This window comes from Pelmatolapia mariae, linkage group LG20 (genome assembly GCF_036321145.2).
Source record: "Pelmatolapia mariae isolate MD_Pm_ZW linkage group LG20, Pm_UMD_F_2, whole genome shotgun sequence".
NCBI classification, from domain to species: domain Eukaryota; kingdom Metazoa; phylum Chordata; class Actinopteri; order Cichliformes; family Cichlidae; genus Pelmatolapia; species Pelmatolapia mariae.
The window spans coordinates 9,330,710-9,457,040 of NC_086244.1; the positions used below are offsets into that span (position 1 = coordinate 9,330,710).

The window sequence follows — 126,331 nt, forward strand, 5'->3', positions numbered from 1 at the left end:
ATGCATTTGTTTTGACTTTGTGCTTTTCGATGTCAAAAGAATTCAATGTGCTATTCATTTACAGACTTGTCCACATAATTATAACCTGTTAGATTATGTTTTTTCTTAAGCACTTTGATTTCTAACTCTGTAGTGGGTCATTAAATTATATCAGTAGAGAAATGTGGAAAACCAAGCCACTCATCAAATTGTCACTTTGCATTATCTGAGGCATTTATGCCCACATCAAATTTTCCATCAAATTCAGTCAAGGATGAACACCTGATCAGACAATACAATATTATTGCTACTTTAGTGTTCTGTTTGTGTACACTCTCTTATGTCTCACTCATGTATGATCGCATAATCAGCCAAAGAATAATGGAGTCATTCACAGAGCTTAAAGAATAATAGTCTCAATATGTTTCTATTGGTGTAATGTATAAGCTGAGAATGTGGAGAGTGTAGAACAGTAGGAAAGTCTGTCCTTGAATATGGAAATTTACAATTATCCCATGTGAGCTGCTAAAGCAAGTTAGGTCACGTTGTTCACCTTTAACCTGTAAACTCTGCAAAGAATAGTTTGCATTTGCTTACACTGGCTCATCTGTATTGGTCATTGCCATTCTGTGTAGCTCCTGCTTACAACTGTATTCAACGTTATTAGCCTTGTGATTAGTATTGCATGACCTGTACTCTCCCACTGAGAAACAGGTGAAACGATGCCATTATTTAGCAAATTACATTTATTCTTGGGGTGCCCAGAAAATGAAATAATATCTGCAGTTCTCTGAAGAGGAAGAAATGTAAGAGTTGAAAAAACAAGGTCGAGTTCTACAGTGAATCATCATACAACGCGAACTTTTGACCTGCAGAACGGGATTGGATTATGCCTAATTGATTTTACAGCTCAAGGGATAATCAAGACAAGCTAAGCGATAATGACTATTGACATCCTTATAAAGTTAACAACAAGTCAATACAGAGGTGCTTTTTGTTTAAACAATGAGGGCCAGGTAGTGTATGACTCATTCGGATCTAACTGACTGATTGAGTGTCTACTCATTTAGAGCAAACATAGCACGGTCTTTGACACATCACATTGGAAAACTTTATGACTTCAGTTTTTGGTACATTTTAAAATTCTATCAAATGCTCTAAAATGTTTAAGAATAAAATGTTAACAGCAAATGTAAATGCCAAAAGTAAGCCACTGAATGCAACTTGAAAGAACATTCCAATAAAATCCTAAATGTTTTTTTCCCCATGGCATTTCAGTATACTGCCAAGCACCAGTAGCTGGGAAACTACAGCTCGTTAAAGGAAAGAGGGGGAAAAAATGAAGAAATGAAAAGGATTCGGTCAGATTAGTATATTTATATAGCACATTTGAACACAACTGAGACTGTGTATATGTTGCACAACAAATAAAACTATCAATAAACAGTTAAAATATTTAAGTAGTTTGAGAAGAATAAAAATAACCACATAATGGATTAAAAAATGTGGGTGTATTAGTGGGAGGTGCTTAGGTAACAAAAGTGCACCAGGTGTGGTAGGCCTTTGTCCTGCTCAGGAAACGAGGTTGATTTACAGTTTTTCTCGATTGGTTTGGCTCATTTCTTGAAACCGAGATGACATTCTCAAAACCATAAGTTCATTTGGCCAAACAGTCTTACAGTGCTGCCCAACATTATAGCTCACTAGCAAAATCAAATATCTTTCCCCAAACTCTTCGTCCATGCTTCAAAAGCAGATTCCTTTCCCATATAAAAGGTCAGTACAGTCAAAATAGCACAGATCCTTCTCAATTGCCTTGGCACATGTGCATTCATTTAGTGCTTATGTCAGAATAACCTGGATGGTTTAGCACAACACCATGGATCCCCTGCAAAAGCTCATATCTCTCCCAAAAGAGTTTATCCATGTGTCAAAACTAAATATCCTTCCCATATAAATAGTCAATGCCCCCAAAATGCATTATACCTTTGGCATTGTTTAAGCACTGCAAGTCAAAATGCTTAGACGTTTTGTCACTGAGGCACAGGTCTAGCAACAGAATACCACTATGAATAAAACCAAAAGATTTTACAGTAAAATCAGCCTCCAATACACCACTCATACTCAAGGAAACTGTAAACATTTTTATTCGTACAAAGAAATGTTAACATTAGAGAACATACTGTGAAAAGAAAACATATACAGGATTCTGTAAATGTGAACAGTTATAAACAAAAAACAAAAAAAAACAAAAAAAACTCTAGCCTACCATACTGTAAATAAAGTTTCAGAACTATAGTACAGTAATATTTTCAGTGGTCGCCATTGTCACCCTCTCTTTCCTGGCCACCATCCTCATCCTCCTGGCCATCGACGCGCTGCTCTCTGTCAGGCCATAAATTCTCATCCACATCGCAACGGATATTTTCTCGTGCGATGCAGCGAGGGAAGAAACGGCGTGAATGTCTCAACCATCCCCTACATTGATCCCCTGTGATGTCCTCACATGCAGCATCCATTGCATGCAGCAGGGCCCTCTGGTCTTGAGCCTGATGCTCATACACCCTCCACCTCCAAGCTGAAAAAAACTCCTCAATTGGATTTAGGAAAGGAGAGTAAGGTGGAAGAAACTCCATTAGCATCCGGGGATGGGTGGTGAACCAGGTTCTGATGCGTGGGCCGCGGTGGAAGTTCACATTATCCCACACAATGACATAATGTGGTAGCTGAGGTCCTTCTACACCTCTCTCATTTTCTGGGATCAGATCAGTATAAAGGTGGTCCAAAAAATTGAGGAGCTTTTGTGTATTGTAGGGCCCTAAACTGGGAATGTGTGTGGCCACACCTCTTTCTGATATAGCGGCACACATTGTTATATTTGCTCCTCGCTGGCCTGGGACATCCACAGTGGCTCGGTGGCCAATGATGTTACGGCCACGCCTTCGACCTTTGGCCAGGTTGAAGCCAGCTTCATCAACGAACACTAGGATGTGAGGGGTTTCGTTGCCTTCTAATGCCATTATTCTCTACAATAGAATAGACATAAATCTAATCAGTCAAGTAGAGACAGATACTGCAGGGAGGATCTAAAGTACTGTACAAACAGGGAGTGGAAAACTGAAGACAATTTCTAGGCAAAATGCTCTAGTCACACAAAGCTGGATTCTGAAGGTGAAAAGGATAACGCAAAACAAAAAAACAGTGGTAACCATGTCTTACTGTAATAGTGTTACAATGATAGACAACCAGTAGTTGACTTACATGCACATACTGGTACCGCAGCCCTTTCACTCTGTCAGAGTTTCTCTCAAATGGTACCCTGTAAATCTGTTTCATGGTCATCTGATGTTTCTTCAATACCCGGTCTATTGTGGAGATGCTGATAGAGTTTATATTTTGGAACATTACATTGTCTAGCAGGATTGCATTACGAATCTGTCTCAGTGTGATGGCATTATTTGCAATGACCATGTTGCATATTTCTCGTTCTTGTTGTTCATTTAGAAGTTTTCTTCTGCCACCCACTTGAGGCTGTCGTCCAATCCTAGACATACAAGTCAAAGGTCAACACTGTAAATTTGTTACAAAATGAGTTACCAATGTAATTGTACTGCTGTCTTATGGTACTAGAAGTGTGATGCACTGCACAGTGACTGGAATACTATTCACAGTATTTTCTCCATTTTTTTGTCTTTGTCATTTTTATAGTATCATATAACATCACATGACGATATTACAGTACTCTAGGCCTACACACACACCAACACTGAATAGTTCACTAGCATAGTTCTGTACCTGTTTTCCCTGCGAAAGGTTTGGATGATGGAGGAGACTGTAGACCGAGGCACATTAGGCTGCACTCGGCGACCTGCCTCTGCCATTGTGAGGCGATGGTTTATAACGTGGTCAATAAGGGTGGCCCGGATTTCATCTGGGACATCATGGTGCCTCCATGCTCCTCGGCCTCTTCCCCCTATTCCTCCACACATTCTCACTCCTCCTCTTCCTCTTCTTCTTCCTCCTCTTCCTCGAGCAGGAAGTTGCTGTTGTACTTGGCGAGGTGCTTCCATGTTCACACTGCAAATGAAACTGGCCCCGGGCCAAGCTCTGTCTATATACTTTTGGCAGCAGTCATGATCATAGACAACACCTGTCAGGTATCTGAACAACCTGTTTGATTGGTCATCTGAGATGTGGGAAACTGCTCCTTCGTTAGTTCTAATTACACCTGATTGATTGTCAAGTACTGTCATAACTTTATCAAATGTTCCAAGATATTCTTTCATGGTATTATATCTTTGACTAATTTTGACAGTTGAACAGACAATTGTGCATATGATGACTTACACAATGAAACCATGCTGATATGTTTTGGAGTGAGTGACCATTTCACTGAAAAATCAACTAATCAGTTTAGATCGGCAAGATCTATTTATTTGGAAAATGTGCTAAATGTGGGCTCATTGTGCTAACTGTAGCTACTTGTACATAATCATTTGAAAAGAAGCACAGAGTCACTTGAGACATGTACTAAAGCATTTGCAATTTGATTAAACCAATGAAAAATGACATTCTGTTGTGAACAATTGCAAGGTGGTTTGGAGATTTGTCCATGTTATTTTGAGAATGTCATCTCGGTTTCAGGAAATGAGCCAAACCAATCGAGAAAAACTGTAACACAGTCCTCTAAGCCATGTGCAGTAAATGCATTATATGTAGTATAAGAGATACTTTGAGGTTTAATCAGTGACGAATGCGATGAGTGACTATAGCTGATTAACTTATGACTTGTGGGCTGTATGTTTTTCATAGAGGTATGTCATAAACTTTAAGGAAAAAACAAATTAAATAAAAACAAAATACACTGGTGTTAATGACGTACCTTTTGACTCTTTGTGTTTTATTTATACAGATCAATGTTAAAGCACTTCCTAAAAAGCCATACAAAAATTGCCATTTTTTGGAGCATTTCAAGCTGCTATACATGAAGACAACTATCATATCCCAAATTTTAATAACATGTACGCATTAGGTCTACAGTGACTATATAAATTGCTATTAATATAATAGCAATTAGTGGAAGGAAATTGCGATCTTGGACAACTTAAATGTATGTAAGTACAACTCCTCCATTTTCATATGCAAAAATATACAGTTAAGCCCATAATTATTCATACCCCTGCCAAATATTGACTTAAAGTTACTTTTGTTCAATAAGCAAGTTCTTTTTTGAGCAGAAATGACACAGGTGTCTCCCCAAAGATAATAAGACGATGTACAAGAGGCATCATTGTGGAAAAAAATATTTCTCAGGTTTTATTTATATTTTAGCAAAAAGTATCATGTCCAGAATTATTCATACCCTTCTCAATAATCAATAGAAAAAAGCCTTTATTGGCTATTACAGCAATCAAACGCTTCCTATAATTGCAGACCAGCTTTTTGCATGTCTCCACAGGCATTTTTGCCCATTCATCTTTAGCAATGAGCTCCAAATCTTTCAGGTTGGAGGGTCTTCTTGCCATCACTCTGATCTTTAACTCCCTCCACAGATTCTCAATTGGATTCAAGTCAGGACTCTGGCTAGGCCACTGCAAAACGTTAATGTTGTTGTCTGCTAACCATTTCTTCACCACGTTTGCTGTATGTTTTGGGTTATTGTCGTGCTAAAATGTCCACTGGTTCCCAAGGCCAAGTTTTTCTGCAGACTGCCTGATGTTGTTGTTGAGAATCTTCATGTATTGCTCTTTTTTCATGGTGCTGTTTACTGTGATTAGGTTCCATGGTGTATTGGCTGAAAAACACCCCCAAAGCATTAGGTTCCCACCACCATGTTTGACAGTGGGGATGGTGTTCTTTGGGTTGAAGGCTTCTCCATTTTTATGCCAAATGATCACAATGATGCCAACATCATTGTGACCAAATAATTCAATTTTTGTTTCATCTGACCATAACACTGAAGACCAGAAACCTTCTTCTTTGTCCAGATGAGCATTTGCAAAGGCCAAATGAGCTTTTGCATGCCTTAGAAGTGCCTGGAGAAGTGGCGTTTTCCTTGGTCTGCATCCGTGGAACCCAACAGTGTCCGTTGGACTGTCTGCCTTGAGACATCGCCACCAGCAGAGCCCAGATTCACCAGAATGGCCTTGGTGGTGATCCTTGGATTCTTTTTCACCTCTCTCACTAGTCTCCTGGCCAGCACAGGTTTCACTTTTGGCTTCCGACAACGTCCTCTGAGATTTTCCACAGTGCGGAACATCTTGTATTTTTTAATAATACTTTGCACTGTGGCCACTGGAACTTGAAAACATTTGGATATGGCCTTGTAGCCCATTCCTCACTTGTGAGCAGCCACAATGCACAGCTGCAGGTCCTCACTGAGTTCCTTTGTCTTAGCCATGAATGTCCACAGACCACCTGCAGCGAGCTGCTGTTTTTCACCTGTTGAGTTGATCAAAACAGCTATTTCCAATTAATCAGGGTAATTAGGATGCTTTAGAACAGCTTTGACTATTTGGAATCGATGGAACTTTGGATTTTCCCAGAGACTGTGACAGTTTGTGAAGGGTATGAATAATTCTGGACATGATACTTTTTGCTCAAATGTAAATAAAAGCTGAGAAATATTTTTTTTCCACAATGATGCGTCTTGTACATCATCTTATTATCTTTTGTGAGACGCCTGTGTCATTTCCAGTCAAAAAATAACTTGCTAGTTGAATAAAAGTAACTTTAAGTCAAAATTTGCCAGGGGTATGAATAATTTTGGGCTTAACTGTATATATATATTGTTGGTTGCAATTCTATTTAAAAATAGTTACGCAAATGGGATTGTGGGTGCTCCTTTCGGCTTAGAAAGGTTGTATTTAAGTGTTGGGTAATTATTGAACATATTTGTTGCATGAATGCAATTCATGTTTCTTAATGCTATGTGTGATTCTAATTGTTCTTTGTTTCCTTGTTGATTATTATCCACTAGAGGTTTTAACTGTTTCTGTTTTTCTTTTTTTTGTTTTCTGTGTCATTTAGACATTGTGTCAGTGACATTTTAACCCTGGTCTTGCTGTCCCTTGTAGATTTTCCTGGTAGCCGCCGGTGTGTTCACTGGGAGTAGTCAGGTTTGTGGTGGCACCAGGTGAGGTACCTGAATTGTTTGCAGTGGATTTTGGAGTGTGATCACAGAATTAGTGAATAGTAAATGAATAGTGCTCCACACTGTGCTGCGAAGTTTTAGTTAGACCAACATATCTATTTTTAATTAATTGATATTTTTTGCATAGTTAATAAAGCTGCTTGTAACAGCGCTTAAACTGGAGATAGTGTTTGTCTTATTTTAAATGAGGGGTCATTTCTTGGCAGGCCCTAGTTAGTTAACTGATCAGCAGCAAACACGCATACCTGCCATAGTCCTTCAGTCCTCCTGGTACCCCTCCCAGTTCTTCTCGCTCTCCAACTTGGCTCTCTCTCTCCTCTGTGTGTATGTGTGTGTATGTGTCTCTTACCATTCTCTCTTCTGTCCAGGAGCCTGCCCTGTTTTCCTCAAGGGGGATTTGTGCGTGCAAGTTGGAGAGAGAAGTCTATTTCGCTATCGAGTGGAATCTATCGGACCATCGGTTTGAATACTGTACATAGAGTCTGTGGATGTTTTCCCTTTTTTGAAAGACACTGCTAATAGTTTTTTCCCATCACTATAAAATAAACTCACTGAACTGCATTCTAAGTCTGCATTTAAGTCCTGCCTGCCCTCAGGGTATGACAGAACCTCTGTTTCGGTAGATAGTTTTGGTAGTTTGTTGGTTTGAAGTAGTCAGGTGTGTGTAAACACAATTCCAAGGAGGATAGATGCCAGCAATACTCTTAAATATGCAATAATTCCTCACCATCAATCTGGTAAAGGTTAAAAGTCTAATTTCAAGCAAGCTGACATCCATCATTCTACTGTGAGAAAGATTATTCACAAGTGAAGACAATCAAGACAGTTACCAGTCTTTTCCAGGAGTAAATAGACTGTGTAATGCTCAGAGGAAATGCAAAAAAAAAAAAGTATGGCTTGTTTAGGACTGCCAGGAGAAAGTCTTTCTCTCAGGACATCTCAGTATGGCTTGGGTTTTCACTGTTACATGCAAACAAGCCACAAGACCTCTGGATCAATGTCCAGTGAACAGAAGAGATCAAAGTGGAGATGCTTGTGTCATGTGAAGCTGTGTCCAGCAGAAAGGAGGTGGACCCAAATGCAGAACTTAAACACAAAAGATGAACTTAAGGCTTTATTGCTGGAAAAATTCTCCACAAACATAGGCTCAAAAAACAACCTAAACTTAGAAAAAATGGAAACTAGAAACAAAACACTGGGAACTGAAAACTCAAACACCAGGAAACTAGAAACGCAGGGAGCCTTATACACATGAGACGGTACGACACGACAAAGGGCAAAGGAAAACACAGGGTTTAAATATATGGAGGAGTAATGAGGGAATGGGGAAACAGGAAGGAGACACAGACAGGATTAATTAGACATAACGAGACAAGGAGAAGCAAAACTAGACACACTGATGTAGGACATGGGACTGTCCAAATAAAACAGGAAATGAGGCGAACACACAACACAACACAAGGAACACAAGATGGGCACAGAGACAAAACCTAAAGGCTAGAAAATCACTGAGGTGCAAAAGAATAACTAAAAAACATGAAATACAAAAGCCAAAACCATGACAAAGAATCAAAACAAAGAATAAACAAAACCTAACCACGGAGTCACCTGTCTCCGGACCTTGACAGCTTGTCTATAATTCACAGCACCAAATTTGATGAAAAACAATAACAGCATATCAGCAAACACCTCATACCAGCTGTCAGTTGTGGTGGGGGGAATAATTCGGGATTCTTTTTTTTAAATCATGTCACTGGAACATCTCGCAGTCATTGAGTTGACCATAAACTTCTATTCTAGAGTCAAATATGAGGCTCTGTCTGACAGCTCAAGATGGGCCAAAACTGAGTCATGAAAGAGGACAATGATCCTGAGCCGGCAGCAAATGTAGAACAGAACGGCTGAAAAATGGCTATTCCAATGGCTCAGTTAAAGTTCTGAACTCAACCTGGTTGAAATGCTGTGGCAACACCTCAAGGAGGCTGTGCATGTGTCTGTCCACCAGCAGCATTTTGAACCAGTTTCAATCCTTAAATTACTGTTGTGCTCAGTTCTATTGCAATAATCCACTAAGATTAAGAATAACATTATATGTTACATCAGTGCTTGATCACTGAAATCACTATTCCCTATAAAGTTAAGATTTTTAACCTCCTATTTAAACTTAATTTTTAACACATTTTGTAAAGAGGTACTGCTGTCCCTATGCAGAAACAACAGGGTTACTTGGCCACTTTTGACAATTACAAAGTGGATACAAATTGTTATATTAGATGCACCTGCACATGCTGTTGAAGATGGTGGTAATCAGTCTTAGCCAAGGCGGTTGCGATAGGACACACAGCAGGCCTAACAAAGACAGATTAGAACCTGCAGGGCACATCATTATAACCAGTGGATCTTTTCAGTCCTGCTTAAAGCTCTGAAATGTGAGTGCACATGGATCACTGCTGACAGTACAGAGATACCACACATATAGCACAGTGGACACACACGAGGTAATGTATATTTCTAAAACTCAAATGTGGAAGTGGTTAAAGCCAACGATAGCGTGTGCATTATGTGATCTCTTCTGGTATTCACACTATATGAAAATAAAATAATGGCTTACGGACACTTTATTAAATGTGTTACACATTCACCTGATATATTTCTGACAACAGTCAAACAGTGAGACTGAACACGTTACAGAATTGAATAAAGGCGTGGGCTTATTCACAAAACATTACGTCAATTCCTCCTTCAATACCCTTCATCTGAGATGAGCTCCAGTTTAAGATTCAGGTCATGAGCACTTGAACCAGCCTTTGGACAAGTCCACACATCCCTTGCATGCGCTTCTCTTTACCCTATTGACTGAGGATGAGTCTGTCACTGGATCCGGATTAAAGTCTTAAGACTATCTATAAAAGGGGGCCGGGCAATGAGAGGGACTTGTCAAAGATTTGTTTGCTGTCAGGGTCTTGTTAGAGCCAGGAAAAGGTACGGCTGCAGAATAGCAAAAGCTTCCATTTCTGTTTGTGCTCCAAAGTCACTTCAAGATCAAACCACTCTCTTGCCACAGTAATAATGAAAATCAGGCTCTTAATTAATCATTAGCATCCTGTCATTATAATAATAAGTCAAAAAGCTAGTGCCACCAGGGGCTTTCTATCAAATCTTTAAAACCAATAAGTTCCAATTTAGGTGCCCCATGCCAGATGTTCCATGTGCCAGTCTTACGCAATTCCCAATTCCCAACACTGAGGTCTGAGAACATTTGAAAATTAAAACCAAATAAGATGGCTATGTTTTCTGGTAAACAGAGTGTTACTGCATAAACGTCCTGTGTATATGCATCCCACTGATAAGACACACGCACTGTTTGTCTGCTATTTAAACTCAAATAGGCCTAAAACTTGTGTGGGTGCAATTCGCTAAGGGGTATGTGTGGTAGCTAGCATAAATGTCTAGTGAAAAATCAAGGATGCCCAGAAGTCATGAAATCTATTTGCTATCCATTCCCCTCTTTATATAACGCCTAATCTCTTTTAAAAGCAATTAGAAATTACATCTACTCTGTTTGCCTTGATAAGAGATCAAACGTTACCTGCATCTCTGTGCAAACAAAATGCTAATGAAAGGCCACCCAGCTGGCTGCATACTGGGCAAGTACGCCTCTGGAACTCACATGCAGATTACCTGCCCGTCGACCTGTTCCTAATTATTATTCATGTTTACAAACTTTCATCTCTTGGGACGGGCTGCAGAATCAGCTGCATACGAGATGAGCAAACAGAGGCTGCAGCAGCACACGGGAGTGGACATGAATTTATTCATGGCGAAAAGAGTCCATCCGTGCAAGGGCCCCTGCATCTCCTTTCCACCTCCCCAGAGAGCAGACATTTATGAAGACATTCCCTCAAAATCATAATAACAGCATTACCATTCCAAGCAGCCACTACCTACGTCATGACCGCATTTGTTGCTCTGCCAAGCCTGCAACACAACAGCCCAAACTTACCAACCTACCACTACCCCCATTTCCTGTATCGGTGAGGGAGAGTTCAGTGTCTGCATTTCCCTTGGGATGTGTGGTAAGACGCTTAGCAGCACATTTTACACCCACTCTTCACCCAGAGTGCCTCCATCCACCACCCGCGATGAGGGGAATAGCCACCTGACGTGCAGCTATGGCACAGCAATCTTGTGGGAGAAAAAGGTTAAATCGTTAAAACACACACACACACACACACAATCCCAGTCCCAGTGGACCTCTCACTCTCTCAGACACACATTGGGCACACATGGAAAGGTGTAAAAACAAATAATGGATGGATTTACACTAACAGGGAGAAATACGTGGAATTGGAACCGAGTTTTGTGGTGCTTTTTGTGTTTTTTATATCAAAAGATAAATTTTATGTAATGCATAAATTTCCACTTGTCACACACTAAACTATTTGTGTTTGTGGCTTCCAATCTGACTCACATGTCAGCAGTTAAAGATGCGTATGTGGGTTTTTTTGGTTTTGTTTTTTGCTACATTTCAGGTGTCTTTGAATTCAGCTCAGTTTAATAAGCACATAGACAATGTCAGTGGCTTCATAACTGATGGCAGCTGTATGTGCTGTCAGCGTTGTGTCAGTTAGTTCTATCAAAACATAAGCTCGGTCCACAATTACTGCCTGCTGTCAATGCTTGATGAAGCATTAAGACAAGAGAACAAGTTGTCAGCCTGAAGCTTACACAGCTCAGATATTGTCTACATGACATGAAATACATGACGCCTGCCTTTGCCTCCTCCATAAATTGCCATACAGACCACACATTCTGATATAAAAAAAAACAATAAAAGAAAAGAACATTTTGTTTGACAAATTAATTAACAATTGTGTTGTTCTATGTTAAATATATGCTGCTTCTGTACTATGTGATCCAGTCAAAATCTGAAGGCTTGACTCATCACTGTGTTATCCTACAAAGACTGAAAAAGTCTTACACACCAAGGGCAAATGATTTTTGTTTGTACCAGCTATTAGCTAAATGGGTGATTAATGTACTAATGAATCATTAGAAGAGATCATTCCGGGTTAGTGTATGCCATCTCATGAAGTAATTGAGCTAAATTAAGCCAATCACCGTAGGGCTTGCCTTTTCTTGTTCCCCGTGTCTGACCACTGTCTGTCTGACTTCCAGCCAGCAGCTGAAGCTGTCCAGTAAGGCACCACCACAGGGTCAGGAAGAGCGGATGAAAACCCCAAGAGATGAGTGGGAAATGAAGGGAGCAATGAGAGTGTCCAAAATAATCCTATGCTCCCAAAACAAATTGGCTTTCGTCTCCAGTCTAAGTGCTGCAAGAAAGTACCGCTGGGAAAAGAATCAATTCCACCTGACCTTCTAACTTAATCACCAATCTCTCCACTGGTACTCTGTTGAGACCTCCAGGACTGTGAGATGTTACAGAGGGCAAGGCCTCTGGTGGGCCAAATGTCACTGGAGAAAGCTCCAGTAAGCATTTTTGATTCATTTAAACGCATGATGTTTACTGTTTTCCAGTCAGAATTTTATCCACTACTCATATTAAGGTCTTGAATGTCATGCACATGTAGACATGGACAGTGGAAAACTCTTAGGCTTGCTGTCGTTGCATTCCACATGGTTGACCACAATATATTGCTAGATGCACTGGAAACATGAGCGAGACTTTCTGGAACCCAGCTGGACTATGCTGAACTCTAAGTGATCGATAAGAACTTTATGTGGATTTACATTGTCATTAAATTAAGCTCTTTGTCAAGGATATGGTGCTATTTATGATATATATTGATTTTTTTGAAAGATGTTATTGAACAAAACATATCTTGATTCCTTCCTTCCATATCATAATAACCGAAAAGGCAGTATATTTACCATAATATCTCTTCATGTTAATAAACTGTGAAGATGTAAAAGCATAAATGTTAATGGAAATTATTCATATAAACATATAGTGCTTACCTGGCAAAAAAGTGCTGTCTATTTACATTTAAATTTTTAATTATGAGAAGATTTACTAAGAAATGCTAATGATGAAATTAAGTGATTTATAACACACGGCATTAAATGTTCTTTTAAAATTTACACATAAGCCTATTTTATATTTCTTTATCTTACTATGATACACAAAATATCTGTTTGTTTTCCCCTCCCTGATCAGGAGCTGAATAACCAGACTGATACAAAGTGACCCATTTGTAATATTTATACACCTATAACACTAAATAAAAACACTGTATCAACAAAACACATTCTTTGATGCCAATGCAGATGAAACATGGTCCTGGCTAAACTTCAGTGTTCTGTTAGTCGTTTTAAAAACAATTCCATAAAAAATTACATGTTACACCTCAAGGAAATGTTACGCTTGAGAGCAATATTGCCTGGATTGACATGTCTGATCTGGAGACTGACAGGGACAACACAAGCCATGAGAGTCACTAATGGGTGAATGTGTGTCACACACAGTTTGTTTTCATGTTTTCACTTTTGATAAAATAACTAATTTTAATTTTAATCAGGAGTTTTCAGTGGAGAAGGCAATTCATACAACTCAGACAGTGTTGCTGTCCATTAACTTTTTAAATCAGTTTGGAATACATTGCTTTTCTTTCTCATAATTGTACTAAGAAACCTTACAGGTATTCAAATATACATTAAGAGAGCAAATGTGTTTATTCCTTTGTTTTTTTCTATTGTAAAGCAATGTGTATGTAATTTTCCTAAATGTATTACTTTTTAAAATTCCCAAAAGCTAACATGGGCTGTAAGCTTATGTATCAACTTTATGCCTAAAACCCCTTTGCTAACTACTAGACTACTGTATATAAGTTAATTTATATAAGTTATTAAAATCATCCACTCTAACTTTTATCTAGTATATATAGTGTGATCTATAGCAGAGAATAGTCCCTCTGCTCCACTCAACCTTTCATAGCTGTAAGGCCTTGGTTCTAAGCTAAGTGGGAAAGACCCTAACACAGTTCTCTAGGCTTTAGTTAACCTCTAATGCAAATACACAGTCTGTGATCTCTGCAGTCTGTGATCTCTTCCTTCATATCTTCCTGGATACATTCCCAGCCTCTCTGCCAGTTTCATTTTCCCACACTGCTCCCTTCACATCACCATATTTGAACTGAAAATGTAGTTTTAATTGTAATTACATTCATAAGTGCTTTAACCCCTCTTGGACTGGGCTAGTCGCTAATATTCTATACTTACGTCTCCAATCAAATAGTTATATATTTGTTTTATCAAAAACATTTTTGTACCCTGTTTTAATTTTTAGTTTGCATATCTGCATGTTTACTGTAAAATTACTGTTTACAATTCAAATGTCTAATACAGTTGTTAACTTAGATGGCATAAGGGCATAGGATGTTTAACTTCTTTGTATTATTGTGAAGCACTTTGGTGTACCTTTGGTTTTTAAATGTGCTATACAAGTAAAACTGTATTGTATTGTACTGTATTGTACTTTTGTAAATCACCTTCAATCAAGACTTTCTTTTACATATGTTGTTCTGCTCAGCAAAACCCAGTCATGCCAGAGAATTATGCACCAGTAAACGGCATCTGCTCATGTACAATCAGTCAAAGCTACATAAAGGTCAATGCAGGAAGCAAAGTAGGCACTGATTTGACAGCATAACTGTAATGTGAGTCACAATTCTTCATGCATTTTACACTAACCTCCAGTTAAAGCCCATTTATACCCCCAGTATATAGCTAAGTGTAGGATGGTCTGGCTTTCTAACTGGGATGTCAAGCTAACAATTAAAACCAAGAAATCACTGATTTTGTGTCATTTTTGGGGTTGTTGGTTATACTACTAATTTCATTATTCAGCATGTAAAAATATGATAAATTATTCTGTCTCTTCATCATTTCTGCATATTAAGGCATTTTAATGCATTTTAATATATTCCTTCTCTGTTCTGTCTGGTAATCCAATATACTTTATAGTTAGCCCTACCTACTTGTGCAGAAGCTTCTCCAGGTGCCCTTCATTGAAGGATATGGGAAAATAGCCTGTCTTCTGCTTGCTGATAAGCACACCCAGGCACAGGTTGGCCTCTTGAGACCATACTGCCTTTCTCCACAACACACGAGCAATAGTTTGCCCTGCAGAAGGTCAGTGAGAGAGAAAGCTGTTTCTGCCTGCCTGGGGATCTCGATGTAGGAGACTCAATGACCTGACACCACAGACCACTGGGCTGCAGAAGTTAAAGAAGTAAATTATGTATGATCTAGTTTGCAGACAGCAAATTTATCCTTGATACACTTGAGAACATGGGATGTATAATGAAAGGACAGGACTTGTTAAGTCAAACATATGGTCAAAGAAGTGAAGGAATGCTGTCCATGGCTTCCCACTACATTTCACAAGTCAATATTTGCTGGATGTATTGGTTTCAGTAAATACCGCAGTCCACACATGGTGCTCATTCCAGCAGAGACTGGGAATAGAGTTCTCAACCAGCTGCACAGTATGAAATTTGTTGTGTCCCAGTAATGACACAACACAAAGCTGGGCGGGTGGTAATAAAGATTCTCTTTCTGCAGAGATGCCTCATATCCTCACTCTCCCTCACCCTTAATTTATTCCCCGCGGTGCTATGAGTGATTTTGTCTGCTCTTTCCCTTATATTAAACATCACACACTATTAGCTCTCAATAATCATTTGCTGCCACCCAGGACACAATGATTTCCCATGACACATAAAACTGCAATAACGTCAACTCGGTTTCAGAAATAATATTGCCAACATTCTTTTTTATGTGTCTCCCCCGGCTGGAGAAAATACCTCCGTATGACTCGCCCACTCTCATACAGAGAAAAGACAAACCATTTGTAACTTTCAAAAGTTACAAAAATCTAGTTTCTGCACATTTCTCAAAAAATCCATATCTCAGTTCCAAAAGAAAAAGAAATATTTCAAGAGTGAAAATAGGCTACATGCTGAGAGAGACAGATGGCGTATATGCTGTGTGCAGCATTCGGCATGCCCTCACCATAAATAACCACACAAAAAGCCACGCAAAATTGCATTACAAAATAAAATTTCTGAAAATCTATTGTGCAGCATTGCAGTGTCTATGCTTTAAAGTTTACAAATATACATCCTCTGAATGGAGAGACTCTGGAGCTGTAAAATCCTCTTTTTGATGGCAATAATGAGTAACCTTTGTCAGACCTTGGTATGAAATCACAGGGGTGGCTCACTGTGTTCACATTCTGTGTCAAGTGCATATTGGGTGAGTTAAAGAGCAAAATTAAATTAGATGTCAAAATAGGAAGAAATAGTTGGAACCTATTAAACAGGGGCTGGTCAGGGTGCTCATTTCACATTTCTCCAGGCTCACACTGTGGATCCACCATGAATTGTAATCAACTGAAAGTTCTCAGTCAGTCTGGGTAAGAAAGGTCCATAAGAGCTACTGACTGAGCAGAATGACAAATTCCATCAAATGTTAGGTTTCAGATAAGCTGTTAGTACAGTGACCTAGCAAACTGTGGAAAGTAAGAAACTTGATGACTTCCACTGTCTTTGAATGACTTTCAAAGGAAAGATTTTCAGAGAAACAATATGTTATAAAACCGTGTATATAATGCTTTGCCAAAACATTTTTTCCTTTTTTACCAAATAACAACACTCATCTGCCTATAAACTTCATCTCAGATTATTTTTATTTATTTATGGAAAAAGTATCCAACATGTCCCAAGAAATAAAATAAATCTCCAAAAAATGATGTTTTAGCTAATGAACCATCCGAGGGGACTTCCTAAAGGTAAATTCCTCCTTCCAATTTTACTTACTCAAAGCACATCATGATAATATTGGCATCATGCTAAAAGATTTTAGCATTCACTTTTTCTTTAAAACAAACAAAAAACAACCCATATATTTACTGAGATTCTGTATTTTGCTTCAAAGCATAGTGGTCTCTGTAGTAATTACGCTTTTGCTCAATCAGACTTTTGTCTATGCTTCAGTAGATGGCGCACAAGGTCACTTTGAGTCTCATGGTTGGCCAGGCAAAGCACATACTTGATGATCTTCCTGCAGGTCGTCAGCTCTGCTCCCGAGGTTGTTATTGTTCTTTGGCAACTTACTTTGTTTCATTACCCAGTGGAATAAATTGGGTAACTACGTGATGACTCTTCGCTCAAGTATTTTTCTTATTAAAGAACATTGTACTTAAGTTTGCCTAATTTGAAAATCATTCGAATTGTCAACAGCATCAAGGCAGATAATGGTCAAGCATTTCTGGTGCTAATGCTTAACCATTCCACCAAAATGAGATTTCAAATTGTACACCATTATCAAGGAGTCAGATCCCATTACCTCCACAGAGATGTGTTGCACTCATGCATTTTGATGGTACTCCCACATAATGGAGAGAGTCAAGAAGCACTAAATTGTTATCTGCACTTTCGGTAGGCAAACTGTATTACCTTTCCATTTCAAAGAAAATTTCACTACTGGCTCAGGTTTCACTGGCAAGCGGGTCCAGTGACTTAACCAGACTTGATCACAGAGGACAAGAAGCTTTACAAAGCCGCAGCTCACGTTGCTCTGTGTCAGCATCGTTCAGTAGAAAATAAAGGCATCCTCCACTCTGTCAAATTCCTGCAGTAACTTAGTAGGAGACTTCAGCTTGTGAGGAATGAAAGTTGAGGAGGAGGTGAAAGCAAAACATTCATTTGTGAGTCAGCCTAAAGCACATGCAGAGCTCAGACTGAGTCCTCGGTAAAACCTCACTTTAAACTTTTTTTCCTCTGGTATACCAGTGCCATTGCATGAAGCATGTCTGTCACTTCCCTTAATAATTCCGAAGTAAAAAACTGGAGAATACTAATTCACAAAGCAGCAAAAAACATCATTGTGTTCTTTTAGTAGAAGAAATTGTATTTTTATTTCCTTAACACAATATTTTTGCACATGTATTACAGGTAATAAAGTTATAAAACCTGGTATCCAAATACTACAATTGACCTTCAATTCTTGACACGTTGATGACCTGATACAACTTCCTTTGTTTTTCTTAAAATGGGCTAGTTTGCACAGACACCACATATTCTGACATATTCTTCAGTTAGTGCAAGAACTGGAAACATGCTCCATCCTGTCAGCATTCCACAGTTCTGCAGAAACTCTTCTGGAAAATTCCTGACTGAAAAGAAAGCAGAAGAAAAACGCGGGAGGAGAATCGGAACAGACGTCAAGAGAAACTAAAGGCATTTTTAAAATCCTTGACTAACTGTAAAATAAATCTTTCATTGTTGGATAAATCCACATCAGCTTTATTCTGAGAAAATCTGTGTAGACTTGCTTCAGGTCATAACAGAATACAAAACCCGTCCCGAGGAAGTAGGGTTATCCCAGAAGAGACATCCAAATGTCATGAATCTACATAGCATATAGGAGATTACCAGATAAATTCCCATTAATTTTGAGCTTCACAACAACTGAATAAAAAATGCCAAGAATGAATATTTATCGGAAAAAAATTGCTTTCAATCTGATCCCAAATCCAGAATACTTTTTTTATCTACATGTAAAACAGGACATATTCTGGCTGTGTATACTTTCAGTGGAATAAACAGGTCCGTGTAGAGTTATACATCTGACATCGCTGTTGCCCTCTTCTCGTCTAAAGAGCTTGGCCTATGAAGAGAAATCAGCATTAGATGTTGATACATAATTTAGCTTCTCAGCTGTGTTATCCAACCTTTGCCACCAAATAAATATGTAAAGGCAGTGGCTGTGGGTCTTATTTTCAAAAGTCAGAAATTCATTCTCCTCATATTCTATTCAGATAAGCAGTGGGTAAAAAATGAACAATAACCAGATTACAAACCCTCAGCTTACTTCCATCTGACTTCTGTAATAATGGAGTAATAGTCTTAAGGGTGAAATTAACCAACCTCTGTGTTTAGGGCAATGCTGATGTTAGAAAAATTAACTTGATGATATTTTAAGTATCTTTTTATGTGTTCTTTTCAAGGTAGAACAATATTTACACCCATCATAACGACTTTGGTCAAAAAGCTGGTCATTTATTGAAATTTAGTATTCTAAATTATAAGTGTGAGCACTGTAAATAGACATATAAAAGGTGAAATCAACATATGCACACACTTAGATAGTACACAAAGATACACAACACACCTGCAATGTGCATCTCGCATATGCACTTGGCACATTTTGTTCAGCCTTTCAGCCTACATGGACTGTAATTTCCCAGAAAAACGTTCTGAATGAAAACCTTGTGTCACACATTCATAACAATTCACGCCTCTTCTCATGGGAACCAAATATTATACCTGTTCGTCACGCAACAAACACATTATTTTTGCCTGATCAGTTTTCATTGCTTTGATTTTTAAATACTGTACAAGTTTTTTCAAGCCATGTGTCATTCTGTGATGAAACAATAGACAACTGAAAAATGAATAATTTGGTAGCCCTGGAGAAATAGGAGTCAAGTTTTTCTGCTGAAACAACATGACACGGCAAGCATAGCCCTGCTGATCGTCTACTGATAATGAATTTGCATTATAATATAGACTGGAAATAATTATCAATGTTGATTATTGTGACTTGTTAGTTTGGCTCTTGCAATTACACATTTAAGTAAATCAAAGTCAGTGGTTTGATTTACCACACAATACCCACAATGCCTTAGCAGCTTTAACCCAGCTTTAATTAACAAATGATCTCTAGGAGAAGAGTTTCTTTCTTAGTAATAACAGCACCTTCCCACACAAACAAACCTCTTCCAGCAACATCATGCACCACATACCATAAGAGGTTCTTAGGAGCAAGTTAAGACTAAAACATGTCGATACATATGGTATAATAAAAACAGTCATACTCATGATTCTATTGGGTTGTTTTATAATTATATCAAAGTGCTAACTGAGCCTATAAATAGCCTATCATGATTATTAAATAACTAATAAATAGTAACAAATTAAAAAAGATCCAAGAATCATAAGTGAGTTTTTGTTCACCTTTCTGACAGTTATTATTGGTCAACAGTATCACTTTTTTATTTTCTGACTGTTACCAGTGATGTTGCCTTGGATTATCTGGTAACTCCTTGACTTTGAGGAAAACAACTCTATGAAAGGTGATTTAAGCTTCGACAGCTTAAAAGCTGCCCAGGTCCACCAATCCTTTGAGAGATTAGGTGCTTCAGAAAAGCAGCGGGAGTGTTGTTGTTTTGTGAGGATTATAACTGCTCCTGAGCTTTACAAAAACATCTTACTCAGTTGTCAGCTTTGGTTATAATTTTTTTCTAATACTCCTTTAAATTAATTTTACAGTAACTGATTGTTCTCAGTACAGTCAGAGTTTAAAGACCAGATCTACACACTGTAACAGTGTCAAGTTCAAAAGATAGCAAAGACATGAGATATGTCTGACTAACCACCTTGTTTCCTAGTCTAGTAACCTATCATTGAGACCCAAGGCAGTCCAATACTAAGTCTTTTAATTCTCAAAGCCATCATGTATGTCCCTTTGCACATGCACAGTTCACAACAAGACATATACGAAAATCAACCTGAAAGTAAAACAGGAAGTAACCAAAATACAGAGAAGATTGAATCATAAAGCCATACTATAACACCTCACATGAAGACAGAGACAAGACACACAAAAGGCAGGAGGAAGTGAGAAACTAGAAAAATAAAGGACCATAATAAAACCAATAAATATACAAGGGCCATGGCAGGTACTTGGTGGGGATAATGCAGCTTGAGATTCTATGTAAAAGACTACAGAAGTTACTGTAATTTTGCCATTTTCCCATATGTGTCTTTATAATAATTCACAGGAACATTTTCTCACATATTATCCCGCTGTTTATGGGGAAGCTATAAATACCCTCAGCTGACAATACACAGTGAGTTTTGGGAACTGCCTGGCATTACTTGCCGTCTCGCATTATATTCAGGTCAGTTCTGCTGGAATTTTTTTGTATTGCTTTACAATCACACCTCCTCCATATTTCACAGAAATAGTGTGAAATATGCCATTGAGAAATTAGTAGCTACAATGGCATCACTTATGCTTTTTTTTAACCACAAACGAGTGTTGAAGTCTATACTAGCACTGTGCCAGTGAAAACCTGCCAACATAATCAAATGTTTGAAATTTTCATAATACTGTGCAAGTAGTTTTGATCACAGCAGGGTGACTAGTAGCTACTGTTGCAGAAAAAAATTCAGCATCTAAAATATATCAAATCTCACATATCAGTCTGCACATTATACTTTTGAGAAATCTGAGCAATACGAGCAATACGACTTTTTTTAACTACTGAAATAAAAATCTTGTTATGTTTTTGTTAAATTTGGGACCCTTTTGGGACCTTTGATTTCCACTGTTTTTAGTCCCTCTGCTAATATTCATTTTGTTCTGTGGAACTGCTTTTTTGTTGTACATATCACATTACATTCTCCTTTTTTTTCCACTTGTCAAATGAAAACTTGTTTACTGCTCTTTTGAGAAAATCACAAATATGTTGTTAGTGTGTTTGTTGGAGAAAACACTTTCGGTCCATTTCTGTTTGTGTTTTTTTTTTTTTTTAACAAAGAGGAAATCGGTGCAGTGTACAATCAGTCACACCTTTCTCACTTTTTCTATGGATTCTTTTGTCTCTGGATTAACTTCTGACTTTAGAGAATGAGAAATCTAAATTGGCTCTCAGTGACCTCTTTGAGTCCCCTTAGACAGTGTATTGACTTTTTACACCAAGGTAACCAAACCCAGTGCTCTAAGGTTAGCAGGAAAAGACAAAATCAATTTAAGGGTGAATCTGTGCATCTGAAAACAAGGATTCAGGAAATACACCTTGAATAACCTTTACTTTATTTATCTGAGTTGGGAATTTAGGTCTCAAGTTACATCTAAAATGAAGAATGAAGCTTCACATGAATTTTATCTCCACATTAGTCAGACAGCAAACTTAAGCTGTGGGTATAGAGCACAATTATATACATGATACACAGACAGTCTCACAGTCACAAACAAACAATCACAGAGTCCCCCTTTTGGAAGACAAAGTTCTGGCAGTGCTATTTGACCCAAAAGCTCCATGTCTGTTGTGTGACCAGTTTAACTAATGGACTAGATAATCAAAGGGTGTTGGTCACGTCAGTCTCACCTTTTGTCAATAAATGAGTGTTGACCTCTCAACTATGCCTGTCCCCAATCTCCTCCCACAACACACGGAAGCTCTATACGCTCTCATTCAAAACAAAGCAGGAGTAATCGGCACCTTCAGCCTACTGGAATGTTCCCAATTTCTATAGAGAGGCTTAGTGAAAAAACAGACAGGTACGCTGACAAGAAAACAAGCCCAGACTCATTCGCTGGTGAGGCTGCGGTGCAGTGTAAAAACTGGGAGTGTTTGAGAAGCTTTTTTATTTGTGGCCTCAATGTAAGTAAGCACATTTGACAGAAAAATGCACTCACAGAAGTAATGAAATAATGCCTTTATTACAAGAAGAATTGAAACAATTTTCCACAGTTAGGAATTGCTTAGCGTCTGTGGTGTCTTGTACTATACTGCGGTTATGGCAACGACTGGCCATTTATGCTCCAGTAATATTTGGATAAGTCACAATGTTGCAGCAAAAGAGAAGCATTTTAACGATTCCCGCTGCGATGCCATCCCTCCACAGTTATTAGAGCGCGTTCCATGTCAGTGAGAGAAGTGCATAAATACGGGGTGCTGACAGACCCCCTGTCTCACACATGAATGGAAGAATTATCCAGCTTCCACCTACCCCAAGAGATTCATTTTGGGACACAAGTTTTTGCATGTAGCACACAGTGCTCCAATTAAGAATTATTTTGAACCATTTACAAGCATATGCAGTCAGCTGGAAGGAGACACTCAGTGGCACTTTGCACTCCCCTAATAATATTATGAGTGTTGTAAAAACTACAATACCAGATATCCTTCTAAAATGTAGTGGAAGTGGAAGTAAAAGCATATCAGTAACATAAAATTAAAAAAAAAAACTCTGGGGGAGCACAAGTACTTCTTTTCTTCCTTTTTACTTGTCTTCAGTAACACAGGTTTCATTGCTTAGCAAAAGCTTTGTTCAGCTGCTTGCTGATATTGTTGGCTCATTCACGTTATGTACTTGTGATAAAATGCCATGACCCAGGAAGCTTCAGAACTACACATATCTAGATATAAAAAAGACTCACTAAGTAAAAATCTCACCTCTTGTAGGCAGCTGGCATCAGAGAGTACTGAATTTGCCTGAAACTGTTTCCATTTGGCCTCTCATCAATGTTATTTTTCAGCAATTTTTAAAAACTTAAAGTGTTGGACATTCAAGGTAATTGCATGTCTTGGCTGCCGGGGATAGCTTAAATTACAAATTTGATTATTATTCAGACTTTATTTATTTATTTAGTTTACAGTGACAGTGATTCTCAATAAGACCTAATCACATTGCACCATATTTGTCTAGCGCTCACACAAATCATATTCACTGAGAGCCTTTGTTATTTTCAGCCCATTCACACAGCCCATTTGTATTCTGGGTGTGACATTTCGAATCTGCATCCAAACGGGGAATGAAATATTTATGCTGCAAAATGATGGCACTCTTCATTGTCAATTTGCTTGAACATAAAAGTGCATTAGAAGGTGGGTGCATTCTTGCCCAGGCAAATCAGAACAGAATCAGCCAATGAGGCATCGAAGAGAGAAAGACAGAGGGGAGTATCAAGGTAGAAGGAGACAACCTCTGGGCAGCCTCAGGCTATAGAGCCTGCAGACACAGCCAACACCCAGGAATCTCACGCAAATACATTCAAACTGCAACATGTGTCAAAGGCCTCTAAAGCGAGAACCAATACTTAAAAATTAATAGTGCTTTTGTTTTTTTATGCAAATATTATTTAGGTTTATCTCGGTGTGAGTAAAAATGGTGGCACATGCAATAAAGCAGATTCATAATGCAATGTTTTTGATACTACATTCATAAATAAATATTAAGCATCTGCACCAGATGTGATATGTCTACAATATGTAACATTTCCATATGTCATCAGTCAACACATTTCTAGATTGTTATACATGTCATACATTGCATCATTGCATTTTACTGCACATACAAATTAGACAGACAGACAGACAGACAGACAGACAGACAGACAGACAGACAGACAGACAGATAGATAGATAGATAGATAGATAGATAGATAGATAGATAGATAGATAGATAGATAGATAGATAGATATTGGCATGCCCATGTGGCATTGCAGAGACTTTCTAAATACTGTGCTGGTGCTCTCACATTCCTCACAGTGACGTGTTACAATGGAGCCATCGCTCTATGTTGTGCCTCCAGGGACTGCAGTGCACTGAAATACAGCACCTTTTTATTCAACAAATCTCTGTCATAAGGGTCAATGCTCACCCAACAACATCTCTGAATGACTGTGTTTTGTTGCCAGTAACCTTGCTTGTTCGGTGGAGGTGCAGCGTTTTTGAATTCTCTGGAGTGAATGCACCGTTGACCAACTTGTTAAGTTTGAGGTATGCCACACACTGGGACATAAAATACCAGTTTAAGGTTAAAAGAACAGCATTTCAATCATGTTCTTTGCAATGAAAAGAATTGGGATATTTTGGGATATCATAGCATCAATATGCTTAACAAACCATGAGACAATAAAACTTGGTAAACTAAAATTATGTAAGAGCAGATGTGATATGAAGCGCCACATTACTTAGGAGCAGTCAAATCAACTCAGCAGGCAGTACACTTCTTAGAATACTTCATAGGACAAATATGTGTTGTGAAAGTGGATTTTCGTGGATAGGAGGTGTTGTTTAACATCAGGGCTTTTGATTTCTTCTGAGGCAGCTTGCCCAAAAACAGCACCCTCTTTTATCAGAGACTTCAAGGAGACATCAGTTGATGTGTTTGATGCATGCTGATACATGCTGCCAGTCTGGTAAAGTTTGACTGTGCAAACGGAAGAAATTGTTTTTTTGTTTCTTTGTCTTTTTCTCTCTTTTGTTTATGCGCATCAACATTTTTAACTAAACAGCATTATCCCTTCTAACAATTGACCGTTTGCTCTGATATAACCAACAGAGCTAAGAAATCCTCCTGCAAAGTCTTTCTCTGCGTGTTTAGTAAGCCAGCCACAGGGTCTCTTTCAAAAACGGTATGTTTTTAGAGGCTCGTTTTTCAGCTGTCACCTTCCAGTGGTCCAAAAGATTACCCTGAACGAGTCACTCTGTCCAGAGCTATCTGGCCCACACCGAACACAAAGGTAAAGCACAGCCTGTCTCTGGAGAACAACAGCTCATAACTCAAAGATATTGGTGTCCTTGTCAATAAAATCACACATAAAGAAGATTGGGCTCAAATGAATGTACTCTCCAGAGGAATATCTTGTCAGGTGAGGCATGGTGCAGCTCTCTACCTCAGGAATGTCTCAGTGCTGTGTTTCCTCACCCATCCCCCACAACTCTGCCATTGTGAGTTGAGGGAAGGAATGCTTTTCAAAAAGTTCACAGTGACGGATGGCTGGTGTCGCCCCGTTTTCATCTAAGGCTAAATGTAGGATACATACACCAAGCTAGGAATCTCTTGCTAAGAAATGCATGCATGCTATTCAAAAATTAACTAAAGTATGCATAGCATACAGTTGTTTTAATCATCTACTGTTTTGTGGTTCACAATGATCTTAGAAGGGACTGATCATCAGGAACGTGACTGTAAAGATATACACATTTAACTAATTCCAAAGGCTGTTTTTCTTTCTTTCCATAGTTGCATGTTATAATTCAAATACTTTACTATAATGGCTCAGAGATGCTCTGGTTTAATGAAGAATGTGGTTTACTCTAGAGGGTGAGATGAAAATGAGCAAATTACAGCAGAGACTCATCAAATAATGAACACAAAGCCCTTAATATTACATGAAATCCAGTCTTTCATTTGTAAGTTTTTTTTGCCTCCCTTGGGGGTTTCCTTTAAAGCCTTTGAAGTGAATAAGATGTTATGTCTATTATGTTAATAACGGATCTAAAATATGATGATTTTACTAATACTGTTGTAATGGTGTTCACATTTCGGATTTGGGAAATTTACTTTTACTTCTGTGTTATTATTTTTATTTGGTTTCTTTTTTCAGTTCTGCTTCTTAACTCTTGGTAATAAATTGTAGCACATGGCAGGGTGTGGCAGATTTTTTATGACTGAGGAATAGGTGGTCCTACTCAGGTGCTTGAATGTTATTGGTTGGGACAGTCCTCTAAAACACCAATACCTGGATCAGGTAGAGAAAAAAGTCAGAGGGAAGCCTAGTAGCTCTTTGTCAGCTGCACCTTCACTCCCTCCTGAAGACTTCTTTGAGCATTTTTGTTTGATTTGCTTTCCATTCACTGAGTCACTAAGGAAATGAAGGAGCAAAAGGGTGAGTGATGCGTTTAAGGCAAGGTACAGTATTATTTTATTCAATAAAAAAGCATTAGATATGAATTTAGCTTCAACTACTGCATATCATATATAGTCGCTTTTACGCGTTTGTGGAATTAACCTGGAGACATCATTTGTGTTAAGGTCCAGCATAATCAGCAGAGATTTTTGAATATAAGAAGTAGTAATAAAAGTGTGCAAGACTAAGTGCATAAAAGACAAAAAAAAAGTACTATCAGAAAGCTTCAGGTGTGGAGAGTGAACGCTCTGTTTCCCCAAGAGCAGGACTCTGAGGTATACAGATAGCACGGCTGGCCACAGTGGGCTCGAGGAGACCTGTGCTTCAGTTGCATCACTGATGACTAAACCGTCATTCAGCTCAGGCCTGTGATAACGTGCCAGAGCTAAGGATTTTAACAGCAGCCTGAAACCCTCAAGCCACAAAGAAGGGCAGGCCTGGTCTCGCTCAGGCTCAGGCTCAAACTTAAACTAAGGGAGAGGCCAACATCCAATTCCTGCCGCACTCATTGCCACCCCCTCAACCTCGGAGGCTTCCTCATAAATCTCACAGTCCCAATTGCATGCTCTGCACCAACTTCCAGGTTCTGCCTCTATCTTGAAGCTTAACAGTGAAAGTAAAGCTCAAGGCTTTCCTTAATGTAACTTAGGAATAAATGTTCCTGCAAAAACACACTGATTTTGGTATATTACTTTGGGGAAACGGATGAATCGGAGCCAGAAAGAAATTCAGAGAAGAAGGTTGAAGAAAACTGCACAGTGTTTTGGCAATGTACATTTTTATCTTTAATTTCAGACGCTGCCAGAATATTCCATGTGTTCTATCCTTCATTCCACCGGAGTCTGTATCTGTATTTGACCAGATTTCAGTGGTGTGAAGTGTAAGAGACATGGAAATACGACTTCAGTCACAACAGCAGAAGGCAACTGAGTCATAGGTTATAAACGTAGCAGTTTGAAGTTTCTCAGTTTCTACCTGCTGTTTTATGGTTTGCATTTTCAATGTTGGAAACTATTAATTTTTTCACAAGGTGCTTCCATTTATTCACTGTTGTATAATATAGTTTATGCACTTTTTGTGTGAAATAAGCTATGCATACTTTTCAATCAATATATACTGCATTGAAAAACTGTTTAATATGAATAAATTTTCCAAACCTTGTGCCCAGTGTTTCTTTTTTTCTAAAAGTGCAACATCTCAAATCATTACAGAGCTATTATACCACCCACACCCGAGTTTCCGTGGTTCTCAGCCCCAGAGCATGATTTTTTTTCATTAGCCAACATGGAGAATTTAAGACTCAGCCCACACAAACAACCTTTACTGTTTGGCAAATGAAGCTTATTAACAATTTAAAACATGCCCTCACTGTAGCCCACACAATAACGCCATTAAACATGTTTCTTGGTGCTAGAGAGATGCCTCTCCACTACTCCCATCACACTTCTCTCCAGTAGCGCACATTAAAGGAAAAGGCAAAGATAATAGTCTTTGCTGTTTTACTTTTCCATTCCTGAGTGTTACTCTGTGCAAGATTTCAGCAATTTGTGATGCAGATTCCATGTGTGGGCTATGCTTTGCAGCTTTTATAAAGTCTATAACTACAGGGTTTTCTTCTCTTTTTTTTAAACCAGACTTGGAGATTTTAAGAACCGTGTCATTTAAAATAAAGCATTGCATCTCAAGGTTTGTGCTCATCTGTCTTTATGGCAGGGGTCTGTCTGAAATAATAATAACAAAACAGAGCTAAGCAGCATGTTTTTGGCTCATGGTTATGCATGTGGGTACATTCATGTGAATATAAACTCAACCTTTTTTTCACAGTGGCTTGAAAAATATTAAAATTTTTTCCAAGTGGCCTCTAAAAGGTTTTAGACATTTGCACTACCAGGCTTTTAAGTGCATTGCTACAAGCAATGTGGGGGGTTTTTTCAGACAGCAAACAAACACAATTGGGACAATAAAAAAATGTGCAAGCCCTGATGAAATGCCCCCAGACACAGACGAATAACAAATCAAAGGAAATTCATGAACTCTTGACCTCTACAGTGAGGGGATCCGGTTCCCTGTGTTTTGGTTTGGGGGCGCATCTCACTGGGATGTTTTTGGTTTCAGCATTTTCCTTTAGAAGAAGCATTCACACCTAAATCAATACAAATTAGTTTTGAGACAAATCCTACTTTCCTTTGAATAATTATTTTTATACTAATGGAAGTGGTCTACTCCAGGATGACAATGTCCTTATAAACAGGACACAAGCAGTCTCTAAAATGTTTGATGTGTATGAAAATGCCAATAATGCAGTGGCTGAATCTTTTGCCTATGCACGAAGGCACGAACAACATGTTACACCATGCTCTCCATACTGATGTTGCCCGAGTCAACAGGTAAGTAATGTGAAAACACACCCCTTGTGTGAAGCATGCAGAATTCATGTCACTATGGTAACAAACACAGCTCAAAACAATAAACCAAAGAACAAACTAACAATACCCACATGGCTCCTACATCTCCCCTACATCAGACTTAAATCCTGTGAAATCTTGTGAGTCAATCCATTCACTATGTTGCTACAGGGATGTGGCATCTACTTCTGCACGCTAATAAAAGAGAGTGGCCAACTGACAGTTAAAATCATCATAATGCGCTAAATTTTTCAAATACATTTCAAGCAATTTGGGTTGTGATAAATGCAGGACATTTACTTATAAGATAGGATTATTAAGTTAACAAAAAATATGTGATTACCAAAAACACATTTGGGGTTGGGGGAGGGTGTAGGCTTCATAGCCAGCTTGATAGGAGGTGTTAAAGTTGGAGCTATAATAAGTGACAACATCCATAGATACAGGACAATGTGAAGGGCCAGTGAAATGTCATCCTCTGTTGACCTTTTTTACCAGTAAGAAAACAAGTATTAATGTAGAGAGGAGGGACACCTTTTCTGTTCAGTGCTAGGACCAACTCCTCAAATCACTTCATAACAAGTGAGGTCAGAGTCACTGGGTGATAGTCATTTAGTCATTGTATCTTTTTTCAGCACAGTGCTTGTGATAGGGCTGTCCACAGGCTCTGTTTAATAAATTGATGGCTGCTCGTGAGTGATTGCCTGTTGGAGTCAGACTGTAGCTGTTTGGAGAGAGGTTGCTTCCAACAAGCCAACTTGTGCGACTGTCTTCCAATCAAAAGTTGTAGCCCTGAGTTTGAGGGTGTTGCATGATCAAGGTTGTCAGGTTGTCATTCATTTGTAGCTATTGTAATAAGTTTTAAGTTTTTTTTTTTATTCCTGTTGAAGTTTGGAAATAAACTAAGATGATTTCTAAGAAGGTTTTTTTTAAAAAATATTTATTGTCTGTCCCAAATGGGAAACAAAATAAATGACTTGTAGCTGCAAAACACCTGAAAATCATGCCTAATAAATCTTCTAATTTTTTTTAATACTCTTTTTTTCTTGTTAGAATTTTCCATTTCCCAAAATGATAAGTTGTTTACTATTGTTATAGTTGCCAGGACATCTTTGTAAAAGAGATTTTCTAATCTCAATGGATATTTTTTTCTGTTTAAATAAAGATTTTTTTAAAAAAAGTTGTTAACTATAACCCTTGATATACAATAGATATATTACTAATCAAAAAATATTAATGAATGAATAACAAAAAATAGATTCCAGTCATGTTCAAAATAAATCTGACTCAGCTATGTTGTTTACATTTGAATTCTAGATCATTTAGACTTTTTGGAAATAAACATCCTTGATTGTTAGCAGCATTAAATCGGTCTACACAGCTGACATGGACATTTTTAAATTTTGTTTCTCTTTCTTCTTTCTGCTACACAGTTCAACAGTCGGAGAGGACACAGGTGAGAGAAAATGTTCTTATGCTGGGTTCATGTCCATTAGCAGACAGCAATACTGGAGCTGACACAGGAAGTATGAAATTTGTGATTTTCCTGTTCTCTGTTATAAAGTATGAATTATTGAGTTTCTATGCACTGCAGATGAGAAGGGTAAAATGACAGTTTCACGCCATAAAAGCGGCACTTGTTAATTGAAAGCACAGCCGTGCTGCAGAAATGTTCTGTTGTGTCTGCACCATGCTTCATTAAGCATGACATTTAATGTGACAGCTGATTTCAGTGTAGGGTCACGTTGCCATGTTGTTGGTTAGACTGGTGGTCTTCCTTGAGTTTATGCACCACTTTTAGTAGTTTGTGTCGTGGCTGTTTAGTGGCGGAAGACATTGATGTCCAACAACTGGAACGTTTAGTGGAGATGCTGACACCTAGGGAGTGTGAGGACCTCCTGTCTGCCCTCTCTCACCCAGAGGAAAACATATTTGAGCACCTTCAGCGCCTCTCGCCAGAAAACAATCTCCTAGGTCTCCAGCCTCGAGCCAAGAGAGAGACTCCTTCTGCTCCAGGTTAGCTAAACTTCTACATCTGAGGATGACAGCAACACACAAGTCACAAGCTTCTTATTTATACATTAAACATTAAGTGTTACTCTTCACTTCAATGCAAAAATAAGTTATAGAACAAATAATGCAAAGTTAACTTTTTAGCAAGAGATGAAAAGACACTATGAGCTGTAATAAGGTATAAAGACAAAGCGCACCTTGAGACCTGTCTGTTTCTCACACAGCCAGCTCAGCTTAGAGAGTTTCTGGCAGCAAACTGACAGTCAAAGAAAAGTCTTTCTGAGGGCCATATGTTTTGTGTTTACTAGATAGTGAAGCCCAGTGCCAAACGGCCCTGACAGACTGGCTGCTGAGGTACGGCAAGAAGACCTACTATGACAGGCTTTCACGTGCCTTGCATCACATCGGCAGAACAGACATCGCCACTGGTGAGAATAATGGTGACTCCTGCCTCCTGTAGCATGGAATCATTTATTTTTAAACAGAACAACTGTGTTGTGCTACTAATGTAATGGTTTTCAAATTAAAATGGCTGACTTTTTATACACAGTACAGTGTTGTTGATAGGAACAAATCCCTATGAGCAGACATCACAGCATGTCCCTTGACAAAAGGAAATTAGAACAAAGCCTCATTTGGGTACATGGCAGTGTATTTTCAAAATTGGTTTATTTCGGTCAAGAAGGCCTCCTCAAGATTTTAACAACAGTGTATAATTGCTTCATTACTCTGAGATTTATTTTAATTGGAACTTCAAAAGTGGCATATTTTGCGGAATGCCAGTCTTTGGCATGTATTGCAGTCCAGTGTGCACACAACTCCACAGCCGAGTGGCGTTGGGTAGAGGGAGGTGTAAATGATCTGACAGAGGACTCAGTGGAGCTGACACCAGCCACAGAACAAACCATCTGCTCCTTTCATCAGCAGCTTTGGAGTGAAAAAAAAAAAGACAAGGAAAGGATAGGAAGAGATGAGCTGGAGTTTGCGGTGGGGTGGGGTGGGGGCCTTGATGGAAAAGCCTGGATGCAAAATGTAGCAATTATCTTACACTTGATTGCATTTCTGAAGAGATCTACTCATACATCGAAACCTGAGAGATTCATTTTGTTTTATTCTGAAGGACAGCAGGAGCTCTCCTGCTAGAAGTAATTATGGTTATTGCAAAAAAACAACAATCAAATCCAATTTTACAATCTTTTATAGGATACGTAAACACATTTATACCTTGAGATGCAGAGAAATAATGATCGATTGTGTTATTTTGTCTTCACAGAAGTGGGGAAGAACATCAACCAGGACAAAGCCTTCAGCCTGAAGCGCTATGTTGAAGATTATCACAAATATGTCAACTCTTTAAACTTTGTTTCAGACACAAAAGACCAAAAGCGCGGACACCAGAGGGTCAGAAAAAGAAAGGGTATGATCACTTAACTCAAAGCTTGAATTTTTCACTTTTGAGCTTGGTAGATCATAAAACAGGAAAACATGATAGACAACCAAGTCTTAGCATCTGTGTCCATGCTAAGCCCAGATACTGTGACTACAGATGTCCAAAGGAGATTTCTGGGTTATTCCTCTGGAGACTCCATGAATGACAAATGGTATAATGTTTCACTGAACCCTGAATCTATTAAGTGTTTAGATGAGATGACAGATTAGATTTGGTGGTCGTGGGCATGCTTCCAGCTCATTACTTCTCAGTATCAACACTCTCGCTATACAAGTAATATTTCCCAGGACATTTAGGAAACCCAAAATGTAATTATCACCTGTCCATTTCGTCAGTCTCCTGGGTGCTTCATTCAAGTTAAAACTTGACAGAAATGCTCCCATAATCCTTTGAGATGGTAAGTGTGTCTGTCCTGTTTGTGCTGTGTGTGTGTGTGTGTGTGTGTGTGTGTGTGTGTGTGTGTGTGTGTGTGTGTGTGTGTGTGTGTGTGTGTGTGTGTGTGTGTGTTAGTTAGCGATCTGACATGGCGTGACCTGGATCTGATTGTGGAGCAGGTTCGCGTTCCTCCGTACCAGAAGGGGCCTTTGGATGTAGCTCTGCCAGTATTGTACGGTCTTCTGTTGGGCTTCGGGGGCACCTTGCTCATAGGCACAGCTTTACTCCTCGTCATTGTCCACATTTCTCATGGAAGGCTTCAGAACTGTCACTCCAGAGCCACCAGCAGTTCCAGCAGTAAAGCCATGTAATTTGGGGAGCTTCTGGAATGTCAGATGTAAACATTCCAATTATCAAAAATGAAATAAGTGCACAAAAATAAAAGCTGAACATATTTTGTCTTCTTTGGTTTTGCTGTTCTGGTAAGTCCTGCAGAGAAATATGCCTGAAACATTCAATCATCATCAGAACCAATGCAGGACCTAAATATCGATTCTAAATCACTACTGCTAATTATGATAAATGTGACAAGCATAATGTAGTTTGAGATCAAATAATTATCCTTGTGTGTATTGCTAGACTGGTAAGTGTTATTGTCTTGCCAGTGGGTAGATGACTGGTACTGTGACAGATGCGCTGGAACCCAGCCTTTACACCAAAGGTTGTTCCGGTGTTACTGTGATAGTGATGCCACTTTCCATTTCCCCTCCAAGTGACGGCAACGTGCCCGTCTGGCATCGAAGAACAACTAATTATCCAGCCTGGCGCCTGCTTCCCCGGAGCCTGCCGATACCTCCACAGGCAATCCAAAAGACTAATAACAATGACAATGCTAGCAGACAATGGAGCACTCTTGGTTGTGATGGCAGCTTCCAGCGGGTGACAAAGCCAAACAGAAAACACAGGGCTATACTTTTTTGAAAGTGTAAAGTGGGAAGGACTCTTAGCAAGCTGAAATAACTTGATATTTGAGATGCAGTAAGTCAGTCCAGAATTTGTATCGGAAGTACCAACAAAATAAAAATGTCTAATTTCAAATTTACTTTGTTGACATGTGCAAGTTTTAATTAAGAAAAGCATTTTCTCTGAATATTTTTTTTTACTTACTCTGCTGAAACAAACAGTTTCATAATTGCAAGATAGAAAACAAGCTCACGGCGCTGGAGTACTTTCGAGCTTCTTGTTTCTTACTCTAACACTACTTTCTTCGTCATAATTGAACTAATTACTTCATTATACAAATCTGGCCTAATGTGCTTCAGGAGTCAGACAGCTTGGATTAACAGTGGCACTAAGCAGCAATTACCGACTATTAGTTCATAAATCAACATTTAAACAAATTATAGTGCCAAGCAAAGCTGTATGAGCAAAGCTCTAAGACCAAAAGAGTGTGCAGAGTTTTGTCGTATTACCGAAGCACTGGCCTAAAATCCTAGAACATTGTAAGGGTTTCATTTACAGTGATGTCATTTGAATTTGAATCTTCTTGTTTTGCCTTAATATTCAAATGCATAAGGCAATTCACACTTCTTTGACTTTGATTTTGAAAATAAAGATGCATTACATTGCCAGAATGTAGCCTTAACCCTGTAGCATGCAGTAATGACATTTTGTAACAGTTTGTCTTTCTCGCCATGTGTCTTTAAACAACATTGTGTTTCACCTTCGTCGCTTAGCTTCCCAGGTGGCACAGTAAAACTCTTCATGACAAAACTTCCTCTGTCCTTCAGTTTTCCCCTGCTGGCTGTTAGGATCTTGCAGGTGCTGACTATGACAGGTTCACCTGCTGTGGGCTCACCCGTATTTCTGTAACCAGTGGAGAGGAAAGCCAGAGTTCTGTATGCCTGAATGACTCACAGAAACAACATGCCACGAGGGGGCCTGCATCATAGCTGTGACACTCTTTAGCATAGAGAAGGTCCCACCAGAAAGCTTAGTTTCTAGTTACTTTGTCAACTAAGGTTGACAAAGAAAGCTATGAGCACACCATGATCTTGTTGAGGCATCCTTCATAACTGTAAAAGCATACAATGTGGTGCACCATTTTAGATTCTATAAAGTAAAGCCTGATCATGTGATTGGATTCAACCCCATCCTTTAAGATTCATGTCATTTCCAGAGATCCGAAGAACAGGCCAGCGTTCATTTCAAGCCATTCTCATGCAAAGGATGTAGCAATCACAGATAGCATGGATGAATAGAGAGAGAATGTGACATGAAATTGACATTTGCAGCCAAGACGATGCCAGCGTCTGAAGGTACGGTTTCCAGGCATATCCATTCTCATGTTAAACAGAAGGGTTTTTTCCTGTGGTTTCTTTGGGTTATTTAATAGTTTGTGGAGCAGCTTATCAAACTGGATTCTCTGAGGAGGACACATCTGTCTCTTGTCATTGGCTCAGCTTGGCATAAGGAGTCAAGTGTTTGTCTGGATGAAAATGTAGACAGACTGGATGTAATGCGTGCCAAGGGGAGGCTCAGACAGAGGGCTGCATCCTTGATGTGCTGAGGCTGAGCGTTCTGCACCAGGGCCTCTGGGGTGTGCTTAGTGTCACTAAAGGCTTTAACTTCCCCCTCCCTCCATTTGCATCTTCATTCATCTGCAGGGCCACTGAGGTGCTGCAGTCCCCACTCAACCATCACTCTGCCTTTGCTCAATATTTATGGATCACAGGAAACAAGATCACAACACCAGCTCTTTTAAAGTCATACTTTTTTTAATCGCCTCGACTTCAGCTTTCACAACTTTATCTTTCATGGTTTCCTTGGGGGGGGTCTGAGACTTCTTCAAAGTTTTTTAGTGGTGATCAGACAGGAGGATTTTCTGGGTTAACAGATATAGCCACAGTGCCATCTTGTGGTTATGGCACATCAATACAGCAATCTACATGATCATTTGATTGCGTTTGTGAATGGGGTTGAACCCTACTTATCAGCAATTTTTACTGGCTATAATAAATGTCCATGTTATAAAAGCAGAAAATAATGCATATTGTCATTTATCGTTTTAAAGTGAGTTTGTATATTGCGTTTATTGCTTTAACTCCAAGAGCAGCCATAGAAAAGCAGTTTCACCTGCAGTTGTCACCTAATAAAATGCAAGAGAGAGGTGAACAGATGGTCATTATGTGATGCAGTTAGAGTTTTAGTGAGTCAGGCACACTGAATCACTAAGCAGTACTGTGTACTGTTGTCACAATAAAACGCCTCATATGCCTAAACATAGTAAATGGCCAATGCTGGAACTTCAGCTTCCACCATAAATCTCCCTTTATTTTTATTTTATTTTATGTATTTATTTATTTTTATTTTTTTTTGGGGGGGGGGGGGGGGGGGGGGGGGGTAAAAAATTAAAAATATCTGGTTGCACTATTCTACTGTATAGCATAGTGCATTGTGTGCAGCAGTTTACATGTTTAGATGAGCATGATGCTTTCAAATCAGGGAATGTTATTACATTTTACAACAGATTAAGTTATTTTAGCTCTAATTTAAGACTTTAGAAAAAGTCATCCCAAAGGTAGGTTGAATTCCTCCAAAGAAAGGTTATGAATAATCAAGAGGTGAGCAACAGCAAAGTCATGGTAACATCTGGTAAAGTAATGGCTGCTTGGCTTGTCTACTTGTGGAGATAAAAGCAGAAGATTTCTCCTGTGTGTTTCTGACAGGTGTGTTTCCTCTGAGCCAGAGAAAGGCAGATTTACCCATGAGACATCAGGCATAAAGAGAGGAAGCCAAACTGGTCTCAACTGGTCTGGTATTGAAGCCCATTCCTTTTTTTCTATTTCCCCCCCTTTTTCAGCTTTCAGACTTGCATTTATGGAAAATTTTATGGATCACTTTCATGTAGAACTCACTGGGATGCTAATATGTTTGTGTTAATGATTCTGCTATATTATGCAGCTGAAGCAAGTGGCAATTTCACTAATGCTTATGCGGTTAATGGTCTCAGCATACTCCATGTGACAGGCATTTGTAGGCACCCAGTTATGCCTAGTGATGGTCTCTAAAGTCAAGTGTCTGTTATGCTGAACAGTTCAGTTCTAAAAGTCTGAACATACAAACACTCCATCAGTGTTGATGGAGATCTTCTAAATTGGGCTGTGAGCTTATCATTCAATTCTCAAAATAAATGAAATAATTGTACAGCAGCTATTAAATTATCATTGTGTAATAACACTCATAACACCCCTGATGACATGCTGCAAAGCATCATGTGGCTCTGTTCTACACTCTGTGTAGTGTTCTAATGAGTTCTCCCAGCATTGCACCACACTGCGTTGTTTTGCATTGTCTTGTCTAATTTCCCCACTGATACTGAAGGGCTCAGTAAGGAGCCAGAATCTATAGTTATCACTCGTTTTTTTGGGGGGGAGGGGGTTGGTTTTTGCTGGCGTTGTTGTTGTTTTTAATCTCGTAAGAGACAGGAACGCAAACAGCCCCACCCACTCTGTTTAATGACTTGATAGGATGATAAAACACCTCACTTGCATACCTGTCCAACACAATAGCTGCAAATCTGTCTTGATTAGCAAGGTCAAATTTGTGTATCTCTCTAAAGATTTATCTTCTTGTTTCATGTTTGTTTATGATACTGTTTATGAAATTGAAATCACACAATTAAGTTGTTAAAAACAAAAAATAAAGACAACTCTGAGTTTTCAACAGAAAAATTCTGCTGTTTGTAGTTTCAATCATTTCATAAAGGTCAGTGGCTTTTGAAATAATTAATTAGCATTGCTTTTGCTTTTAATGCAATAATGGTAGCGTGTAAAGAAAGAATTCAGTGCATCTACAAGTTGATATAGGAGGAAAACAAAAATGGCAAGAAGGTTGAACAGCATCTTCAATCAGACATGGGGTTGTGGCTTAATTCAACTATAAATAATTAACCATCTTCCAGTTAGACACGAAGACTTAATGATTTTATGCCTTAATTAATCACAAGAGAATGTTCCATTGTTGGTGCATTTAGTTGCTGCTGAACTACTGGAATGAGACAATAGACAGCATTAATTAATACCAGATATCACTGGTCACATTTGCTCTTTGCAACTCTGGAAACAAACCCTGTCCAAAGACAATTTGCTGACATTACACAATCAAGATTTATGATGCCCCAGCTTAAAACTAGTTTGTTAATGATGCAGAACAGATCCCCAAACACAGGCCTGTAAAATGCATATGCAAAGCACCAACTGCTGTCAATTGATCAATGTCAGACAACAATTATTTAAATTTACAGAAGTGATATGCTTTTTCTCCATCATCCTCATTTCCTCAGATGAGGCTCACAAGCCCACATCCAATTTGCACAACAGTCTTTGGCTTCCTGGGTCTTTATCCAAGCGCTCCAATTTTAAATCTGATTTTGAAAGGTCAGAGCTAAATATTTTCTCGGGGAAGGCGCTTCATAAAAGCATGCGAGCGCTAAATGACAAGGTCCCATAACTCAATGAGAAGATACCCTCTGACACCATGCAATTAGTCTCAATAGTATGAAACCACTGGGCGTGTAAACAAATTTAATACATAAATCTCTTGGTCTCAGATTTCTAAAAGGAACCTTGTTAATTAAACCATCATGGTCAATGAATGTGCAAGGGGTGTAAAATTAATTTTTATGTGAACTTGCTATTACAGGATTAAGAAGCTAGTCCATTATAACAGCATCTCATTTGAAAAGGGATTTAGCTGGAGGTATTTCATAGTTCAATGTAATCATCGTTTGACCTCCAGAAAGGTTTGGTTTTTTCTACCTATTGCTTCATTGATAAAGAGTAATTATGGAGTAATGTCACAGTATCAAGGGGGTCAGATTGAAAACAGAAGTAGTCCAAAGTCTGTTGTTCAATTTGAATACGTTAGAAAGGAATAAAATATGATGCTAACTGTAAAGTTGTAACAACACCAAATAAGAATAAACAGTTGCCCAGAATTCATGGGTGGATGCATAGATGATGTGAACCAGTGGCTTGGGGGTGTTACAGTATTTTAATCCCTCGGGATTAATAAAGTATATTGATTGATTGATTGATTGATTCACTCTGAACAATTCACAAAAAGCTGCAACCACACGATTTCAAAAGCACTTTGCTATGACTGACATGTTTCTGTGATCCATATATTTATTGCATACATTATTTACTGTATTTTGTTGCTTTTGTTTTTTACAGTATGGAAGCATATCTACATTAATATTGCAATTAATGTTGAGCAAACTGCAATATTATACAAATCAAAAGATTCTCCTAAAGTGCAAGAAACTACTGTGTATTACGTCACCTAGTGTTTTTAAGCTAGGCCTGCTTTACACACAAACATGTGTATAGGCCTACAGTATTGTTACTGTACAGTAATTTAATGCTCAGTAATGACCACTGAAATTTGACAATGTTACTGCAAATAACTCGTTTCATTTCATCGTTCAATCATTTATTTTTGAGATAAAAATAAAAACAACACAAATGAACTAACATATTTAACTAAAAATACAAAGTAAATTGATTTAGGCCAACAATCAATATTATCAACATTTCTTTGCACAGGCAAGAGTAAGTAATGTAGATCCTTACTAAGTTTGGGATTTCTACATGAATGTGAGGGACTTGTCTTAACAGAGTGTTGTTTTTGTATTGCAATGAAAGACATCTTGATTCATACCAATAACTAATAACTTTCATAATATAACTGAAACTCAAAAACGTAACATTTATAAAAAATAAAAAATAAATTAAAAAAAAACATTAAAAACTGGAAATTAATTGAAAGTGACTGAAATTAAATACTACAGTCATTTGAAAAAGAACATTTTCAAAGGACTTTATGAAGTCCTCACCAATACTGGAGTTATAGGAATTAAGAGGAGCAATCAGGTACTGCTAATCAAATGCATTTGATTAACTGATGGTCAGTAAGTGTGACTGCCTCTATAAAAGAATACATTTTGGCTGTTTATTGGTTTATTCAGGTGTACGTTAACACAATGCCACAGTCTGCATGTCCTAAATTTAAAGTCAAACCATTCAATGTTCAAAGAAAATGAAAAAAAACATACCAAGACCTCAGTGAGCATGTTAAATGTTGAAGTTAATGACAGCACCATTAGAAAAAAAAACTGAGCATGTATGTTTTGGAAAGGTTGACAGATAAGACTTGAGTAGATATGTTTGACCACAATGCAGAGAGAACCAGAGAACCACGTCTGGTAAACCAAACATAGTATATCAGCACAAATGGTAAATGGACTGGTTCTTATATAGGGATTTCGACTCTATCTGAGCACTCATAGCACTTTATACAGCTAATTAATTCGCCCAATCACACAAGCACTTTTTTATGAGCTGTTAAGTGCTCACTATCTAATATTCACACACATTCACACTCTGATGGATGCATCGGAGAGCAACATGGGGTTAGTATCTTGCCCAAGGATATTTGGCATGCAGACTGGAGGAGCCTGGGATCGAACCATCAACCTTCCGGTTAGTAGCTGACCTGCTCTACCACCCCAAACAACCCACAGCCAAACAACCCATACCAACTGTCAAGGGGGGTGGAGGGGTGATGATTTGGGAGCCTTGCTGTCACTGAGCTGAACTCCTCTGCATTTCAAAGGACTGCACAGACTCCTTTGAAAACTTTTTTTCTAATGAGTTATCACATGTACATAATAAAAACTGCTATACTGGCTAAAGTTAGTACAACAAATGAATATAGTGGTCTATTAGCTTTTGGTAGTGTTGTGTATGGAAAATTAAAAATGACAGAGAGATTGCCTTTTCTTATACAGTACATTGAAACATTTATAGTCAAGAAAAGTAGGACAATAATAGCTCATAACCATATGTCAAACAATAGTCAAACTAATTCTTTCAATCAAAATATCCCTCTAATTTAAATCAAATCAAGTCCACACAGGCAGCCTGAAAACAATGAGGCAGAGAAGAAAGAGAAGTGTAAGCTGCAGGTGATGAATTAAACACAAACACACACAGACACTTACATGCATTAAGCGATGAAAGACTTTCCCAAGGCTCCAAATTAAAGCTGATGGCCATAGAAACCTTGTAATCACTTGTGGTGCCAATTTGCTGCAGAGACGAAGGGGAGCAGAGGAGCAGATGTGTGCCAGAATACCTTAGGATGATTTCTTAATAGCTTTATAAATCCATTCATGCATCACAGGCATACCAACACCACTGACAGCCTGCTGCTAGACTAGACACCACAGGCCTTTAAGCACCTGCTACACAAACACAAGTTATCTGGCCCACACATTTCTCTTTCTTACAGCTTATACTGGCGCAAGAGGCAACAATTAAGAGTGTTATTTGGTTGTTGTAGCTCAATTCTGCCTTATGGACAATTATGAAGACTCTGGTGCTTAACAGAGTTTGCAACAACAAAGCCATGAAACTGCTGATACTATGTAATCTTCCTTTCACTTATGTTTAGCCTTTTGCAGTTCCTTACCTCCACAGGGGCTTAGCCAGACTGCTCAGCTAGTTGTAGCTCACAGCTGTGGCCATGCACACTCTCATTTAATTACAGGAGCACTTCTGTATGACTGCGCAGTCAGCAGTTCACTCCTCAGTTATTGTAAAAGGTAGGCAAACTGAGCCCCAGAGTTCCCTTCATTATCTGCTCAGCACTTGCTTGTTGCTGGTGTCTCTTGCGCTAGTACGTGCTACCCCCTGCCAGTGACGTGAAGTACTGGTTACTGCCCCTGATTACTGATCAAGGTAGAACATTTGAAAATTTTAGATAGTCGGATAAAAGATGAAAGCTTAAGCAGAGGACGGATTTTGGCAAGAACGCATTTCATAAATTGCAGAATAATCTCAAGATTATTGACAATATCTTCAGTATGTTTCTTCTGCTCTTGTTCACTTCAAAACATTTCCTGCAAAAGTAAAGTGACTCTTAGACACAGAATGTTCGCTTCAGGATTAATAATAAGTAGGTGACTCTGTCATTTTGTATCAGGTTGTGCAAACAAATGTCAGTGTACCTGTTCCAGATCCTTCTCCTCATTAATGTTAAAATCAAGTCCCTGTTTTGCTCCCTGGGCCTGCAGCCAACAACATTTCACATATTTTAGTTAAACAGGCTTGTACACAATGTGATTCTATTAATACTGACACAACATGCAGTAAGACAGTTGGCATACAATGCAATCTCCTTTAACTGTGTGAAAGCAGTTACTCCAAAGTGCTCTTCAAAGACCTAGACTTTTGCATCACAGAACTAAAGTATACTTTAAAATCATTTGTTATCCATGCTAAGTAATATTTTTTTTTATCAGTAACCAATTTTTAGGGAGCTATTTTACTTTCTATTTAGAAATGTACCACATAATCTATTTTATTAATCTTCTGAATTAAAAAAATATTAACAATTTTCTACCTTTTCACCTATAATAATTTGCTATTGTCTTCCATGGTGTGTATGTCATGTTAGATTAATAAAAAGGCTGCTCTAGCTCATGTGACAATGAGAAACAATATGAGAGACTAAATCAGATACAGAGCATACAACATGTGCCGTGACCTTGGTGTAACGTACAGCTTTGTTTGTTGTGGCGCTTACTCTGTCACAAAACCCTATGATATTTCTGTTTACCTTTGCTGAACCAGATAAGGTGACAAAAGCTGTACTAAGAAGAGGAATTTTTCACTTAAGAAAAAAAAGTATTTTTCTCCTCTGTTTAATCTGTCCCCATATCCCTAACCTTAGAGGGTTTAAACAGCATGTGTTTGTATGTGATGTTTTGAAAAGGATTTGTCTGATAAGGTTATTTTATGCAGAGAGGCCTACCTTTGAGTAGACTTCCCTCTCTCCAGAGGTCTGCTGAGCAAACAGAATGGCATCATGAACAGAAAGAAAGAGATTACTGCGGGCAATATTGCCATCTTCAAAAGCTCCCCCGGCCTCCAGTTCTTCATACACCTGGGCTGCAAGTAAGGCAACTAATATTATACAGGGACAAAGACATTGTTAAACGTAGTGATTTTGCCTAACGCGCCTGTAGTATTGTAATTACAATTCTCTAAGGCAGGAGAGAAACAAGAGAAGATTTGTGGCTTTAAAGTAATCAAGCATGATAAACTACAGTCACTGTGGATCTTCCCTTTATCTCGCTGGGAAATTGAGGTTACCTGCACAAAATGATAAGCAATGTCTAACTTGTTTTCCTCTGACAGAGCTCTTCACAGAGCTAATGGACTCAGTGCTTTATGAATGATTAGGTCTTTGTTGCCATGCCAACTGTACAGATGAGCCAACAGGTGTGAACAAATGCAGGTAATTTAAGATTTTACCTTGAACGTTAGCCAGGTACAGTTTAATGCCCAGCATCGTGTAGCCCGAGTTCATCTGCGTGGAAAATGAAAGAAAGAAAACCTGTCATGGACATGTATATACATGAACTTACAACGAAACCCAATTATTAATGCTCTCATAAAAAGGCTCGGCTGAACAGCATCTGGCTAACTGAAAATGAAATATTTGAAGAAAAAAAATAAGGCATCCTTTCATGATTCAAAAATGTGTTCAACGCAGGTTAGAAGCTCTCTTTTTCTATTTGGACATGTCTCTTACACTTTAACTGCCTCAGTCTCTTTGATATGGGAATATCAAAATGAGAAATTCTCTGAAATTATAATTTGTGTTAATTAACTTAGCTGTTAGACATCCGTTTTATATTATTAAACATAATCAAACCCCTTTCAAAAAACATTTGCTGCCAATTTAAACTATTTTCCAATCTAAAATAACTGCATCTTTAATCTTTTGTGGTTACTTTCTGCACCATAAAACAAAATTTAAAACATTTAGTGTACTTATATTACATTATATTAATCCTATATTATATTAATCCTGATTCTGTTAGCACAGGAGAGAACTTTATAACCTTTATCAATGCTTTTATGCCCATCAGGTCTATGAAGCAGACCCCCGCCAGGTCGAGGATTAGGGTGTGGAAGGGCACTGGCTGAGACTCCAGGGTGAGAACAGGGGGACTGGATGGCTCTTGGTCAGGCAACTGCTCACCCAGTTCAATGTCATTACAGTGGAAGTTGACATAGCTTGTAGGAAGTTCAACATTGTTGGCACTGCCATCGTTCATATCAAAGTCATTTTGCAGTTCAAGCTGAGATATGGTCTAGATTTACAGGAAATAAATACAGAAAGGTACAGAAAGGTCACAAGTTGTATTTTCAGTGAATCACCTTTAACTCAGTGGGATATATATCAACAGTTGGATGGCCCATAAATTACATGTGTCAGATGTCATATGAACTTGATCCTACCTGAGCTTTCATGTTAACCAAAGAGCTGGGTTTCCGCCTTCTTGACGTTTTGTCCTTATCTTGTTTCACTTTTTCCTTCTGTTCTTTGTCCAAGAACTTCTGCCTGGCCAGGATAAGTTTGCCAGGGTCCAGCCCAGTCTAGGTATAAAAATACTATATAAACATCTACATGTCACATGAACACATGGCCAACCTTGCCTGACAGGAAAAGTGGCCATTTTGTCTTACCTTTTTGATGACTCTCTGGCGAAATATTTCCACATTTGCAAAGTAGATTGGTGAGCAATAGTTTACTATTTTCACACCTGTTACTGACATGACCTGTGGAGTTGTTACAAAAAAATGAGATGCAATTCACCCTAAGTAATTTCTAATGGTAAAAAAATTATATATACTTAATATACCTTGCTGTACATCTTTGGATTTCTGTAGATATCTGTATCCTTAATTTGAACAATTGTTGAACCATTGCGACTGTAAGGAAAACATAGTTATAAAAAACTAAAACAGTAGAGCTCATTTTTGGTTCAAATGTACTACGTGTTCATACAGTTTACTCACAACTGTGTCTTGAATATAACTACCAGGATGGAAAAACTCACTCCAATAGCAACACCATAAGGCAAGCTTAGAAAGAATGTGGCCAAGAATGACACAACCCACACACACTAAAAGAGAAGAGACAATAAGACGTGAAAAAATATAGGAAAAAAGAACCCACTGCATTATGCTTCAATATCATATCAAATGATTTAAATTACACAGTCCAGTTTGCTCTTCTTCCATAGGTAAAAGGGATCAGAGAGCTGTAGGAGTGTGTTCTTCAGGTTTACTGCAATCAACGCTCCAAGCACTGACTTGGGAAACAAAGATAACTGAAGTTATTTAATATGACTCAGTTGTTCTCTTACGTCTGTATGTTTTGTATGATATTTCAGGTTCACACTGTTATGTCCACTTACTTTTGGGAGTGGCTTTAGATAGATTCCCAGGGCGAGCATGGTGACCATTACTACTAGCATTACACACAGACTGGCAAACTACAAGAGAGCAGTAGTGCAGTAGTTAGGGGCTTTGGTAAACATTTACTGTATTTATAGTATATACTAAATTTTCCTCAGTAGGTTCTTGGTTATAATTTGAGTATGATCCGCACTCACTTGTGAGGTTCCTCCAGCACTGTCAACAGCCAGCGTTACAGACAGAGCACAGCAGATCACATGGATCTTAAAGAAAGACCCAAGGAAATTGCTGCAGCCTAGAGCCAACATTTCCTATTCAAAAAGACCATTTCAGTGTTGACAAAAGTGAAGTAAAACACACTTCTTACATTTTTAAGAGAGATGCAGTTTTTCAAACCTGGTTGGGATTCACATCATAGCCATGCTTAGCTGCCAGTGTCCTGCCCATTGCTAAGTTGATGACGTATCCGACAATAGCCAGAGAGAAAGCTGTGCTCAACATGTCTTCCCACTGACTCACTGTTGGGAGGATTGGTGCAGGAAATCTAGAAAACAGAGACAAGAAACAAATCAGAGTTAAACATTCTTTAATGACTTTCATGAATAACAGTAGGACAAAAAAGCTGATGTCTGCTTTACCCCAGAGGAATATTGCCCACAATGTCCATGTGGTAGATCTCAGGAAGATGCAGCGGACCTGAGATGGCTGTGGCCACCACCACCTGTGTAAAACAGGAACAGAAATCACACTATATTTTATTATATACTGTTAATTATCTTATGTGCACCCAGAAAAACATCTGTGCAACAGCTATCTCAAATATCTAAAAGAAAAAATTTTAACTACTTACGACGATGATCTCAATAGGAATAGGGAAAGGAAGTTTATGACGAAAGTGGAAACCTAGTTCTTTCACCACAATCAAAACTGCACTGCTGACCAAAGCAAAGACTAAGGAGGCTATATTGGTATCAGGAAGGCCCAATATTATATCCTTGAGAGTCTGTTTGGAAAGAAATTATTTTCAGCAAATCATAATTTTGCAAAGTATCCGATTATATTTTTCTTTAATAATGAATGGGTAACTTACATATATAACAGCCAGCGGACCACTGTAAGATGGCACTGTGATGCCAAAGATGTACTTGAGCACTGAAATTAAGATTTGCAGTCCTGCAGCAGTCATGAAGCCTCTGACAAACGATTCGGACAGATAGATGGCTACAAACCCAAACTGCATGAAGCCAAGACCAATCTGTACAGACATAAATCATACTCAGTGTGCCACCTTTAAACTATATCCCATATTGCTTTCAGATTTTACCTTAAAAGACTGAGCTTTTAGTGGTATAAGTACCTGTATGATTGCAGTAAGACAGGCCAGAGTACCAGATATAGCCAGACGAACTTCATTCATCTTGTCAGTGTCCACTACTGTGGCATTAAGAGTGGCATTGAAATGACTGAAATCCGACTCAGGGGCTAGCCTAAGACACACGATTCCCACCATAATGCTGAGAACAGCAAAAGTACCTAGACATAGAGAGCAGGGTGTCACATCTATTTTCCTTGCCATATTGCAAAGCGGGCAAAGTCAGGCTCAGTGCAGCACCATGCAGCTCTGGTAACTTATCACTGTCATCATACAAAATTGCTGTAGATAAATCATTCTGATTTACCTGGGACCATCTGGTGAGCAGTGCCCATGAAGAAATATGGGATGAGGGGGAAGAAAGAGGAATAGAGACCATTGACAGGAGGAAGATTTGCAAGGAGGGCAAAAGCCATGCCTGGAAAGAAAAGAAGCTGTCAAATAAATAATAAAAAATAACACAAAAACTGTTATCCACTCCACCAGCTAGCATCAGTCAAAGGCTGTTATACAGAGTCATCTGAGAGTAGAAGATTGACTGACCTTGGGGAACCTGAATGGTGCCGGCGCTGACCCCACTGATGACATCACACAGCAGGTTTTCTTTTACTTTGTACTTGGGAAGCCAGCTTAGGACTGGCAGATGTTTAAGTAGCAAGCCTTTGAGCCTGGGTACAGAACATCTGACACACACAAAAAAAAAGCTGTCTTAGAAGATCTCTGGTTTTCTGCCTGTTCCTTTATAAAAGTCTATAACACACATGTAAACTTGAGTTCTAGTTATGTATCCCCTTGCTAGTTGAATATAATACAGAGGCTTATCAGAAGAGTTTGTGTGAGAGAAAAGCACGTTGGTCATATTGACTGTGGAGTAAGATTGCAGTTCGGTACCTGAAGAGTTTCTTCACTTTTTCTCCAACGGGGAACTGTCGACTCTTTTTGTCAAATTCTCTGTCAAAGTCAGGGAGGTTATATGCCGGCCTGTCAATCACATAACGTGGGCTTTCCTGCTGCATGGCTACAACATAACAAAATATATTAAGCAGGCAGAAATTTTATGCAATGTCTTCAACGTGAAATTTAACACATTAATATAGTCAGTCATTTGGTGTCTTTTTTGTTGAAATTTGTCGTTAATTCATGAAAGTATCCATAAAAACTCAACAGCATACCTGAAACATCATATATTATAGACTTTATACTTCACCTTTCCCGATACTAAACCTGGCCCATACTTTAAGTGTAAGGTCCTTATCTAACCTTGATGAATGAAAGATCAGCCAAAACTTCACGGGACTAATAAAATGTTTGATCTACACTGGGTAAATAAAAGATCATGCACAAGTTTATTCAGTCCTCAGTAATCCTTTTCTCCATGCAGCAGAAAAACTGATGTTATTTTTCACCAGAATGACAATACAATAAATTATGAATACACAGATACTTTTACTTTTTATATTAAACAGATGATCCAACAGCTGTCAGTTGTAATTGTTGTTACATTGTTATGAACTGTTAAACACTAAACAGGAAGAGAAGATTTTAAAGAAATAAAGCTAAAAAGAGATATAACTGCATTAAGAAAATGAAATTAGATTTAGCCTTTCTGTCTGATAAATAAATCTCCAAAATGGCAATAGTGTGTGTATTAATATATCTTATCAATATCACAACCTAGGGATATTACATTTCATCTCTTACATATAACCTGTTAATGTAAATAAGCGATTCCTAACAACTGGTGTATGCCTGTAGTGTGACTGATTGCAGCTGACTAAAATGCCGTGTGTAAAGGCAAACACAATTAGACAGATGTTAAAGCTCAACATAAAAAAAGAACTTTTGTTGTACAATGTTAAATAAAAAACAGAAATTTTAAGACACTGCACTTACTTTTGCCTTGCTTACTCTTGAACCACGTCTGCAGATGTTTGACTCAAATGAGACTTGTTTGATTACTTTTGAAGTAATGCTAAAGACCTTCTACACCTGCTGGGTGGAGCTTAAAAAGATAAAGCCTGGTGCATGCACGCTTACTGTGAAATACACTGCTCAAAAAATTAAAGAAACACTTTCAAACACATAATGAAATCACAAGGATGCCACATCATTTAATGAAAATTATCATTATCAAACCATAGATGGCTGAATTCAAAGACAACAACAAAAATCAAAGGGAAAAAATAATACAGCATGTAAGTCCATTATGCTGAATTTTCATTGTAGCAACTCAAAATTGTATTCAGATTTATGTAAAGGCCCAAGATATGCATACGTGACAATGTCAGGGGATGCTCCTAGTGAGACCATGGATGGTGTCTTCTGGGGATCTCCTCCCATATCTGGAACAGATGACTAAGCTACTGGGCAGTCTGAGGTAGCATCGAATGGACCAAAACATAATGTCCCAGAGCTGTTTTACTGGATTTCAGCCAGGCGTGTGTGGGGGGCAGTTAGCTGTTTCAGTTCCTTTATCTTTCAGGAACTGCCTGCATACTCCTGCCACATGAGGCCAAGCACTGCCTAGCCAGTAGAGCTCTGTCCGTCCCTCCACCATCAAACCAGTCATGCTGAACAATGTTACCGGAAAAATAATGTTCTCCACGGCATCTCCTGACCTTTTAACATCTGGTCTCATCTATAAAAAGTACAGGAACCAGTGCTGGACTTCCCAGTTCCGGTAATATTTGGCAATATACCAATCAGGCTCCACAGTGTCAGGCAGTGAGCACAGGGACCACTAGAGGGCGTTGGGCCTTCAAGCCACCCTCATGAAGCCTGTGCCTCATTGTTTGGTCTGAAATATACACACCAGTGGCCTGCTGGAGGTAATTTCATAGGGCTGCAGCAGTGCTCATCCTGTTTCTCCTTGCACAAAGAATCAGATACCGGTCTTGCTAATGAGTTAAAGGCCTTCTACTGCCCAGTCCAGCTCTCCTAGAGTAACTGCCTGTCTCTTGCATTCTCCTCCATGCTTTGGAGACTTCCCTAACAAAGCATTCTAGCAATTACACACACTGATGTGCTGTCCTGGAAGAGTTGGACTACCTGTGCCGACTCATGATACCAGTAATGACGCTTACTCTAGCAAAATGCAAAACCAGTGAAAAAGTCATCAGAAGAGATGAGGACGGAAAAAATGTCAGTGGCTTCCATCTATAAAAACATTCCTGTTTTAAGGCTTGTCTCATTGTTGAATTTCACTAAAACAAATTAAATAAAACTGCCTAACAATCCCTCTGCTACTTAACTGACCACATCAATATCCCAGAAATTTAACTGACTTGATGGTATACTCTGACTGAAGTGTTCCTTTAATTTATTGAGCAGTGTAGTTAAATTGGTTAAACTGCTGATTGTCGAATGTGCCGTTTCATCAGTGCGCTACCGAGCAAGGACACAAGATGTAATTACCAATAAATGTATTTTAATAGGTTCAGTTTCTATATACATGTAGCATCCTGATATTCATACTTATCAACAGAAACACACAAACAAAAATACAACTTTACATGTTTTATGGGAAAAGGGTAGACATAAGATAGAGCTGGAACTAAACCAATTACAAACCAGTTTAATTTGGCGTATACAAGTAGTCCTAACTGCAAAAAATGATACATATAAACACCTTCTTTTCACAAAAAAAGGGTGAGACAGAGATGACAATGTGTAACACATGATTTTGTCCCATTGTATTAGAATTTGTGTGCAAAACAATGGCATCAATATCATAGACTAAAGTGCAATTATATAGTAGTTCCATTTGTGTTTTCTCTAAAAGAGGAATGTCAGAATTCAGATAACCTCTCGACATAAAAAGAAAGTCTCCCTCTGGTGGAACAAAAAGAAAAGCACAAACTTCACATGAAGGCATCGCCTTCAAGAATGACAGAACAATTGAGCACTTCTTCCTTTCTTACAGAAGCATGAATGCTCTTAACATTTCACATGACAGAAAGCTTTCGATGAGAACACAAAACTTTATATCTGCAGCTAAATTTCCAAAAACATCGTTCAACGAATAAATTGACAATGAGAGAAATGTTATGAGAACCAGTCATTTTCCAAACAAAAACTGTGAAAAGCTGAGAGTACTGTTTGTGAATGGTGACAGTAGTAAAATGCTGCAAGTACTGGTGATATGTGGCTACATGTAGCAACATGTACATGGACTTGTAGGGGAAAATATAAAGAAGTGAGTGTACATATTTTTCATGAGTCGGTATAAAACCAATGCCGCAGAGGATTTTCATCAAAAAGTAGGATGCACATAAAACATATTTAACTCATCTAAGACAGACATTTGTATCTGTACACAGAAGTGAAGGTGAACAAGTTTCAGTTAAGTTTATATAAACAAAACGTTCTCGATAATGTTGCCATTTTTGTTAGTACACTGCAACAGCTTGATCTTTGTAGTAATGCTTCACACATAATGTTTAGTCGTGATACTAAAATAACAAGCGCTAATAGCAATAGCAGAGTAGTGCAGCAGAATAAAGAACTTGGTATTGAACAGTGGTATTGGTATTGTCTAGCAAATCCTGGACTATAATGACTATAAAACACTTCTCAAACATTAAGTCGGTGACTATCAGGAGATATGAGTATTCTGCAGTTGAGTGCTGACTGTTTGAGAGCTAATTTGGATGAAAACAATCACTCGCTGTCAAGCTAGTATAACTTTTAAGGTAAATGGTTTTAATTTTGGTTTCAATTTTATGGTTGAATATTTTAACTTTCATTTGAAACACTAATCACTGGATTAAAAGCCTGTTATGGAGGGGATTTTCCTTTTACACTAACTGTTTAAAAATGAAACAATCCAAAGCTGTAGCTGTTTAAAACCACCTGCACGTCTCAAATGTCCTCCACAAATTCATTCAAAAGCAGCTGACGTTTTCAGAGGTTTACAATTTCTACAGGACTGTAACAAGTAGGCCATTAAAAGTGGGAGAACAGGTTATAATGCAAATACAGAGCTTGTTAAGCAAGTGCAGCAAATGCAGCACTATGTGATAAAAGTCTGATGATTTTTTTTTTTAATGTAGCCATGTCTGCTTTTCCTCTTCTTTATTATAAAAGCTCATTGTCCATCTCCTGCTGGCAGCCTAAAACCACTTAAGTCCACCAAAGTCTTTAAAATGAGTACTAACTAAAAATCACTGAGGATGCTGATGTCCGCAAACTCCTGGCGGTATCTGTATGAGTACAAGGCCAAGAGGAAAGACCATTTGAGGGTCAGAAAGCTCCACACACAGGAGAGGTAGAAGCTCTTCGGGTCAGTGAAAGCTGTGGGACAGAAAAAACAAGGTGGTTACTACCAGAGTTAGGAGAATTTGAATTGTCAGTCACTTATTTTAACATAAATGAACAACAATACAAAATTAATTAAAAAAAAAAAACAGGAACAGAAAAGACAAGATTACATTGCTTCTGTGTAATGGCCAGAGTTAGGAAGATAATAAAAGCAGCCACAGCCAAAACTGAGAAGAATACTCCAACAGCGATGAAGAATCTAAGACCCTTGAGCCAGGTTCGCCAGTAGTCCTGACGGTACATGATGTGTGTGATGAGAGTCCAGAGCGCTAAAACTCCTGTCAAGACAGAAAAACACAGATTTCTACTGAGTATGATAACACTCCAGCCTGAAGACTACAGAAAACCACCACGTGACAGTAATTTATGAAAATTACAGTGTTGTAATAGAATGTAATAGACTACTCACATACAAAACAAGAAAAGACTACTATTTTAGAAATTTTCTGCAAAAAAAAATGTTTTAAAATAAAAATTACATGGTATTCAGAAATGCAAGTAAATCACTTAAATTACTCAATTATTAAAGTTAATTAAAAAAGAACGATACTGTTTTTCTACTTGAAAGATAAATAATTATAATTTAGCATTAAAAATATTACAAATTAAAAAAAATCATAATGTACCAATACTGCGTTGTATTTTATAAAGATTTCAGTGACTGACTGAATTTTAAAAGAGTCGTTAATGATTATGGCGCTTAACTGTCCAGGCCTACATCGCGATTAGGATGCCTGACCTGGCTAAATGCGTCGATATCCCGTGATAAAGTCATTAACTGTTTGCAGTGTTTTTAGTTAATGCTATATGTGTTTCAACATACCTGACAGGCCTCCCATAGCCGCCGTCCATGGTTGTTTATATGCGATATTCCAGACCAAGAAAGCCGAAAGTCCAAACACAGTACCAACAGTAGCATATCCTATTTTAATGTATATGTTGGTGACTCCCATGTTGGAATATTGCTACTGTTAGCCAATGCTGGTACCGTCGTCTGAGATAAAGGCGTATTTTTTCCCTCAAAACAAACTATTATTAGGTTAAACCACAGCTTACTGCCACATTATGCAATAACGCAAGCTACAGGAAAAGGACAAGATGAATTTCCCCCCCGCTAAAGAGGACCCAGGGAGAGACCGACGGCTATCCCTGCTAGCAAAACTCTATTTCGAAATAAAGATCAGCCACTTCATGTGCCTTGTACGTAATACAAAGACGCAAACGGCGTTAAGATTTCCAGCTAGCAAGCAACAAAATAACAGCAGACGAGTTTATCCGATATGCGCCGCAAAGATGTTAAGCTACCATCGAGACAACAAAACCACCCCGAAGCGCTGTCTCTTCAGCCGCAGAGGAAATATTTATTTCAGTAAAAAACTTTCGTTATTGGTCTTTACCTACCACTCACTGTTACACAACACAGGAGATGCAAATAGTTCAGGGTAAAAAACGAATTTCTATGCTGTGTTTACAAAAATTTACCATGCATTTAGCTATCACCTCCCCTTTAAATATCTTTGTACAGAGGAAACCCCCTTCTCACCGACACACCGCCCCTAGTGGAGCAAAGAGAAACAGCATTTCTCTTAGACTCCTCTAATTGAGCTTTGTAGAATTAAATGTGCTGTGCAAAGTTGTAGGCACTGAAAACAATATAGCAATTTCTTAATTTTTTATTTGTTTATTAATTTCGAGCCTTTAGTGCTTGTGTGCACTCTCTGGGGTTTTTGGCAGGTGGCTTGTTTTGAGTACCTTTGCACAACTATTTTGCAAATTTAAAGAGCTTTAATGTATTATAATTTAACAAATGTCAGGGGTGATTTATGAAAGAAGGACAAAACCAAGAGTGAAATGGAGGGTTTACAAGATGACAGTGAGACCTGCAATGATGTATGGTTTGGAGCCCTTGGCACTAACAAAAAGACAGGAGGCTAAGCTGGAGGGTGCAGAGCTCAGGTTCAACAGTTTCTGGACAAAGTGAGGGAGGCAAGGCTGAGATGGGTTGGACATGTGCAGAGGAAGAATAGGGATATATTAATATGGAGCTGCTAAGTAGGAGGAAAAGAGGAAGACTGCAGAGAAGGTTAATGGGTGTATTGAAAAGGGGCATACAGGGGGCTGGGGTAACAGAAGAGAATGCTAGGGATAGGAGAAGATAATCGCTGTGGTGACCCCTGAAGGGAGCTCCTGAAAGAAGAAGGAGAAGAAGTGTCATAACTTCAGACCTACTTGATCAGGTCTCTGAAGATAATTTTATGTTGAAGGTTTTTGTCATGCATGATGCTTGATCAGATGTACTTTTGATAAATAAGAATGTAAGCATCTAAAATCCCTATAACTTGTATAGTGCTGTAGTGCTGTTCATACATTTGCATTTTGGTAACACAAAAATCACTAACTCAGCTGAGATTAATTTTTAGTTTGTCTCTTTTCTTTTTGTTTAATGCATTAGAAGTTTATGAGCAAAAATTTCAAATGTTTATGTGGTCAGAAGGTCAGACAAATATATCAAAGTATTTTCCTGCACAAATGGACACGTGTTAATGCAGCTGCACACAGAAAAGAATAAAGACACAAAGACTATATTCAAAGTAAATCATGGCTCCTGGCTGACAGTGGCAGGCATGAAGCAGTTTTCCCATGGAAAAACATAATTTATTTAAAATCTGACTATGAATGGAACAGTGATAAGGATGTATAGTAAAGAGCACAGAATTTTTTTCTCAGAAGCTGAGCCTCATAGATTTCCTGTGGTTGTCTGCAGCTCGTCTACAATTGAGACTGTTAAACAAGAAAACCACATAACCTAGTTCTGATGAACTGCAAATTACATTGCTTAGATTCAAATTCTGTCTTCATATTCTCACATACATTGCCATGTATCAGTGCTGTACTAAGCCCATGCCCCCGGGCACTCTTTTCAGGACCAATCAGAAAGACACGGGAAGCTGTGTCCAGTAGCACTCCCCGTAACTCACATAAAGTACCCTGACTGAGAGACATATGATAGAAGCGAAGGCTAGAAAAGGAAAGCAGACAAATTAAAGCACTGAAGTAATCAAACTGAAGAATCTTATAAGACTGCGACACTGGTGAGTTACTGATTGCAGAGCAAAGGATTGTATAGAATTGTGGCAGACCATTTGGTTCATTGTGCTAATTCATGAATATTATATGTCTATTTTAATCAGAATATCTTGTGCTTTACAAAGTCCCTGCTGATTTGTCTGATGGGTTTTAAGGATAATTTCAGTCTATAAAGGCACTTTTCCATCACAGGTGTTCAAATTCTAGTTTTCTCCAAATAATATATTTAAATATTTTGTTGCTTTTTAGTGTTTGAAACTAAATCGGCAATGTAAATGTCAACATGTGACTGCACAGCGGGGATTAGAAGTGAAAGAACGTGGTTGACAAAGGTGAAAGTGTTGCAGTGGGTGCAGAAATATTGTCTCCAACTGCTTTAGTGTCTTTGCTCATGTGTGCTCTGCTTTCCGATTCAGCCCTCAATAGACCATAAGGTCAAACAGATCAAACACGTATTTCCCTGTCACTGCTAACTGGCTTGGATAAAGGAAGGAAAATGTGTGTATGTGCACGCACATGTGTGTGTTTATGTGTGTGTGTGTGTGTGTGTGTGTGTGTGTGTGTATGGAGAGACACTAGACAGTCACAACAAAGACTACTGGCAAAGTACATTCCATGGGTGTGTTGCAGGAAATCCCACTCCCATTCCCGAAGGATCTAAATAGAAACATACGCACACAAATAAATACAACTTTAGAGACAGAAACACAGAGAGAAGCACTGCACATAAAGCAATCCATTGTAGTTTAATGGTGTAATAAAATTAAGTCTATAACATTCTATAACTAATGCCTGCGGTTTTTTGTTTCATTTTGAGCATTCTTTATAAGAAACTGATCAGCGAGTTGCTCAATTTCTAAATACCCTGTGCATTGCTTTGCAGGGCATGTGCATCCTCAATAGGGGGCAGCATTTATTTTCAAAGTGCCAGCCTGGAATGTGATATCAGTGGTTACGCAATGCAGACCTGGGTCCATAAGAGTTCAAGGTGTCAACAGTCTAAATTCAGTCTACCTTGAAACTTGGAGTTTTTGCTGGTTATATTCTCTGAAGCTAAAACAAGGTCACCTAAATCTGCAAACGAGTTAATAAGATTTGATTTCAATCCCAGGGCCAGAAAGCAATCACCACTGCTGAATTTTTAGGGTTTTCAGGGTGAAAGCTGATCATAGTCTAAGTGTAGCTTAGGTCTTTTGATATTTGGTGCAAAACATCAATCCCCTGAAAGAATGTTTTTCCCAGTAATGTGCTGCTATTTACAGAAGACAATCAAGACAGTCACTTTTTCAGATGCTATCAACCAGACTGTAGCAATATGCTCTTCCTTATCAGCTAAACTATTGTGTTTAAATTCCCGCAGGAGGTCATAAGAAGGAAAACTGGATTCCTTGGTTGTGAACATTCTTTATGTGGCATCAGAGAGCCCCTGTGAGGCATTTTCAAGACACAGAGAAACACACAGTTTAGTCAGAGAACACAAAATTTATCGACTAAACTTCAGCGGTACTTTCTGTTTGGTTGGGTTTGATTGCTTGGCTACTTTTAAGATTGGATTTTGAGACAGTTGTGACTGGAGTGTTGTCATGACTCGAAGGAGGTCTAAACATGGTAAGAAATCATTCTTTTTTCTGAACATTCGGAGCAAATGTACCTCACGGTACCTTTTAAAGTACAGTTTTCTGTACTCCAAGAGCCACCGTTCACTCACCACACGATTATGTAACAGGGTTCCAAGATGGAAGCAGTAATGTCTACAGTAAAGGTCAGCAACAGGTGCTGGGCTTTTAATAAAAACATACAAAAGAGGCGGTTTGAACACACAGCTCACATTGCAGCCAAGCATGGAAAACATGGATGTTCTGGTCAGTGTGTGTGTTGTGGAAAGGTTTGGCAAAGTGACTCAGACACTGAGGTCAGTACAGGAAGGGCTGCCCTGCACTAGAACAATAGCTGGGATTTAAACAATTCTTGCATAACTTTTCCAGCCTGCAGCACACAGACATGATCCTGTTATAACAGAACATGGGAAATTAAGTTTTTAAAAGGGTCTCCTTGTCCTTATGTAAGACATCGCAAATTTATATCTGTTTGTTTTGCTATTAACTGACAAGAGAAAACACTACCTTCCCATTTTACTTTCTCGACTGTTAAAGAATAAAATTATTATGCTGTTTTTTTCTTCACACAGATTTTGTTCAAGCTATTTTCTTGATGGAGAACTACGTCAGAAACAGCAGTTTTCCACCAAGGCGGCGTACACCAGAGTTGGGGGACGTAAGTCACCTGCATCTATAAACGAACACAAAAAAGCCAAAAGTGTGAACTACAGGTGTAAGGTTTGAATCACAGAAAGAAATATTGAAAAATCCATTCAAAACTGAACACCTGTTATGAATTTTATGATTTCATAAAGCTTTAATGGGTACATAATACTTCAACACCAAAGGACAAACACCTGTGAACTAGAACTGCATAAACGCATTAAGTGTTGTCCTCAAACCTAAATTACTTTCTGCCCTTGAAGCAGTTTATCTCTGCCTACAGACCCAGTTGAGCCAGGCAGCTGGACAACCTGATAAGTGTGTGGTCTATACAACGTGCTGCAGCTTATGTGTTTTCCTGAACTACTGTACTAAACTAACTTGATTATATAGTACCTTAATGCAACATTATACCTCCTTTAATACCCCTGACCCCAATGTTTGTGTGGATTCACCCATTTTTTTTAACAGTTCAGCCAAGAAATGATGCAAATTTGTAACAAATAAGCCAGTTATTTTACAGAAAGGGTGCACATTTTTAGCAAGTTACTTGTTTGACTAAGACTTGTTTGAATAAGGTTTGACATCTTTGAAAGTTTCATCTCTAGCCTTCAAGAGTGAATTTGAGTTGAAATATACACATCATATTTGTCTACTCGCTGACGTGTTTTAACAGAAGGACAAAATGTTAAGGTTCCACACGAGGTCAAGCTAAGTAAGTCAAACACCGTTTTTAATTAGGTGGTAAAACTGCCAGAAGAGGCAGTCTCTCTGATGCAGTTCCTTGTGAAAAGCCAAAGTGCGCACACACGCAACGCAGCAACAGTGCGCCTGTGCCGCGAGGGATGGCTGAACAGTACACGACTCGACCTCAATGAGGCATCAAGATCTGAGTTTGATGCAGGACCTGCCTGGAATTACTAGGAGGACAAAATGCGGAGTTATGAGTTCACACTGTCGCCGTGTTGAGTCGCCGCTGTGCAGTAATGAGTGTGAGACGGGGCTATCCAGATTACTGTGCCGTGAATAATGTGTAGAGCTGCCGAGCTGCAGATCTTCTGACTGGGAAACTTGTTTGTCGGTTGTTTTGATCTGAAACAAGATGCATCTCTTTCGGACTCACAATTACCAAGTGTTCCCGGACCGCTGCTCGGTGGAAAAACAGACAATACGGGGCATCAGCTGGGTATGCCTCTTTAATATTTATACATTTACTTAAGCGAAACGACTGCGGAATATTTCATGGAACATAAGCAAGAATTGCTTTTACTGCATGGTGTCACAATATGCGGATAAGAAGAGATGAGAATGATGACTACGATGGCATCATAACTGATGAAAAAGACAATTCACTGTCTTTTTTTATTGATCCGTTCATTTCCAAAGTAACACGACTTAAAGGCTTAGCGTTCATTAAGAAAAAATAAAATAACATAAAAAGCTTATAAATTTGAGGTGTTGGCACAAAATAGGGCTTCCAAGATGTCATTTGCTTTAGTTCATATTAAATCACTGCTGGTAGAGCTACTGCGCTTGTAAAAGACTGTAATCATAATTTGATATGCAAATTGGTATCTCCTAAATGTCTGACACATGTTGCCTAAAAGGCCCTAAAAGTATCCTTTATGTTGCAAGTAAGCTTCGAGATTTGGTGCTGAAATATGAAAGACGGAAAAGTGACAGAACATTTCTGAAAATCTGGGAGCAAAATGTGTGGTTGTGTGAACAGTACATGTAACTGAGTACAGCACAGTTTTGTGGCACTTCTCTGTTTATTTGATGTCACTATGCTGCCTTTACTGCTCTATTTACTAGTTTTCCCAGCTGTACTTTCTCTGTGTACTAGCCTCATTATAGAAACCACAGCAGAAACAATTGCAGCTAACAAGCCTACAAATTAGTTAGTTAGAGCAAATTAATTGACATCAGCATTTTCATGAGTCTAACTTTTCAAAATTCCCTCTGAATTATTATTATAGCTTGTTTTCATTGTTATTAATGTTGATGTTTGGGCTATTAAACAGACCAAGGATTTTTAGCCCTTCTCTTTTGGTTGTGGCTGACTGTGGTGGCATTTCTTGCCACTGTCTTAGTTTTTGAAAACCTATCATCAGTTGATTCCGGGAAAATAGATGGAATGTCATCCAATTTAAGCAGCTGTTTTAGTCATATACAGAATAAATAAAATTAGCGCAGCCTCAACTATGTAAATCAGCTGGAGTCTCTGCATTTTGTAGATATTCAGGAATGCTTCCAAGTAGACTGAAGCAGGTTCCTCTATTGTTGTAGCAGTTGGCTGTGGTGACACAGGAAGGTAACAAAGCATATTTCATTATTATTATTTACCTCGGGTTATAAATAGTGCATTGTTTATTGTTCACGTTCCCTGAAACACCCTTGCTCAGTTTACAGAAGAGTTTGTAGAAGAATGCAAAATGAGGGAGGTTTTAGTTTCCAGGTCACAGGAAGACACATAACAGTGCTGAAAGTCTTCTAAATTTACCTGATTTTTAAGTATCAGGAGGCCAAAGATAACGTGCAGAGACTGTGTCCCAAACTGCCTGCTTTTACCAGCCAAATATCAGTGTCATACTTCCGTGAACTAGTTAAAAGTTCTGCATGAACAGCAACAATTGCTTTGGATTTTTTTTTTACCTTACCTTACACTATGATGCACAACACCCAAACCGCTTAATTAATCTAGAAGGATAAAAGTATCAATCTTTTTTTGAACGTCAGAAGAATCGCTGAACCGGATAAAACCGAGGGATATCTTAAAGCTGACAAATTACAGAACTTGAAAACATGCTAAATCATCCTAAATGCAAAATTGACAAATGCATGCATTCACATTGTGCATTGTGCATTTCAAATATTGTTTGTGCTATACCAGCACATTAGTGGAATCTGACTCTGTAACAGGTAACAGCAAGCCTGTATGCTGTATTTGGTTTTACTCAAAGCTGTTTAGTTGTTTGGCAGTAGAGTGATATCCAATCTTTCTATTCATTGTCGTGTGTTGTTAGTAATAAGCCCTGAAGGTTAAGCTGATTCTTTCTCTGAGCACATGAGGCAGATAAGAGCACAGCTGAGCTCATTTTGCTGTCATCATTTGCAGCATCCCTCCTGGACTTTTTGCTCCTGCATACCAGTGCTGACACATGGACACAATGCAGAAAAAATACCTCACATACATAAGGGTTCCTAAGTGTGTCTGTCTAACAGATATTGAAATGTTCTCCAAATGTTTTTAACTTACACGGCACGTTTGTTTTGATTGGCTCATAAATTAGCTATGCTATGCATAAGGTTTTATGGAGTTACTGCCATTCAGTAGCAATTGGGTTAAAAGCTAAATTATGGTCCAGTTTTAATGTTTCTTTAAGATCTCCAGACTTGCTGTGTGACCTGATGAGTTTTTTTATTACTCAGTTTTAAAGAATGGCAATCAGCCATTCCGGCTAATATCACATGATGTAGCTGCCTGTACAGCAGGCCAAATAAAACATGCCACAAAGTCTGTCTGCAGTAGCAGCAGAGAAACAGATGTCTATCACCGATGTGAAGAATCACATCAGCTGCTGTTTGTTTACATGTCTTCTATGTCACGTGATTACTCTACATATATACCTTTTTTTGTTTTGTTACAACTCTTACAATCCATCATTTCAATAGAAAGAGAGAGATTTGTATTAAAGTGACACTAGTTTCTTATTAGAACTGTGAGGCAAGTTGAAACGTAGTGTGTCCTTTATATTTTCAATTAGTTACACTGAACCCAATTACCTTGGGAATACAGACAGACAACACCAGCCACAAGATGGTCATAAAAACATAAAATCTAAGCAACAAAGGGGAAGTCTGACTTGGGCCAAAGTACAAACGTGGGAATGTTGAATATTCTTACATGGTAGGACGTTAGAGATAGCAATGATTTGACTCTTTTAAGTCAGCATTTCAAGAGTGTAATGAAAAAACATTAATATTGTCTACCTGTGGCAGCTGCTTCAATATTAATCTTTAAATGTTCAGGTTCAATTACTTTTTACATGAAAGGATAGTCTGTAGTTTAAAGCAAATATTTGCTTTAATGAAATTCAAAGAGTTTAACCATGTACCTTCTGTTGCCGAGGTCTAAATACTCTTTCCTCCCACTTCATTACACACACTTGACAACCACCCACACCATGTTGGAGACAATGGCACATCACAGGTTGAGATAATGCATCTGTAGTGACCTTCATACCAAAGAAAAGAAAACAATTTTCCGTTCTATCTCGATGGTCCAGCTTGGTTGTATTTTTTTCAGCCTAGCTACAACAAGATTGTCATCAACAACCAGCCCAGCTAGTTCCTGTGGAATGCTGTTCCCAAGCAATTTATTTTCTTTATTTTAGAGGTTTTAGATATGGAGAAACGGTTCACTGGGGATAAAGTATGTCTTTCTGTTTCTCCCAGACTCCACTGCCAGAGGCTCTGAATTCAAAGGACACTATGAAGCAGGTATGTATGCCAACATTTAACAGCATTTCAGTGGTGCTTTGAAACTCTCACTCTGATCATAAGAACCACAATGTGAGAGCAGAGGTAAGATTTAAAGCAGAGTGTAAACACCTTCACCCCCGTCCTGAAAGATCATTTAAGCACACGTGAGATCTATTGTTGGTTGTCACTAATTAGCTGATTAAACTCTAGTTAGCCTTTGACAGGTTTCACTGCACTGGTGGCTTTAGTTTTACTGACCTCCAGTATAATTCAGAGTTGCAGAGCTTGCATCCTCTCAAACTGCTGAACTTGTTCTTTTGTTGTTTATAATATCCTGCATTACTACTCAACCGAGTTTTAAAAAAACACATTCCTTGCAGGGGCAAGCAGTCATAAGGAGTCTAAAGAGCACTCCAAGGCCCACAATAAATTGACCCTCCCCACTCTCCTGAGTCCTACCTAACTCAGTCCAGGCCCCTCATGCTGCTTTATCTCAGCTTCTTCAACAGCATGCCAAGTAGTGAACCTTTAAAACCCTGATAAGAAGAATTGACAGGGAAAGTGGCTTCTGTTTAGGTTCAGTGGTCTCCCTGCGACAGAAAAGGTAGAGAGTAGTACAGAAAGTGCATCTTTCAACTCCTAAATAATCAACCCTGTGAATATTTTCGGGTTTGTAAAGACACAGAGAGAGGACAGAGCAACTGAGTCTGCAGGAGGCATGTGTTGCTAACCTCATTGGGGTTTTTTTTGTTATTGTTGCTTAGCAAATGTTGGCTCCCGATTCTAAAAGTCAGTAGTGAGCATCATACATTATGATAGCACTGTACAGGATTTGTGTTTTTAATAAGCAAAGTTTGATTGTGCTCCAACATTTTCCAATTTAAACATGAAATTGAAACTGAAATTTATTGTCTGTTGGTGTTGATCAAAAATACCTTTTTATTTGTGTATAAGTGTTTAAGGCCACTATTATTGTCTATAATCTCTGAAAAGCTTTTTTTTTCACTGTACGTTTTTACCCATGTTTGTGGTATATATGTTTGCTGAAGAAGTGCGGCGTTGTTGTTTTTTCTCACAGAGAAAGAGAGGGGTAAAAATCAGCCCAAAGATGAAGCTGCTTGTCAACTCACTCTGTGCTTCTCACACAACACAGCCCACTGAGGTCAAAGAGAAAGTAGAGAAATGTCTCGCCTACAAAGGAGACATGCAGTGATTGCTGCACTCATCAATATTCCACTGAATGAGACAAAGGCATGAAATTAAACATTTTAAAAGAGCATGACTAATGGTTTTAGTCACAATCAGATTTAAGTCAAAAAGGATAAGACAGAGAAAAAATAATCCAATTGAGCTGTGATAAAGACTATTACAAGCTTTTCTCAAGCATCTAGCATGTTTGAGTAAACTGTACAACCTATAGAACAGCTGTTCTTTGCCTGGCCCTGCAAAAATTGGCTGTAGTAATTTATAATCACAGATTAGAATCATTTCCTTGACAATTTGAGTATGATCCAGTATGGATCACGTGAGTATTATACTATACATATTTAGTCATAAATCACCTAATAATGTAGGTTCCTGACTTTAAAATTACCTAAACAACAGAATAGTGCCCTGTCATGAATATATTATGGCCGCCTGTCCAACTGTTATAGATGGCATATACATCACTGCCGGTTGCTATGCACAGGCTGAGTGTGTGTTGTACTCTGTGTCATTGACTGGCGCACCTGTGGGAAAAATGTTTGCTCTTTAATTTCACTCACTAGAAACAGTTACATGTGTGTTGTAGTTCTCAGATAATGGGATTAGATGGCCTAGTTCAGGAAGCAGACTCAACCACATATAGTCAGCAGCAGAGGGCTCACAGTGATGTATGGCTTTTGATATTGTTTTTGTAAGGAATGAGTTAGGTAATGGAAAGTCGCCTCATCAAGAAAATAAGTTGGGAGTTGACAGGCATGAGAATGTGACTGCAGGAGCCCCAGGGGAAAATAGGCCTCTGGGAATACAAGTGACCTCACGACACACTAACTTCAGCAGGGCACAGCAGAGGCCTCAGGACGCATTTACTCTGTTGATGTCAGGTCTGGGAAGAGTCCAGTGTCAGGGCAATAGGTTAAAGTGTACACTGTGCCTACAGCTGTTAATTGCAATTTTAAATTAGAATTAACAACTTTGTGTGAACTTGGATTTACCAAGGATGTGTTATGGCCCACTTTAAATAGGGAAAACCAATGGCTGTGTTGGAGTCATCAAGGCATGATGTCAGCAGATAAGTCAAACAGTAGGTGTTTTTACATCCTGAATGAATTGCAGAAACCTGCAGGAGACAGAAAGTAGTTTCTGTTGCTGGCTTCTTTGCATTGCATTCTTAAGAAAAGAATATAGGAAGTAATCCGTGTTGGATTTTGTGTGAATCTCCAGGTCACCACCTTAGACAAACAACAGTGTCTAGGGGAAAATCCACAGCACAAATAGGCAACAGCCTGTGTCAAGCATGTAATCACAAGACCTGTGGGAGTCAACCAGGGAGGCGCAGAATTAAAGTTTGTGCGACTGTCAGTTATTGAGACAGTAAATATCGTTGGGTGGTAGCTTAAATCAATTCTTTTATGTTCAAAATACAGAGCATAAAGCATGAGAAGGTCTAAAATTGGAGAGCTGAATTTCAGCCACAAACAAAGCACATTCTTGTTACGTAAGCTTTGCTTCTGCATGAGTGGCTGGCAGGTTGTGCACCCTTGTGTGCAGGTCTTTGTGAGTTTAAACCTGACCTCAGTGTGTTATGTGCAGCTATGTGTATTTGTATTACCAATATTGTTGGGACTATAGGGACAAAAAGAAAGCCCCCATAATCTCACTAAATTTGAAGATTTGGGTTTAGGTTAAAGTTATGGTCTAGGTTAATGCAACCCATTATATTATGGTGTGTGTGTGTGTCTGGGTGTGTGTTTGTGTGTGCGTGTGCGTGTGTGGTCTGTTTGTCCCCATAACAGCCCTTATGGAGACAAAATGCCTGTCCCCATGAGTTTGAAGGCATTTTTGAGACTCATAATGTGGTTTTAGTGTCAGAGTTACAATTAGGTTATGGTTAGGTTTAGCCATTCATTTTTGATGGTTAGGGTTAGGGTAAGCGGCTAGGGAAAGCATTATGTCAATGGGATGTCCCCACTAAGATATGAAAGCAGGACTGTGTGTGTGTGTGTGTGTGTGTGTGTGTGTGTGTGTGTGTGTGTGTGTGTGTGTGTGTGTGTGTGTGTGTGTGTGTGTGTGTGTGTGCTGTTGAGAATGAGTGGTGGGGACATCAAAGCAGGTTAAAGGGAAACTAGTTCAGAGTTGTCATACAGTTTTTTGTTGCTCTGTGCAGGCCAGAGTCAGAAGCTGGAAAGTCAGTGGAGTTTCAGAGCGTTTAAGTTTGCATCTTTAACACATTTTCACCTCTGTGCAACCCCCACACACACTCCATTACACTTTGACACCTATGCAACCCCCACAAACACTCCATTACACTCCAACACCTACAGAAGTCTCCACACACAACATTGTTCAAAACTGAGGGGGAAATTGTCTTCCTCACTTTCACAAGCACTTGTTTCTTTTGCTGACTTCGGCCTTTCGCCATCCCAAAAATTGGCAGAAATTGTGTTTATAAAAAACACAACACCCTTATGATTTAGTCACTTCACCTATCTTTCATGTTTATCAAGTTTCTCTCAGATCGCGTGGTGAAGGCAGCCAGATCAGTATATAGTGTCATGATTGAGAAGAACCCTGGTCTGATCCGAGATAGAAAGCATCACCTCAAAACATACAGGTACCTATTCTGGCGATGTGATTTAGTTCATGATTAAAAGTAACAGTGTCTGTAAATTACATGCAAATTTCTCTCATAGGCAATGTTGCTCCGGTAAGGACCTTGTTGATTGGCTGATGACCCAAAATGAAGGCCTCCAATCAAGAAGTCAGGCAGTGGGAATATGGCAGGTCTTAGTGGATGAGGGAATACTTCTCCATGGTAAGAACTGAAGAGCTAAGTTTTGAAGAATTTAGTATTTTGATGAAAAATAGGAAGGATACTTGTCATGTGTTGGGTGAATTTAGGGCTTCTTGTAAACTGTAGATGAATGTGGAATAATGTCCAAACAAATTACTTTTCATGTATTCTGATGATAATGCTTTTGGCAGCACTTAGAAATGTCCCAGACATGCTTGAGTATCTTGAAATCTGGTGACCGAGTCTACCATGACATTTGTTTTGCGTTGTTATTTCAGTCAGTCAAGTGTTCACTAACCACTTAAGCTCTTTGGATGAGACACTGTCTTCCTGGAAGAGACCACTCCAATCAGGACAGAAATGCTTCATCATCAAATGAAGGAACTCACTCAGAAAGCATTTGCATTTATTTCCATTTATCTAAAGTTTTATAAATGACTGGCATAAAACTTATCTAAAACTTTACTCATCTGCCTCGTTGTTGTTTCTAAAGCAACATGTGTGTTGGAGTTGTCTAACCGCATTCTTGCATTTCATTTAAAGGGTTTTATTTTCTCTTCTGTGTTTTGTCTCAATCAAAGTGAAACATGAGTTGAATTTCCTCGACAAGGACACACAGTTCTATCGCTTCCAAGACTCCCAGTTTGGACTTAACCACATATCGAATGAGAAGGATTCAGAGGATGAACTACAGGAAGCTCTGTCTCTGCTGTCTCAGCTTGGTCCTGATGCTCTGCTCACTATGATTCTACGTAAATGGTCAGTTTGTTTAGTTGTTACATAAGCATTTTCTCATGATAACCTGTATTGTCAGAAAGCGTCTTACAACAAGTTCAAGGTGCTAGCAAAGTTACTGCATTTTGTTTTGTTTGGCTTATTATGTTCTTCTTCTTTCCTTTTTTTTTTTACAGCCCCAGTCAGAGGAGTCCCGAGGACTTGGAGGTTATCTACGAGGAGCTGCTCCACGTCAAGGCTGCCGCTCATCTCTCCTCTTCAGTCAGCCTCTATAAATTCCCCTAACATTTTTAAAGGCTCTACATATTGATTTTTTTTAATGTGAACTGTTATCAAGTTTTCGTGATAGTTAACCATGGATTTGATCTGATATATTTTATTAAAATATGTTTTTTTAAAAGACAGTATTCTACTTGCATACATCAACCATAATATTTTTCTTTTGTATTTTATGCCACATGAAAGAAATGTTAAAAATACACCGGAAATATGAAAGTGAAAATCAAGAAAAACCCATTTACAACAATGATAGCAGAAGGTATCAGTGCGCTTCTGTCTGTTCTTGTCCTGCTGTGCCTGTAGGTGCGTAAGGAGCTGGCAGCAGTGCTCGTCTTTGAATCACATGCCAAAGCTGGAACAGTCTGTGAGTTTACACAGCTTCATTGTGTTGCTGAATCACACTATAATACTGTTCTTATGCACAGAAAATAGCATCTTTTTCTGTGAAACATTCATTGTTTCCAGAAAATAAGATTAAGACTATTCAGACCGTCTAATGTTATAATTAATTTCTTTGTTTACTGCGGGAAAGAAGATCATCAGGTCTTTTTTCTCTTCAATCCTACCCATTTCTTTAATCTTAAAGCTATATTTAACAAAGTACTTTTAAGGAAGGTGCTCTCAAGGTGTGATCTTCTAGGAGTTGTAATGGTTAGAAAGATATATGACTGACTGATGTGGTTTCTTTCTGCTTGTTTTTCAATATAGTGTTCAGTCAAGGGGATAAAGGAACCTCTTGGTACATCATCTGGAAAGGCTCTGTAAATGTGATCACGCACGGGAAGGTAAAGCCAGTGGTTCCAAATTAATAAAACCCACTGTCTCTAATAAAACCCTTTGCAATTGATTTCAAGTATGCTGTATAGCTCAGAGTATTGTGTGCATATAGGGTCTGGTGACTACTCTCCATGAAGGTGAGGATTTTGGGCAACTAGCTTTGCTAAATGAGCAACCTCGAGCCGCCACCATCATCTTGCGAGAGGACAATTGTCATTTCCTCCGTGTTGATAAACAGGACTTCATAAGGATCCTCAAGGTTTGTTGGATTTCCTCTTACTGCATTTTTATCACCAGAAGTTGTCTGTCAGACATCGGGTGCTTACTGAACACATGTAGCCCCATGTGACAATTGAAGAGATGTGAGATTCACACAAATTTTCAAATAACTTTTCAAACTGGTTGTCATCCTCCTCTGTCCTTCAGGACGTGGAGGCTAATACAGTACGACTGGAAGAGCACGGGAAGACTGTGCTGGTGTTGGAAAAGAGTGCAGACTCGACTGAACAAGGAGGAGCAGGGAACAGCAGCAAGTAAGCGACTCTGACCTACTAACGTCTATAAAATACTGCAGTTAATTTACAAGTAGGTTTATGATCATTAAGACGCTTTGCCTGGGTGTGGGCTGATAATGCATGACTCTAATACTAACACTGCCACTGACAATAAGTGATGATTACTTACATCATATTTTTAAAATGTGGTGAACCGTTTATTAATGGAGTATTACCTAACACTCATATAATAGGCGGACTTTAACCCTGCCTTTCTGAGTGACTTGTTATCAGTCTTGAACCACTTTATCAAGTATGAAGGTCAATTAAGTTGATGCAGGACTCTTATTTAGATTACGTTTAAACTTCTTTCCAAGTTTCTTCTCTTTACTTGTAAATCTACACAATTGAAAAGAACATTTATTCTCTGAACATTCAGTCCCTTTTTGTGCCCTCAAATTCAGTTTTGAATTGAATTTGATTAATATAGCAATCAATTCAAAACAGTTCAAGGCACTTTATATTGCATTGTAGAGATCCTTTGATGTTGGAGAGAAAACCCAGCAATCAGACGATCCCCCATGAGCAAGCACTTGGTGATTATGGAGAAGAATAACTCGGTTTTAACAGAAACAGACCTCCAGCAGAACTATGCTCAGGGAGGGGCAGCAATCAGCTGGCTGTGGAGGGGTGAGGGAAAGAATAGAGAAAAAAGGAGAGCATAAATAGACAAGAGCATAACAAAGTATGGGAGAGTACACAAAAGTTAATAACATGAGGTAGCGTCATGTAAAAGCATCATGAGCGAAAGAGGGGTGTGGAAATTAGAGATGTGCGGGAAGGTGAAGTGTTTTAAGCAAACACAGTAAAGCTATGATCTGAAACAGACAGAGCGCTATTGTCTACGCAGCTGTGATATACAGCTAAGAACTTTCAAAGTGTTGTAAACACAGTCTGCTAGACAAACTATGCAATGATTACGTCAAGAGACTTTTTGTGCTTCTTCTTTTTGAGGAGATAACCAGTCAACATTTACACAACAAATACTTTTTAATTAATTTATTGCTTTATTTATGTGGACCAGTGTAAGGCAAACACAAGGTTTTGAAAGGTATTCTTTGTTTTTTTTTCTGTCTTGCTTTTTGCAGGTACACAGTTATGTCAGGAACACCTGAGAAAATCTTGGAACACCTACTGGAAACAATAAAGTTGGAGTCTAATGGAAATGATGCTATAGGTGACACTGTTAAGATTACAGATACCTGTTTTCTGTTGTTGAAAAAAAAATGTTCAGACAAAGTCAGTTACTTTGTAATCACTGTATTATGGTGATGATTGTGTCCCTGCAGATTCTTGTGTGAGTGACTTCCTGCTCACCCACAAAGTCTTCATGCCCTCCAGCCAGCTCTGTCCTGCACTACAGCACCAATATCCTACAGTGTCATTTATACTGACAACAGTGAAGCTAGTGTTGTTTATGAGAATTACTATAGTCAAACAAAGCTGTATTATACTCTGTGTTTGTAATATAATGGATTTCTCAGTGCATTTTATTACCAGAATAAATTGTTATAGTTAATGTTGTTTTTACTTTGTAATTCAGGTCTTATGTGTTATACCCTTAACCAACATTGCACTTACCAGGCACAGCTTGCTGAGGGCTCAGAGCAGGAGAAGACTGCCTATGTTCTCAACATTAAGCAGAAAGTAGTAAAGTTGGTTGGCCAGTGGGTGGCACTGTTTGGCCTTCACCTGAAAGAAGACCCTATTGCCTTGGACTTTCTGGAGGTGAGATCTCAGCCTCAAAGTCATAAATTAAAATTTTAAACATATCACTGTGTGATTTTTGTGTCAGTATGTTTTTGTCATCAATCTTTTTATTTTAATGTTGGGGTTGAAACAGAGATTAAAGAAAGACATGGCAGCGAATTCACAACTGTTCAATGTGCTGAAGGACTTCAGAGAAAGGAGGAGGACAAAAGTGTACGCACTATCAGATAATGTTTCATATTTCTTAACAATTCACAAGTCATAGATATTCTTCGCATACTATTTAACTCTTTAATTCTTCTATACTTTTTCAGGTTGGAGAATGGCTATCAGTCACTGAGCAGGGTAAGTTATTGACTTTGCTCAAAAGTGTGTGGAAACAAAGTACAGGTTTCTGGCACAACTTCACCTATTTCAAAGGTGCATGGAGAAGAGCAGATGTCTTAAGAGGCTGAAGCTCCAGCAACACTTGTAGTATGAGGAACAACCCATTAAGTAAAGAAAATTGGCCCTTTTTCAGAGATATCATGCCCAAGAAAATTCTCTTACAGTAGCAACTCCTTAAGGTTTTCCTTAACTGGATCATAATTTAGCACTTTTTAATAGTATGTTTTCTATGGTTTTAAACCAGTTCTCAATCCTTTACCATATTTTGTCACGGTCCTGGGTCAGTGACCCAGTGTTTTGGATTTTGTATTGTTATTTTTTATTAGTCTTTGGTTTCATCTTGGTTCATATATATTAGGGTTTGATTTCTGTTTTGTATTTCTAGTTCTTCAGGTTTTGGTTCCTGTGCTCCTCATGTCTCTGGTCCCTGTACTCAGTGCTCCCTCTGTTTAGTGTCTGGTCGGTGTCTCTGTACCTGCCGTGGTCCCACCTTTCCTGTCTAGTCAGTATCGTGTGTCTGAGTCTGTGTCTGGAGGGTCTGTCTGTGTGTTTCCTGTTTTACTTTGAGGGTCCGTGTCTCAGGTTAGTGTATTCTGTCTTACTTCCCTTGAGCAATTAGATTCAGGTGTGTCGCCCTCCTGTGCACCACTTCCTTGTTACCAAGTGTGTGTATTTAGTGTCCGTGTCTTCTACTGCTCGTCGTCGCATCGTACCCTCACCAAGCTGTGTGTTCTGTCTCCCTTACCGGTTTAGCTTATGTTTGTATCTCTCGGTTTAGTTCAGTTTGTGTCCAGCAATAAAGCTGTTAAAGCTCACATCTGCCCTTTTCGAGTCTGCATTTGGGCCCTCTATCCCTGCCTGCCTGGACACAGCCATGACATATTTAATTTGTTTTGAGGGGGGGCTCATAAGGTATAAGGCCCAGTTGGCCTTATATCCATTGGTGAATATGTATGCTGAATAAGTTTCTACTAAAAATAAAATTTCCTCCCCAAAAATACACATTTGAGTGGATTGATGGATATGTATACCAGACATATATCACAGCTTGTCTTTTCTACTTAAACTCTCTGCTTAAAATGTGTTCTATTTAAAGTTGTATCTGCAGTATATTTTTGATAACCCTGACAGAGGCTAAAGGCCAAAATGAAAGTTTTTCTTTATACTACAAGTCCTACTGGAGCTTAAACCCTTTGGGATGTTTGCCAAAAAGTGTGACAGAGTGTTATATCAGAAATCCATTCTAAGGAGAAAACTGTTTGATGAAATATCTTTCTACTGCCATAAGAAAGTTTAATGTCACTGAAGTGTCACTGAGTCGCCTTTTATATTATTGGCAGAACCACCAGTTTGATTGGTTTTCAAACTTTGAGGAGTCAGTGGGGAGGGTACAACCAATCAAAGCACATGATAAAGGTGAGTAAAGCTCAAACACTACAGCTGACAATGATCAAGAAAACCAAATTTCCATAATAAATGGCCTGCATTTGTATAGCACTTTACTCAGTCCCTAAGGACCCCAAAGCGCTTTACACTACATTCAGTCATTCACCCATTCACACACTGGCAATGGCAAGCTACATTGTAGCCACAGCTGCCCTGGGGCGCACTGACAGAGGCGAGGCTGCCGGACACTGGCGCCACCGGGCCCTCTGACCACCACCAGTAGGCAAACATGGGGTTAGTATCTTGCCCAAGGATATTTGGTATGCAGCCAGGAGGCAGCCTGGGATCGAACCACCAACCTTCTGATTAGTGGCTGACCTGCTCTGCCACCTGAGCTACAGCCACCCCCACCTCCATAATAAGGATAGAAGTCTAGTGGGGGATATTTAAAGAAATGAAAAAAGGAAACGACTGAAATTGATGGCAAATCATACACAATAAACTTTTACATCTATCTGTACCAACAACTTCAAAATCAAACCTGGCTAAATTTGTGTCTAAAATATAGCTAAACAGTATAAACAGTTTTGCTAGATGTTCATGTTTAATTTTCACTAAAAATACTGAATATAAAGTTCAACTTGGTCACTATATGCATTAAATAGCAGTATGGAATAGAAAGCGTGGCAAGATCCGCATCTTCAACACCAATGTGAAAGCAGTCCTCCTGTATGGGTCCGAGACGTGGCGGTTGACCAACACCATTACCAGCAAGATACAGATTTTCATCAACAAGTGCTTGCGACACATCCTTAACATCAGATGGCCTGAGAAGATCTCGAACACAGACCTGTGGAAGAGAACCAGCCAGAACCTGGTCGGTCAAGACATCAAGTAGAGAAAATGGGGCTGGATAGGCCACACACTCCGAAAACCATCCGACAACTTCACAAGGCAAGCACTGGACTGGCCGCCCGAATGACGTGGACCCAGCTGAAGAGAATGGCCCAGAACAGAGTCCGTTGGCGTGGTGTTGTTGCGGCCCTATGCTCCACCAGGAGTCTACAGGAAAATTGATTGATTGATGGAATAGTAAAACTAGTCAAAAATGTTTTAAATGCTAAGCTGAAGTCCATATCCAGGTTAGAGTTAGTTTAAATGAACACCTGAATGGCCATGATGACAGATGTTGGGAAAAGGGTTTAGAATCAGTGCTTGTGACGTGTGTATCACGCAATATGTCAATAAAGGACAACAATCTCAGTATCCAGTAATTTAACGGGTGCCATTAGTCTTTAAATTAATCACCAAATTAGCATGATGTGACATTTTATTTTCTGTCCTCTTCTGATTTAGTGTTGTATGAGATCTACAGGCCAGACAACAAACCTCTCACTCTGATGCTGCCGGTGAATACATCTGTACAGGAGATAATGTCAGCATTAGGAAAAGCTGGAGAAGATCATGTCCTCATCAAAATGAACTCCACAGGAGGTGGGAGGCGTTAGTCATATGGTTTTTTTTGTTTGTTTTCTAGAATCAACACTTATTTTTCATTAAAATAATCAGTTTTTCGTAGATTGCTAGACTAATGTACTAACAGATGAGTAATTCTGTTTGTCATTAAACCTATGTTGTGTTCACAGAATTTCAAATGCTCTCCTTTTTTTTTATTACGGTGAAAATTACTCTGTTTCCTATGACTGCACACAGAAAGAGCTCAGCTAAAGCTGGATGCTACTGCAGTCTACACCGCCCTGGGACTCAACGAGAGACTGTTCATCTGCACAATCAGCGAAGTGGAACAACTGGTGAGGATTTGTTTTCTTCCATAACTTCTTTATCGTTTTTTTGGTCTATTTAGTTTATTAAAACACACTTATTAAAATACATGAACTCATTGTCTGTCTGTCCACCAACTCCTCCTATACAATCAGGGGTTGAGCAACCAGACTTGGAAGACAGGTACATCCTATGTCCTTTATCTACATCAGATATTGCTGCCGGTTGTTCTCTATATCAGACATTATGATGTTGCCTAGCAACCAACTATCAACAGGCTAAAAGGATCTGTTTTCTGCATTTATGCACGTACAGCACCTATGAAAACATCCTATCATTTTAATTTTGTAACAGTAACATCTCATTTATAGCCACAAATGCTGAATCATACACAATATCATTATGTTTCATAGCAACTACCTAGCAGCTAAACCTAAAACAACCTATATTTTGCATTTATGTACCTGCAACACCTAGTAAAAGCATCGTGTCATTTTCATCTCACAGCAGAGTTTCATCATAAAGTACTGTAGCATGGGCATGAACTAGTAACGATTAGTATTATCCTATTATATTTCATAGAAAATGAGGAGGGGCTTTAACTCACCGGATATATTCTAAATATGTTTGTTGTTTATTATGGTTTTTCATATTATGGTTTTGTTCAAAGCAGCAACCCCAACCATAAGGCGAGTCATTAAATGTTCACCTGAACAACATTGTTCCTGATGATTTTCATTCTCTCTGCCACTGCGCCGTCTCTCTCTCTGTCAGACACCTCTAAAGGAGCAGCAGGGTCCAGAGCAAGGAACCGCTGACATCCTTGAACAGATGTCTTCTAAAGACATTGCCAGTGAGCTCACCAATTATGACTGGGAGTTGTTCACTGCCATGCACGAGGTAACTTGGCAGCTATGATTGATGTTTCATTTGATTTTACCAATCGACTGCTTCAAAACTGCTTCAGAACACTATATTAACTAGTAATTAACTTTTAATTGTGTTGAATTTGAGTTATATAGCATATTTTACAAAAATTGTTATTTCTATGTACTTTATATTGTAAGATAAAAGTCCTACAACATTAGAGAGTGATACACAATGATCTGGTAATCCCCTTTGAGCAAACAGCCTGATGGGAGTGAGAAAGAAGAAAGAACCATGCAGGAAGGAGTAGACTGTTTTGGTGGCGAAGGAACCTATAACAGCATTTCCTTTTTGGTTTTGCAGCCTTTTTGTTTCTCAACGGTGTATTTGCCTGTTGTACATTCTTTATGCATGTTCTGGAATGTTCTGCATTTGTTTGTTTTTTTCTCTGAATTGTTGTTTTTGTTGCATTTTCTAAATGTTGTGGATTTCTCTTTGTAGTTGTGTTTTGTATCTCATGGCCTCTACAACTATAGCTGTTTATTTGCTCACTGACATACATAACCAAAGCTCACAGTAGCATTCATGCAACAAAGAACTTTGCATGACTCTCAATCTTTACCACCTTTTATCTACCAGTATCATCTTTGCCATCAGATTATTTGGGTCATTTCCTGCATGCCTCACATTTCTAAAGAAACAAAAGATACCTGCAAAAGACTTCCTGTCTGCTTGTTTCACGGTGTGTTTAAATTATGCCAGTGGTTGTGACTCATTGTCTGTGTCTCTCCAGGTGGAGCTGGTCTACTACATCTTTGGGCGCCACAAATTCCCTGGAGCCATCACGGCTAACCTGGAGCGGTTTGTGCGTCGCTTTAATGAGGTGCAGCACTGGGTACTGACTGAGCTGTGCCTATGTGAAGACCTTGTGAAACGTGCTATGCTGCTCAAGAAGTTTATCAAGATTGCTTCCGTGTAAGAATTAATTGCATAAACCATACATTTAGCCAAAGCAGGTTGGCTAGTCCATCAGTTTGGCCATTGAACAAATAAGCATCTCAACAGTGAAACCTACCTACTGACCTCATGCATGTCTTGCCTTTTTCTCGGCCCTAAAAGGCTGATGGGGTGTTGTCATCACCCTACCGGGTGGGCGGCGTGGACAGTCAAGTTTATGGTTGCGATAACTCAAGAATGACGCAACGTAGGATTTTGAGATTCATGCCATAGGTGCATCTACTATAAATCTCAAAGAAGTTCAAATCTCAGTGACCTCAGCCTCAAGGTCAATGTCACATTGTAATGTAATGTAATGTAATGACACAACAAGGAAGTCACCTATGACTTTCAGATTCATAGCATAGGTGCATCTACTTTACCAGTAAGCAACTCATTGAAATCTCAGATGGTTTGGTGCAAACGTTTGGCATTTATGGTTCACAGAGAAATGTGTGAAATATGTGCACATTGCTTTGTGCAGTGGAGCACAGTCGTGCAGGAACAGAAACAGGATTTCACCAAACTGTTACCATAACATTCGAACCATTGAATTGTCCAAAATGTCTTAGTAAGCAGAAGCATTAAGATTTTCGTTCTTTGAAACTAAGAGATCCAGGCCAACTCATTTTTTAAAATCCACTGAGGTGCGGCCCAATACTTTTTTTTGTATATAGTATACGTTTAGAAGAGTTAGCATGGTCTTATACCAAAAAAAGAAATTGATAAAGTAAACATTAATATCCTGCTTAATATCATATATTGTAATCATACAGGTATTGTCACTGTGAGTATCCGGGCAGGACCTTTGTACTTACTTTTATCCCCCCATCTTAAACTTTATCCACTTTATCACTTCAGGGACTACACTTTATTTACAGTCATGTGTCCTCTCCATCACAGATTAAAGGAGCAGAAGAATCTAAATTCATTCTTTGCTGTGATGTTTGGCTTAAGCAACAGTGCAATTCAGAGGCTTTACAAGACCTGGGAGGTGAGAGCCCCCTTGAGGCAGCAGGCATGATAATAATAAATGTTCTGCCACACTCACTAAACAAATACTTTAAAATTGACTTTGCAATGTTTGCTTATCTGTTACAGAGAATACCCAGCAAGACAAAAAGGATTTACTGTTCTCTCGAGAGACTCATGGTAAATTATACTATGTGCTCAGCTTTGAATAAGTTTTATAAATGTCCTAAACAATATATTTTCTTTAAGGTTTCTAATGGTCTGATTGTGCTATGCTCGCTCATTCTGTTAGGACCCTTCACGCAACCACAGGGCGTACAGACTGGCTATAGCTAAACTCAGTCCTCCTTACATTCCCTTCATGCCTCTGCTGCTGAAAGGTAACAGACACCAGCAGTCAATAAGTTGCAAATCCACTGAAAAGTTTGATTGTATTATTAGGATACTAATTGCTTCTGTCCCTTCCTATATCTAGACATGACATTTATCCATGAGGGAAACGCAAACTACGTAGACAAACTGGTCAATTTTGAGAAAATGGTATGGAAATGGTATTTTCAAATGTTATGTAATTGTTTCCTTACAAATCATATCCTAAGTAAGAGACTGACTTGAAGAGTTTTCTTTTCTCACCTTGTCATAGCGAATGCTTGCCAAAACAGTGAAAATCGTTCGAGGATGCAGAAGCCAACCTTATGGTAAGTGATAGTTTGGCAGCAAAATGATCGGCCCCACTGACTTCATATCTTTGAGACTGTATGCATTCAGGAAAAGTTGGAAGTAATTCACATGTATGTTGGAGTAAACACATACAATGCAGGTTTGTGCATACATCAGGTAAGATAATGTTTTATTTTCCCTCTGCAGTGCCTTCATCTCCACAGAGAGGCCTGGCAGATCGTATGTTTCTGGAAGGCGCTGCTACTCGCTTGTCTACATGTAAGCCACATCTCTAATGCCATTTGACAGTTTTTAATATTTTCTTCATAAGATCTATAGAAGGTTCAGTTTAACCTTGATTGTACAAAAGTACAAAAACTTAAACATATGCAGACTCAGGCATGATTTTAATCTTTTCTAGATTCAGATCACACCCTTCCTCTGCGGACTTCCACAAACATCCGGCACTATATCCAAAACCTGAAGGTGATTGACAACCAGCGCAAGCTGACGCAGCTATCGAGAACAATCGATTGCTAGGACATATGCCTGAAAATGTGCAAGGACTGTGAAACTGAAGCAAAATCACAGCCGAAAAATGAACTCTGTATAACGGAATAAAACCTCCAAACTTATCTCAATTAGAGGTGGGAACTGGACCTTTGGAGATGTAGCATCCCATGGAAATTCATTGTTACTTAAGGAGTTTGGACGTTACTGGAGAAGCTTTCTGCACAGCAAAACATTGACAGTGAAAATGGGCTCTGTGCACAGAAATGAGCTCCAGTGGCCCTGACTCTGTGTTGACAGGACTTGTGGTTATTCAGAAAGCCTTATGTCACACTGGTGTCTAAACATTTCAAGTGATCCCTTCAAAAGGAAATGTTACAACATGATGTACAGTGAAGTATTCTTGTCTTTGGTGTCAAAATTCATTTTGTGAAGTTTTTTATACTGCTGTCTGTGGAAGAATCACATTGTTTTTTTCACAAAACTGCCATAAGAACACATTCTCCAGACCTGTGCCACAATTAACCACTTTAGGTCAGTGCACAAGTGTTTTTGCATTAAAAATATTGTATCAGATCATGTTTGGCACTAACTGACATGCATAATTTCGTATATTATTTTCTAAATAAATTATTTTCCCACTAATGTGTATTTAATGACAGTACAAAAATGTTTAAAAAGGAATCATTTTATTTAAAGTACAAACCGTAACAGGTAAAAATTGACCTTCAAAGAGCCCCCATTCCACCTGACATTAAAGGGTCTCCCCAATATGGGGTGAGGATAATAACAATTCTCCATCTTATTAATATTTACAACACCTTTTTGAAAGTCCTGGCTAAGACATGTAAATAACAAAATGAAGAAACCAGTGCTTTCTCCTGATGTAACTGAGGAGGAAGAAGTAAAATGATCCCATCATTATAAATAATGATTTTCTGTGTTTCATTAAAAAAAAAGTCTGACTACATTTTAGGATAAAAGTAATTTTCCAAACGCAAATTTTGTGGACTATCTGGAAAATTGTAACTATCAACTACGAGGGGATTTATGAAGAGAATTTAATGAAGCAAACAAATGCATTGCAGACGGTCAGTATGATGCTGTTTGGACAGGTGCAACACCAGAGCACATAAATCACCGAACTAATTCAGCATACCAGAAATGTGCTTGTATTTTTATGAAAATCTATGCTACAAAAAGTGAGATCAGAAAGGTCCTGCAGTGGTGAGTACATATGAAGTGGGAAAAATCCTTGAAAAACAAAATCTTTCACACCTGAAATAATGCTTAGTGAGAAAAAGCAAGTGAACCACCAACAAAGGATTTGGCTACATGTTCATCACATACCTTCACACGTAAAGGTCTGATTTATCACAAATCAATCACAAACAAAACATAAATCAAAAGAAAGCACTGTAATATTAAAACGAGTGAATATAAATATTGCACTTCCAAACAACATGTAGTTCCCAGTGCCTAGCTGTCATCCCTTTGTTAGAGGTATTTATGCTATCAATTTGAAAAGTAACGCAGAACTGGTTAAGCTCAGTTATCTCAAGCTACTGATGTGATTGGCATAAAAAGGACTAGGCAGTGGGAAAGGTAATAAGACAAAAACAAACATTCATAAATATACCATCCACACAAATGCATGTATTCATGAAATCTCGCATGTATACATGTAAACACACACAACTGGAACGGTAACTGACAAGCACTAAGTATTTACATTAAGGACACATTAACCTTATGCACATGTCAAAAGAAACCAACACGAGGCATTTTAACGTTGCGTCCCTGCAGCCTCTGGGTGTGGGATGGCTTCAGCTACTTCTCATTTTAAGCATGGGCAGCGTTTACACAAAAAGAGAAAAAAAAGAATAGAAAAATACAGTATCTCACAGCAACACACATTTTATGCTGAAAAAGAATCATTCTGCCTTCAGCCTACTGTCAAGGCTACAGGATTGCTGATTGTCATGTCTTCAGTTTAAAAAAAATATATATCATTATATGCTTATTTCCTCCACCGTAAGCACAATTTGCTTCATTTAGGCTTCCATCTTGAATTAACCCAATCCAAACAAAGCAGGAGTAATGACATTAAAAATAAAACTAAATCTTGAGAACACTGCGTTTTGACAGAAGCACCACACTGCTTCAGGCCTTACATGAGGTTTCACAGGTCTGTGGTGGTTCCAGTCCCATCCCAGTCGACTACACAACAATGACATTGCCAGCATTGGTAACTCTCGACTCAAACATACAGGATTTAAACAAAGTGATCAGTAGGAGTCAAATTCAGAACTCAAAGGAAGGTCAGTCAGTCTTTGGTGTCTTTGGAATAGTATCAGTAGATTTCCTTTGAGTGCAAAAACAACTTAACCCGGCACTGTCCACCGACCTGAGGCAGAGAGAGATCAGTTCCATGGTCGGGTGAGAAATGTCCATCTATGCATATTTTTTCAATTTCCAGAGTTGTGGAGTGGTGGAGCATATCCCAGCATGCATTGGGCAAGAATCAGCACCTCTGAATAGTTGGGATTTAAAATTACTTAAATTTTAGCAAAGGAATTGAATTACAATTAGCTATGAAATCTGAGCTTTAAAACAGGTTTTGTTGTTAAATATTTGTCGATTTAATGTTGCCTTTACTAAAGGCAGATAAACAGTTTTCTAATTTTTTGTCAATTAAATGTGTTTAGGAGATATCAGAAGAATACTTTCAGGCCTCAGCAGGCAGCATAATTCACAGCTCCTAGATGCCACAAGCAACATGTGGCCATATCCTGTCAGAGGCAGCAATCATATCAGATCATTAGCACCAATATAAGGCAGTTACAGGGAAATAACAAAATGATCCATACCAAGAATCCATAAAATTAAACCCATCTTCCTGCATCTGCAGGTTGACGGTAGCCTGCATTTCTTCTGCAAGTCATTTTTTGTTGTACAGTCCAATGTTAGCCTTATGAATTGACACAAGTTCCATTTGATAACAGTCCAACCCTGCCAGCAAAAAAGACATAAATTAAAAATAGAAAAAGAAAACATTCATTTGGCTTTGAGATCTTTGGAGTTTTGTCTTCCTCTAGTGCAGCACAGTGGAGTTCCAGTAGTCTTTCTTTCTTGTAACTCTTCAACTGCTTTTTTTTTCCTTTTTTTTTTTTAAAATCCACTCTACATATTCCACCACAATTCTCCGTTGCAATCATATGGCCAGGTACTGTGGTTTTGGTAGCTTTGGTGGTCTTTTAGGCCTCAGAGGCAGCCTGCGGTTTGAGTTCCGCTTTCTCCATGGCAGTGCCGTAAGGGTCAGATCGTTTGAAGAAGCCCAACTGCAAGAAAAAAAAAAGATTTCAGAAATGCAGGAAACATTCACTGATCTTTCAGATCAAAAGCATGCTATGATTCTTTTATATCACAGCAGTACTCACTCTGTATAAGATGTATATGAGAAGAGCCAGAAGCAGTAAACCAGCCAGAATAGCCAAGATGATGATCCACAGTGGAACTGAGTTCTCGATATCCGGCTTGTTCCAAACCACTGGAGTCACCACCTGAGGATGACAAGACAAGACGTCTTCATCCAAACTACAACAATACAAAAATATGTACTAAAAATATAGATTTGTGTGAGATGAACAAGTTATAATAAATTGAATAACTTAATAAACACATTAAATACCTTTTTATTTCCACTGGGAAAAAGTTTAGGCTGGATTGCATATGGCATCTTCTTCACACGGTATTCTGCCAGGCACTCCAGCACATATTGCTTATAAGCTCTCTGAAGAAGAAAATATTACAAATTACATTCAAAATGCATACAATATACTAGTCATACACTAGGTGGCGACATTGACCATGTGCATCTCCCTACGAAAAACCCTTTAGCATACCTACCCTATGAGAAGCTGTGATAACCAAATATTAAATTTTCAGTACATACCACATAGATGGGAAATAAACTGTGTATTTTAGACATGACAAACACTGGTAGAAGCTACAGTATGAACACCAGTGTGGAGCAAACTGCATCCTCAGAAAGCAACTGTTGTCTCATTTGTTTAGGCAAATATGTGTAACTGGCAATACTGTTAACTGATTTAGAACTGCTGCTGAGTACAAATTGATCACAACCAAACATGACTTACTGACAACTCCAACTATCTGCCTTTCCTAGCAGCACATTTGAGGTCGAGTCTCAGTGTTGTTTTAATAACGTTTTAATAAAAATGGCTTCTTACTTCCTGCCAGAGCCTGACATGAGAAAATATACAGCGGTAGGCGAAGATCAATGTATCACTGTATTTTGTCTTATGTTTGGAAGATATGTAAAATGTACAGTATGTGTGTGGGGAGTTTGTATGGCAAGGTTCTTCCCCCACAAACCTCAGTGAAGGTCTCAGCCCAGACACGGGATCGCATTTTAAGGATAGCTGTAGTCCCCTTCTGCAGAAGACCCACATTGCATTCAACTTTCCAGCAGTCCACAGTAGAGCAGTTCTGTGCAAACAGAGAGAATGCCATCATTATGATGCGGTTTGCAATGTTAAATACATTTCAAGCCATTTTGTGCGAGAATAGCATCTAAAAAAATGTTATTCCCACTAAACTTAAATAATATGACAGAGCCTAAATTCAAGTGGAAGTCATTAAAGCAAATCTAAAAACTAGTAGAACAGATAAATAAAAGCCGGTGGAACAAATATACAAATATAACAAAGAACCCAATGTTATGATCCCTATTGCACGCCTGCTTCGAATTAGATTGAAGGAATGTCATGAGACTGTAAAAATGCAGCATGCACCACTCGCCACATTATTGCCCAACCACTAAAACCAGCCCATTTTTCTCAAGACTGTAGAGTACACAATCTTAATTAGATCCCCGTAGTGCAGCTTGATACATTTAACATTTTAAAACATGCGCACACTCTGTTTTAAAGCTGGTACTGTAGCCAGACCACCCCTAGACCGAGAGGTTTTGGCGGGTTTCCTGCGGGAACACATTAGTTTACTTATTACACAGAGAAGGGCAAAAGTAGGAGAAGAGGGTACCCGCCTAGGTCCTTTAGGCTCAGTCTTAGACAGACTTAATAATTATTCAGACAGAGAGCATATCAGTCTGCTTCCGTTCGGTAGTCATGCTTGATGCCCAAGGGCAGCAGGGCCTCAAAGGTTTGTGAAAATGACATGCACATGGTCGAATGCCAAAGATGCCTCAGACTCAGTTCCCACATATATCCTCACTGGCAGGATTATGTGGTCAAGAGCTGGATCATGGAGGCATGGATCCTTAATAAAATGACAGTTGAGCTTGAAAACACAGCTTCTGTACGGAAGCGGTCTGTAAAGTTTTACAATTACGCTTGAATGGTGCTATAATAAATTAGGTGGTTTTGAATCAGAGTGTTGATCAGATAAAACTACTGTTAACTGCAGCCATATTTCAAGTAAGATAATGAGAGCATTTGGCAAGGTAAAACATAACAGAACCATTAAATACATGGAAGCCCTTTTTCATATATGACATGCTTGATGTTAGATTTATAATTAGTTAATCTTGAAGCTGACAGTTACCATTGCTGGTTAATAAATATGGCAGTCATTCATCATTAATAAGGACAGAATTAAGACTAATACGCACACAAGTCTACAGTCAGTATGTTAATAGATTGTTAATAAAGAGGACTTTGGTCCAGCCCCTGATAAAGATAAACATCTGCCAGGTGTCCCAACTTGGTAAACCCATGAGGTTTTAAAGGCCTTAAACATGCGTGTAAAGCACTCGGCCATTATTAGCCTACAAATTTTTTCCATCCTTCCATTTTCTTAGCAGCTTGTCCAATTCAGGGTAGCGAGGCGGCTGGAGCCTATCCCAGCTGTCATAAGACAAGAGGCGGGGTACACTCTGGACAGGCTTGCAGTCCTTCGAAAGGCTAACACAGAGAAACAGGCAATCATTCATGCTCACATTCACATCTACGGACAATTTAGAGTCACCAATTAACCTAACATGCAGGTCTTTGGACTGTGGGAGGAAGCTGGAGTGCCCAGAGAGAGCCCACACAAGCACAAAGAGGACATGCACAGAAAAGCCCCAGTCGTCTGGTATCTTTGAACCAAGACATCCTGCTTTTAGCAAGCAGAAAAGTCTGTAAAGTGGTTTCAAATGTATTACATGTGCTAGAACAATAAGATCTACCACTATTATCTTCAAAGAGCGCCCCATTCAGTGCCACTGAATGTTGCATGTCCCACAACACAATGAAAGTGAGGCCATTTTAAACAAATCAAAGTAATTTGGAAGTCTTTTGAGTTTTGGTGCAGTTAAAGCCAGCCCTTCAAAAACTAAACAGGTCATCTACAATTCTCACCATCTCACCTTTTCTTACCACAAAACAGTAATGCACGCTGATCAAGACTCACGCTGAATGGAGATGTCTATTCTCTCAGGCATAAGGAAAAAGTGCAGACACAAGAGAAACAGGAGAAAGGGCTGCTTCATACTGGAGTGTCATTGGACATGCTTGATAAACGACCACAGTTAGGAGAGACGGGCACAGAAACAAAGACTTCTTTGGTAGAGGCAGGTATCCACAGACAGAGGGAGATAGAGCAGCTACCTACAGCTGGGTGGATCAATAGGACCAGTGTGTGGGGGCTGAGCAGGCTTATAACACCCAGAGCCAAAAATTAGAGACAAGTCTGTGAACTAAGCAGTGCGTCACAGTCAAAAAGCCTCCCATGCCTTTTCCCCACCACTACTAAAGGCTCTTTAATGTTAATCACCACAATGGGACAAGCCTGTGGCCTCTGACCCCTCCCTTTTAACAACATCACAACCTAATTTCCCGTCCCCAGAGCCTAATGTAGGAGCAGGGCCAGTGTCACCAAAACAGGGTCGCATTTATACACAAAAAAGCATCAAATCTATAGTTTCAAATATAAGTTTATGTGTGGTGCAAAAATGCATTTACTTTCATAATCATATTTACTCCAAACTACAAACTAAAGCTTGTCATTCCTTTGCTTTAAAGACACTATCACAATCAGTCACCGACTGCTAGACTCCACCTTTTTGTCTGACAGAGTTCATTCATGCATAAAACATGTTGCTCTTACAGAATGTGACAATTTCCCTCGAAATGCCTTACCAGGTTAGTCAAATGAGCAAGCTGATTCTTGTGGACGTCCCTCCTCTCGAGGCGATGCTCATGGCCCTTTAGCGCCAGAATAGGTGATTCCGTGGATGAGCGCTGGAGCTAAAGGAAAACAGAAACACACCAGCCACCCATTAGAACAACACAGATACTGACCTCACTAGGCAGAAAAGTGCACCACCCTTTCTGTCAATATAAGACCTAATGTTAGCATGACCCTGAGGCTTTTTGTCATTAATCAGAAGCATGTGAGCTCTACTCCTTATGGATTCCCATGGAAATACACCACACTTAGCAATTCACTAGGGGGGGGGAAAACATTAGATCACAGCTAAGACAGATGACCACTCACAGCTCTGCTCAACATCTGTCAAACGTCACATGTAAACACAAACAACCACACTAAAACGTTTTGCCCACAAAATCCCCAAGTTACAACTTAGTATAAGGGGGTGTTGTAGATGAATGAGTGTGTTGCTGGGTGAGGTGGTTCATCAAGCTGTGCTGAGCATAGGGAAGAGTTTGAACTTCAAAGCAGTGGTGGGGAAAGTGTCCTGGGTGGAGTCGAGATTCAGGGTGGAGAAGGTGGGTGTGGGCCAACCGTTGGGAATCACACTGGGAAATGATGGGAGATCTTCACTCTCTGACTTTGCCTCATTTGACCCTGAGAGGTGTTCATCTGAATGTCACTCACTTTGAGGTTTCGGTGGTTCATGTTTTTGTCAGCTGTGCAGTTAATGGGGCCTTCAGTGGAGAACTCCAGAGGGTAAAGGAGAGTTTGACCTTGGACACGGAAAGGGCAGCGCAGCTCAAGTAGGGTGTGGCTGATCCTACTAGGGCCATTGTTCACAAGCTGGAAAAAGGAGTGAAAAAGAAACATTTTACTATATCAAACATTAAAAAAACTATAAGAGTCCCCTTAAGTTTTTCATTTCTTTCTCCAAGCAGTTTCTTTCCCATGCTGAAATATTAATATCTGGTGTACTTTTTTTAAATCTACAAATCCATGGATCTGCACTGGCGTAAATCCCACCGTGTGATCTGGTTTTCCTCCTCTGCTGCTCTAGAAAGACTTCTTTCTTTTTGAACTATAATTTCTGCTTTCAACCCAATCTGCTCAACCCCACTGAGCTTGCACAGCTAACATTGATTACCTCATAGATGTGTTCCACGGCAGGCCCAACGTCCACCTCCACGTTGTAATTTTTGGTCAGTTTCCAGTTGGCCGGCGGAAAGAAGACCTTATCTGGTCGAGACACACTTAAAATGGGAAGGAGGGGTATGAGAGTATGTGGAGGGAGGCACTAGGGATTTAATGAATTCACAAAAGTACGAATGGGGGAATTCTAACACTCAGCTCACCCCTGTAGAATGACATCAGCCTTAACAATCACCTCCAGCTTGCAGGCTACAACCTCACTATGGGAATTATTCTCATTTTTACTGTGGAAACAGAGAATGGAAAAAAAAGATCTGATTAGCTGATGTCATTTGAGAGTTGTGAAAATCAGTACTATTAAATCAGAAGTAGTTGATATTGTGTACACTTTTTCTATTTTTTCCTGTGTTGGTGATCACATGAAATTGTACCTGCGGATTTGCGCCTCGAACTGAATCGTTTTGTGTGTGTCCTTCAGCCGCGGCACTTTGAAACGTAGGCCTGCCCAGAGCTAAGGAAAGGAAGTTCAGACATATTAACATCCTCTGAATTTTTTCTCATTACAAGTAACAGAGAAAAGGAAAGAAATAGACCCTATCTAAAATTACTGACTGACTGTTTGAGCATGTAGCAGCACAAAAATGTGACTTCTTGTTCCTGTGCTGCACATTATTAAGGGGTCATTTCAGATCCATTTACAATAAAGAAGTCGTTTTGTCACTTTGAGTTAACATGTAGCCAACTGTCTTGCACCGCGAACCTATTAAAAACATGCTGACTTGTGACTCAATCAATAAAAAAAGGGAACCAATAGAACAAATGTAGCCTGTACTTCCTGCCACACCATTTCCTGACACACGTTGACTTTTCCTGTGCTGTCCACACCCAAAATGAAGATCGCATCACTTCCTTTTTTAGTTTCTATGAACTGATAACTGATACATTAAATTTCAGATACTATTTATATGTCCTATGTAAACAAAACAAGCAAACAAACAACCTTGTTTGTGCCACAACACTTAAACTTCTTAAGCACTGAGCTAAAAGAGAAAGACAGCCAAAAGACAACATTGCTCCTACATTGGTGCCCGACTTCATTGGGTTCCCCAAATCACAGCTGAGGTATCGGGTCTGGTTCTCCGTCTCATAGCTGCAAGTCAGCTGGGTCAAGGTCTGGAAAAGAGGACAGACCACATCGAAAGAAAATCATCAAAAAAAAAGATTAAAGTCCCAATAGTCCCAAAATCAGGGTGTAAGTTTGATTTTTTCTATTCACCTCATTATTGCGGGCAATGCCAATGTAGTCAGCTTCAGGGGGCAGCACCACATACAGGTCTGCTTCATACGCCCCTCCCTCACCCTCATTCCTGGCATTGAATGTCAAGGTCAGCGAGTTGTCATCACCAAGGTAGACTTCCTTCCTGTCACTGAGGACCCAAGAAAAAAAAAGGAAAAAAAATACAAAACAAAAAAACCCCCAAATGATTAGTTGGGTCACTAGATAAATACCTCCATAAATAAACATGGATTAAGTTGTTTTCCAAGTAAACAAGGCCATTCTTTGTTCCCATTTGCTGGCAGTGGAACAGGCAATAAATTGCAAATTGCTCTAATAAAACTAATATAACTGCATGCACTGTGCTTATAAGATCTATTTTATTTAGAACCTGGCTGCAAAAATGCAACAATTAGATTAATCTCAAAATAGCCCACTTTACATAATTTTTTTCCCCATGTGATATTAAAGACATATAAAAGGCGCAGCATTATAAAACATCTCCCATTTATTGCTTTTTCTCACTCCCTACACCTTCCTCCAAAGCTAGGCACAAAGAGAAATTCCACAGGAAGGGCCACAAGGGCACTTTTAATTAAAGTCTATTCTCATAAAAGCAAGAGACAGCAAAAGGGAGACGAGTTATAAAGCCGATCCTCTGCTGGCCAAAGATTCAGCTGGGGCCTGATTTTAACTGACATGGCACTTTTTAAAGCAAACAAAGCCTCAAAATTAGAAAACACCACAAAACCCTAAGACTTCCCTGAGGGACCCTTGGTCTAACAGGTTATGTGATTTGGCAGCGGAATAGAAAAAAAAAACATCGTACAAATGTTGGATACTTTTTTCTCTGAAATTCCACTAAATCATGACCATCTGATCACCCCCTCCAACAACTATTAGGCTGCCATAATTTACTGCAGAGCAGACGAAAATCAACAAAGTATTATTTTAATTGCGCTAATCACACTTTTTACGTCTGGGTTTCTATCGGATGGGGCGCAGCAGAATCCCAGCAGGTTGTTCCATATGTAATAGATAAGTTATACATTGGGAAAATGGGGTCAGATGGTAGATAAATATAGGAATGTGAAATCAAAATGACAGAGCAGAGAAGGGAGCATCAGGGAGGCAGTTATTTTTGAGAAAACTGCTAACAGATTTCTGGAATCAAAGTGTAGCGGGGATGGTGATGAAGACAGGGTTGGGCCTCTTGCAAACAGATTCCTTTCATCTTTTCTGTCTTTCCCCCTTTAGCGTTTGTCACAGCACCTGTGGAGCTGAGCTATTTCTTGCTTTGTTTTGTTTTTAACGAATGGTGCCCCTACTGTACTGCAAAATTGTAGCTATTAACACTCACACTGTGGTTTGTTAAACTAAACAAAAAGTAGAGAACAAGAACAACAGCTGTTTTTATGCTTTAGGGTCTCTTTTTGCATAGCGGAGGCGAAAATTTCAGTGTCTGTAATCCTGTTCAGGGTTCACTGTGTAATATCCATTGAATTTTAATCTATTTTCTAAAACCTATATGCTCTGGGATTTTTAGAAACAGCTAAGGAAAAAGACTCACCCGCTAACAGCCAGCTTCAAGTCAGGAACACAGATGTTGTCCTCTCCACAGTCCAACAGAATCTGTGCCTAGAAGATACAAATTGAAGATGATAAAAGTTTGAATATAGGGGTGCAGGCCAACATCACACAGTAGGTTGTGACACTTATTCTACACGTGAAGAGAATTAGGTACACAAGATAAATCACAAGATCTGTTTAAGGAAGAGAACAAGATGAGTGTAGCAAGATGCAACATGCAGTATGACTAATATATTCCACCACCTGTCTCTGGACCACCACCCAAGATGCACACACACCTGGACTGCAACCCCTCTTATTTACAAGAGATCATCACTACACATCAGACAGCTAAAAACACAGAGACAATAACTGCCTCAGTGAGGTCATGACAGGAACAGACAGCCTGATGAGCCAGCTGTCCAGGCACGCACGTGCTTTCTGTTTGCAATGTAAAACGGGGGGAGATTATAAACAGGGTGCAGATCAGAGCCCGTACAAAAGAAGATACTCCTATGGAGCTGAGCACAAAGCAGCCAGCTCCCAACTCTAACCAGTGTCCCACATCACAGCGCTATGTGGTAAACCGCGCTTTCACCACACACTACACCACTGTGGAGCATGATCAAATGTAAAGGGAGAAACCTACAGCCTAAAGGAACTTGCTGAGACATAAGATATCTCTGTTGACCTGACAGCAGGAGGGATGGTTCAGAGATTACAGTGGAGGGAAAGACAAGAAAGGAGCAGAAACACTGCCGGATAAGTGGATGACCGCTGAACGTGTGGCAGGGAAAGCCCTGTGGATTGCTAAATTGCATCTCGCCGCGACTATGACAGTGTGATGATGTTCATGACGATAAAGACAATAAATAGAAATACAGGAGAAGATTAGAGAGAGCCAAGAAACCCCCCTTGTCATTACACCATCTAGGAGCTCTAATTATGCACACCATGGTAACCACCATGCTAACTTGGCCGCACGTGCACCCCAGCTCATATGTCTGTTTGGGGCAGGAAAACAACATTCGTATCATCATCACTGTACTTAAACAACATGAACACTGACATCAGCATGTGACATAATGAGGCCAAGTATCATTTGGTAAAAACAAAACACAACCTTGGCAATATGACTGGAGCACATTCATCAAAATCATATTCAATTGGTCAGATGATTTTGTTTTAAGAACAAGGAGGGCATTCATTCACAATTTCAGCCAGTTCCAAGTTCTACAAAGGTGGCTGCAACTTGAATCTTTACTGGCATGCGTACAAATGCATGCTATGTGCAAGACGAGCGATGCGATAGCAATTAATAGATCCATCATAATGCCACAAATCTTCACAGATACATGTGGAAAATGTTAGGATGAGAGAGTGAGACTGCGCTCGGCGCATCAGCTGCCTTTCATTCGCACTCCAGCTTTGAGACAGTACGAACTTGGCAGAGTCTATGAACTGTTATATCGCCTACCACACATTCTCAAAGCATATGTGGAAATCAAGAGGGCATCATGTATCTATTCTAGGCCAAGGGTGTAGTATAATAGTCACCATACTCTGTTTATATGCCGTTATATTCATACAGAGTAAAGCAAAATTAATTAAATCTGTTGGCAGTCTGACACCACTCCCACTCTGCTTTTACACATTCAAAGAACGGATTCAGGTTTACGGCTAATCCTTTCTCTCAGGCTTGTCTCAAGGTCTTGGTTCAGCAGTAGACCACATCTGTTGGAGGCCCAAAAGCTTTGATATTTAGGAAAGAAAAACAGCAGTGAAAAGGTCCAAAAGGAAAAAAAGATAGAAACACACAAGGGTAGAGAACCAAAAAGAAAGAGATGGAGATCAAACTAGACTGATTGCTATTCCCCTAATGCTCCAATCTGGTGGCTGTTGCTGAATTAAACATATGGTGCATGCTGTGCCACAGCTGAAAAGATGCCTTCATGTAGAAATGCTGAGACACTTCAACCAGAGGGGCTAACATTCTGACCGTGCCCCTCCCTGAAATATTGACCATCCTTCTGTGCCTGCAGCTCTGAAAACACTCACCTCAGTAGCTAAGCAGGCCAAGAGCTACTCCTGCTGGGACAAGGAAACACGCCACTGTACATGTGTCTCACATTTTCATTTTGAAAACAACTTTCCAGACACCCTGGATCTCTTCCCAGCCGAGTAATTTTGAATTTAAAGAACAAAGAAAAGATTCACACTTTCATCATGAACAGAAGAGTCAGTAAGGAGTTGGCCAGTGATTACTGAATGATGGCGGAAAGTGCTATCGAGAGATCAGAGAGAATGAGTCGAAGGAATCTCAGTCGCACATGCAGATTATTAGTGAAGTTACTATATAATAATTTAAACAGCTCTGTAGATACCCGGGTTAATTAACTTAGCTGATAGAAGTGTAGTTCACGTCAAAGTACCTTTTGCTCAATTACGTGTGTGGTCTGATAGTTGAGGATGGGCCGCAGGCCGTGGGAGTCAGCTGCAGCTTTTGGGTCCAAGCTGAAGTTCAAGGCCACATAAATAGAGGAGAGTTTATCTCTGAACTCCTTCTCATCCTACAGTGAGAAAAACACATTTTGTGTCATACCACTGTGCAATTTGGCTGTTCAAAAGTGACACAGAAACAACTATAAAATGACTACAGCTATTAGTTACACTTCACTTATATGCAGTTTTTCAATAATTATTCTAAGCATTCCACAGACTTAAATGTCATTTTTTGTTAGAGAAAGAGAGGACATACTCTTAGGTAGATCCTTTTATGCTGGCACACTTGCTCTCCGTGGCTCAACCTCACAGTCATCGGGAGCAAAGGCTGCTGGGAATCCAAGAACAGAGCCCTCTTCACTGCACCTTTCTGCTTGTGCTTATGACTATCAAGCTGCACCTCCACCTGGAAATCTGGAACGCATAACACACACAAATGACCATTCATGGTGTGATGAATGTTCTAGAGTCACAAAGTGACAGGTCTGAAAAAGACCTCCATAAATACTCTGAAATACACACAACATAGTCAATGGCACATAGGGCAATTGTGTACTGAGGGGGACTAATAAGAGATGATAACTAAGAGGTAACGAGAAAAAATGTTGAGGACAGAAGAGGACAGATCACTCAAGGTGGATCACAAAGGACATTTGGCATGCTGCACTCCCTTTTTGTCATGACAAAGTCTGAAAATCTGCATTAGCTGCCAAAACACTTTAACCTACAGACTGTTATGGATTTAAAACATTACCACTGGTGGCTATTTGACAGTTTCCTTGCTTGTAATAAAATGCAGATGTGGAAAATTGGCTCACCTAAGTTCTTTGGAAGGTGCTTCCCATCAGCAGATATGCAGAAACTCAGGTTGACACTGTTTTGGGAAGAAAGGACAAGGACATGATGAGAGAAGCATATCCATTAATGGCAGAGACTCAGTTTAAATACTGTACACATAAGACACCTCACATGCCCTCCCTTGTTCTCTCGCCTTCTCTCATGGGTGACTTTTTTTGTGTGTGTCAGCTCATTACATGGTTCACATTACAAGGCGTGGAGCACACTGAGCTTTCAGTGAATATTGTGACAAAAACCACACATGTTTGGAGATAGGCTGGCATAAAACTACTTTTGCCGGCCAGGCTGATAAATCAGTGTGTCTCCGCTTTCCACCCGCAGCCCTCCCCACACACAAAGAAATAGCAGAGTTAAGAAGGGTGAAATTGAGCAACGACTCAGGTTTCAGTGCTGACCAGTGAGTGGCTGTCTATATAAGCCTGTAGCTCTCTCCCATGACATCAGCCACACAACATGCCACCGCTGTCCAAGTCTGCAACCCCAAAACCCCCAGCCCCTTCACTAGTAACCCCTTGAAAGAGTCACAGAAAAAAAATAATGCAAAAGAGAAAAGAAAGATGGATGAGCTTTACCGAAAAAAAAGCAAAGTAACAGGAAGAGAGGTGAAAAATGAGAGCAAAAGACAGAGAAAGTGCAAAGCCTCCTTTTGAAGAGTAGCAATAACTTCATATGAATGCTCCTGTGTCTGCCCTTTTCAGCACAACTGTGTGCGCACGCTCACAGGAGTCTACGTGTCCTGATGTTTCCCAGCTGTGTTTCACCACCAAACAATATCTCATTCAAAGCAACTGCAAAAACCTTCCAGCCCCTCCCCTCCCATTATTTCCTCCGCTCTCCTCCCCCCGATCACCAAAATCTCCCCATCACCAGGCAACGTAGCACAATCAAGACATATGTGTATACAACAGTTTCCTTTATGGATCAGCGTGTAGAGAAGAGGGGGAAAAGCTGAAACAGGAGCACAGTGTCAACCGTGTCGAGCAGCAAGCTACCGTGGTCTGCTTCCTCTAGGGTTTTTCTTTTTTTTTCTCTTTTTTTTGGGGGGAGCTGGATACTTTGCACAGTTAGAGCAGGCTGAAAACTGCAAACAATGCTGCTATTCAACTTTTTTTTCTCTCTCCACTCCACAAAATAAAGCGTGTGATATGAAGACACTCTGAAAATAGGTCAGATAAGAGCAGTCCTCAGAATACCACCACTGTGTAAAGGATATTCTTTATCAAAACTTCCTATTATGATAGAAATGTTTATGCATGGGGGAAATGGGGAAGCCCATGTCTCTGCAGTTGGGTCAAATAAATACCAAAAGTGAAGAGCTGCAGGAAACAGAGTGTTCTGTAATTCTGGACCGTCTGAATACTCACCAGGAAACGGGAATGCTAGAGTTTCCAGTGGTGAGAATGCAGTTCTTCTCCTCAGGATTAATCATGGTGGGGGAAACTGTCAGAGAGGCACTGGTGTTGACTATCGGGCGGGATCTGTAGACAACAACAAGAATGCTGATTGAAGACACAGTCATCAGATATTACAGTTTCCACTTTAAGTGCTTTATAGATTAGCTTCATTATAGATTAGCTTCATTATAGATTAGCTTCAGATTTTGGAAACTCTATTTCTCTGTCTTTCCTTTTGTTTTGTTTTTACACTATATCTGTAGAGTGACCAAACATTTATCTTGGTACACCAGACAGATGAACACAGCCATGCTTTTTTTTCCCCCAGACTTAATTTTGGAATTTGACTTTTCAATCAAGCAAAAACATACATAAAAATAAAACATACCTATATAGGATAGCCTTATTAATACCAAAAGCTCCAACAATGAGATCTGAGGAAATTAAGAAAGATAAATTAAACACACAATAAAAATATAAAACGTTAATGATGCTCATTACAAATTTCATCCTCACTTACCTGGGTATCCGTTCATGTCCAGGTCCTTAGCACCTCTGAGGGCAAATCCAAAGCTGGCAGGAATAGTCCCTGCAGCCCACTGTCCCCTAATCACCTGAGATGGCTTTTGTCTGAGTCCTTCTGAGTATCCATTATAAATATAGACCAGTCCTTGCTGATCCTCTCCTCCAAATGGACAGCTGATAGCCACATCTTGCAGGGGAAAAAAGTTAACTTATATTACCGTTTAAATTTAGAGAAAGAAACTAAAAATCACAGAGCACTTTATTTACAGTTTCAGCTGTTTTTCACTACAAAATTAATGCACATGCTTTACTTAAATAGCCTGTGTAGATTGCTTTGCTCTACAAAGCGTTGCTAATGTTTTGAAATTGCACAAAGAAGCCACTTAAGATGCAAAACTTTTTTTCTTTGACATAAGGACACTGGGGCATTTAGCAGCCAACCTATGTGATGATGCTCTGTGTGATCTACATAATTTCCAGTTATGTAGGAATGAAACTTCCGGTCCATTTCTGTGATTAAAGCTAAAACTGAATCCTAGCTGATCAGCTCTCATGTTCATCCTCTTATACCAAGATCACTTGATATACTCATCATTGTATATACTATATCATTTATTGACTATATGCCTTATATTGTGACATAAGCAGCAACACTTAAGGTTCATAACCAATAACTGTTTTATATTTTAAGCTAAACACTTAGTTACCATCCATAACAGTCTTTAGGTTTAGCATTATTAGTATTCTAGTTTGGTTCATTTATAAAGTGAAATATATTGTAGGCTATAAATATTGTTGAAGTCACCAAAGCTATTCGGCTTCATTCTTTAGAGACCATAAGTGGTTCAAGCAAGCACATTTATACAGAGTGCCATTGTGTTATAGCGTAATCTTCGATATTATAACAAAGCACACAAGCATTCTCTGAAAGTGTAATGAGAAAAAAGTAGCATCATAATAGATTGTTACTAAATTTCCTTCTTTTAAATTGTTGCCTTATATATATCATTTCCCCACATTACCAATTTCTGTCCTACCATATTATAATTCCATATTCTTACCATTGAAACCATCCAAGTTCAGATCTCCCAATGGTGCAATGGTGCTGCCAAATCTCCCAAACACCTGAGTGCCTGTTAGAGGTAGGCGGGACTCTAGTTTCAAGGGGCTACGCTGGAGATAAACGTAGACTTGGCCCATCTCTTCCAGGCGTCCATGAGAACTTCGGACCATGAGCATGGGAGCTCCCACCAGCAGGTCAACCATCCTGCAGACAAAACAGGAAAATCACAAAAAAGAATTTAAAGTCAGATACACTGAAAAATAAAAGAAAGACACACAGACAGCTACTACTCACCCATCACTGTTAATGTCAGTTGTGGCCACCGCATACCCAAAATATGAGCCCATCTATTTAAAAAAAACAAAAAAGAAAAGGTGTTTCCATGACTTTAAACATCACATCAACAGAAGCCATGATTAAAGTTTAAGCAGTCCAAAATCCCAAACCCTCGCACTGTTAAACTAAACTTCAGGCGTGTTTTCTCTGTTGCTAGAACAAAAAAAATCATAAAGCCTCAAGAAATCACAAAGGCTTGATGGGTTTTACAGGTTGGGTCCAGTGAAGGCCTGTCGGTTCCATTTCTCGTTCAGTTTCTGTCACGATTTTCAGTCTACAAAGCACTGCAAAAGCAGTCTCAATTGCCGGAGTGTATGCAAATTCGCTTGTGATTATGTTTGTTCAGCTGAGTCAATCACCAGTGTTGAAATAAGTTGATTGCTTTTCTATTCCCAGAACCATTTGCACAAATTGCAACTGCACTTTCCCCCCAAGAACTGAGCTTTGCAGTATTGTGTTTGCTAGATTTTTGTCTCTATTGTGGTTTGCAGTAGAGGAAATTATTTATGCTTACTATGAATCAACAAATTAAGAGCTCTCGTGGGGAGCTGAGCAATAAAAACACAGAGGAAGTGGAGCATTACAGAACTTTCTGTAGTTGGCTCAGGTGGGAGTTTTTGGACTCACCTGCTCTCCAGTGTACTCAGTCATGTTTGTCAGATCTGTACCGTTCAGAATAGACACCTGCAACACAGCAAGCACATATGGTGAACTTTCTTTTTATAGGGTCTAATATAAGCACGATCCATGGAAAGGAATTCACTGCAAAAATAATCCCCACTGTGACAATATCGCTAAGGTTGTTTTCTTTCTTGTATCATTCCCAAGTATAAATCCCAGGCTTCCCATTCTAAAAGCGCTTAAATGAAAGCCAAAATGAGAGTGATGATTAAGCGATCTTACCGAACCATAAAGCATGTGTCCTTTTGGAACCCCAGCAACAAAATCTGTGAGACAAAGCAAAGATTTAAAGTGGGAAAAATACAGTTAAAGCCCAGTCAGAGGATAACAGAATTTAGTGAAGACATTTCCAGCTCAATAATTATGTAAAATATTGTAAGTGATTTATGTTTATCTTACTACAACTATAACATTCATGTTGCTCTGTAAATGTCTTTAAATGTTTCACGATTCGTCAACCTCACCTAATGCTGGCAGTGTCTACTACCTGATTTCTTGACTTACCTTCTACCCCATCACCACTAAATTCCCCAGCTGCAACAGAGTAGCCTGTAGGAAACACAAAAATTAGCTTTCGTGGCAGGTACATGACGATATGTGATTTAGCAAAAGTTTTAATTAGCTTACCTTGATAGCTGTCATCTTTCAAAGAATGGGCCTGTTTGGTCTGGATCTGGCCACTCACCGCCTGAATAAAATAGCCTGGATAGTATGCTTTGATAATGTCCTCCTTAGCTGCAGAAATCACTTGACCTAAAATAAGATAAGATAATGATAAGAAAGAAACTTGGAAGGACATACTGAGATTTCTGTTTGTGCGTGCGTGCGTGCGTGGTTTGTGTTTTTGACTTTTGATTGATGCAGGTCCTACATACCTTGCCAGAAATAACTGCCTGGTCCTCCCAGCACCACTTTGCCATCCTAAAAAAAAAATAACACCTGTGAATTACCTCAGTGGGAAAAAATACAACTATTCATCAAACCTGTGTTGGTTCACTGACAGAAAATGTACATTTACCATTGTAAAGTCGGCACTGAATCCTCCCTGGCAGTAACCTTGTCCTGATTCACCACTGATTTCTGAAGGACAAAAGGTGTATCATGAAGGACTTACTGTCAGAATAAGTGAAGCATCATCAAATGATATCCAGAAACAATCCAGGAAACAACCATTGGTGTTATCCTGATATATTAAAGCATCCATGCCAATAAGATTTGAAGAGAGGTGATGATTACCTGTACGACAAGGAGCATACTCCACAAAGTTGGTGAAGTTTTCGACAGAGAGGTAGCAGCTTCCTGTAGCATCAGAATGAGGGATATCCTGCTTAGTTCTCCATGAGTAAAGTGGGGCACAAGCCTGCAGTTCACAGGAGTGGGATTGACAAGTAAGAAAAGTGGAGGATTAACAGTGTGTTGATGAACAGGGTGAGCCATTAGGTGGGAGATGTTTTTCCAGTTGTAACCCCCCCCGTTGAACTCAGAATGGGTCTCAAGCAGAGGTCAGTGGAGTGTCTCGTGTGGGGGTAACCATGTAACTCAACCCAGGTCACAAGCCGTACAATCAGACCAAACAACAGGCAGCTAAACTTTGATGTCACATGGTGTATGTGTGTGGCTGTGAGTACAGTGAGTTGAGACTAGGGGTGAAAATTGGACCTGAATGACAACAACTTAATGGGCAATAATCTAACCATTTCTCCTAACTTCTAACTAACACAGGATATGTGCAATCACCCAGCCATGAGAGTGAGTCATCACTCAAGTAAAACAGTTTCTCACAGTCGTATATCAGGCCATCAGGCTAGTCTGAAATTCCTGATCTTAACAGCAGAAAGCAACAGCTGAGGTTTTCATCCCTTAAGGAAGATTCTATCATTTTAAATGCATCTCTTTGAAGGCTACCTTACCAGAATTGTGTCACCATGAGACCGGACAGTGGCACCAAACCATTGGTGGGATTTGAAATCAGCTTGGTAATTTGTGTCATTGAGCAAGACATTGCGATCCCCTGGGGAAATAAAGGAAGAGAGAGAGAAAAGACTTTGAGTTATAGCAGCATGATAACACATGCATTCCTTCAGCTGGACCTCAAGCATCATAATTCTGCCTGTCCCTCCCTTCCAGATTCTTGGAAACATCTGTAAAAACTGGCAGACAACATGCATTATGTTACACTTTCTTCATACAGAGATGATTAGACTTGAAAAGAATGTTATTTCCTACTAGGCCACTGTTCTACAGATAGTAGTTGTGTTAGCTTTTGCCAGGTTTGGACTGGACTGGTGTGGCTTAACCCTGCTGACCCTTTGCTCTATTTGACCACCTGGACAGTATCACTGATCTCCCACTTTAGTGCTCTGACAGCAGCAGGTGACGCGGCAGATGGTCTGGGGAGTCAGGTTTAAACACAACTTTATTGGAAAACAGATGCTACATCTGTGCTGCAATAAAGAATGAAATCCCAACTAATTGATTATGCAAGGAAGACACATATCGCTCATATGAGTGTAGGAGCTGACATCTGTAAGGGGAAGTGCGTATAAGATCAGCCATTCCACGAGTCCTTCACTTATAATCCCCATTCACTCACATTCATTGACTTCTGCAACCACAGGTGTCTTTCTAAAGAACAGCGCTAGTGTCTGTCAAACAGAACTGGGAGATACTGGGAAAGATCAAGACCCATGTGGATGTGAGGAAGGAATTGTGTATTATATTCACTCTGTCCATGCCTGTCTTCCCCTAGCCTTTCTTTCCAGCCAACTAGGCAGCCTGGAGCTGAGGATGAAGGCCTGCGCCATGTCTTTGTGGAAACAGCAAGGGGGCTGGGGTCCAAGGAAAACACACACACTCCGGCCTCGCTTCCTCACAGCAGCTTCTCACTCATCTCTATTTAGGCACCCACTTCACTCTCCCCTTCTCTGTTGTCAGTTTCAACATTATCACTATTTTCCTATTCATTTTTCTTTCACTATCTCACCACAAGGCTCCTTAACTGCACAGCCCCTTCTCCCATCTGTTTCCAGGGAGTGGATGCCTCCCATCACCCAAGCAGTAAGCAGAGAGAATATAGTTTTTTAATAACCCAAATGTATTTCTGCTTAATCTCCATCTCTGGGGCTTTCCTGCTAACAGTATTCATCATGGGCGAGCAGCAGGCTGCTATGATTCAAGTGTCCAAAAGAGTGATAAGAAGTGCTTTTGCTGCATGGGCAAAACCCCAACCAGTACTTCAAACAGCTCCTTGTTGCTTTAACTAATCTGCCTTAGCTGCATGGTATGTTTTTTTTTAACATTTTCATAACAGAAGGGTTTGTTTGGTCAAGGCAAATGCTAATCGGCCAGGTGAAGTTTAAGACTGACCAACATCTGCATTAGTTTGCGTTAACTTCCCAAGATAACCAAGAGTAGCATTCAAAAAGGTGGTCTTGTAATTCTTACTGTCTAACTATGCTCAGGTTATCTTGCAGGGTGACAGAAAGGAAGCACCTCATAGTAAGGACCCAAACAAGGTTAGCAAAGTCTTTATGTGGTAGCCATGGCTCTGTGTCACTATAATGAGTGATGAAAAGCTCTTTTTGTTGTCTGTGAGGCGACGGAAGGCAGCCAGCTGTAATCATGTGGAATTCCTTTAAGATGAAAATAGAGGAGATTCACAGGGGAGATAAAGGGAAACCCAGAGAAGGACCCACAACAAGATGTGATCCGACCAAAGTCCCCCTGGGAGGCTGGATAGCACAGTGTGCTGATGTGATGTGGTGCCAGTCTCTCCAGGGAGCAGAGGGGCAGTGAAGGTCTGGAGTGCTTCCATAGACTCACTGTCTACTTTGAACTGTGGGTGAGTGGAGAGCCATTAGTGTGGTCAGACCCTCTCGTTTTAAGTGTGTATGTGTTTTGCTGTGTGTCAGTGAGGTAGAAGACAAATGGCCAAATTCACTCATCACATCAGCTGCCCCTGTGGGAGTACTGACAGCAGGAGACGAGAGGGGGACAGAAGAGAGCTGGTCTCTGGTTTCTTGGCCTTTCCTCTTTTCTCTCGTTCCCTGCCTCCCATCCTGTATGTGTCCGCTCAAATAGACAGGCTCTTATCTCAGTGGCAGAGGAAGTGGATGGGAGGGAGTCTCTGGCCACTTTGACCCAATTAGTTAGGCTAATTAAGAGGTTCTGTGGCCTCTGGGTCAGAGCTCAAAAACACCAAGAAACAGGCGACCTCTGACACCACTTTGTTTCAAGAATATACAAGACACTCTAGAGCCATTTTCTTTATTATTCATACTGAATAAATTAGGGAAAAGAAAAAAAAAATCACTAAATGTCTTTTTTACTGCACTAGTCTTTACTATCATGATTGGCAAAGAAAATACAGGCAAAGCTGCAGTAAATGAATTGCAGCAGTAAATGTCATTCATGTAACAGCTGCTTGTCATAGCCATATTTGCATGCAGATGTTCATGGACTAAGCGTTCCTCCACAGCACAGCAGTTTTACTCTGATCCAGATGTGAGAACTGGCACTGGCACTCTAATCTGCTCTTTCAAAGCATTTTCAAAATATGAAGGACTCTGACAGCCCAGGAGACTAACCTTGACCGTGAGGGCTCATTGAATGTGCATGATATCACTCCGTGTGGCCTTTAGCCAGCATCCATGGCTGCACGACACATTTTATGTTGCAAGAAAAGCAGTGCTAAAATAGTGGAGCAAAGGGTACCAAGCAGTGGCGTCCAATAAAAAAAAAAGAGCTTGTGAAACATGCAGTGGAATATTTCTCCACTTTGTCGATTAGGGAGAATAAATTTAAGTTGGTCAACAATTCTAAGTTTGATTTCCCAGGAAAGAAGCCAGAAGTGATGGAGTCCTCCTACATGTATGATTCATACTGTTTGTGTGTTTGTATAGGAGTATGTCTTTGCTACATCGTTTATAATTTGACCTGCTCTTTCTTCACTTCGCCTTGGATCCATTGTGCAAAACAGGGCTTGTGGGCACTCTGTCAACATACTGAAACATGAATCCACTCTTTAGACAACCTCACACGCTTCCTCATGTTCTTCTAAACCACTTTACTTGATTTTGACTCAACTGGAGCCTCTTTGTTAAGACTGGTAGTGTCTACCTCACCTGTCATACAAACAGGATATTTCTTTGTCCAACCTATTTGTTTATTGGTTGCTTATCTCCGTATACCTCCCGAGGCCAGGCAGCACAAACATGATCTGGAGGAAGGAAGTAGTACCCTTCAAGAACTCTTTGACACCTCATTATCTTTTTATCCCTGAAGAGAAGACAAACAGGAAAAAAGGAACACCCAAAGTCCAGGAACTAATGTAGCCAACAACCACTCAATGGAGTAAAACAATGATTCCTTTTCCAGAAAGAAAATGCTCTAATTGCCTCAAAAAAATGGGCAGAAAAACAACAATACTGAATAGTTTAAGAGCAAACAATATATCCCAACAAACAGGTTAAAGGGAAAAGGGAGTGTAGTTGCATTGCACAGATAGCAGGATTGTGCAAATAACCTTCTATGAAGTAAAAAGCTCCAAAGCCTCCACTTTGGCTAATTTCTTTCTTTCATTTCTAACTCTGCATGATGTCAGTGAGAAACAGCTCCAGCTTTGAGCCTGAAAACACAGCACATCTTCTGATCAAACCTCATGGTTGAACAGAAGAAATTTGACATAAAGGGAGGGAGAAGGCAGAAAAAAATTGTTTGTTTCAGAGAGTGGATGAGATGAACTGATTTGCAGCATCAAGGCCCCGTGGAAAAGGATTTCTTTTGAATTGCAAAGCTAGAAAAGAGCATAAAACTTCTTTGGCGCTAATGAAGCCCAGAGTCTAAATATCAGTCATAAGACTTACCTTCAAGGTCAAATTCGATGGTGTGGCAGTCGGTTTGACTGGAGCTCCATGGACAGTAGAATACAGACCCTCCCTCTGTAACGTTGAACTGCTTTGTGCTAGCCTTGGGGGCTCCAACCAGCACACTTGCACTGCAAAGAAAAGACAGACAGGGTGGGTGACTAACAGATAACCAAGCATTTTTAAATGTACATTTTTTAATCAAACCACTGCTAAGGTTTGCAGCTCAAAAGTCATTTCACACATATGCTACACCCTTTTTTAATCAATCAGAGGTGCATGTGAAAGTGCAAATGTACCACACAGTTTGATACAAAGTTTCTGTTATTTGAAGTTGCACCAATATGAGAACAGCATGGGTACTTTGCTTTAGGTTAAGGTGTCAAACCTAAAGTAAAGAGAATATTTCCAACACAGCTAAATGCCAGCCATCTCCTGCTGTGAGCTACATGTGAGAAAGGAAAACTTTCGGACACTGTCCCAACCTAATTTTTCCAACATTTTTGGGAGTTCATGTGTGAAAACATCTCCAGCCTGACTTCAATTAAAAACTGCATTCCAGACCTCCCACCTGAACAGCTTTAAGCATGATCCAGCGCACGTTTTTTTAAACATCCTAACAGGTTGCAGCACTGTTTTACATAATCCCCTACAGCCACTGCAAGCTGCAGCAATGTTGACAGACACATTCACTCCCTTTGTTTACAGTAAGACACATACAAGGGGAAACAATTGCATGGTCACACACGCTCCCCTGTGGGCCAGATTCACAAGGAAAACAAAAAAGCAGACAGGCTAAGTAGAGTCACTCTCTTGTTTCTACAGCTGTGATACTAAACATCAGTGTCCTTGGAGCTACACTGTACAACTACAGAAAGGCAAGTCACCCGTGAACAGGCGCAACCAGTAGACACGGAAAGAATAGTGAGGTTATAGGTGAGTTCCAAACAGAAATAAAAGAATAAAAGCAGTAAGGGGGTGCTATGTAAATTGAGACAATCAAGCCTTAGGCAAGATTAGGGGGGGAAACCTATCCAGTAGATAATGTGCCTAAGGGTTTAGCCATTACCTCATTCCTGAGCCACTTGACCTGACAAGCATCACAGAAGTAGTTGGGATTGATGTGGGTAGAGGAGGCATGGGACCAATGAGACCAGACAGTGTCCAGGGAGCTTAAAAACAGGAAGAATACACCCTTTCCTGCCCTAGATCTACCAATAGTGCATGAAGGTTTACATTGGGGCTAAACTTAGTATCATGGCCCTAAGGGTAACTACTCAGTAGGGTCCAGAAAAAGACAGGAGAGTCAGTATGAGTCAAACAGCAGTTAAACGGTGGAATATTCCAAGGACGGTGTAATCCACTGTAATTAATCCTCCTGGAACATAACTGTAGATGCTAAGATGCAGAAAACCACAGAGAAAAAAAAATCTAACAGCGGTGGGGCAGGGTCTACTGATGGTCAGCACAAAGCTTTGAAATCCTTTCAGCATCTATGGTTATGAAAACACATATGTGGGAGAACAAAGAGAAGGTCACGGTCGCACTGTTACTGTAGCCTGTACCTCATAAGAATGTGCAATGCTAGTTCCAAATCCAGAGCAGAAACTCCCGTTAGAAGAGGAAAAAAGAAGCAAACCAATTCAATTTGGAGAGGAAGAACCTGTGTGTCTCCCACCCTTTTATTTTTGATTGCATATGCAGACTCAGGGATATCCCAGTAAAGCAGCAAAGACCCGCATGTTCAGTATTGTAAATCACAGCAAGATTTCCTAGTTATGAATTCTCACAATAAGACAGATGGAGAGCTTGCTTTGGCTATCTTTAAATTTAGACCTGAATTTAGAAGTAGCAGAAGTTTCTCACCAGCAGACCACACACTTCATGTGTGCCTCTTACAAGTCCTCCAAACCTATGTGAGAAAAGTTCATTGAGCACAGTTGCCTTTGTTTCAGCCAAATGCTCTCGGACAACCAGGATGAGCAAATGATTTTTTGGCAAAATAATTTAAGAATTAATCTGCAAGCACATGCATGCAATAAATGACACAGCTGGAGGAACATGTACACAATAACAAGGCCGAGGAAACAAAGCCCCAGCATCTTTTGTTGAATCAGATCTGAACAGAGTCCAGCCACAGTTGGCCATGGCAGCTTTTCAAAGAGAGGAGGAAAAAAAAAAAAATCAGGAAATAACCAAACAAGCACATCATGCTTTAATCAGCAAGCTGGCAGTTGAAGGCAGTTTTTTTGACTACTTTACACTGATACATGCAGATGTGCAAAAGACGCGCACACACAAAGTTCTGCACAGTAAAGCAGGAAGAATTAGCATTTAATGGGTCTTTATCTTTGGATGATCTATCAACTTCTCGTTGGCATTTCCCCATCCTTATCTTGTAGCTGCATGCTCAAAAGAAAGAGCTTTTGCATAATTAGCATTTAATGAGGCTCAAACGTCAATCTGCTGAGTGCGACTCATCAGATTCCTTGGTAAAAGTAGGAGCATGGAAAGATACGTAGTTAGAGGCAGGGCCAAGATTTCTCAGCTGTTCACCTGAAGAACAGAGATACTCCTGAGATGGGCTGCATTAATGCTGCAATGGCTAAAGTGGAGACTAGGCAAATAATACCTGTAGTGCAGTGAAAACAGCAGTACAGTATCCATCTGACAGGCAATAAAAAGGTAAAATGTGATCATCTCAAACCGATCAGTCTGCTCATTTGGTCATGCTGCTATGAACAAATGGCAAGCCAATTTCACAACACACAAAGAGATTTGAGCAATGTTTTAATGGGAAAGTCAGAGCAGATGAAAAGCATTAGCGGCTTCTTCATGTCCCACCAACTGCCTTACAGCAGCCACTAATGATGCGCACCACCCAGCTGACAATTAAGCATTAATTAAACTAGTTTAAACGATTTAGGCTGCAAGTAAGGAATGTGTAAACAACAGCTTCACTGTAACCAAGTACTGGGTTTGTCTCATTAGAAGGTCAGAAATCAGGGGACATTCGACAAAAAAACATTTCACCACGCCATAATTGCCAGACTGCAACCACTATTTTATGTGGGGTTGAGAAATTAAGGGTGATACAGAGTGCTGGAACTTGCTGATGTGACACAACTGTGCGTAGCCGTAACTAATACGCTTTATGATGAGGTTACAGAGGGAAGTTGTCAGCAGTCAAATTCCTCTGTTACCCCCCTCCCGTTCAGCACAGCATTTTTTCCCCCCATTCCACATTTAATTGTCTTCCACCCAGCTGCAAGGCTGATGTCACTTGAACACTATTAAAAAAAAAAAGCTTTAAGCTCAAAAAGGGAAAAATCACAATCACATTTTAAGCCTCCAGTGCTGGCTGCAGTCACCATCTGCAGTCATAAACACGGCTCAACAAATGCTATGGTTCTTGTGCACAAAGTGGGCCAGAGAAAAGAACCAGCGGCCCTTGAACCTTAGCAACACCTAAGTAAAACACGTGTGCCCCAGAGTTTGCACTAACCTATTAGGATATGGTTAAACACTGGAGTGGTTCCATATCAGAAAAAGGATCTCATATGCAGTGATCTGATCTAAGCCAGAGACAGCTCATGACCTTCACTGCTCTCATTCCTTCAGTGAAAAAAAAGAGATTTAAACGTCCCTCTCATGAACAGTTTGAATGAAACCTGGATCAGCGGGAGCAGAGACAAAATTTGAAAGCAAGTTAAAATGTGGAACACATATAAGAAAAGTTGAATGATTTCCAACTGTAGCGTGACTGACACTTGAGAAGTGAGATCAGCTGAATGACAGAAATGAGAGGCAGTAGTGTCTGATGATTTATTGCAGATCACATGGAACCATACAAATAGGATAGTACTCTCAAAGTCAAGGCCAGACAGAAGCTGTTTGAGTCCTTACAGCTGCCATATGGACGCTCGTCTAGTCACACACACACCACATACACACATGTTGTCAGTGCTGCTGTCCAGGAGCCTGAATATGATGAGAGTAGCAGTGTTTGGTTGGCGCGTGCTGACTACAGTGAGTCTACTACGCTGAGCAGAGGCCACCGTTTTCTTAACAGTCAGATGTTACTGTAAGTTGCAGGACGGGGGAAAGATCTATATGTAGCTCTACAAGCCTAGAGCAAGTTATGTCCTTTTTTTTTAACAATTTACAGACATTTCCAGATCCCAGCACTGACTTGAAAAGAAGTCATTAAGATCTGAAAATGCACCCACCAGTGATGATAAGATAAACAGCCCTGTCTCTCAAGGATCTGATCCCATATCACAGCAAAACCATTTCCTCTGTATCCTCAGAAGGATAATATAGCTGGGCAACAGGTGGCCTGGAAATTGAGGCACTGCTAGCTAAGGTAGCCAAATAATGTTGTTTATTGTCACACAGGCAAAATGTGTGCGCATCCAAGCAGATGTCACAAACTGAAATAACAGCTTAGGCTTCAGTACTTTATGCTATTCAGCAGCTGACTCTCTTCACAGCTCTCAACCAGGAGCTGTTACGCGGATCAGCAATTTGACAACAAGTTCATTCAGCGATCATTGCCTTTTCTTCCAACTTTTCAACAAGCAGCAATCAATTTGAACTCACTAGATTAAATGTAGGGAAAGCAGCAGCTGTTTTGTTAAAACCACCGATGTGTCAAGTTGTTTCACAAGTGGCAAGCAAGAAATTTAAAACACCCGGCTACTAAGAAAAACATCCAAAATGACTCAGATTTTCATCTTTGCATTTTCTCATACCAAACTGTTGCCCATCCCCAACCACGATCACAGTCCCTTCCTCTTTCACAGTCCTATGGCCCTATAATCTTCCTGCGGGGATTTTACTGCTGCTGGTTCACACCTCTCCACAATGGCCACATCAGGGGGTCTAATGCTCTCACCTCAGAATAGAGAAGCTGTTGTATTAAACATGGGGGATTGCAGCTGTTGGAGCACTTTGCCTCTCCACCCCTCTGACCCCTGCTGCACCCACACATGCATATACAGAAGCTCACATTCATAGGCAAGAAAGGCTAAATGTTACCTAAATATTCCTAAATAATAAAACTGATTCCAATTTGAATTTCACAAGAGGACAATGGCGTCATGTGCTTATTGCTATATAAAGGACAGCCCTTATCAGATTACTATAGAAGTGAGTCATTTCATGATTCAAGGTAAAAACAAACCAGGCTTGCTGGCAGTGAGACATTAAATCTGAAGTATGAGTCAGGGCAGCCCTGACCAGTGGCTAGCTCCATTCCAAAACCAAAGCAAACGTGACATCCTCGGGACATTGCTAATAGAGTAGACATTACAGCGGGGTCCATTGGCCCTTTAAAGCCATCATCACCATCCACGTTGACATCTGTTTCCACTGCAACACACAGAGACTCATTATAAAAAAAGTATCTTTTACTAAAAGAAAAACAGCAAAACCTAGAAAGAGACTACAGTGTAACCACGCTAACTATTCCCGCCTGACTTCACAAAAACCTGCATGAATATTTCCCACCTACTGGCCAGTAGGTGAAAACAACATTTGACAACAGAAAATTAAAGCAGCTTTTTAAGGCTAATAAATTAAAAAAGAAATGAGTCACAGTGAAAGCTCCTCCAGTGGAAAATGGTAAACAATTTCTGCCATTAGACAAAGGGCCCCTTTGTCTGCACGTAACAACGAGAACCTGGATGAAGAAAAGCTTGGCAACCCAAATATACAAGCTGTGCTGTGCTGCAGCTCAAACACTTACTGGTTTGATTTAGAACCGGGTCTATAGAACAGGACACCAATGAAAACAATAAAAGAAATAAGACTGATCATATATGGAGAGCGACCCCTGCATAGGCACAGAAAAAACACTGCTGCATTAGCAGCCAGTCCAGTGTCAATATTAGTTTAACTCTAACACTGTTTGAGAGATTAAACTGTAGGAGAGTTACCAACACGGACTGGCTGACCTTGCCATGTGTTTGTCACGGCCAAACCAGGACAGGCACAGGGCTTGCTAAGCTAATCCATATCACCAAACACATCACTGAAACACATCAACCTGTCTCTTCTGCTCATACACTCCAGGCGAGGTCTGTTATTGTTTACAGCTCCTGATCTTTAACCTTTTCTATCTCGGTATGATCCACTCCCTTATCCATGCCAGACACCAGAGAAAGTGAAAGAGCAGTCAGTTAGTGGTTGTGATTAAGTGGTTGAGGAAAGAGTAAGCCCTCCAAAGTCCATGTAGAGGAGGGTACACAAGGGGACTGATGTACACAGAAAACAGCAAGCCTGTGAAATGTCCATCTTCACTCAACATGGAGAAACATGCTCACACAACAGGGAACCATATATCCTCTTGCTCTTCCTGCCCTGTTCTGACAAGAGCTGTCACACATAGTTCTATCCTCAGGCGTCCTTCCATGGTGGGCCATCCACAAATGTCTAAATTTAACTTTATTATGTCATGCCAAAGGGCATGGCAGGCCCACATATAAACTAGCTGTCAAGGATCATCATCAAAGTGGGTGAAAGCAGCCCACTTTTTTGTTGACTTGACAGCAGCTTTATTGATAGGAGAAAGTCTCAGTCTCTGAATCCACATCTGCAATCTGCATGGATGAAAAGCAGCAATAATTTTACCTAAAGGTTGGAGCCAGGCTCACAGCAGTTCATCCTGACAAGAAGAATCTCTTTGTGCAACCCTCAACTGACCTCACAGTGGTTCCAGATACTCCCCCACATCTTATGGCTCCAAAAATTGTGGACAATGATGATGTGATGGCAAAACAAGAGATAATAGGAACTCATTTCATGTCACTGCTGATAATGTTTGATGTGTACACTTCTAAGAAAGTGTGGATGAAATGTGGCAGATGAATGTGGTTTGCAGATAAAGCGATGAGTAATGGTTTTAAATGTGCTCTCTCAGACTTTCGTTTTATTTGATGTCTGCCTTTGGAACACAGATCATCAGGAGGAAAATTACAGGGCAGTGTGTTTTAGGAAACTACATTTAAGCAATATCCTTGTCCTGGACATATAAACCATTGTCTCACGTCCGCCTCCATGAGCAGAGCGACTCAACTGTAAAAAAGTTCAGATTAAGTCATCGGTAAGATGACGTCTACAGTGTCTGATACTTAATGAGACTAGGAGTTATGATGGGGAGAGAGGCTAGACAGTGGGGGAAGGTTTAGGCGATGGGTGAATTAAAAAGCCTGCAGAATGACATCAGCATAGGAGGAAATAAGGAGGGGAAAGCCGGAGAGGGGGAGAGGGATCTGTGCATGCAAGCTTCACATTCTAAATCATACAGCTCTCCTAAAACCCCTGCTTCCCAGGCAGGGAAATAAAAACCAATAGCAGAAGGAGTTTAAAGAGACAGTCAGGGCCATAGAAGAGGAGGAAATCTGTTCATGTCTGAGAGTCTGCCGTCCAGGGAAGTGGGGAGGAGAAACAGGGAAACTAAAGCTGATGCTCGCGGCCCACTCGGCACAAAGCCCGTTCTCAAATCGCTGCATGCTGGCTGCTTGAACAGTGGTCTGAGAAACTGTTCAGCAGACACATCGTCAGCCAGAGAGTGTGATTACATTGGAGTGAAGTCCTGACTCCGGCTGTATAACTTTTTGTTAATGATTACTGCAATTACAGGTTTGGGTGGAAGTCTCACCAAAATATAGTGAATGGTCAGCAACACAAAACACAAACACAAATGCAGAACTGTCAGGAACTAATGTAATCTATGTCTTATCTTTTCCTGCATTCCAGCTGATAGAAAGACTATATGATACTGGGACAGAGCATCCCCCACCCCACCCCTTATTTATATTCCCCACAGAATACTGGAGTATAAGTCCTGGTCACAGCCATGCCTGCCAAAGTTTTACTTCCAAAAGTGACTGATGCCAAAAACCCCTCGGGAATAATACTGAGACGGTCACGGCATGCTAAGAGTCACTGGGATCACATCCCAGATGAACCAGGAAGCATCACAATCAGCCACAGCATTTAATACCGAGATGTGATCGCTAAAGGTTGCAGTGAGGTGGCTTGTTCTGGGGTTTCAAGGCAAGGGCGGATTAAAAGGTCATCTTAATTTTGTAATTTGGAGGGACAATGAGATTAAACTTTGAGGGCGATTTCCGAATGTTCCGATCTTTGTTTCGGTTCATCCTTTTTGTGATGAAGCTTTCAATCTTTTATATTGGAGTTATGTGGGCTTTATTTCAGAAAACACTTACAAGAAAAAATCAAATTTTCTGGATAAATTCAATTGCAGTAAGTTGTAGGCAGGCTGACCGTGTGCGCGCTGTGCGCAAGGCATGCGTCCAGGAAGCACAGTATACACACAAAACCCCGATTTTCCGAGCCAAAACAACATCCCACAAATGAAATGTGTTTCCTATTGGAAACTTCTGACTTTAACGGGTGAGCTGTAGATGGCTGAAGTTTGGCCAGAAGTTCCGAAATACTTCAATGAACACTGCAATCTGTGCGCAATATTTGCGTACAACTGGGAAACTTGAATTGCCCAGATAAACCTCAAATGTTTCAGACCTTATACGGAAACTATGTTATATATTTTTTTTTTTTACTACATAACGCTCTGCAGTTACATTTTCTGTTTTCTATATTAAGCACACTTACCTGCCAGAATCAGACAAATAAAAGTCAACTGCATATCCGAAGTAGCTCCCATTGGGTCCGCTGTAAACAGCTGGGTTCTCCACATCCAAGTTGAAAGCCTTGCAGGCAGGCTTAGATAAAGTCAGTAATAGCCCGATAATACAAAGGAATGAGCGTGCGAGAAAGGCTACTATCCCCGGCGTCTTTGTGAGAAATCTCACCAAGCCCATTTTTGACAATAAATTAATCCACTAAAGTTAGTTTTGAATGGAAATTGGCCAAATGTTTTGCTTTCTAGTCCGTAGATGAAGCCTGTAAACAGTGGGGAGTAAAACTACAATTGCATCCCTGTAACTCTAAGCGGCCAATATCTCATTAATGCTCCGTCAGCTCCTCTCAGCGTCCCCGCTCTTCTTGCAGCTTCTTTCTCTCTGCCCCTCTTCAGGCCCACGCCTTCTCTGCTCACCTAATCAGGATACATACAGCAGGGAGTTCCCAGACCCGTAACAGAGTTTAGAAGAGGAGGAGCTTGTGATTCCCTAAAAAAACGAAGAGAGAGAGGGGAGAAGAAATAAAAAAAACTTCGAAGAGGGATCTTCTAATCCACTAACCCATATGTTTACTAATGTGATAGAAATGCGCTCGCTTTTATCACTCACACTAAGACTGTTAACAATGGACCTTAAAGCCTCTTTCTGATTTTATCTCACACTTATCGTGACCCTTTGAGACCGAATTTGTTGGCAGAGAAGGTAGGCTGCTAGGTGATTGAAAGGTCAGTGAAACGTCACTTCACGCTTTTTTTAAAAACTATAAATATAACTGCTTCGCTTTCCAAATGCAAGACTCTCATGTGCCTTTTCCCCTTCCCTTATGACCTATTTGTATAAATCTGTACTAATTATACGTCCATCACCCACTCTTGGATCTCAATGTGTGATCCATATGTATTTCTATCTAATTACAGTGTGGATCTGATTTGGGCATATGATGTCTTCTGGGGAGCTTAAGGGGGGGTGTGGGAAGATTATGTATTTCTGTCTGAGTCACACGAGAGAGGAGCAAGGAAAGTGGTTAGGCTGTGAAAAGCATCTACTCACTGCAATGAGACCTTTAATAAACCAATCCAGGCCGACTGGAATTAGTGACTGTTGGTTTAGCTGATTCATCTGAGGCCTCAGGGATTGAACACAGGGGCCAAATTTGGCTGTGTGGCAGTAGCAACATGAACTCTCTGTCAAGTGCTGCTCATATTTATAACTCTTCTAAGTGCTCTGACACACAGAGCAGAAACTGATGGGAGTAATCCAGAGGGTCTGGAGGGGCCAGTTCACAGCTGTCGGGGGTGCTCGATGGTTCAAAGCCCTAATCCCAGAGAGGTCTCATTCTCTTACTCTGTTTTTAAGTCCCTAAGATGACAGTGCTGGTTCATTTTGAGAGCCAAAGCACAAGGTGTGGTTAATAGACAAACGAGCTGTACCCATAAAAACCATTTGTTGTTGAAAGTTTTCAGCTGAGGTCATGGTCTATTATTCAGAAACCCCAACACACGATGGCTCTCAAATAACAAGATGCAAAGATGCACTGCTGTTTTATAATGATGCTTCTGGATGTTCTGAAATCTGAAGCAATTGGAGGTAGTTATGGTGGTGCAATCAGAGTCCTATGACCTCATGCATGAGGTTAGACACAGGGGCAAGCAAATACTTTGGAAATAGAGTATAATAGTATCAGCAGATGATAATCAGCTCTTAGTCATCACGGGCTTCTTTATTGTCTACTTACTGACAGCCATAGGTTTCGTGCTATCTGTGCACACACATTTATCTGTGTGACCTGTTAAAGCATCAGAGTATTGGTTACATTTTTCTTTGAAGTATTCCTCCTCTGCTTCTTTTCATGCATACCTGCATGTACGCCATCAAGCAGGAACAAGCCAGTGCACAAAGCATGCTCCATTATTAAGTATGTTCTGTGCCTAAAACCAGAGTCTCTTTTGCTTTCGGTGATGTGTAATTGGGTCTGGCTAACTGAACAGTATTTTCCATCTTGTCTTTTCGGTTGAAAAGGGGGTGTGGTTTTATTCCAATGCCTGGGCTTTGACATCATCACTCAGCCTCTATGGCAACAGATTTGAAGTGCTGCAAAACACTTATAGCACACTTCGCAGGACTGAACACAGCTGGTCAACTATTTTAAATATAGAACTGACATATTGGCACTGTGGCATAGCCTCTATGCAGTACGTACGTGTATGCGAACACATGCATACACACGTATACTGTCTCTTGACTCTCTCTCTGTAATAACTGAGGATATGCTTTACCACAAACAAGCATCTATCACATGTTAGGACAGCTATATCAAGATGTGAAGGTGTGAAATCATGCTTTCACATGGGTCAGTTCTGTTTCTCGGTTGGTTTACACAGTGCAACGAGGTCGAGGTCTCCCTCCAAAGGCAAAGAAGAAACAGATAACGTTTTCAATTAATGATTAATTTAAAATAAATCCAAAGAAATTTCTGATGAAAGGTTAGCCTAATAGCATCAAAAAACTCTCACTTTTTATTCTCCTTAAATAAATCACATTTGTTCTGGTTATTTTCACTTCTTGGTATTCAATGACCCCCTGCAAAGACTATGTGCCCCTCCAGGCGGGCTCATCCCCCAGTTTGAAAACCACTGTCTTAAGCTAAGGGTGTGGTGGCCCCAGCTTAGATATAAGACTGTTACTAATTTTCTCATGTTTTCTTTCTGAAAACATGAGAAAAGAAATAATGTTATTTCTTTTGTTCTCCCTTTTAAAGTGGATCTGCAATAGAGCAGCGCACTTCAACTGTAAAAAATATATATTCACAGTGAATGAAATCATTTAAGCTTTTTTAAATAGAGGGAGCTGTGTGAAGAGAGCTTAAAGACTAAACTTTACATTTAAAGATGAAAAATGTTGGAGTGTGAAGTGAGAACGAATCAGGCTTCCCAGACCTCCTAAGCAGTTTGTGTCTACCAGCTTAACACTACATTAGTTTCTAATACCACAAACACTCAAATCCCCAACTGAAATTAGGTTGTACTGTAGGTTTGGCAAAGAAGACAGTTTTGTAAAATACTCGAAATTTCAAAATAAAGGTAATCTCCAGCTCTACTTCAGCAAACAGTCATTACCAGCTATTAATCTTTGTTCCAGAAGACACCAACCTCCATCCCACCTCCTGATCTCATTTCTCTTTGTGTCACCAACTGTGAGATGATACTGATAGGCTCCACAGGGCTGGAGAGACACCCTGACGGTAACTGTTTTGCTTTTAAGTCACAGAGTAAACACCATTTTACCACCGGGAAACAGACAGTAAATAAAGGCCACAACAGATAACTCAGTAGTTTAAACACAGACAGGTCACGAGCGACAATAATTAAGAAGTTTAACTTCTGTTTGTTTCTTGTAGCAGATTATCTGTTCTTTTAATATTTAGTGGAATTTTGCTTGGAATAAAAAGTTTTTCTAATCAAGAAAAATGATGCCAATGATGGAGAATGTGGTTTTTGAATAGAGGGCTATATTATTGTGTAAAACCTAACAAAGCCTTTGAGAGGAATAGGACACTGAAATTAGAAGCTTCAGCTAATGTAAATGGTAAGCCTAAAAGCTGTCTGTCTGTTTCTCCTAAGCAGGAGAAACACAATGACACACATCATACAGGCAGGAAATTCCTCTAGTGTAAAAGCCTGCCTGGTTTTCCTGTTTTACTGGGTTCATACTGTTCACTCTGTTACACTTCACTCGCAAACACACCTTGAATATATGCACAGTCAGTTCCTATCAGCTTTGCTTTCCCATGTGCACTCTGTAACATTCCCCATGTTTATAATAGAAGGGTGGTGAGTGTTGCTGATATCTCCCGCTAGTATGAGACACTTCATACTGGATGACAGATTTGTCATGATGGGGTGGAAGTCCTGAGCCGGCCCATGTTGCTGAGAAGCCCGTCTATTGTTTTCAACACAAGCTCTTAGCAACACAGTGGCTGAATCATATGATTGTTTCAGATGTAGAAATCTTTCCGGAGGCTCCTTACAAGGGAAAGTTTACCCACCCTGGTGCATTATGGTTTCCTCTTGTGAGCTTTTACTGTCAATACAAACAAATTGAGACAACTTGTGTGGGTAGTAAGATAATTCAAACAGTGTCCGTTGTTTTGTTGCCTTTTTTAAAAGAGTCATAAAATGGCTGAAAATGAGCAATTTTGGTTTTTATGTGCATCTGCAAATCAGTTTAAGGAAGCAGGGTACTAAAGCAGCAGTTTGCAAACTGCTGGGGGGAAACGACCCCACTATCAACTCCACCAGCCTTGTCCTACAATCCATAACACACACACACACACACACACACACAAAGCCTCTCTAACCTGCCTGCATTTACAGCTCACTGTGCTTCATGGAGTGTTTAGTCTCTGTGGTCCCTCAATTGACATGTTTGCCTAAATACACAACTTTTTAAGAGGCAGCATAAAATACTTGACATCCTTTAGAGAAAGGTCACTGATTCAGAGTGTCCAGGCTGATAATGTGAGACAAAATGCCAGCACCTGGCTATGGAGCATGGAACAAGACGGGCAAGAGAATGAAAACGCACTTTAATACTGGTATCAGCAGTGAAGCTTAATAGTGCTTAAATACTTCAAGCTGGACTCAGGAAGCAACATTTATATGCTATTACAATAAAAAAAAAAGAAGACATTGACTGTTGAGGTCTCAAAACTGTAGAATTTGAATTAAAACACAATACTGAACAAAAAAAAATGTGTGCACTGCCCTTTGGACAATTTTGCATTCACGTTCAGGGTGTCATGTTTTATTTGGATGGTCTATTTGTCTCACAGAGTAATGATATGCCCCCTGACCCCCTTCTGTGTTTTGCTATTGGGGCAGGCGCACTACAGGGCTGCCGCCAGGCCCCTGAGCGAAGGAATGCGACTGTTAAAATGTGTGGATCTGGGGGTACAGCAGGAGAGGGCACTGAATCAGTGTGAGCACTGAGAGAGCCTCAGGGTATTGTTTCACACACACACACACACACACACACACATATAACCATTCACACATTCCCTGCGATTTGCTTCTGTTGCTTTCCCACACCCACTCCCTCGGCTAAATATGTTTGATAGAGCTCATATGGAAACAGACGCACCCGGCTTTGCGGGACCAAAACAAACTGCACTAGAGTAAAAATTGATATATATATAGCTACGGTTTCTTCTTTTACCCACAGACAAAGAAAAAAATATGCTATTTTTTTATAGCCTCATGTTACTGTTGCAAAATCAGGAAAATTTAAGAGCAACCACTGCCAATTTAAGCGCATGCATAATCATGCTTTCAGATACTCCATTAATAGAGACATCAGAACTCTTATGAGTAACTGACACTACTTGAATGCAGTGACATTCAGCACTTCTTCAACTTAATGAAGACATGTATTTTATTTCACTGATGGAAAAATTCTTAATACTACTGATGAAAATAATGACGTTCACATCGTTTTGCTTTTAATTTGACAGATCAAGAATACACCAAGGGTGATCTTTACATTTACTGTCATCATCTACACCAATATAAGGGGCAAAATATGTTCATAGTTTCCTGAATGTTTGTGGTTAATGCTTTCAGGTTGGTGCTTCCTTCCTGAAGTGTAAGCTCACATTTATCACTCTCTTTACACAGAACCATGCAGTGCAGAATCATTAAAACAACCTCCTCTGTGCTTATAGCATTTTAACTGTTGTCTTTTTGATTCATAGCAACTAATTTACAGCTCAGCAGCTCTGTGAGGCTTCACATAGACACAGCAGTGCTTGTTTAAAATTTTGGCTCAGCAGATATAAGGCTGATTAATGATTTTTTTTCAAAGGCTACTGTGTATATACCCAAGTGCAATGTTCACTTGATTTCTTCACAAATAAAATACCCTACTAAATATGTTTCAAAATACTAAAATGGAAGCATATAAGATAAGTTTATGTTTTTTGTTGATATGTGGTCATAAATCAAATTATTGGACAAGGAAAAACGGGTCTTAAATCATGTGTGAAAAGAAAGTTTTCACAGGATTCTCCGCAATCCTGTGAAAAACACACCTCTATAATAACCACCTCTATAAAAGCTGAAGTTTTGGCAGTTTGCTGGTCTGGAGCATTCAGGTTTGTGTTAACAAAAAGCCACAGTCTTCCCAACAAATTCACCCCGACGTCAGACAGCAACTCTTGTGAAATTGCAAAAAAAGAGCTCCACTCACACTAAACAGGCTTCAGTTTGCATGATAAATGTTCAACTTCATTACAGTACAATTCGAATATGATTGAACAAGTATGGGTTTTTTGAAGAGGTTACCAGGAGAAAGCCTCTTCTCTCTAAAACGAACATGGCAGCACACCTAAGGCTCGCAAAGCTGCATCTGAACAAGCCACAAGAATTCTAAGAATTCTGGAACAATCTTTTTGGACGGACAAGAGCAAAGTGCAGATTGTGGCCATAAAGCAGCACCACATTTGACAAAGCAAACGCCACAAACACCTCATTCCAACTGTCAAGCATGGTGGTGAAGGGGTGATGATTTGGGCTTGTTTTGCAGCCACAAGATTGAATAAGTTGAATAAGTCTTACAAAAAACTATTTACCGTTATTATTGTTGTTAAAGGTTCTTCTGAAACTTAAGTAATCACCAAACTAGTAAGACATACTTATTTCACGGTGACACAGGAGGAAAACCTAGGGGATGATTCACATCCGTCATGTGGATACATGAATTTCTGCATGAAGTTTTGAGATACTTTAGAATAGATTAGCTTTTACTCCAATATGGCCAACATTACAGTTTTGCCGCTTGCCAGGGTAAAATGCCATTGGTTCTTCCCTATCTGTCATCTCTGACAACTTCCTGATGTATTGTGTGTTATTTCCTGTCCAGACTTTGCTTACTGGGGCTGATGAACAACACAGTAGGTCGTAAACTATGTGGCGGTCTCAAAAGAATGTACCATATTTCAGCCATGTCACCCTTTGGAAACCTTAAAAAGACACTACTCGGTATGGTGACTCACAAATGCCCATTAAAAAATGTAGTATCCCTTGACTCCCCTTAATCTGTGCGGCTCCTCCTTATAAGTCAATGTTGATGTCAATGCTGTGCAGACCACCGAGGTGTCATGAATGCTTGTGCAGCCTTATATAGAAGCCCTCTGAGGTTTATGATCAGTGCATTATTAGTATCAGCTGGTCTGAACCAACATGAAGAGGGTATGCTGTCAGCTTGCTAATGTACAAGTCACAGCAAGGTTATGTGCAGTGTGTCTGAAGCTCTTTAGTAATAGCTCATACCCTTATAGGAGTAAAGGAGGCACAGGACGAGAGGTAATGGGAAACTCCTCGCATGTTCAAATCAGCTTTTGGTGGGCTTCTATTGATAAGGAATTCAATGAAATATTTGGTGGAGGGGATACAAACAAACCAAACTGTGCACACAAGCAAACAGAGTAGAGTAGAGTGGAAATGAAGTGTCCTCTCTAATGAAAGGATGCAGGGTTAGTAGTAATATTATGGTTCAACTGCAGGTTTTTCCTCCAGTTGAAATCTGACTTGTCGCCAAAGTTTATGTGTTATCATTTAAACATCTCCACATGTTCTCTGAGTTTATTTGTTCAGTGATATGATACGCCTTTAAATAAATAAGCAGGTGTTGTAAGCAGCAGATCACCGCATTATGAGTCAATTCAAATTCAAACAATAGCACGTATCAAAGAGCAGGAAAAACCACACAGGCAGGTATTTTATTGCTGCTGCATCCCGCTCTGGTACATTTCCATGGAAAATCTTTTTTTTTACAAAGGCCTGTGCTTTTAAGACCATCACTGAGACTTGATACTGAATCTGCCACAGCTTGTACGATGGGTCTTTAAAGAATCCATAATTCAAACAGCGTGCTCTGGAGTGAAAAAAAAGGAAAAATAACTTTTTCATCTTGCCTTTTGTTTTGCTTAGAAAATACAAGTTTATCCGTTGCATGAAGCCTGGTTCTGTGTATTAGCATAATTTGTGTAAATCTCAATGATTGTTACATCCTGGCACATTTTATCAGGGAGTTAGTGTTGCATTATTAGGAGAGTGCCAGGTCGCCAGCACAGTCAAGCATTGAAGTCAAACAATTCCCAGTCTTCCTGCATTTGTCTTAAGGAATGTTGTTTGTTCGTGCCGCTAATGAATCTCCTTCACCTCAAGGGAAAGGAGACTCACTTCACAGCTTACTTAACGTCACATGTTGTTTATGCAATTGTGTTGATGTCTTCATTCCTGTTACTGAATTTGAGACCGCAATGAATTCTGTCACTATAAAATCACCCATTTTACTTTCATTTGGAATTTATGTAAAACCCTTGTTATTACATTAATTGCTTTATGGCTAAAATGCATTTTCCTGGCCACACATTACTGTGGCCTGATCAGTAATGGAATATAACGCAGCTCCGGGCTTTTAGAGAAAGACCACCTACACTCTGCTACAGCTGTAGCTTCTGCCCTGTGGGGAAAATGACAAAATATACATTTTTAACAACAGAGCTTCAACTCTTATTTCACTTTAAATAAATTCTTTATAGTGGAACACCCAGGTAGAAAACAATTGGAAAACATTATCTTGCCATTTGCCAACCTCTCATAAAAGTTCTCATAAAACAGGAGACGGAAGGCTTGCATCAGACAGCTGAACAAACCATTTTGTTTTATTAATTTTTTAACACTTTAACAGATTTCTTTTAACACAGCATCCGCGAAACTTGTTTTTTTTTCATGACATCTAACAGGGATAAGTTGTACACCTATTGATAGCTGTTAATGTTATTTTTTGAAATACTTGGACATCCTTGTTAAGGAATATGAGCTTTAAGGTTTCCTCTAAATGAAACAAACAATGTTCTGTAAATAGTCTTTCTCTAGTTATTGTGGTTATGGGTTCTCCAATATTTTTCCAGAGACATGACAAACTAAGTACAGCTGTTTTTAATAGAGCCTGATTTGAAGGGTCACGCCCATTTTTGGAGAGGTAACTAGATTAAAAAGCTAATGTCTAAATATCTGTCATGATGCTCATTTATAAAATAAAACAATAATGAAAGCATAAGTTGAGGTTATGTCTCCTCTTCAGTTTCATTTCGGTTCATATCATTGTCCAATGAAAAATTCACTGAAAGATGACTTTTCCATTTCCAGCATCCTTCAGGAAGTCACAGCATTGTTCTAAATGCTGATTCATGTTGAACAACCTGGAGACCAAATGTCTCACTCTAAGGAGGGATTGACCATTCATGGTAATATCGAACTCACGCAAATCCTACTGAGCATAAACACCAACACCTTGTGTTTGTATAAAATGCTGATTCATTCTCTGTAATGAATTCCCTTGGGAGAGACTGTGCCGTCAATGTCTTGTGACTCAAACTCTCTTCCAAGTACAATTCTAAATAAGGCAGCAGACGTCTGTGTACCATTCATCACACAGTACTAGTACTCAGTGTTTAAGCTTATGACCTGATTTGAGTACAAGCAGGCTGAGCTAAACTAAAGTGGAGCCTCTGTTCTTAGTTGCCCGATGTCTCACACATGACCAGCAGAGGAGGGTAAAAAGTCTGGTGGTCTTGATAAAACCTCTGATCCACAAAACTATGATGATGAATCACCTAATCTGAGGTCTCAGTGTCCTAAAATACCCAACTATCACACTGTTTTCCCCTCTTTTTCCATTTCAGACAAAGTGATTCAAAAAAAAAACAGTATTACACCATTCTTAGTTTTTAACATTTTCTCAGCACTTACTTATCTTCTAAAATATTTCTGGCAGCGTTTCAGTAAACTGTCAGTGAGTTCAAAGTTGATGCTGGGTGGTTATCTGTGTGTGCGCGCATGTGGTTGCAGTTAGGTGCTTTATCCATTAAGCCAAATCAATAAGATGTCAAGCGGGAGATAATTTTCTCAAAAGTGCAGCTGGCTCTGTTTTAAAGAATTATCTCAGTAAAGTGTTTTGCTGACTTTCCTCTTATCAGTCAGTAGTACTCATCTTGCGAAAGAATGGAGAAATCCCAGAAACAAATAAGGATTTAATGCTTGCATAGCTCAGCCTGACTACACGGGGCGTATAATGGTTAAAAGTTTGTTATCTCCCCAGATCTTGGGAAGTTTTGCCTACATCCCACCTTCTCCTCCTTTTTCTTCGTCACTCTTGCTGCGCTTCCCTCTGGAGTTTTGCGGTGAAAGCCTCACTCGTCATGCACCATGTGCCTGGCTTTTATTAGGGATTTGGCACAGATCACTGTGTACATTTTGCCTAGGTAAAGGAGCTGTTAAAAGGACAAAAAACTCTTTTACAAGAAATCCCTCAGTCTGCCTCTGTCATTTTGACTGATGCAAATATAGTGTAAAGAATGTATCAAAGCACAGCTACCCCCCACTGTCCCACCCCTGCAAGAAGGGGAGGACAACCCGGAACATTTGAGTCTTGCAGCAAAGTTGTGTGTATTAACATGTTGGTTTCCATGAGTAACAAGAAGAGCTGGATTCTCTGAGGAGCTGCTGTCATGGGCGCGTCCAGCTTTTCTGGACAGATCCACCTCCGTTCATCAGGACCTGGCAGAACCACAGTCACTAAGGAGTTGGTTTACTTTTGGAAGAAATAACTTGTTGACTATGTAATACCCCATATGAATGATAATGACCTCCGGCTGGGTGGAAGGACGGAGTAACAAGAAAGAAAAGCACTGATACGATGGGAGGATCACAGGAAATGTTGCATTGAGTGGTGAAAATAAATATCATCAGGATTCAGAATTAATTAGACGGATAAAGACCACTATAAACTGCATATATTAACTATAAACTATTAACTATAAACTGCATATATTTCACACTAGTGCTGACCATTTATAAAGTATTCCAGTTAGTTTTCTTTTTGCACTATGAACAACCTTTAACCAAGGCAACACACTGTTACCCAGTCTGGTCATGCAAATATTACAATTGACTGGTTTGGAAAAATATATTTTACTTACATCCAAACTGCTCTGACATCTGAGAATTAACTCCTGGAACTAAATTCACAACCCCAGTAACAAAAACACAGTTGTAAAATCTGTAATCAGGTGATTTCTTCCATGAAAATGTTTTCACAAAGAACCTAGGGTTTTGAACCATTACATGCAGAATGGGTCTCACGCTGGTTTTAAGACACACTTTGAAAATGAGAAAGCAATCATTTAAAAGACTAAAAAAAACCATACAAAAACTTCATATATATACTGTCGGTAGTGGAGCAAATAAACAGTCCACGTTCATAATGTTAGGAGGCATCGAAGAAAACAATTTACATTCAACAGATTTTGAAATATTCTGACATTTAGTCAGCTAATCCAAAAATGTAAAATCCTGATTTGTTTAATCTGATTGCAGCTTTCATTAAATGTCTCTTTACTAGTCCGTCTTTTTTCCCAAAATCCATGCCCTGGCTCATTAATTGTTTTTTCCGTTAACAGTCTTAAACCTAACCCATAATGAGACTACTTTCTATTACTTGTGAAACTAATATGGTTCAGAGTGTTATTTAGCCAGGAATGTAGCCCAAAGCATCTTTTTGAGCCAAAATAATTCTAAGAATTAAATATGAATCAAGTCAGCTTGTCAACAAGTTTTTTTTATGTCTTTTCCATGTGGGAATTTCCACTCATTTTTGGAATAAAACATCCATAAAGAGTTTCCGTTTTCCTTACACCACTCCTGACAGCTTTATGAATCAGTGATCAGTTTGCTTGCAAGCTAAAACAGAGCCAGTGCTTGTCTTAGGAAGCTCAGATTGGTCTTTACCCTGCCTATACAATATGTTCCTGTGCTTGCTGCTAATTGCTTCCATGTCTCTCAGTTGTGGTGCAGGCCATGTAGATGATGTTAGTATGAGGTGCAGAGGGGAGTTTTTGGATAAAGACAACAGAGACCAGCTGGGTGGAGTCATTTACTGGCTGTGGAGAGCTCATTCTCTCAGCTGAGTTCCCTGCTTACTGATGACACAGTTACTAAGACTTCTATGTGTGCGCTGTATGAGTAAGGCTTTCCTTTGCTCGTAATGTGCTATTTCCACAGCAGTCATGTCAGGCGAACCTCCTGCAGCCAATTAAAACCACCACACGCCTAGCAAAAGAGAAATGAGATAAATTCAGAGCATGTAACCTATTGGAGCCTTTTAACTGTAAAAGATGAGATATTTTCATACAAAACACATTGGAAACTATTCATAAATCATTATGTTCTGAGTTAAAGAAATCTCTTTCATCCATGGCTCTGATGGAAAACTACAGAAGCTTCTAAAGATGTGATTTTTTTTTTCACTTTTCAACACATGTCAGTCTAATGAAACTTCAGACAAACAGTCAATGCCAGATATTTTCTGGCAAACACTGCAATTCTATGCCCACACTATTTCCAGGTGTTTGGAGGGTCCACAACCCTATAGCAATGGAAGAGGCTGCACTCCACAAGTACCATCTGGTTCCTCTGGTCTCAGTCTTCCACGTGCTCGCATCCCTCTGAAGATCTCAGTGAGCGGAAAACTGAGGTGATATCAGGACAAACATCTGTATATTTATATAGCAGCAAAAATGAATATGAAATGATTCACAGGCAGCAGCCTCTTTCTCACCCCACATCACAGAGGAACTGAAGGCAAGTCTAGCTGTACTCGTGAGAACAGCAGCTGATTGTTCTCCAGCCCTGGGATCCGGATCTTTATTCATCACAGTGGAATTATCTGAGGGTGGCCCACTCTTTTTTTCTTTTTCTTCATCTGTACCGCAAAAGTTTCACATTTACATCATCTGTTAATGAAACAATTGCATGTATTGTAAAGGGCTTTCAGGCAAAAAGAGTCCTTACAAATGAAGAAGTATTGCTGTAAAAAATGAAGAATTGAATCTGTATCTTTAGTCGGTGACTCAACCGTGCAAAGATCAAGTTCAAGAGACATCTGTTCAGTGGGGAGACTGCTGAGTCGGACATCGGTGATGCAACACAAACAAGCTGTGGTTTTACATGGAGTTACATGCTGTAACTATTTCCTGAAAAGAGATTGTAATTTCGAGGGGTTTGGTTATGGCTGCTAGACTGCAGATTTTCTTCCATTCCAGTTCTCTTTAAAACATACTTGGCAAACTCTTTAGTCATGGAAAATGTTAGAGAAAAGATCAAGTGATCTGAAAGAAAGGCATTCCCACATAAGATACACATTGGTGCCAAAAAGCCTCTACAATGCCTCAGTGGGAAAACAGCAAGAACTTATCACCAGTATGTGTGCACAGGTTACTTAAAAGAATAGAGTCGCATTTTAAGAGAAACACAGATGTTTGCTTTCTTGCCTTGAATTGATAAGATAGATGCACTTTAATGTTTAGATGTGCTGGTAGGCAGCCTGTGTCAACTTTATTCAGGGCCAAGCTCGAGGTTTCCAAACATTATTCTAAACTTGTTGGCTGGAGATTTCCTACAGACATCCTACAGGCATGAAAGTCATACTGATCATTTTATTTGACTCAGTAAGAAAGGGGATTGAATATGTATTTTTGAAAGTGCTGTTGCTTTGTAGGTGGTTATAAGCACATGTAAAAACTGAAAAGCAATGTGTTGTCATTGTGGTTTATAGATAAACAACAAAACCTGTCTGTGTGTGGAACAGCTGTGGAAAATGTCAGTTTGAGGTTTTCACACATTTTGTTAAGGAAACATTTTGAAGAAGTTGTAAATATAGCAGTTTCTAATGACATGTTGCTATACTGAACAAAGGATTAAGACCTACTTGTGCCCCACAGTTAATTATTTTTGCTTAAAGCTATTTAAAACATTTCCCATCAAGACATCAAGAGAAAATGCTGCAGTAAAAAAGGAGCTCTTTCTTTAGAATTACAGATACTTAAATGTAACTCACTACACTGAAATTTACATAAAGTGAGATGAAAAACACAGTGAAGCTTATCTCCTGCTGCAAAGCCACAGATTGAATGATGGGACTTTTATACAGGTTCCTTTATATACATATACAGTAGCTAAGGAAGTGAAGGATCAAGAAATACCCAAATGACATTTATTTAAAGTACAAATGCAACAATCTGGTGAAAGCATTAGCTTTCACAAAAAGAGTTAGACAATGGAAAACAGCTAGCCCAGCTTTGCCCTTATAAAGAGAATAAAATCTAGGCCATTACCAGCGGCTCTAAAGCTCTAGATTAGCTCGGCATGATAACTTGTGCTAATTATTTACCTTTAAGAGTGCTTTCCCCCCTTATTTGTGCAAATCTGAACTAACCAATAGTCTCAGCTTCCTTAATAGCTGCAAATAAGCATTAAAAGTCTTTGACCCAACCATCCATAAGTTTGTGCATGATTTCTTTCATCAGATGTGGAACCTTTCTTTTTAGTGTGACTTTTTCCACCCATATCCCGTAGACTTTCTGACTCTGCAGCTCCATTTTCCCGCAACCTCCTCCACATGCATATGCATGCATGCTGGGATAAAGCAACAGGTACCCTTATTAGCACAGCTTGGGGCTATAACATGCCTCCTTCATTAATATGGGCACACCCTGCTCTAACAGTGATTTAAAGCCAAGCGTTAACTCCAAGGGCTCCCAAACCTTCCACATTATCATATCACTTTTATCACACATCTCCACCCATCTCCTTCCCCCACCCGCCCCACCCTGTGCAGCCCCCACAATTCTTTTATCATTCTCCTAAATGTAGTCCTATTCATTCAATTTATTTAGGAGCTACTTATTCTAAACCAACAATGATAATTCTCTGACTCACTGGTCTTTTTCCCATAATCAACCACAACAGAAGAAAAAAGAAGAAGAAGAAGACGAACAGGCCTTCAGGTGATTTGACAAAGAGTGTGTTGATTCACCTGCCAGCTGCTGGTGAGGGGGTCTCCCTGCTCAGAAAGGGAGATAGTGATTAGTAAAAAGCTGAGAGGCGACCTCCTCTCCCTGGGTGAGTGCTCACACTCTGCAGGAGCCTAATGAAGGGGCCTGAAGGCAAAGAAAGCCCCACAGGGTCAGAGGCTGATGCCAATGAGAAACTACAGAACCCTCTAATTCAGTGACACCCAGCACAGAGTGTAGGAGCCCAGAGATTTGTGTGTGTGTGTCCATGGGGGTGTCTAGGTGGGTGTGTGGGTTTGTGTGGATTTGATTTAGCTGAAGTGCCTCTTAAAAGGTTCACCATAAATACACAATGCTGTGTTTGTTTGGAGTCAGAAATGTCAGAAATGGAAATCTGGACTGTAGTCACTTTTGGATCCTCTTCATCAGTTCATTCATTTCTTTTTACCATGCCAGTGCCAGCACGAGCAGCAGGTCAAGTGAGACTTTGGCTTTCCCACTTTAAAAGGGTACTTTGAAGCCTTTAAAGAGGGAAGCACTTCAGTAGTGGAAAAACAGGGGGGAAATTTTGTTGGCTAGGGATATAAAATATTGGGTTTACCCATCACTCACTGGGATGGAAGCCATGGCGTCTGCTCAGAAAAGAGTCAGCATACAGTACAATGAGTGTATCCGCTCACATACAGTAGCCAAAACATCCAAGAGAAGTCGGTGCCCACAATGCACATTTCGCTTTGTTTCATTGTGCCAGGAAGACGTACATTGATTGCATCTATTTATATGTCTTTGTTCTGTCAGCAGTTACTCTCAGTGCCTTAGTTTTGACCAGAAGGAAAAGTGGTGGCCTGTGGGAAAAGGCACTAGAGAGTGAAGTGAAGCGGATCAGGACATATTCATTAACCATGTCGCTGCTCTCCAGTTCATGTTACTATGCCTAGGATTTATAGCAGCTAGAGCTCCTTGTGTCTTTCCATACATCTTGTTCTCTCC

At 39.6% G+C, this 126,331-nt stretch overlaps 6 protein-coding genes across 8 annotated transcripts; 2 read left to right on the top strand and 4 right to left on the bottom strand.

The window, feature by feature from the left end:
• Window positions 1–2,245: 2,245 nt before the first annotated feature.
• On the bottom strand, window positions 2,246–3,889 carry LOC134619082 (uncharacterized). The gene is made up of 2 exons (XM_063464817.1): window positions 3,775–3,889; window positions 2,246–3,523 (listed from the first exon to the last, which is right to left on the bottom strand). The coding sequence occupies exon 2, from the start codon at window positions 2,997–2,999 to the stop codon at window positions 2,292–2,294; it is 708 nt and encodes a 235-aa protein (XP_063320887.1). The 5' UTR covers window positions 3,000–3,523; window positions 3,775–3,889; the 3' UTR covers window positions 2,246–2,291.
• A 25,099-nt stretch (window positions 3,890–28,988) lies between these two features.
• Window positions 28,989–33,259, top strand: LOC134618419 (transmembrane and death domain protein 1-like). Its single transcript, XM_065469651.1, has 6 exons — window positions 28,989–29,032; window positions 30,484–30,506; window positions 30,875–31,066; window positions 31,372–31,491; window positions 32,337–32,480; window positions 33,024–33,259. Exons 1-6 carry the CDS (start codon window positions 28,989–28,991, stop codon window positions 33,257–33,259), a joined length of 759 nt encoding a protein of 252 aa, XP_065325723.1.
• Window positions 33,260–41,841: 8,582 nt separating this feature from the next.
• On the bottom strand, window positions 41,842–47,614 carry LOC134618421 (solute carrier family 26 member 9-like). The gene is made up of 20 exons (XM_063463804.1): window positions 47,490–47,614; window positions 47,142–47,281; window positions 46,906–47,016; window positions 46,584–46,759; window positions 46,317–46,481; window positions 46,077–46,229; window positions 45,865–45,947; window positions 45,623–45,770; window positions 45,424–45,537; window positions 45,226–45,303; window positions 45,025–45,120; window positions 44,825–44,931; window positions 44,668–44,737; window positions 44,492–44,584; window positions 44,264–44,401; window positions 43,864–44,115; window positions 43,271–43,325; window positions 42,768–42,904; window positions 41,962–42,021; window positions 41,842–41,853 (listed from the first exon to the last, which is right to left on the bottom strand). Exons 1-20 carry the CDS (start codon window positions 47,612–47,614, stop codon window positions 41,842–41,844), a joined length of 2,313 nt encoding a protein of 770 aa, XP_063319874.1.
• Window positions 47,615–50,008: 2,394 nt separating this feature from the next.
• On the bottom strand, window positions 50,009–53,440 carry slc48a1a (solute carrier family 48 member 1a). The gene is made up of 3 exons (XM_063465183.1): window positions 52,741–53,440; window positions 52,028–52,195; window positions 50,009–51,890 (listed from the first exon to the last, which is right to left on the bottom strand). Exons 1-3 carry the CDS (start codon window positions 52,868–52,870, stop codon window positions 51,754–51,756), a joined length of 435 nt encoding a protein of 144 aa, XP_063321253.1. The 5' UTR covers window positions 52,871–53,440; the 3' UTR covers window positions 50,009–51,753.
• A 1,463-nt stretch (window positions 53,441–54,903) lies between these two features.
• Window positions 54,904–79,486, top strand: rapgef3 (Rap guanine nucleotide exchange factor (GEF) 3). Of its 3 annotated transcripts, none has more exons than XM_063465091.1 (28): window positions 54,904–55,009; window positions 57,193–57,278; window positions 61,724–61,768; window positions 65,461–65,567; window positions 65,647–65,768; window positions 66,329–66,506; window positions 66,659–66,743; window positions 67,065–67,125; window positions 67,470–67,546; window positions 67,651–67,797; window positions 67,965–68,071; window positions 69,181–69,269; window positions 69,382–69,460; window positions 69,670–69,820; window positions 69,936–70,015; window positions 70,117–70,147; window positions 71,530–71,605; window positions 72,932–73,069; window positions 73,289–73,386; window positions 74,132–74,257; window positions 75,018–75,199; window positions 76,124–76,214; window positions 76,322–76,372; window positions 76,485–76,572; window positions 76,668–76,732; window positions 76,836–76,890; window positions 77,060–77,131; window positions 77,274–79,486. In XM_063465091.1, exons 2-28 carry the CDS (start codon window positions 57,216–57,218, stop codon window positions 77,390–77,392), a joined length of 2,583 nt encoding a protein of 860 aa, XP_063321161.1. In that variant the 5' UTR covers window positions 54,904–55,009; window positions 57,193–57,215; the 3' UTR covers window positions 77,393–79,486. The 3 variants fall into 3 exon arrangements, with proteins under 3 accessions (XP_063321161.1, XP_063321162.1, XP_063321160.1); XM_063465092.1 differs by lacking the exon at window positions 54,904–55,009 and adding an exon at window positions 57,053–57,066; XM_063465090.1 differs by lacking the exons at window positions 54,904–55,009; window positions 57,193–57,278 and adding an exon at window positions 58,049–58,451.
• On the bottom strand, window positions 78,035–110,778 carry itga5 (integrin, alpha 5 (fibronectin receptor, alpha polypeptide)). Its single transcript, XM_063465089.1, has 30 exons — window positions 110,402–110,778; window positions 101,762–101,892; window positions 97,808–97,908; window positions 97,134–97,257; window positions 96,916–96,977; window positions 96,773–96,818; window positions 96,525–96,650; window positions 96,402–96,446; window positions 96,120–96,163; window positions 95,844–95,900; window positions 95,175–95,227; window positions 94,879–95,084; window positions 93,813–94,004; window positions 93,681–93,726; window positions 93,263–93,376; window positions 91,859–91,914; window positions 91,297–91,454; window positions 90,971–91,108; window positions 88,540–88,607; window positions 86,970–87,120; window positions 86,774–86,866; window positions 86,125–86,204; window positions 85,897–85,977; window positions 85,689–85,794; window positions 85,229–85,387; window positions 84,529–84,636; window positions 81,761–81,874; window positions 81,054–81,155; window positions 80,803–80,925; window positions 78,035–80,703 (listed from the first exon to the last, which is right to left on the bottom strand). The coding sequence occupies exons 1-30, from the start codon at window positions 110,608–110,610 to the stop codon at window positions 80,620–80,622; spliced, it is 3,177 nt and encodes a 1,058-aa protein (XP_063321159.1). The 5' UTR covers window positions 110,611–110,778; the 3' UTR covers window positions 78,035–80,619.
• Between the last annotated feature and the right edge of the window lie 15,553 nt (window positions 110,779–126,331).

Coding starts and splice junctions, on each gene's coding strand:
- LOC134619082 (XM_063464817.1), bottom strand. CDS start 2,999: ATGGCATTAGAAGGCAACGAAACCCCTCACATCCTAGTGTTCGTTGAT.
- LOC134618419 (XM_065469651.1), top strand. CDS start 28,989: ATGTTACACCATGCTCTCCATACTGATGTTGCCCGAGTCAACAG. Junction 31,067..31,371: donor AGAGACTCCTTCTGCTCCAG/GTTAGCTAAACT, acceptor TGTGTTTACTAG/ATAGTGAAGCCCAGTGCCAA. Junction 31,492..32,336: donor CAGAACAGACATCGCCACTG/GTGAGAATAATG, acceptor TTGTCTTCACAG/AAGTGGGGAAGAACATCAAC.
- LOC134618421 (XM_063463804.1), bottom strand. CDS start 47,614: ATGCAGCAGGAAAGCCCACGTTATGTGATTGACAGGCCGGCATATAAC. Junction 45,304..45,423: donor GTGCTGGAGGAACCTCACAA/GTGAGTGCGGAT, acceptor GCTCTCTTGTAG/TTTGCCAGTCTGTGTGTAAT. Junction 44,402..44,491: donor GCCAGAGAGTCATCAAAAAG/GTAAGACAAAAT, acceptor TTTTATACCTAG/ACTGGGCTGGACCCTGGCAA.
- slc48a1a (XM_063465183.1), bottom strand. CDS start 52,870: ATGGGAGTCACCAACATATACATTAAAATAGGATATGCTACTGTTGGT. Junction 52,196..52,740: donor GGCTATGGGAGGCCTGTCAG/GTATGTTGAAAC, acceptor CTGTCTTGACAG/GAGTTTTAGCGCTCTGGACT. Junction 51,891..52,027: donor GGCCATTACACAGAAGCAAT/GTAATCTTGTCT, acceptor TCTGTCCCACAG/CTTTCACTGACCCGAAGAGC.
- rapgef3 (XM_063465090.1), top strand. CDS start 58,368: ATGCATCTCTTTCGGACTCACAATTACCAAGTGTTCCCGGACCGCTGC. Junction 61,769..65,460: donor CAAAGGACACTATGAAGCAG/GTATGTATGCCA, acceptor ATGTTTATCAAG/TTTCTCTCAGATCGCGTGGT. Junction 71,606..72,931: donor AATCAAAGCACATGATAAAG/GTGAGTAAAGCT, acceptor CTTCTGATTTAG/TGTTGTATGAGATCTACAGG.
- itga5 (XM_063465089.1), bottom strand. CDS start 110,610: ATGGGCTTGGTGAGATTTCTCACAAAGACGCCGGGGATAGTAGCCTTT. Junction 96,978..97,133: donor GTATGCTCCTTGTCGTACAG/GTAATCATCACC, acceptor TTTGTCCTTCAG/AAATCAGTGGTGAATCAGGA. Junction 91,455..91,858: donor GCACCTTCCAAAGAACTTAG/GTGAGCCAATTT, acceptor TATGCGTTCCAG/ATTTCCAGGTGGAGGTGCAG.